The 127,608-nt window shown below is 34.6% G+C and overlaps 7 protein-coding genes across 10 annotated transcripts; 4 read left to right on the forward strand and 3 right to left on the reverse strand.

Moving 5' to 3' along the window:
- The first annotated feature begins 5,369 nt into the window (after positions 1–5,369).
- LOC123658727 (thymosin beta) lies at positions 5,370–28,700 on the forward strand. 4 transcript variants are annotated; one of them, XM_045594071.1, is made up of 6 exons: positions 5,370–5,523; positions 22,847–23,002; positions 23,922–24,035; positions 26,181–26,294; positions 26,570–26,683; positions 27,764–28,700. In XM_045594071.1, exons 2-6 carry the CDS (start codon positions 22,858–22,860, stop codon positions 27,901–27,903), a joined length of 627 nt encoding a protein of 208 aa, XP_045450027.1. In that variant the 5' UTR covers positions 5,370–5,523; positions 22,847–22,857; the 3' UTR covers positions 27,904–28,700. The 4 variants fall into 4 exon arrangements, with proteins under 4 accessions (XP_045450027.1, XP_045450029.1, XP_045450028.1 ...); XM_045594073.1 differs by lacking the exon at positions 26,570–26,683; XM_045594072.1 differs by lacking the exon at positions 23,922–24,035.
- A 5,858-nt stretch (positions 28,701–34,558) lies between these two features.
- LOC123658294 (protein ovarian tumor locus) lies at positions 34,559–59,277 on the forward strand. Its single transcript, XM_045593731.1, has 15 exons — positions 34,559–34,789; positions 34,869–34,966; positions 35,618–35,772; positions 36,006–36,467; positions 36,534–36,824; positions 37,170–37,327; positions 47,768–47,866; positions 52,105–52,198; positions 52,818–53,003; positions 54,441–54,509; positions 54,621–54,670; positions 55,293–55,393; positions 56,526–56,642; positions 57,802–57,935; positions 58,744–59,277. The coding sequence occupies exons 1-15, from the start codon at positions 34,559–34,561 to the stop codon at positions 58,857–58,859; spliced, it is 2,361 nt and encodes a 786-aa protein (XP_045449687.1). The 3' UTR covers positions 58,860–59,277.
- Positions 59,278–65,502: 6,225 nt separating this feature from the next.
- LOC123658295 (proline-rich receptor-like protein kinase PERK9) lies at positions 65,503–77,580 on the forward strand. Its single transcript, XM_045593732.1, has 7 exons — positions 65,503–65,571; positions 67,591–67,677; positions 71,406–71,511; positions 74,367–74,654; positions 74,985–75,174; positions 76,052–76,146; positions 77,453–77,580. The coding sequence occupies exons 1-7, from the start codon at positions 65,503–65,505 to the stop codon at positions 77,578–77,580; spliced, it is 963 nt and encodes a 320-aa protein (XP_045449688.1).
- A 9,429-nt stretch (positions 77,581–87,009) lies between these two features.
- On the forward strand, positions 87,010–92,991 carry LOC123658192 (regucalcin-like). Its single transcript, XM_045593633.1, has 4 exons — positions 87,010–87,166; positions 89,947–90,156; positions 91,096–91,308; positions 92,561–92,991. Exons 1-4 carry the CDS (start codon positions 87,010–87,012, stop codon positions 92,893–92,895), a joined length of 915 nt encoding a protein of 304 aa, XP_045449589.1. The 3' UTR covers positions 92,896–92,991.
- Positions 92,992–93,748: 757 nt separating this feature from the next.
- Positions 93,749–99,229, reverse strand: LOC123658436 (regucalcin-like). The gene is made up of 5 exons (XM_045593859.1): positions 99,073–99,229; positions 97,603–97,803; positions 96,733–96,948; positions 94,590–94,702; positions 93,749–94,179 (listed from the first exon to the last, which is right to left on the reverse strand). The coding sequence occupies exons 1-5, from the start codon at positions 99,227–99,229 to the stop codon at positions 93,955–93,957; spliced, it is 912 nt and encodes a 303-aa protein (XP_045449815.1). The 3' UTR covers positions 93,749–93,954.
- Positions 99,230–110,058: 10,829 nt separating this feature from the next.
- On the reverse strand, positions 110,059–115,455 carry LOC123658296 (WD repeat-containing protein 6). Its single transcript, XM_045593733.1, has 6 exons — positions 115,339–115,455; positions 115,002–115,095; positions 114,622–114,914; positions 113,945–114,130; positions 110,831–113,196; positions 110,059–110,457 (listed from the first exon to the last, which is right to left on the reverse strand). The coding sequence occupies exons 1-6, from the start codon at positions 115,453–115,455 to the stop codon at positions 110,391–110,393; spliced, it is 3,123 nt and encodes a 1,040-aa protein (XP_045449689.1). The 3' UTR covers positions 110,059–110,390.
- Positions 115,456–115,796: 341 nt separating this feature from the next.
- On the reverse strand, positions 115,797–124,430 carry LOC123658318 (2-oxoisovalerate dehydrogenase subunit alpha, mitochondrial). Its single transcript, XM_045593755.1, has 8 exons — positions 124,368–124,430; positions 122,871–123,139; positions 122,054–122,310; positions 121,429–121,594; positions 119,962–120,162; positions 118,271–118,389; positions 116,945–117,092; positions 115,797–115,956 (listed from the first exon to the last, which is right to left on the reverse strand). The coding sequence occupies exons 1-8, from the start codon at positions 124,425–124,427 to the stop codon at positions 115,878–115,880; spliced, it is 1,299 nt and encodes a 432-aa protein (XP_045449711.1). The 5' UTR covers positions 124,428–124,430; the 3' UTR covers positions 115,797–115,877.
- Positions 124,431–127,608: the final 3,178 nt, after the last annotated feature.

The following is a 127,608-nucleotide window of genomic DNA, read 5'->3' on the forward strand; positions in this document are numbered from 1 at the left end:
GAAAGGAAATATTTATTTATTTATTTATTTATTTATTTATTTATACTTTATTATACACCACAACAATAAACACAAATAAAACATTCATAGACTATGAAGTAAAATGGGCGGACCTATGGCTATTTAGCCATCACTTCCAGACAACCCAATACCCACCCCAATATTTACTTTGTGTCCAATATTTGGGAAATATAATTTTAAACCCTTTAAGTAAGATCTTGATATGTCCCTCATAATTATCTCAATTACGGTAAACCATATGTCACCCGAGCCTTTAGGTCACCTAGAGGCTGTTGGCGTACGCAAAGTATAGTGTAACGCTAAAATTTCCACACAGTCATGACAACTCTATAATAGATTGGTTGGAGAGTTCTACAATATATTTACGTGATTTATAGACTTTATTATATATACTTGAGAACCAATATAGAATAAAAATATGTACCTAATAATTATTCATATATATTAAATATTTTTATTTTAAATGAGCACAGCAGGAAATTTTCTGACCAAAATCTGACGCAGCCCGATTGAGGAAGTACCTCGACCTTACAGAAGATGACAGCAAAATAATACTGCCTTCAAGCAGTGTTGTGTTGGGTAAGGTGACCAAAGTTCCTTGGGGGATTGGGGATAGGGTCGGCAACGCGCTTGTGATGTCTCTTGTGTTGCAAGCATCTATAAGCTACAGTAAATGCTTGGTTTGACATATGCTTGTATGCTGACTAAATCTATAATATAAAAATGAGTCGCTGAATGTGTTGCTAAGCGCAAAACTCGAGAACGGTTGGACCGATTTCGCTAATTCTTTTTTTAAAATATTCCTTGAAGTACGAGGATGGTTCTTACGGAGAGAAAAATTCAAAAAAAAAAAAATTTAAAATTTCCTGAAAAAGTCTAAAAACAACACTTTTCTATACTCCCATACAAAAGATTTGTGATAATACTTAAAAGTCAATTTGAACTTTAATACCATACGATAAAGTTTGTGTTAGGCGATACGAAGTTCGCCGGGTCAGCTAGTTTGATATAAAAAAAAAATTCATGCTCCCTCCCTATCTATGCTTTTCTGTTTTGATGTGATCGTGTTAGTATGTAGATTAGGTACCTATTGCTTGGCCAGTTCGTTTAAAAATTTGAATTCTTAATATAGGGCTATTAAATATCATTATGTAAATTTAATTTAGAGTAATGTTTATAATTGTGTCATAACATACCTATATTAAGGAAACATTATCTTTGAATTCGTCACGAAAAAAATAAATAAAAGGCATTCAGTTGGTGTGCTTCGGAGCTGACTCACGTGTTTATTACGATGACGCACCTTGTATTGTCTTTGTTTTAATTTAATCGACAAAATAAGGTATACGGAAATGTAACGAGATTACGTTTTTATCTCTTATCTTTTCATTTTTATTTTTCTTTATTTCACAAAATCCGTTCTACTAACTATAAACTACTTCTTGTCCAATTTTAAGTTTGTATTAAAAATATATTTTTTATTGTACTTTAAAAAAAATCATAATTAGAAGTCATTTTTAACCGACTTCCAAAAAAGGAGGAGGTTCTCAATTCGACTGTATTTTTTTTTTTTTTTTTTATGTATGTTACATCAGAACTTTTGACCAGGTAGACCGATTTCGACAAATTTTGTTTTAATCGAAAGGTGGTGTGTGCCAATTGGTCCCATTTAAATTTATTTGAGATCTAACAACTACTTTTCGAGTTATATTCAATAATGCGTTTTTACTTGACGCTTTTTTCGTCGACCTACGTTGTATTATACCACATAACTTTCTACTGGATGTACCGATTTTGATAATTCTTTTTTTTGTTGGAAAGGGGATATCCCTAGTTTGGTACCGTGATAAGGAAACTAGGATCTGATGATGGGATCCCAGAGAAATCGAGGGAAACTCTCGAAAATCCGCAATAACTTTTTACTGGGTGTACCGATTTTGATAATTTTTAATTTAATCGAAAGCTGATGTTTATCATGTGGTCACATATAAATTTTATCGAGATCTGATAAATACTTTTTGAGTAATCTTTGATAACGCGTAGTTACTCGACTATTTTTTCGTCGATCTACGTTGTATTACTCTTGATTGAAGTCGGTTTTTTTTCGTTTGCGAGCAAACACAATTATTACAAACGATGTCGGCAAGGGCGAACGTATCTCTGTAAGAGATCTCTACCAGTCTACCCATGGTGGGAAGAGATGACGTTACCGCGGGACTCATAAGTGCATTTGTGATAAAGTGAAAAAAAAAACTGAACAAAAAGGTTAAAAAAGCGTATACTTATTTTGAATACATACATTAAAAATTAGTGATATAAAATACAGAAAATAATGAACTTCTATGAAAATCTTTCTGAGCTGATGTCCTGATGCAAAATTAGTTCTCACTTCTTAGTAGACGCTTATTAACTATTTACAAAATCCGAAAATTTCAAACTATTTGATGAAAAGCTGAGGTACTCAAAAAAGAAAGAAAACTGACACAGAACAACGCTTTCATTTATAAATCGTAATCATGAGTCATTCTTCCATTTGTTAGTCAATTGATTTAATTCTGTATTTCTTTGTAGGTACGTAAATTTGTAAAGCTATTGCATAAGTACGATTTTATTAACTTTGAAATACAGAAAATTGAAATTATATGTATTTTCTTATCTGTAATAACGATAATTATCACATTTGATATTGACTTTTCTTAGAATCTTTATTCCAAACTACCTGTGCCCGCGATTTCGACCGCATGGAATTTAACAAAAAAGATATTGTTTAGTTCGCAGTTATAAAATAAACAAATTTCTAAAATAAAAGTTGTCTAAGTTACTCCTTATCACATCAGCTATCTGCCAGTGAAAGTCCTGTCAAAATCGGTTCAGCAGTTTCAGAGATTAGACAGCACAAACAAATAAGCAGACAGACATAAATTGTAAAAAAAATTATTTTGGTATATGTACCATGTATACATCCATATCAATCATTACAGCCTACACAGTCCACTGCTGGACATAGGCCTCCACAAGTTGACGCCAAAAATAACGTGAACGTGTTTTGCCCATAGTCACCATGCTGGGCAGGCGGGTTGGTGACCGCAGTACTGGCTTTGTCGCACCGAAGACGCTGCTGCCCGTCTTCGGCCTGTGTATTTCAAAGCCAGCAGTTGGACGGTTATCCCGCCATCGGTCGGCTTCTTAAGTTCCAAGATGGTTGTGGAACCTTGTTATCCCTTAGTCGCCTCTTACGACACCCACGGGAAGAGAGGGGGTGGCTAAATTCTTTAGTGCCGTAGCCACACAGCACATCCATATGCATTTAGTTAAAGTTGTTATTTTAATATTACAAACAGACACTCCAATTTTATTTATTTGTATATAGATAAGAAATATGCATTCACTACGACTACATAATTATCTATATAAAAAAAATGATTCCAAAAATGTATGTTCATAACAAAGTTTATTTAAAAGAAACTTTAAAAAAATCATTATATGCACGAAAAAATATGGTGGTTCATAGTTCGTAGTGTCAACTAGTAGCATATAATACAATTTTCAACCCTCGATTTTCTTACAACCAGTTAAGTACGCCCATACACATTATTACCGTTATCAATTTTGAGGGTACCCAGTAAAAAGCCACGGGTTATTAAAAGGTATTTAAGCGTAGGTACGTAGAATTTGTTATAATTTTATGGCCCTTATAGTGTTACACTGATTTAAAAATTTAAAATCCTGGTTTAATCTTTGGTTCCTTAACTTTTTCTTCACTATCTTTTGTTATGGAGCTGGAAAACTGGCAACACGTAGAAGTTGCACATTTATTTTATATTTATTATAATTGAAAAAACTTGAGACATTATTTCAACTGAAACCTATTTAGGTTTAATGCGTTTCAATTGGCCCAAAAAAGCATAAAATTAATATCAACTTATTAATTTTAAAGAAACAAATAATACACAAGTTGTAAATTTCATACCCAACTTATAATAATAAAAAAATATCTTCCAATTATTAGAACAAATGGAAAATGCAATACTTTAATAAAAAAATATACTTAGATTTTAATAAATCAATTAATTTTGCTGACCTCTTTTATTAAATTTCCCTTTTATTCACCCCCAGTTTTATTTGACAAAAGGTAGTGTATTAAGAAATGTTTTATATAACTTATTCTAGTTATTCCCACTTTTGGTATTTGAGATATTTATAATAGAACATATAGAATTATATTTTGTTCTTACCTCGAGTTTTTTTTTTTTTTTTAAAGATCAAAGTTCAATTTTCAATTTTCATGGTACGTACTCAGAATTTTGTAAAGGTGGGGCAAAACAATAAGGCCCATGTCCAGCAGTAGACTGCAATAGGCCGATGTGACACATATCAAATTTATATACTTAATACACATGAGTTCACGCCATTTTTAGTGCGAACTTGTGGAGGCCTATGTCTAGCAGTGGACTGCGATTGGCTGAACTGATGATGATGATGATGAAACATATCAATATTGTTATTTTATTATAGCATTTAGTATTTATTATATTCATAAAATTATGTGTGCATAAGACCTGTACCCATTTCGACTTCAAATCATGACATTACAACGATCAGCAATATAATATTATTACGAGTAGGTACTTACATATACATAATTTTAAACTCATAAGAATGCAGCTAATTGATAAATGTACGGGTCAATGAACTACCTACAGAATAACAAATTATTGTTACGATTAGTTGAACTGCGGTGAGATTTGACTGATGAAGTTCATTATTGAGCTTAGTCATCATAAATAGCGTTTTAATTGATATAATATTACAGATATAATTACTAAAAGTTATTCTATAATATATCCATTAAAAACTCTCAGTACGTAGATACTAACTAAACTATAATAAAACTAAAACTACAATAATAATATAAAGATTAACAATTCGAATTTTGTCTTTGTTTGTTCAGGCGTCTATCGTAGTCAAAATAAAGAAAGGACTAGAAATGAAACAATATTCGAAATGAACTATTTAGTTTTAAAAATAGGAGTGTAAATAATTGTCGGTAGTTATATTCTGATGGAACTGCATTGCAGGTAGATCACGCGATAGTATAGTAAGAGCACACAGGAGTAAAATAATAATTATTAGTATATTATAGGTAACCATTATCTTATGTTATTTTCATAACGAACAATTCCATAGTCGTTTTGTTTTCAATACAATTCGTATGGATTATGAATGAATCATCGAGGACGCACGATACGACACAAAGATTAGTAGGTATGTGTACAGCTGTCGACGCACCAAACTTGGCAAGGGATAATATACTTTAAATTTAACTTATATAAAGTTCAGGTAGTGGCGGTAGTGCTGGCTGTATGACACCGCGCGCCGTCACCCCCGTTTCATCGCCCGCATACAACTTCTGTCTGTTGAGCCTAGCACCCACACCCAGTCGCATTTTGCCGGTTGAACACAGTGTACGTGTTTATTTTAACTCCACACCAAATAATCTAGGTAAGTAATAATGTACTATATCTTGACCTTTGATTTTAACAAATCTTCTTAAAAAAAAAAAAAATTAACTTAATTTTTTTCTAATTTATTTATTTTAAACGAAAATTAACATTTAAATAAATAACTGGATAACAATAAGGATAATCTGGATTTATTATTATAGTTCAGTTTTTTATGAAGAGTATTTTTTTATTAAATCATTTAGATGTGATTGTTTTCCGACATAACGGTAGTTCGAGTGGGAGCGGCTGAGTTCACCTACGTATACTGTTTTATACCATCTGCTGCTACGATCGTGAATTCTTTTTTATTCTGTCGTGTCCGTATGCACTTAGCGTGCGTATCGATAATAATGTATCGATACTTCACAGTATGACTAAGATATGGCCGTTCCCAACAACCGATGGCGAACTCGCTTCGAAGAATGTACATAATTTTTTACGCTACCTACAATTTCATTTCAAAATATAAAAACTATAACTCGAAATGTTTTTTTTTTTTTGTAATATTCGTGACGAGTGAGTAAAATATTCATGAGTCATTAGGGTGATTTGAAATGTGAGACCAGGGGGGAGACATTTTGACAATCCGCCGGTTCATAACAAATTTCAAAATTTTACTTACCTTTTTTTTTTGAAGGAAGAAAAGAAGTCATCTCTGCATATTTAACTTATAAAGATAAAAAATAAAACTCTATGGTTCGTTAAGTTAACCATCGAGCGAATTTATGTTAATAAATACAATTACATACTTCATATAACGGTGCCGTTCAACTAAAAACGCTTCAAATTAATAACTGTACTCTGTAACAAACATCTAAAACGTTGATTCATTTCTTAGATTCTTGTTCACTTAAGTGGAATTTGAAATAAACAAGAATTACAATGTGTATCGGAGTCCTTGAAAAAGGACATGTCTAATGTTAACGAACCCGAATCAGTTGGGCTTACTATAAATAGAAATCTGACGAACACCGTGATTCAGGCACACATGGTTGACACACCACCATTTAACATTCCTTAAAACATTTTGAATTAAGTATTTAAATCCGTTAGATTAAAGAGAGTAAAATAAACAATGGTAATTGTTCTGAAGCATTAAACACGTTATGCTTGACATAAATTACATACAAAGAGGAACAATTACAAAAGAGTTTAAACCGGTTGGCGGTTTGGATGTCATGTCGACTTTCGCCGCTTTCACGCGCTGAAGAGTCTTAAACGCCAATCGTTTGGAAATCTATATAATCCATAATTGCTTACAATTTAATTATCAACTGCTTTATTGCGCACGAAACTTGGTGTTTTATGACATTTTATAAATATTTATGTACAATCATTGGTTTTAAAAAGAAAAACTATACATTTTCTAATTATAATATTAAAATGACAATATCATAGTAGTAGTATAGTACTTTAGTTCAATTGGAATTAATAAAAACTAGTAAAAACTTACTGTCGTTATATCGTTATTGTTGTTATGAAAATAACTTGATATTTATGTTTTCATGATATTTTATACAATAATTGTACGTTTATAACGTAATATCGGTTACAAACAGTGAATGGAACATTTTTCCTGTTTGTATTCAAACGAATTTCGATAACTTCAAAGGCGCACAGCTTGTTAAATTTTGTCTCGGCTCAGCAGTATATAAGCGGTACATTATGTATTTATGTACTCTGTATGATGGTAATGAAATTTACTCAGACGGACGCATGTGCGACAAGGACCACGAAAGCTGTATACTGTTAGTCAGAGAGAGAGATAACTTCCCGAATACACAAATCGATTCGTAGTACCAAACAACCCCTAATACCTAACGATGTGCTAGGGTTGCCTTGGAGGTTGAATTGGCACGTGATTGTCAGGAAAGTGAAAAGGCGGTAACTACGAATACCTTTGACTTTAATGATTCAATTAGTTATAGAGTAGTCATAAGTTATGAAAATATTTTATTTTAAGCTAACTTGTATTGGTTTTGTTGTAATACAATTTGATAGCGTTTTATAAGTAGGTATAACGAAGTTATTTTGGAAATAATATTATTTTTAAGATCTGTATGTTATTTAGTTATTAATTTTCGTATTTTTAGTATATGATATTCTTATTTAATTTTTAATCTCATATCGAAACAAAAATAACAACTTTATTGATTTTTTCTTAATATAATTTAAAGAAAATCTTACCTCTTACTACATATAGACTTAAATGTTAGATTTTGAAGACCTTCGTGTGACCCTTTTTAAATTTAAAACCCTGAAATGTAAAAGTCGGTATTTAAGCAATAAAAAAGATACCGAAATGTATAGATACAATAAATTCAGCCAGTCGAGTCGTCCTAGGTACCCTACGTCTGTAATGCCGATCAATAAGCGAGGGGACCGGACCGCCATGTTTGGCAGTCTACCCTATTTGATTAGATTGGTATAAATTCTTTTTTTACTTGAAAGCTTAGAACAAATTATTTATGCCTTAATATTTTTATTATAGCTGTAAAAAGTTTTTATAATAGGAATATGTTGGAATATTTAATTTATTTCAATGATTCAAAATTACTTTTGTTTAAAAGCTGGAATAAAGTTTAGATTTTCTTATTGACGAATAAATTAAATAGCGTGGAGTAATTATTATATCTGTCGTAAAAGATGCATCGCAGTTGGCCACAAAAAAGAGATTAATTAAAATTATTTAAGAGGTTAGCCGCGTAATTTTAAATTATTTTAAAAACTGTAAATTTAATTATCTAGCTAGATTCGGATTAGAAAAAAATATGCGAGAAGCGCATCAGCGGTCCGTGATGCTTATGCGTGTTTAATTGCCATGCCTTGACGCTCCATAAAATTTGAGACGTAATTTTTGATGCTACATTCTAGACAAGGTCAATGACACTTTCGAACATTTTAGACATTGATTTTTACTATATTTTTAACGACTTTTGTATAAATCTATGACATATTATTTGTGTTATTGGTAACTAATTGACTCTTACGAACTTAGACCCATAATTTTTCATGTGAAATTATAAATGTTTTAAATATAATTTTATACAATCCCTGTCTGGGCAATAATTAATACAGAAAAAAAAAACTGAATTTGGTGCAGTCATTACGGAATGAAAGGTTTTCAGTGATCAAGTATATAATTTATACCATTTAATTTTATAAATTTACGGTGAGATTTGGGACAATTTTTCTTTTTTTGATAAGTATTTTGTTGTGTATGCAAATGCATTACGCCATAATGCCTGGTAATTTTGAAAGTTCAACGATAAAGCAAAATTGCCATGAATGTTGTAATTGACAATTTCTGGAAGAGTTAATGGATTAAAACGGAATTAAAGTCTAAATTGTTGCAGTTAATGAACTTCCTCATTACGTCCACTTGCAATTATTGGTTCAACTTACCTCTTTCTGTTTGCAAAATGCAAAATCGATGGCAGTTCATGCAGCCATCTTTTTAAAAGTTGTGACAAATTAATTCTTCATGACTATTTTAAAAATTGTACATTCAACAAAAGGTAATAAGTTTTTAAATTACATATTTTAGATTTATTTCAACATGTTCAGTTAAGGGAGATGATGAAATCTGCATAATTATCTCATATTTTAATCCACCTTAATCAGAAAGCGAGTGGCCTTGTTCAGAAATGAGACCTTTCATGTAGGCTTTAAGTAATCTGCGTTTAAATCTTTTAACCCGTATAAAATATTTTTAAAGCGAGAATATGTATAAAAACCTAAAAAAATTAACTAAACAAAAGCAAAATCATATACCTACCTACATTGTACAAAAATAAAAAAATAAAACTATCTTACGACTAATTATTAAAGAAAAGCTAGACAAACGTTTCATTAACAAATAATCTGTGATTTACAAAATGGCTTCTTTCGCTTCGAAATCCCTGAAGCGATATTTTCCTAGTTAACGTGTAATTTTATGCCTTTATCTGTAATCGGACAGTAGCACCGCAGACAATGCGGACGAACGATTGTCTAGCCGCGCCTCAATACCTACCTACAACTAGCTAATACACGCAGCTTCGTCTGCGTTTCTTATTATAATAAAAATGTTACGTGCAGAGGAAAAAAGTATTAAAAGTCTGAAGCAGACTGTAGCTTACAAGTTTTTTAGTACGTAGTACCTGTAAGCCTATAAAATAGTTGTTTCTGAAGTCTAACTTATACTTTATCTCGTGCCGGTTTAGTTTTTTGCATACCAAGTTAATAACGAAGACGTATATATTCAAAATGTTGAATGAATCAATCTAATTAAGCAAATTTTCCAATATTCAGTAATGAAAATAAACATTAACAACAAAAATTTACAGATTAAAATTTTCAATCCAAAAAGATTCTAGATGCAATTTAACGGTCGTGACCATAAAAAAATATAAAAAATAATGAGAAAAACGAGCACAAAAATAACCAGAAAAATCATAAGATGTTAAAAACTAAACATTTTTTACTTTAAAAAATACGGTAGCTGTCGGTGAATTTGTATTTATTATATAATTTTAGTTTGAGTTGCATTGGAAAATTATCGAATATTTGAGTCAGTCTTCAGTCATCTTGTCATTAGTCTTAATAGCTTTTTGATGGGTATTGTTAACCGGATGAGATTATCAAATCAAAGTACATATATGTATATTACAACAAAATAGAAAAAAGTTTAAAGTATGTTTTCTTACTCATTAGGACTAAACTAAAAATTAACTTTTAACAAAAATTTTGATCCTACCCTCCATATTGTTTCTAGTTTAAAATATGTATTTTTGTTATTGCATGTTGATGTACCCAACTTATATATTTTTTTATTTATAGTGAGAGCGATTTGACATATAAATCGACGTATTTTTATTGTTTTGTCATTAACATTATAACATTTTATATTGATAAAACTATAAGAAGAAATATATTCTGAGTTTATAACATTGACTTCCCTATAGAAATATATGAAGTAAAAGTCGATTTATTCGTTTGGGATATAGTGATTTTTACTCTGTACGCAGCTAGTCCAGTATTCTAGTTACAAGTCCTAGGTATTCCAGCGCTCATAGTTTAAATTCCGTGACGGAACATCTATTTTTCGCCTCGCACTGCGCCATTTAAACTATAAATACGAACAGAATGCTTGTTTTGACATTTGTTACTTGTGGGATATCTTTAGATAGGAAAATACATGACTATTCTAATATTATAAATTATATTAAGGACTAGGAAGTGGGTATATAAAGTATCTTTATACTTTATATAGTATCATCATACATATATTTTATTGAAGAATGAGATAATTTAGTATTGAAAATAAACAATGATTTTTTTATTTTGAATTTCATGTTTTATTTTTATATCTTAATCCTTCATTGCAATCGGTCATTTTAGTGACCTTCGCGATATCTTTGTTTTGTTTGTAAATAACTAAATTTGTTCGTAAGAAAGTACGAGAACATTAAATAGTTGCAATAATATTTATTGCTTGTTCACTAGATTTTTTTTTAAATTGTCGTTGGTATATTATAGCATAGTCAACTTCTAGCCAGCTTAGATCTCCTTGTATTTGCCTGTGTCCATTAGTGTATAACTGTATAAGAAGGATATTTGGTAAAAATGAATTGCAGTTATTATGGGAGCAATGCAAACTAAAACAATTATTTTTAAAAATTTTTGTTTGTCTGTGTTTGACTATTCCTATATATCATAAAAATTTGTTACGGTTTTTTTATTTGTATTTCTGGAGTCACTTAAAATCTTAAGGTTTTCATTTTGGTACAATGTCTAGAAGTGCATAATGTCGTAACGAAGTCATTTTGTACTCGTAACTTGGTTAGCCCGTTGACGTAGTGTAGACTTTGGCAATGACCTTGCTTTATACTCTAGGAGTTGTGGGCTTCATTATGGCCCCGAGTCTGGGTGTCATATTTATTTGTGTGTATAGTTATATAACAGAGTAGCTCTATCAGTCGGCTGTTACCTAAAACACGAGCATGGTTTGTCTTAGAAGCAGACGAACGTTTGTGTATGTTCAGAGATATTTATTTACAAAATAAGCAATAAAGACCAAGTAAATCAAATAGTTATTAATGAACGATCAATTTTTTAAGATAATTTATAATAATTAAATGAATACATATTAATTTCCGGCAATGTCGCGGATATCCGTTAAAGCTTCTTCTCTAACCCTTGACATTCAATACTTCCTGACAAGATGGCGCAAGAGAATTTTTTTAATGAAAAAAAAGAATTACTGCGAACCAGCTTCTTTCCAGTTTTTAATGTTTCTGTAATTAATTTTCTGACTATATTTTTTTTTAATAATTTTTTTTATTGCTGAAGTTTCTTTTGAGTAGATTCTGTGTTCCATTACACTGTCTATTTATTTTTGTCCAGTTTTGTAGTTAGGAAGCGTGTACATTTTTAGTTTGATATGTTTTAAAATAAATCATAGGCCTTTTTATATCTCGTCACTTGAAATCTATTATCATTTTACAATAAAAACGAAGATTGCAAAACAATAAATTCTTTTAAACATTTCGTAGTAAGATAAGGAATAATAAATAAATACAAATTCAATATGTCAGACATCCCAGTACATCGAAGGTCGTTGAGAGCACAGCATACAAAACGACCTACTTCTCACATTCGCGCCATAAATGGTGAAAATGTTTCATTTAATCGTATAAGGCCTTATTCGTATTGCGTGGTCCTTCGTACACGTCGCTATATTTAATACATATTAATATATTCTAGGTACATGATAAAAAACAGCGTGTTGAACAGTTTCTTTCCTAAAAATGAAACTTAATGTTGTCTACTGACGTAAACTAGTGTCAAAATAATAATATTATTTGCCACTATAATTCGATAGCACTTGATATTACTAAGAATAAAAAATAAGCACCTTTTATTAAATTTTCCTGAATAACAATTCAATATAATATTTTTTCCTGTAAAAAAAAAAAAAAAAAACAAACATACAGATGTAAACTTTAGCGCCAAAATAAAAATAACTGACTTTTTTAAAGTTCTTAAATAACGAATGTCGTATTTTGTACAGCCTAATTAAGTTTTATAAATTTAATCAAATAGTCTTTATACGACTGAATATACCATAACACAAACAACGGATTTGTAATAGTGTCTAAAAATACTATGCTAGAGTTCTAGACTAAATCTACTAAAACGCGTAGTCCGTTAATGGCTTAAGACCTTGTGAACGTCCTAGGTACAGACTATAGGACCTATAGTATATTTCCAGTATAGTTCCAGTATGTCACGAATCACGACCATCCGGAGCATTATTTATAGACGCAAGGTCATTTCATGTCTTAAGAAAATCTGTTGTTTACGTGTTTTTGAAATTATTTGTAAAGAGTTTCTAATAGATTTCATTGCTAAATACCTACGTATATCACCGGCCAGTAAATTAATTTACTAATTTATAATAATAATAATAATAATAATACTCTTTAGTGTACACCATTAAATGAAACAACAGAGAAAAAAAAACATAAAATGAAAGATGTACAAAGGCGGTCTTATCGCTGAAAGAGCGATCTCTTCCAGACAACCTTTGGGTATAGGACACGAAATAGAAACTGCAGTTAGGAAGTAAACAAAAGATTGGTGTGCGAATTCTAATTCGCACACCAATTTCGTAAATTTCCAATCAGAATACTCGAACAAAGTACTAATAGACAATATATAAATTTATTTATATTATCAAGAAAAAAAAAAATGTCTTAGCTACCAATTTAAGAATTAATCACACATCCGTATGTGTATACTACGTGTGTACTACTTATGTGTTTTTTTATACCATACTAGCGACCCGCCCCGGCTTCGCACACGTGCAATGCTGATACTAATTGTAAAATAAAATAAATGTAATATGCGCAAAAAATGCCTTTACTCACGACATCACATTAGAAACCTTTAAAACTATCAGTGTTGCTCTACTATATTATGCATGTATTATACATAGATAAAAACCTTCCTCTAGAATCACTCTTATTTACTAAAGAAAACCGCATCAAAATCCGTTGCTTAGTTTTAAAGATCGAAGCATACAGACAGCGGGAAGCAACTTTGTTTTATACTATTATACTATAATATTTAGGATATAATACACGTCCAACAATTAAATAATAAATATAAATTAATTTATAATTATTTTAGTTAATACTCTAAACTTATTGATTCATTATTTTAATGTTATACAATTTAAGTTTAGTGCTTGGTTTCTGTCATATTAGCTATGTATAATATTGATTATGTAGTGTTTATTTCAATGAAAATGCAATATTCAAATAATTTCCATAATTATGTTAAAAATAGTCTTCTAAATATAACAGTTTATAAATTATCATAATTTGTTAGTTTTTGTATTTAGGTATGTATGAGTGCCAAAATGCAGTTACATTTATAATCTGAATGATGTCAAAATAAAATAAATTGTTGACATTTATTAACGTTTATGAGATCCAAATATTGTTTTTGTGTTATCTCAGGTTTAGTAATGAGTCTATTTTCATGTTTTCCAAAATTAAATTGAGATAAATTCGACGAAAAATTGCATGAAATGAATGTTAAACTCGTAGCAATAGACTTTCGTGAAGCCATTTCAATGTTAATTAATAATTATTATAAATTACGCGTCACGTTGTTTGTTCACGAGAGACTCCTAAACTACTTAACCGATTTTAATCAAATTTGCACTCCGTATACAGTTTAATCCAACTTGAAAGATAGGATATTTTTTTTTCGATATAAACTATTAATATATTTGAAAAAAAAAATAAGGCTATATGAAGTTCGCCCGGCCAGCTAGGAGTTATAAGATAGAGTGGTTCTAAATGCACAGAAACGGTATGCGACCGTCAATTTGCTTACGGTGAATTTTTAATAACTGCCAGCTTTCTAGTATATGCCGTCGGCAAAGATGTAGCGTGTAGCGCTTAAGTTTTATTATATAAACATTAAAATGGTTTTTTTTTTTATACTATACAATAATATTTTTTCTACTAATATTATAAATACTATCGCAATAGTTTTTGAGAGTGTATGTGTTTTTTTTTATATATATATCACTAGTTTGGCAAACAAGCGTACGGCTCACCTGATGGTAAGCGATTACCGTAGCTTATAGACGCCTGCAACACCAGGAGCATCGCAAGCGCGTTGCCGACCCAATCCCCAATCCCCCCAGGAGCTCTGGTCACCTTACTCACCAACAGGAACACAATACTGCTTGAAAGCAGTATTATTTAGCTGTGATTTTCTGTAAGGTCGAGGTACTACCCCAGTTGGGCTGCTCCATATTTTGAGCAAGAAATTCCTGCTGTGCCCTACCTCAGTTAAATGTATGTTTGTTACTCTTTGACGCAAAAACTTCTGGACCGATTCTAATGAAACTTTGCACATACATAGCTGGAGATCTAGAATAACATAATTATATGCTACATTTTATCCAGATATTAGCACGAGATTGAAAATTACGCAGGTAATACCGTGTGGCGCAGCTAGTAATTTATTGTATAATTGTATTACAATGTTATTACAAAAGAGTGTTTCTTAATTTTACTTTTGGGACATGTACAACATTACGGTAAATAAAAATCTTTTTCATTTTATTTAAGAATTAACATTTCAATAGGTAAATGACCAATTATTGTTGTGTTTGCACTACTTAATTTTTAGTAAGTTTTTCTTTACTGTTGATTTATTACGTAATTATGATTTTGAAAATTATTTACGTCATTATTCTGTACGTTTTAACTAAAATAATTAAGATTTATTAAAAAATGTGGATATCCATCTACATCTACCTTTTAAATATGTAAATAAATATCAAAAAATAAAAATCGTTACTTCCAATAAGAATTTGAGTCATAAGACACAAAAAATAACTTACGTACTAGGTATATTACTATCTGTATCTACTAAATGTACTAGTGTAAAATTTAAAATTAAAATCGGCCTTTCCTGTAACAAGAGTTCAGGTAGGTTTTCCCGCCACGGTTCCCTAAATGATACCATAAATAGAGCTCTTGCCACCATCGACGTTCCTGCTCTTATCGAGCCTACTGGAATTAGTCGCGATGATGGCATGGATGATAGATTTGCAGTTGAAACACTTGGACCTTGGATGAGCAGTGCTAAAAACTTTTTAAATGAGATAACTTCTCGCCTTATAGCCTCCACTGGCACTGGTGACAAAATGGCTGGTGCATTTTTTGCCTAGAGCATCAACAGTGATTCAACGGGGAAATGCTGCCAGCATTCTTGGCACTATTCCACGCGAACATTATTTGTTTTTTACCATAACTATCTGTAAATATACCGTACTACGGTACTAAAGAATATAGCCACCCCTCTCTTCCCGTGGGTGTCGTAAGAGGCGACTAAGGGATAACACAGTTCCACTACCACCTTGGAACTTAAAAAGCCGACCGGGTGGCGGGATAACCATCCAACTGCTGGCTTTGAAATACACAAGCCGAAGACGGGCAGCAGCGTCTTCGGTGCGACAAAGCCAGCCCTGCGGTCACCAAGCCGCCTGCCCAGCGTGGTGACTATGGGCAACACACATGAGTTCACGTTATTTTTGGTGTAAACTTGTGGAGGCCTATGTCCAGCAGTGGACTGTATAGGCTGTAATGATGATGTAATGATGATCTGTAAATATTTAGTTGAATTGTAAATATGTATAATGTGTAAAATTGTCTATAAACATTAAATTCTGTTTGCGAATGACCTCTACAATAAATAATATTATTATTTTCCAATATGGCAGGCCTGTCTCCGTGAGTCACGTCCCCGCGGGTCACTGATCGCTTCCCCTCAGACGCCAAATGTTATCGATCACAATTTTTTGCCCTTCAAAAGTTCAAATCTATACTAATATTATGAAGGTGAATAATTTGTTTGTTTTAACGCCCTAATTTCAGGTACTACTGATTCGAACTGGAAAATTGCTTTTTGTGCTTGATAGTCCAATTTACCGAGGAAATCTAATATAGACTATATTTTAGTACGTTTTATACTGTTTGACGCGGGTGAAGTCGCGGAGCACAGCTTAGTTTATAATAATGAAATAGTCAATATATTACTTAAAGAAAACTCAAGCAATATTAGTTAATATTATTGTATTAAAAGCTTTTACCCGCGCTTTTCTGTGATGTTAAACTAATTTGTCAATATAATTTTTTTACTATTAAAGAATGCAGTCGATTTATTTTATACTTAATACGAAATACAATCATTCGGAATTTGTACGTATACATTTTTATTAATAGATAAGCATAGATTATTATTCATTCTTCTGGATGTAATGAATTTTCAATGTTGCGGTGCGTAATCATAGTTTCATTGAACTCTTTGTAACGAGTGCTATGTGTGGACGGACATACGAAGAGATAAATGAACAGACGGACACAAAGTATTGTTTAGCTTATATTCTTGTAATTACCTCCATTCTTTTGTTTTTCGTAAATATCTCATGTACAGACATGTCCATTTTTTTTCAAATTTTTTCCCATTAGACTAGATTTTGAACATATCTTTATTGAAAAGAAAAATGTAACATTTTTAAAAATATTTTTAAAAATATTTTTAAAAATTGTCAAAGAGATGCTATAACAAGAAACAATTGAAGTAAAAGCACTCAAACATTCCACAGCGAGCGTGCGGATGTAATGATCACATTAACAAACAAGGATATCTTTTAAAACGTAATTTCATCCATTAAACAAAATGACTCAAAACAGACCTCTTTGTGTCATACCAATGAGGTTTCAACCATATGGCTTGCATGTGATATTTTTTTATGGCAACATTTAAGTCCTCTCCGTGTATGGTAAGGAGCCGTGACACAGAACCGTTATAATTAACGTGAGATTTTATTTTTAACATATGGTCACACCATTGTGTTTTAAAAATTTATATGTATATTCCTAATTACGTATTGTAACTTTAAAAGCATGGTCTTGTTTATGGTAAAATCTAGTTCTTTTTATTGTGGAAATAATATATTTTACAAATTACGCGATTAAGCTGAATGGTCGTATACCCTTGCCTATATCGAAAGCAAGCAAGTAAAAAAATTATAAAAATTGTAAAAATATGGGTGCCTTAGGTTGCTTGATAATTATGTTTTAAATTATTAATTAAATATATGTTTTAAATTATTAACTAAAATAGCAAAATAATAACCGTGTTATAGCTTAGCGAAACTATTAAAGTGAAAATGTGCGCAATTCGTTATAAAACGTTTCGTTGGTATCAAAATGTAGAAAGTCGCCGAGTAATTATAACGAAATTCTATCAAACTACGTTTATATTCTCATCATATAAACATTTTGTGCTAGTATACTATGTTCAAAATAAAAATAAAAATGAAATTATTTGATAATAAATAATTATTTAATAATAAAAATGGGTTTATTGTATAATTTTATGTTCGAAATAAAAAAATGAAATTATGTAGATAGGAATTCGTTTTTATAAAAACTTTAACAATAAAAATAAGTAATGAAATTCGTCGACGAACCGGATTTACGCGAGTGGAAGCTTTAAAAGTTATTGATTTAAGAATTATATTTATCTGTTCCAAAGTTTTTTAACCAACTTCAAAATAATAACTATACCTAAACAACACTAATTGAATTGATCAGAAATTATTGTCGTCGGACGCACAGACGGAAATAATCCTATTGGAGTTTTTATTAGAATATCTTCATTCTTTTTTTTGATGTTGAAGGCAAAAAAAGTACATCAATGGCTGTCTGCAATTCAGTACAAGGTTTAAAAGGAAAGATCAATAATAGGTTGAATGCTGTTTTCTGTTACGTCTGATTAAATTTTAACGATGAACATTTGTAAGGTACGAAATAGGCAACATTTTGAAATGTACAATTTTGGTTAAATAGTTAATGTAATTTTAATAATTTATTTAGAATACGATATAAGGTAACCATTACAGACTCGTTATAGTAAGTTGGAACTTGTAACGCGAGATTCGCCATGTTGAAAGATGGCAACGAACCGCTACATTACGAGATGAGGACATTATATAATATAAAAAAATATATTTTACAATATATTCATGTTTTCAGCTTATTTTTTTTTTTTCTAAATAAACAAACGTTCTACGTTATACGGCCTCTTATGATTGATTGATTCAGTTTGTAACATACTGGTACTGAACATAGGTCTCTTTCTTCGAGTAGGAGATGGGTCGGATATGAATTAAAAGTTGGATTCGTAAAAAATCTCTACCTATCCGTAACAGAAAGTAAATTTAGCCGAGAAGAATTGCATAAACGGCACCTTTTTAATTGTCAATCATTATAAATTTAGTAATTTTTAATCGGTTTGTCATTTGGCTAGTCATTGCTAAGTTAACAATAATGTTTTGTTATTTTAATGTCAATCATTGTTATCTAAGTAATATATTAACAGGAGACACATTGAGTACACAGTACAGATGTTTATTAATGGATATGATTTATGTTACGACAAGTAAGCGGTTGCGCTTTTAAGTTTGAGGAAAAATAATATTAGAAGAGGGTAGGCGTAGGGCTGGTTATAATTTTAACATGTCAACCCATAATAATTAGTATATATGTCAAGTATTGTTCTAATCGGATCACTAGTCCTTGAATTTCGTTGACGAAGCAACTCAGTCGGGAACAAAGTGCAAAATATGAAGAAAATCGAATATCGCGCGGTAATAAAATTCCTTGCCAAGCAAGGAATGTGTTCAAACTATAGTGAATGAGATGTCATTCGTTTACGAGATCTCTTGCCCAGGAAAAACAATGGTTCACAAGTGGCATAATTTGTTTAAGCAGGGCAGGGAATCACTTGAAGATGATCCAAGGCCGGGTCGCCCCGATGAGGTGACCACGCAAGAACTTATGCAAAAGTAGAAAAGCTAGTATTGGAAGATGCGCGACTAAATAGAAAACAATTTACAGAAATGGCTTAAGTATCGGAAACAAAAACTCAAAATTCTACAATCATCTTAGTACGACTAAGGTTAGTGCAAGATGGGTGCCGCAAATGCTCACGCCAGCGAACAATAAAAAGCAACAAAATAACAACAAGACTCTATGCAGTGGCATAAAATGGGTAGAGCACCACCAAAACCACCAAGAAATTTAAGAGGTCACGGTTGGCTGGAAAACTCTTAGCGAGTCTTTTGGGACTCTAAAAATTTTTTATTGATAGATTAAAAATATAAAGGTGTTTCTATAACGGAGGAATAATATGCTTCAATTTTGGAACAGTTTCAAAATTGACAAAAGATGTCCTGTTGTTTTTGCATGACAACGCTCCCGTTAACAAGAGTCGTGTTGCGCTGGCGGCCCTGATAAGGTGGGCTTCGATATTTAAAATCACTCACCCTGCAGTCCAGATCTGGCTCCGAGACATTATTACCCCTTTCCAAAAAAAAAAAAAAATACTGTGAGGTAAGAAATTTCTCACTGAAGATGAGTTTAAGGAAGCGGCTTAAACATACATATTTTTGGATAAAGACAAGACAATTTTTTTTTACGATATAATAAGCTAATTGAAAGAACTGAAAAATGTATTCGTCTTGCAGGAATTTAATGAAAAGGAAAAATAATTTTGCATTTTTACGTTTCGCGAATATAAAAACGGTTCCATTGAACATTAAACATTGTATTGTATATTAAAAACCAGTATCGTTTTAATATTAAGACAATTCTATATATTAAAAGAAAAATATTAATTGCCATAAAAAGTAAAATATTTGTACTGAGTTTTAATAATAACCCGTCTGCCCAGCGTGGTGACTATGGGCAACCACACATGAGTTCACGCTATTTTCGGCGCGAACTTGTGGAGGTCTATGTCCAGCAGTGGACTGCGATAGGCTGAAGTGATACCTAGGTTTCTAAAAAGTCTTATTAAGATTTTTTTAATTAAGTTAAAAAAAATACAGAACAAACATATATATAGTTAACTACACATGATTTCACGCTATTTTCGGCGCGAACTTGTGGAGGTCTATGTCCAGCAGTGGACTGCGATAGGCTGAAGTGATACCTAGGTTTCTAAAAAGTCTTATTAAGATTTTTTTAATTAAGTTAAAAAAAATACAGAACAAACATATATATATATATATATATATATATATATATATATATATAGTTTATTATCAGTTTGTATATAGGTACTGTGTCATTTCCGGTCAAAGAAAAAGATATCTTTAAGATTAATAAATGATGTTGTGCTGCTTCAGCTGTGTATTGATTCATGATTCGAAGACATAAAAATATTCGTAGGATGTTTACTTCAATAGAATTAGAATAAATTGATAACTCAGTGTTTTTAAAATAAAATGCTGTTTCATAACACACAGCATTTTTTTAAAATGAAACTTCAATGATAAAATCTTATACGGACTTCATTCTACACTAATATTTGATATTACCTACTTCATTCTAAAAACGCCTCAAAACGAGTTGCATAAATTGATACCTACCTTCAATTCATATTAAACATATAGGTACTTTCAAAAACAATTTTAACGTCAAACCTTTTCAATTTATATCATTAGTTTGAGATCTTTTATAACTTTGTAATCATGACATCCATTTAAAAGTAAAAAAAATGAAAAAGTTATTCTTCAAAATGTCCGCCCTTAAAAGAGTCTGATTAAAAGAGAATGTACTCGAATGCTCATTTACATCGCTTCACATTTCGCCTAGACCGACTATAAAATGAATAGGTGATTATTTTAACCACCCTCAAACATCCTCCCTTGACAAAAGAATATTTCCCTCACAGGATGCATTCGTATTTAGTATACAGTGTACATACCGACAACAATGGCGGACAAATTTTGTATTCAAATCGTGTTTTCGCGGCAGCGCTGACGTCGCTATATTGACATTAGGATTATGCCTAGGCTTCTCATTTCTAAATATTATGAGTCTTTAATAATATTTATAATTCACATTAACAGTTTCTGTTCAATCTTTTTACCGTCTTTGAATATATAGGTGGTTTTACTTTCTGACATAGGGTATGTTATCTACCAGTTTTTTTTATTTATTTTTTATTCCTTCCTTTTGAAAGAGATTTAAGGATTTTAAATCTTGGTCTTAAAAACTTTTTAAACTGGTTTTTGCTGATGTATAAACTATAAAACGCCATTTTTGGCGCGAACTCGTGGAAGCCTATGTCCAGCAATGGACTGCGATAGGCTGAAGTGAGTGAGTGATGTATAAACTGACAATAGCTATCTAGATTTTTTCTGACTTATTCTTCGGCAGAGGAAAAAAAATTATACTACCTATTAATTTAATATTAATTGTAAAGGAAGGATAGTCGGCAACTTCTAATTTATTTTAATACATAAAAGACGCTTATTCAGTTGCGTGCAGTCGTTCCTATCTTTTATTAATTTTAAATCAGCGAAAATTATTTGCATCATCGATTTTCGAATATGGCTGACTAAAAAACGTGTTGAACCGGTAAATAAACAATCGTGTATTTTTGCAGGTCACGTAATGCTTCTATATGTATGGAAAGAAGTTTGTTATGTAGGCATGAGTCAGGTAACCGGCCGGTTTTACTGGTAGCACTGTAAAAAATAATATGGTAATTGCCATGTAGTAAACGTTTTTTTCCTTTTTTAATTTATGCATTTTGGCATAATGAGGTGATATCTTTATCGTTAAATATTTTTGAAGAAAGTTGTGTGTATTTGATAATATGCAGCTTTGATAATTCCCGGCTTTATATAAAAAATTTAAAATAATATAAAATATATAATATGTCTATCAGAATCATCATATATGTATAGTAGTATAGTATATGTGCTGTGTGGCTACGGCACTAAAGAATTTAGCCACCCCCTCTCTTCCCGTGGGTGTCGTAAGAGGCGACTAAGGGATAACAAGGTTCCACAACCACATTGGAACTTAAGAAGCCGACCGATGGCGGGATAACCATCCAACTGCTGGCTTTGAAATACACAGGCCGAAGACGGGCAGCAGCGTCTTCGGTGCGACAAAGTCAGTACTGCGGTCACCAACCCGCCTGCCCAGCGTGGTGACTATGGGCAAAACACATGAGTTTACGTTATTTTTGGCGTAAACTTGTGGAGGCCTATGTCCAGCAGTGGACTGTATAGGCTGTAATGATGATGATGATGATGAATCATCATATGATATATACAGGACACATGTATTTTAAAGTCGTAAAGATACAAGTAAACTTCCTTTTGCTATAACAAGAAAAACACATAACTATGTACTAGACTAATGTTATAAACATGATTGTTCCAGATCTCTAAACAATGGCCTGCTCAGTGAGTGATTCCCCCTCCCTGAAGGACCTGCCCAAGGTCGCCACTGACCTCAAGAGCCAACTGGAAGCTTTCAATCCCAGCTGCCTGAGAGACGTCGACACCAATGAGAAGATCGTTCTGCCATCCGCGGAAGGTATGTATAATATTTAAGAAAATTATGAACTAGTTATTACTTTATTACTATAGTATACTAGTAGTAGATCTACTAGATGTAACATTCGTGACAAACAAACAAAACCGGTAACTCAACTGTAGTGCATAATCAGAAGTTCTTAATATGATTTTTATTTTATATGACAAAGGCAAATATACATACGGCCCACTTTCTGGTAACCCCTTACCATAAAGTGGGCTTTTCGACGCCTGCAACACTAGAAGTATCGCAAGCACGTTGCCGACTCTACCCCTAATCCCCCAGGAGCTCTGGCTACCTTACTCACCGCAGGAACACAACACTGCTTGAAATCAGTATTATTTAGCTGAGATCAGTATTTTAAAGGTCGAGGTACTTCCCCAGTCGGATTGCTCCGAATTGTGTGCAGGATAATTCCTGCTGTGCCTATCAATTTCTTTTTTTATTTATGTTACAGTATTTGAGAGCAGTGTTATGTAGCTGTAATCTTTATTAGTTTATGATACTTGTTTATTTATTAAGTTATTTATTAATTATTTACGATACGATATAGTTATTTTTGCCAATACGAAGTAAAAGTGTACATGCCATCATCAAATTAAAATATTTTAATTTAAAATTACTTGTTTACCTGTTATTAATATGGTTATCAATTTAAATTTATCTGTATCACTATTAGCTAAATTCTGGTTTTTAGTAAGAATACAGCATATGTACAATTTTTAATTTACGTATTTACATAAGTAATTCTATATTTAGATAGTAGAAACGTTCATAAACAAAATACTTTTCTTTTATAGTATCTATAGAAACATTAGTAAGACAATACAGATAAGAATTGTCTTAGAAAAAATTAAAAAGTAATCCTTAATTTATTTAAGGTTTAAGGTAAAAAAAAATATATAAATTTTTATAACAGACGTTGCACAGGAAAAGCAACACACGGCTCTACTACACGACCTAGAAAAATTTCAGACTTCCTCTCTAAGGAAAACGGACACCGTAGAAAAAATTGTGTTACCCAACGCTATAGGTACTGCCGGGGTGGAAAAGTAGTGCTATCATCCCTTACTCTCGATGATTTAACAGTGTTTTATTTATAATTAACTGTTTTGTATTTACAATAAGCCTGATTTACATTTCGAAATTCAATAATAATTTTTTGTGTATTGAAATGAATACCGAATAAATTATTTTTTGTTTTAATAAGACCCTTTTGCCACCAATCCGTAATCTGCCATTTTAACGTTTGATATACAGACGTTATTATTATAAACTAGCTGTGCCCGCGGCTTCGCCCGCGTTGAAATCAGAGTGTCACAAAGTTTTCCCGGCAAACTTCCAGCGAAACTCTCATCAAAATCGGCTTAGCCGTTACGTAAACCTTCCTCTTAAACCGCATGAAAATCCGTTCAGTAGATTTTGAGGGAATCTATCACATACACTTTTGGAGACTTTGTTTTATAATACACTAACTGTTGCCCGCGACTACATCCGCGTGGTTATAAAGATATGCATTACTATTAAGATGTTTAACGCAAATTGTTGTTTTATTTCAGTTACTTGAAATGCTTATCACACTGAGTAACTTTTTAAAAGGCACAATTTAGTATAATTTAATAGTTATTTTTATAAAACCTCTCTATACACCACATTCTTAGTTTTATTTTCAGGCAGCAGTATAAATAACCTATCAGGCGAACTTATATGTTTCATACAAACTATCAACCCCAATTAAGCCCCTTAGCGGTGGAATATCGCAAAATTCGTTCTTAGCGGACGTCTACTAACTATAATCTACCTCCCTGCCAAATTTCTTCTTTGTCCATCCTGGATGGATGAACCTTTCTCTTTTATATATATAGATTACGATGCATTATTTGGACACCATCTCATCATCTATAGAGCACACATTTTACATTTCAAGTCTCTGACTTCAAAAATATAGAACTTTCATACAAACTTCCAACCCCCGTTTTACCCCTTTAAGGGTTGAATTTCATAAAACCAGTTCTTAGCAGATGTCTACACCCCATAAGGAAACTACTTGCCAAATTTCAAGTTTGTATCTGTTATAGTTTCGGAGATTTCGTTATGAGGGAGCCAACCTACCATCCCCCGGTTTAACCCCAAAAAGGAGTTGATCTCTAAAAATACATTATTTGGACACCTTTTCACCATCTATAGAGTTTACATTTTAAATTTCAAGTCTCTTACTTCAAAAACATAGGACTTTCATTCAAACTACCAACCCCCGTTTCACCCCCTTAGGGGTCGAGTTTCGTAAAATCGGTTCTTAGCAAATGTCTACGTCCTATAAGAAACCTACCTGTCAAATTTCAAGTTTGTATCTGTTATAGTTTCGGAGATTTCGTAATGAGTGAGTCAACCTACCATCCCCCGTTTTAACCCCAAAAGGGAGTTGGTTTCTAAAGATAGATTATTTGGACACCTTTTTATCATCTATAGAGCATACATTTTTAATTTCAAGTCTCTTACTTCTAAAACACAGGACTTTCATACAAACTTCCAACCCCTGTTTTACCCCCTGAGGGATCGAGTTTCGTAAAATTCATTCTTAGCGGTAGTTTACGCTGTATAAGGAACCTCCTTGCTAAATTTCGAGTTTGTAGGTGTTATAGTTCCGGAGATTTCGTGATCAGTGAGTCAACCTAAGATCCCCCGTTTTAACCCCAAAAAGGGGTTGATTTCTAAATATTCATTATTTGGTCACCTTTTCACCATCTATAGAGCTTACATTTTAAATTTTAAGTCTCTTACTTCAAAAACATAGGACTTTCATACAAACTTCCAACCCCCGTTTCACCCCCTTAGGGGTCGAGTTTCGTAAAATCCGTTCTTAGCGGATGCCTACGTCTTATAAGGAGCCTACCTGCCAAATTTCAAGTTTGTAGGTGTTATAGTTTCGGAGATTTCGTGATGAATGAGTGACCTTTCGCTTTTATATATATTATAGATTAGTTTCGTTATGTAAATTCAGCTTTACTAAAAACGTTTGAACTCGTAACGAGCATGTTTTGAAACATCGAACTCATTTTTCAAATTTCATGTTTTTATTTTCACATCATTGCATTTGAATGTTAGCAACCGTGACGTGTGGAGCTAACCAATGAAAATCGTTTATTTTGTAAACAATAATATTATCTATGGTCCGCAGATGTTGCCACTGAAAAAACTCAAAAGTCCCTATTTGACGGCATCGAAAAATTCGATGCGACCAGACTGAAGCATACAGAGACACAAGAGAAGAACCCTCTTCCGGACAAAGATGGTAACATTTTTTTTCTATTTTTTGCACACTAAGCGAGCGCACAATTATATTCAAACGCGTTTTAAGCTTAATATGGTTTTTTTACTATGATTTTTCTATTAAACAATGTATAAATAAAATATAAGTAATATAATTTTTTTTATTTAAATTATTTCAGCATTTCAAACACGCTTTTCCTTATATAATTATACAGTAAATATCCTTATAGGCATGGTATTTGTTTCTCATATATAATGCTTAATTACTACGTTGCCATGCACGCATTTGCTTGATAGTTGTCGCAGCGGAGAAGGCCCATCAGAACCTTCTAGATGGCGTCGAACACTTCGACAAGACACAAATGAAGCACACAACGACAGAAGAGAAAAATCCTTTGCCGCCCATTGAAGGTTTTTAATGCTTTTTTCTGCTTAGCATGTATTTAGCATATATTTTATATACTTACTAGCGTGTTGCCCGTGATTTCAAATGGAAATGTTTTAATATATTCAAAGAGTACTTTCAATTTAGTACGTCATTCCTGTCTCCCCCTCGTTACACCACTGGCGTATGGCACGGTCCGCCTACCGAACCGGTTGACTATGGAATCCTGCAACGTCAGGTGTCCATGCCTGATTCTCCTCAGGACCTCTGGCTCTTTACTCACAACAGAAACACAAATGAACTTCAGAGTAATATTATTTTGCTGTGATCTTCTGTATCCAGATCTGTTCAGTCAATTGAAAAAAATCTAAACAATTGCGTAAATAGTAGTAGTACCTAAGATTAGAGAATAATTATTATTAAATTTTCAGAAATTGTAGTGTCATGATATATAATTGGCACTCATTTAATAATTTAACCATAGAATTAACGACGTATCACATACAGGCGACAGATTTTTTTTTATTTTTCAAAATATATTTTATTAAATTTAATACGCTTAGTATTAGACTGATACTTTTTAACTTAATAACTTGAATATAAATGAATATCACACTTATTTAACAAGAATATATTTGACGACGCTTTGGCGCAACGGTCACAGCACTGGTTTGTGGCTGTTGCGCTGGCGATTGCGGGTTCAATCCCCACACATGACAAACATTTGTATTGACCATATAGATGTTTGCCGTGGTCTGGGTGTGTGTGCAGTCCTTCTGGGTCTCCTCATCGTGCCTCAGAGAGCACGTTAAGCCGTCGGTCCCTGTTGTTATCATGTACACATATATAAATATATCCGCCAACCCGCATTGGAGCAGCCTGGTGGATTCTCTGAATGGCTCTGATCCTTCTCCTACATTGGGAGAGAAGCCTATGCCCAGCAGTGGGATATTACAGGCTGAAGCACTAACAAGAATAAAGTATAAATTATAAAATTACAAAAGAAAAGAAAATTTTATTTACTTATTATTTTTATAAAAAAAGTCAGGTTTAACCGAAATTTATTTAATACGTGTTCATTAACTATCATTACCATCATCTAACAGCTATCGAAGCCGAGAAGGAGAAGAACAAGTTCTTGAACGGCATCGAGAACTTCGACCCCACTAAGCTGAAGCACACCGAGACCTGCGAGAAGAACCCGCTGCCCACCAAGGACATCATCGAGCAGGAGAAGACGGCTTGAATTGCCTTTTATACGCAACTATATATCGCTAGTATCGCCGTATTTTAGACTCGATATAAGTTTTGTAAGGCCAGCTGACGTAGCCCGTGTCTAATATCCCGATCGCACCGGATCGATCCGCTTTTAACCGGATCGATCCGGCTCTAAGCGGCGCGGGCCGCGTCGTCTGTATTTAGAACGTAGGAAACTAATTTTCTATGTCACTCTTAACTATATATATGTGATAAGTGTATTTTATGAGCATTTTTATTTTATTTATAATGAGAATCGATTAAATTTTAAGATTGAGTACTGATTTTATTTTAAGTTAAAGAACACACTGCGCTCTGGATTCGATTTTAACACTATGTAAACGCTTCGTGCTTGTGTTCTATTTTATTTTAACTGATAAATGTTTAAGATTGTTTTCGAGAGATTCAAGAGTCTGGTCGCCGAATTGTTCTATATTTATTAGAAGTATAGTTACCAAGACTATTCGAATCGTATTACCATTATTCTTTCAAATTTATATTTTTCTTATTTATGATATAGAAATAATCAAAGGATCGAAAATTATAGGGTTAACATTAAATGCTCAACTGCGTATATTAGAGCTAAGAACTTTTTTTTTTATAATTTTGAAAGCAATTCTGTTATCTTGTGATGAATGAACAATAAATTTTTATACTGTCGTATTACATGATAACCATACAATAATTTTTTCAATTTTATAATACGCTAACGATGCCAATAAAAATTTTATCGAAATTTTGTATGTTTTACAGACGGTGCTTTTTCTAATATAGAATGAAAAATAATTGTTTTGTTTTATTACCCTGCAACATTTCAATTGCCCTCTCAATAATTGGAACGAAATTCCTTACGGCAGGCTTGACATTTGGATGGGCGACCGAACTGAAAAAAATGTGATACTAAAACCTTAAGAAAAATATATAACAGAAGTGATATAATATCAATCACACGACTGTTTAATATGACGTTTGTAAAACTAAAATATTACTAGTAATTTTTTTTTTTTTAAATATGTAATTTTATACTGTCGAAAAAAATAAATAGACATGTTTTTTTTATTTCACTTAATAGTTTGAATTATTATTATTATTTTGTTTGATTTATTTTATTTTACGGTATTTGTTATTTTCTATAATACCTACTAAATTACCTAAATACTTTTATGTACTTAATTAAAAACCAATCAACAAAATTAAACAAAAATCAAGAACTAGAAAATATATATAAAATTGAATATTTTTTTTTTCAAATTGTGTTGCTTTTATACTATCCGAAGGAACTTCGTTCCTACCTGGTGTCCCATGACACCACATAATTATTTGTTAATGATATTTTTTACATATCAGTATGGCATATACATGATAAATGCTAGTTTTGTCTACAATTATTCTTAATTAGTTTTTTAAACTGAATAAGGGTCATTAAAACCAAATATTACGAAGATTTAAAAGAAATATGGTACATATTTCTAATTTTATATTATTTTTATTATCTATAATCACCTCATTTACATTACTGCTTTTTACTTGAATTTCTATATAATATTTACCCACATTACAAAAAAAAAATCTTTCGGAACTTCGGTTTTTAAGTATGTGATTTAGTTTTAAGGCTCTTATTGGAGAAAGACTGATGTTAAACGAGTCTTCCTATAGAAAAAATCTCCTAAAACATGGACAAATACAGACCAAATTCTCATACCGAGCTATGAGAGTCTACGAGATCTAATATGCTCTCATAATTCGGTATGAGAATTTGGTTTGCATTTGTCCATCTTTTATGAGATTTTTTCCATAGGGCTCTTATTAGATTATTTTAAAACTATCATCAACACTTACTGACGACCAATTACCGGTGAAAACTAGTGCACATTCAGTCGTTCATTTTTTTTAAATACTAGACTACTGTTGTAACAATAGAATACATAGTAACCCATACAAGTACTTAAAACAGATAATTTACATAAAACGGAGGATTATTTTTGATAATATAAATATCGCTAGCTTTTTTAGTATTATCTTTACTACTATTAACTTATTTTATAAAACACGAGGTAGAGAAGTATCTGTCGTTACATTTACGAAGCGCTGCTAGTTCAAAAAGAAACAGTTGTTAAAATAAAACAGGATACCAAGTATATACTTATTATTTGCGCGTTTCTCCTTAAGGAGGCCTCTTGTATTTTAGTGCCTAGTTTTCAAAACTGTACAGTGTGGCTACGGTACTAAAAAAATATGGCCACCCCCTCTCTTCCCGTGGGTGTCGTAAGAGGCGACTGAGGGATAACACGGTTCTGCTACTACCTTGGAACTTAAAAAGCCGACCGGAGGCGGGATAACCATCCAACTGCTGGCTTTGAAATACACAGGCCGAAGACGGGCAGCAGCGTCTTCGGTGCGACAAAGCCAGCCCTGCGGTCACCAACCCGCCTGCCCAGCGTGGTGACTATGGGCAAAACACATGAGTTCACGTTATTTTTGGCGTAAACTTGTGGAGGCCTATGTGCAGCAGTGGACTGTATAGGCTGTAATGATGATGATTTCAAAATGTTTTATTGAACATTAATAAAAGTGTTGGGATCCTTTTGGTGGTTGGTAAGAGCAAATCTAGTATCTGCAAACATGTCACATACCCACGGTGGGGGGGGGGGATTTTCCCCACCCTGGAAGCTAATAATTGATACTTTAGATTTTAATAAGGAAATTTTAGTTTGATTAAATTATAGTTAATATAAAAAATCCTTTTTACCAAAATTAAATTCGGAATTTGAACCCGTACAGTTAGGCTTCGGTGTAAAAGGAGGCTGTGAGGCAGCCGTCCATGCCCTACGCTCTTTCCTAACTTACGGCCAGCCTGACGTGTTGCTCAAAATTGACGTCAAAAATGCTTTCAATTCGGTAAATAGGGATACCCTGCTGACAGAAATAAAACAACATATACCGGAAGTATACAATTATCTTCTTCTCAGTTACGCTGACCCAACAAAATTATTATATCGTTCTAATGAACTGTCCTCGGAAGTAGGTTGTCAACAGGGTGATCCCCTTGGGTCTGCAATTTTTAGTTTAGCTATAAATCCGATAATTAAAAATCTAAATTCTAAATTCAACGTCTGGTATTTGGACGACGGAACCCTAGGAGGTGATGTGGATACTGTGTTTTCGGACCTTTTTTTAATCAAAAATAAATTTGAAGCCATTGGTTTGGAACTTAATTTTAGCAAATGCGAACTTTTTATAAATAACTGCGACTTAAATTTAAATGACGTAAAACAAAAATTTAATATTTTGGCTCCAAATATTAAAATAGTTAACAGTAATTCCCTTTACCTTTTAGGTTCTCCAATTTTTGATGAATCTATTCCTGAATATATTAATAATTCAATCACTAAATTTCAAAATTCAGTTGACAGTCTCCTTGAAATTAGTCCACATTATGCACTTTGCATCTTAAAATATTGTCTTTTCGTCCCTAAATTTACGTATGCGCTCCGTTGCTGCTCGTTTTGGAATCACCCAGATCTTTTAACACAAGTAGACGACTTAATCAAAATTAGCTTAGAATCGATTCTTAATATGCAAATGAACGAGCAATCTTGGACCCAAGCATCCCTACCTATCCGTTATGGTGGTTTAGGGATTCGCAAAATTTCCAGTGTCGCTTTACCAGCTTTTCTATCTTCTGTCCATAGTTCAGCAAATCTCATAAGTAAAATTTTAAGGGCATCCCCTTCAAACTTTGAGATTGCTGGTTTGGAAGAAGCTAGAAACGCTTTCTTAATTGCATGCCCAGGTCAAAATTTTCCAGTTTCTCCTAATTCACAGAGGAGCTGGGACGACATAAACTGCAAATTGACTTATGACAATCTTTTAAGCTGTAGTACAGGCTCGGCGCGAGCTAGGCTTTTAGCCGTGGGTACGCAAGAGGCCGGCTACTGGCTTCACGCGTACCCTTCAACAAATACAGGAACATTTCTTGAGCCTGACACGCTCCGAATCGCAACCTGTCTACGGCTTGGGGTTCCGGTCTGCGCTCCTCATAAATGTCCCTGTGGCAGTGATGTCGATAAGCTAGGACATCACGGTCTGTCATGCCTAAAAAGTGCAGGCCGCTTCTCGAGACATGCCGCACTTAACGATATCATACGCCGGTCCCTTGCCACCGTAAACGTGCCAAGTCTACTTGAGCCGACTGGTATTGTAAGAGACGATGGCAAGAGACCGGACGGTATGAGTTTGATTCCATGGAAGATGGGTCGGGTGCTGGTATGGGATGCAACCTGTTCAGACACGCTAGCCCCTTCCCATCTACATGGAACAAACAACAGAGCTGGTGCGGCTTGTGAAGCGGCTGAAAAAACAAAAGTAGACAAATACAGGGGTCTAGGCTCCGAATATGATTTTGTCCCATTCGGTGTCGAGACCCTTGGTCCGTGGGGTCCTAGTGCTAAAACACTATTTAAGGAAATAGCAAAAAGGTTAGTCGACGTCACAGGAGACCGAAGAGCTGGCAGCTACTTCGGACAAAGAATTAGTCTAGCTATTCAAAGGGGGAACGCTGCCAGTATCTTCGGAACCTTGCCTAAAGGGACTCCTTTTAATAATATTTTTTAGTTATTATATTATGTGTATATATATACTTAAGGTTTTCATTTTTTTTTTTTTTTTTTTTTTTTTTTTTTTTTTTTTTTTTTTTTTTTTTTTTTTTTTTTTTTTTTTTTTTTTTTTTTTTTTTTTTAGTTTAATGTAATTTATCTGTTAAATATAGCTTAACTATTTATTTTTATAATTTATAATGTTAATATATATTTATAGTAATTTTCTTTTACTTATCGAGTTTTACATTTATTTGGTTTTGCCCCGACTTTACAAAATTCTGGGAACGACCATGGCTGCAAAAAGCTAAGAATTCTGAGCAACATGCAGAGTTAGATTTAGTTAGATATATCAGCATATCTGAAATATTTTATATTTTTTGAAATTTAGGTCAAATTTTCGATTATCCCCCCTCGGTTTAAATGAGATTTGGTGAAATTTCATTGCACCCCCCCCCCCCCCAATTCACGTCCCCTAGCACACTTACTAAATATCTATACAATAACATTAACTAGATGTTTTATTGGCAGTAGAAATTTCTTACTTGAATCATTGAACAACATTTTAATCGACTACATAGCAGTTGAGATTTTTAGTTGTGAGTTGAGAGTATTTATTTGAATATACCGAAGTAAGGTGAGTGTAATGATATTGATTGAAAATTAATTATCAGTATAAATAACATGAAACAAACGATAACTAGCTTAGATTGATTTAATAAATAAATCTAGATACTAGGTAGGTATAATAATAGCAAATGCCAGGCTTAGGCCATAGTTTTGAATTCCGAAAAGACGAATAATCGAACTAACAAAAAAAGTTAGAATAAATTGATTTTCCGCCGCCATCTAAGAGAGCTTATTCCAATAGTTGTGTGAAATCTTCATTACATCTTACACAACTATTTACAGTACTTTTTAAATTTGTTAAGTTTTTCAATAAAACTAAATACTTTATCTAAAAAATTTAGTTCTGGGAACGTTGTTTATGTAATCAACAATTTTGAAATAGAGGTGTTTTTCATAAAAAAAAAATTAAAATCATATACCTACTTTAAAGTAAATGAATGCATGAAAACCCTTTTAAAATGGATCTATGTTTTAATGATAGCATTAGTGATACTACATAATTAATAAAGTAATGACAAGAATATATTCTGCATTGTATACATTAATCTTATAAACAGGGCTTGGCCAGCTTGGTAAAGATATCGATAACATTATCTTTGACGTCACTAAATAAAAATGTTTTTACGATACTTCTTAGACGTTGCCTCTCCGTGCAAAAATTTTTCAGTTCGACGGTGGTTGGACGTGCGGGAATCCCCGCGTCATATCAAGACTTGTACGGAATCTGAAACCCATTTAAAAAGTTATTGTTAATACATTTTATAATAAAACACATTTAAAATCTAATATGACCGTCTAATCCAAATGTTGTATACAACACTTAACGAATTTATTAAAATACCATTTAAATTCATTTTAAAATATATTTTTGTGCTTAAGCCTTAAAATGATTTATTTTTATGCAATCCATAATTCCATAGAGCAATTGTGTACGTTATGTCTTAAGATTATCTGTATACTTGTTAACATATATTTGCAAATTGGCATTTTGAACGTAATTTGATGTAATTTTAATTTTCTTTCCCGCCGGCTTGACGGTTGATTTTGGCTCGTGCGTTTTTTCTCTGTATTCCGAAATAATCAAAAGTTATCACTGCTTAAAGTTTCACACCGATGCTGACTTTTGGATATTATTATTTCGGTGAGTGTTTTTATGTTTATTATTTTTATTTAACGTATCATGTCTGCTATTTTATGTGCACGTGCTGTGTATCGTAGACGGCAAAACAACCATTTGCATTTACTGGAGAGTGTAGTTACGATATGGTTTTGCGAATGAATCGGGAAAATCGTAAGATATTTATTTACTTAGGCGACGCGAAATAATGGCGAAGATCGTATAAATTATGAATAATCACTAATTTTGAGATAAGCGTCATTTGTTTTTGTTTACCTACAGATCGTTAGCCGTGTTAAACAATGTCGCCTTCTCCAATTCGATGCCGTGGTCCGTGGAAAATTCATAAACGTCTGTCCGAGCCAGACCGCTGGCTGGATGAGATGGGGTTTTTCCGAAAACATACAGCTCGGGATTCGAGCTGCCTCTTTAGGGCTGTATCTGAAAATGTATTCAACACGCAGCGTTATTTTCATAAGGTGCGCCTGGACTGCGTTCAGTTCATGGCCTCCAAGCGACACCTTTTCGAAGGGGTAGGCCCTGTCATTTAATATTTTTTATAATATTTTACGAGGAGATTAGGTGTTAACAATATTTCATTTTGTTTTGTAGTCATTAAGTTGTCCATTCGAAAATTATCTCAAAGAGATGTCTAATCCATCTGAGTATGGAGGGCTGATTGAAATATCGGCTATGAGCCACTGTTATAGGTAAGGACGAGAATAATATAATACTAAGTAAATTACATAACTTTTTCTTGTTTTACACAGTATAGACTAGTTTCTGTCACATTACTCTCAACTATCAGGTATACAATATTTATATTTTTTTTGCTATATTTTCTTATTAGATGTACTTAATTACACTTATGCGTTATGGCATTATTAGTCTCAGCTATTTCCTAGGTTCTGCTATCTCTTTAGCTGCTGTTCTGTAATGTTTATGTACATGATGTTATTTTGAACATATTTTGTTATTAATTGATCAAATTGTAATCTGGACTACACTTAAATTGACTAATTATTTATATCATTATTTAGAAAAATCTAGAAACTGAGCCTAATCAAGATTTCCTGTTCTACAGTTCGGAGTAACTCACAATTTATTTTTATTTTTATGGTGATCTTATGAACTGAACTGTTCAAAATATTATGATGAAATATACATTTATAAAAAGACATTACTTTTATTATTATATTAAAATCAGCACTGTTAATTGTACAGAAATAAAACACAAAAAATGTAGTTTTCATACAAACACATGAGTTTAATTTAATTTTTTAAATACCTATGTTTAGGTATATTATTTATGATTTTTATGTGTTGTATAAAAGTATGCAAAATGGCTAATAATTTTGCAGACGTGACTTTGTGATATTCGAAGCTAACAAGGGTCCGCAAACTAAAATATGCAATGGTTACGGAGACACTATTTACCTGTTTTACTCGCCTGATACTAAGCACTTTGATGCAGTCTATACAAAGGAATTCATAAATGCATCATCGTTTTGTCAGTGTAAGTGTTAAATCTAAAATTTTGATAGTTATTTCACAAATAAAATATAGACATTAATTATTACAAATGATTAAAAACTTTACTTTTAAGAGTTTTTTTGTGTCTATTCAAAGTTTTGTTTATCATTTCATTGCGTACTTGCCAGTAATTTCAACGGTAAACAACGGTAAGCATTACATCTATTACCTTTAAGTAATCTTATATTCAGTGTTTAAACATCGATGTATTTATAGCGTTGGTATACGAAACACTGTATGACGGTGTTTATCAGCTAAAGGATTTGCCGCATGCTGTGGATAAAATGTTACACGATAAAATACAGACGAACCACAGTGAGTATTTCATGTTAGAGAATGTTGAACGTCGGAAGAAGCAGAAAGAAACGGCTAAGATATTCATCGAACCGCCCAGTGAGGACGACAAAGATAAAAATAATAATACTTTAGCTTTGAAATGCAAGCATCATACCGAAGATTTAGAACGGGCTAGTCTTTTAAGAGAATCCTTAAGCATATTTGTGTTAAACCGCAGTCTGGTACAACTAGAAAACGTCTGTATGAACTGTCTGAACGTCAACAGCGCTAAGGATTTACTCGAGAATGGTATAACGCCGTTTCCGTACAAAGTTGCAAAGGCCTTGGATCCGGATATATACCGTAACATCGAGTTTGATGTATGGAGTGAACTACGTCGAGGTACTTCAGATACTAGATAAATTATTTTATATCGGATTTAATTTAATAAATGCGATATGTTTGCAGAGTTGCGTTATGGGGCGAGGTATTGTGATGGTACTACGTTGCAAGTAGGAGTCAAGTGTCTTTGTAAACTACAGTCCGATCAATCTGTGGCGTATCACTGTCATATCCAGGAAATGCGTCCAGACGGTCCTTGCCTGGTCTTCATTGAGGAGTTGGGGGAGAAGAGGGTGGTTAATTATGAACAATTGGAACCATTGCCAGTCGATGAGATCAAACCCTGGGCACCTCCGTACAGATACTCTCGTGCCAATTCACAGATTGTGAATATAAGTCAAGTGTTGCAGCAAATAGGTGTGACTATTCTTAAATATAATAATTTTTATTTGACACTAGCTGTGTCCCGCTGTCTCAAACACTTATTTAAGGAAAAAATAGACTTATATAGCCTTTCTCGGTAAATGGGCTAACCAACACAAAAATAATTTTTTAATTTGAACCAGCATTTTCTGAGATTATCGCGTTTAAACAAACTTTTCAGCTTTATAATACTAGTAAAGATTTCAGGGAATTATTGAACCAATTTACTGGTAACCGTAGTAATAAAAAAAGTACTTCATGTTTGTTAATAATATATTGATAACATAAGCAAATTTGTTCAAGAAATTTAGCTTCAAAAGTGTGTAAATTTTGACACAGGCAATATATCACGCAAGCAAGGATTGAAGACCCGTAACAAGTCGAAGGGCGATGATCGAAAGTCGGACAATGTAAAGCAATCGGAAGAAAAATGCCAACCCTATGAACAAACTTTCGCCTACCCTCATTTGGACTATATGAACTTTGAACCGATGCCCGTTAGTGTGACCTATTTATTATGTATTTAGATATATTATTAGTATGTTTTAATGCATACCACTTGATTTCTTTTTAATAAAAAATTTATATTTTCTTTTTGTTTTTATTTAATTTCCTAAATTCTCCTTAATTATTAATTTTTATCGGAAAACTTTAATGAAAGTGGTATGCATGTCTAAGCCCATATCGTAGCTATCGTATTGTGGTTGTTTTTGTCTGTCTTGTGTCTATTTTAGCCTATATATTATATATATGTGTATTTATTTTAGTTGTTTTTGTAGTGTTGTTTTATTGTTTTTAGTGTTTGCTTTAGTTGTTTTTAATAGGTATTTTTTTGTTGTTTTTAAGTTGTCACATATAGATAGTGTTGAACAAATGGTGTATATTTTATTTACTTGTGTAAATATTTTTATGTTGTATAGTAGATTTTATTACATAGTATATAGTGTAAGGCTTGTTACCCCAGTTATAAATAAATAGATGCAAATTATATAGATGCAATAATTTTAGATTTTCTATTGTGAATAGAAATATACGTCAAATATAGTGAAATTCGATGGTAAAAAGTACAATTTATCCAAAATTTATCTGATGGATGTCTTTATCCGTCAAATAGAGTTATCCGCAACCGGTGAACCAGGCCCAGTAGAACAAAGACAGTTGTGGGTATTTGATTATTTTTCTTAATTAGCTAACTGAACTGCGAGTTTCATACCGCCATAATTTTTTTTTCGCGTATCTTTGATGATTAATGCGTTCGGAAGTTCTGCTGTCCATAGAGAGTGGACTTTTCGACAAAACTTTATTTGAGTAATTTTTTCTACAATTTTTGAAGCATTGTTACAATTAATTTTGTAATGAGAAACAAAATCAATAGTACATTCATCCACAACATAGGAAGACATCCATTAATTACGTGAGCTCAGAATGGGGGGGGGGGGATCCAATGAAATCTCACCAAATCTCATTTAAGCCGAGGGGGGGATAATCGAAAACCTCAACTTCAAAAAATATAAAATATTACACGAAAAAGTACACGAGAGTATACTCACAGTACTGAGTGCCGAGTGCGAGTTTTGTTTAATCCGTCTCGCAACGTAAATTTTAACTTCATTTTGTATGGGAAATTCGGGATTACAACCTAGTTCTCGCGTTTACCGCTAGATGACTCTGTATCGATTGTATCGTATACTATTCTTTATCGTCTAGGCTGCACTGTTTAAATTCCCATACAAAATAATCTTCACGTATAAACGCGTTTCTGTCATGTTTCTGTGAATAAAACCAGGCTTGCCAGATGGGGCAATTAGTCGCGAATTGGGCGATTTTTTTCATGGATACGCTCGGATACGCTCCTTTTTTTAAGTTTGGGTGACGTCGCAAATTAGGCTCTTTTTAATCCTCAGCGTTGGCAACAAGTTAAAAGTACAAAAACCGTTACAAAAAAATATTGTTTTTTTAATGTCCCAATAAGCTTCCTTTAATTTAATATTTTTTTTTCAGACAGATGACAGTAGCTAGTGTATTTTCAAACTTTCATTGGGCGACTTTTAAGAATATTTTGCGACTTTCGATCATAGATGGGGCGAGGCGACTCCTAAGAATATTTTGCGACTTTCGATCATAGATGGGGCGACTTGAATCAAAACCTTCTGGCAAGCCTGAATAAAACCCGCACTAGGCACTCAGTACACCGAGGAGTACTTATTGCGTTATTTCTAATAACGCGTATTTACTTGACATTTTTTCGTCGACCTACGTTGTATTATTATACCTTACAACTTCTTACTGGGTGTACCGATTTTGATGATTCTCTTTTTAATCGAAAGCTAGTACTTCTGTATTCCCGTTTAATTCAAAGATACCTGACGAGTACTTTTTGAGTTATTACTAATAACGCGTATTTACTTTACTATTTTTTCGTCGACCTACGTTGTGTTACTGGTTGATGTAATTGGAGACTTTTTTTTTCATTTGCAGGCAACTACAATTATAAGTCCTATGTTTAACCTCAACTTACAATTTATTTATTTTTTAATATTTTTATTTCTTTTAAACATAATCTATCTTAACTATGTCTTTAGTAATTAAATATTAAATAATGAATATATTTTTATCGCTTTTCTACGTTAATTATTTTACGGTATACCTGTGAACTTTATCGCATTTCTATTATTAATCGTAAAACAAATATCTAAATATATTTTTTATTTATTTAATTAGGCTTAGTACTTTGAAATCGTTACTATTTTACTTATTAAAATTAAAACATTAATTTATAATTATGAATCTTCAATCGATTAGGAATGTAGATTCTGTAGAGGAATAGGTAAAAAAATCCAAGGTTAATTTTTTTAAATATACTAGTGTTCGCTCAGAGGTCGAAATTCGGCCATAATTAAAAATTTAAATTAAATAAAACCAAAAAATTATGAAAATAAAGAACTACAGACACAATATGACTAAATACGTTGACAATTAATAAAATATTATAATATGCGTGTGTGTTAAATACCATAGTAGTGTGTGTAATGTATTTTTGTTTTTTTATTAAATATATTTTTATGCACAATAAAAACAAAATATTAGCATTCTGCACTCCTTCTCTATATAAACTACTAGCTGACCCGGCGAACTTCGTATCGCCTAACACAAACTTTATCGTATGGTATTAAAGTTCAAATTGACTTTTAAGTATTATCACAAATCTTTTGTATGGGAGTATAGAAAAGTGTTGTTTTTAGACTTTTTCAGGAAATTTAAATTTTTTTTTTAGAATTTTTCTCTCCGTAAGAACCATCCTCGTACTTCAAAGAATATTTTAAAAGAAAGAATTAGCGAAATCGGTCCAACCGTTCTCGAGTTTTGCGCTTAGCAACACATTTAGCGACTCATTTTTATATTATAGATAAGTGTACGAAATTTCATACTCCTCCGTCCGCGCAATTTTCGTAAAAAGGGGTACAAAGTTTTTGTTTCACGTGTCAATATATAGATATATGTATTATAGCATATTTTTATCGTATATGGTAACTTTTAGATAGTAAGTTTTTTTTTTCGAAATTTTTGTTTTTAATTATGACAGGAAAATAATTATGAATTAGATAATGAGTTCGAATGAATGCTTTTTTTATTATAATGGAACAACTTTTTTGGATTATATCGCCGTTTATTAAGTTTTTTAGATGGCCGCCATGTCGGATACTTTGAGTGAAATTCGTGTAAACATTAGAAAACAATTATCCATTTTGTAATCGAAAGCTAGTGCTGATAGATGAGTAGTTTTGATACTTGTCGATTTAAATTGTCGTTTTTTTTTTTTTTTTTTTTTCGTTTAGGAGCTAATACAATTATTATCTTTGTAGTTAGTGATCTGTATTGTTATGTGAATGTTGTTCACAAGCCTTACATACTGTCTTATTGAAGTTATATTTCCTTTGGCGCGTTTGGGAAAAATGATTACAGTAAATTATTACGCGCGCTCATCGTCACAAAAGACCCACACCCTGAAGCTAGCTAGTCAACGAATTAGAAGTTAGCAACGTGAAGTTAGCTAGCCAATGAACTAGTAACTCTTGCGTGCGTACTAAGTACATATACACTTTTTTTTATTCAGGTCTGTTTTCAGTGATTTTGGATAACTTTATTAAAGTATCTGACAGTAAAAAGCTTCCCTTTAATTATTATTTTTGACCGACTTCCAAAAAAGGAGGTTCTCAATTCGATTGTATTTTTTTTAATGTATGTTACCTCAGAAGTTTTTACTGGGTGGACTGATTTCGATTTTTTTTTAATCGAAAGGTGTTGCGTGTCACGTGGTCCCATTTCAATTTAATTGAGATCTGACAAGTACTTTTCGTGTTATATCTAATAATGCCTATTTACTTAACTATCTCTTCGTCGACCTATTTATAATTATACCGCATAACTTTATTGATGATTTTTTTTTTAAATATCATATCAAAAATTGACCGCTCCAGCGGGGATCGAACCCGCGTCTCCGACTGACCGTGTCGGCGCTCTAGCCAATTAAGCTATGGAACGATGTGCCCGCTAGATCGAAATTTCCGATATGATGATTTTTATATTCGGTTTAATGATGATGATCGAAAGCTAATACTTGTCATGTGGTCTCATTTATTTGATTCAGTTTTGGTACATACTTTTTGAGTAACTTTGAAAGCGCGTATTTACTTGACTATTTTTTCAAGTCCCTACGTTGTACTTATTACTTGTCGATGTAATTGAAGTTGGTTTTTTTTAGTTTGCGAGCAAACACAATTATTTACCATCGAATTCTATTATATTCTATATATACGAGATATTTCTATTTGCATATATTAATCTTAAAGGTCCAGTTCATCAATTGAGGAGAAACAGCTCCTACTGGCCTATTCTACCTCCCGCTGTCAAAGTCTATTTGTATCGTCATCCGTCAATTAGCGTTACACACAACGGGTGAAATAGGCCCTTAGTGTAAAACATTTTAATTATTTTTCATTCCTACCTACATGTGTCTTGTATTTTAAAAACATACTGTTATACTTTCCACCACAAGAAGGTATTTTAACGGACTTCAGAAAAGGAGAATGTTCTCCATTTGATTCTATATTTTAATGTGTGTTTAGTTACCTCATAACTTTTTACTGCGTGAACCGATTTCAATGATTCTATTTAACCGACTTCCAAAAAAGGAGGACGTTCTCAATTCGATTGTATTTTTTTATGTGTTAGCTCAGAATTTTTGACTGTGTGTACCTATTTCGATGTAGTTTTGTAATCGAAAGGTGGTGCGTGTCATGTGGTCCCATTTATATTTACTGTCGAGTTATATAATAATGCGATTTTACTTGACTCTTTTTTCCTCGAGCTACTGCGTATAATGTGCGTACCGATTTTGATGTATCTTATTTTAATCGAAAGCTGGTGGTTTTAATGTGGTCTCATTTTAATTTCATCTAGATCTGATTAGTACTTTGTGAGTGATCTTTGATAACGCGTATTTACTTCACTATTTTTTCGTCTACCTACGTTGTATTACTTGTCTGTTTTTTTCGTTTGCGAGTAAACAATTATGATCAAACAAATCGATTGTCGTCGGTACTTCAGTTGTAGCGTTTGGCGCTCCAAGAAATTTTATCATCTAATTTAAATCAGCTTAGTGGTCCGGGAGCCAGTGACAGTTTTTCATGACCAAGTTTATTACAATCGAAAAATTTTAAAATCCATTAGAGATTTATATTATGAATATTCGTGACCGTCAGCTGCGACTCCGTGGGTGGGGTGGACAGTGGAACCCTCCCACGCATGGAGGAAAAAAAGGTTTTTTTAAGCCATTTCCTCCCACTTTAAAATTTGTCGGATTATAGTTTACCTAATATCACGAAGGAAAAATAAAGTCTGCTGACCATATCATGGGGGATTCAGCTCCATATTCGTCAGATGGCTGCATGATTATGAAAAAAAAAAATTGTTTTCAATAATTTCCTCTCAACTAAAAACTTACCGGTGATAGTTTATAACAATAATGATAACTAGCAATACCTGTGCGAATTTTAATAATTAATTAATTTACAAAAACAATAATAAATTTAGTTTTTGATGCCGGTAGAGCAAGTAATTATCTATAAACGATAATTTATGTAGAGTAATTGAGCTTTATTTTCTAAACAGGGAGGCAAACAACTTAATCTTAGCGTATTAATATATATGATAAATTTTTATTTGCATTAAACATGACATACGTTATATAATATTGTTAATACATATTTAGTCAACAATATGACATGCAAAAATTTATTATAAAGTATTTAATATATCGTTTTTTTTTTTTTTTTAATTTCATATTTACTGTTTAATTATTGCATGTTTTGATTACCTTTAAAAAGAAATACAATTAAACTTCTTTAATCAGTTGTGTAAAATAATTCTTTTGTTTTTATTGTTGTAATTTCTGTTGGTAATCCTAATAAATAAATAAATTTAAAAGTAATATCAACAATTACGTTAAATTCATCCTATCATCAAGTTAAATATTATATAATGTGGGTACTATTTAGTTTATTAGTTAATACCAACTAAGTACATAAAAAGCTTTCTACATTAAAACGATACCACTAAGTTATACAATTATTCACTTAAATTAAAGGTTTGCACAACATTGTTTTAAAATATGTTAAAAATAAAATTAAAAATTTCTGACGAAGGCTTTTAAAGATATTTTAATTTAAAAGATCTGAAATTCACGAAAATAGCAGTAAAATAAATACTTTAGTCAAGCGTTGACTATTAATTGTTTTTGTTAGTTAAATTATTTAATTAATCTAATTCATAATAAAGTTATATAACTTTACTGGTACTGTCCAAGTAACCTTAACATAGTGTTGTCTTGTCTTATTTCAAATGTGAGCAGAACAATCGATTTCATTATCTGAAATTTTTCAATTTGAAGCCGACTGCCAAGACAGGTATTGTTTTCGGGCTTGTGTGTGTAATATTGTTCATATGCTCAATTTTCTAATTCCTAGAACTACAAGGCTCTAACGGAAGTATTAGGTATGCTTAAAAGGATATATGGAGCTACAAAAGTCATTAAATATTACAATGCGATCTTATTCCCTTAAGACCTTTTTCATTCTTTTCTATACACATTGTTTTACATAATTTTACACGCTTAAATAATTCGCACGTTTGATTTTTTTGTTTTTTTTTTCAAGAATTCCGTCAATGCTGTAGATAATTTTCTTGGTATTTTTAATTGAGTGCGAACTTATAGTCCCTTGGTTATTGTTTATGAAACCAATTGTATGGTGTACAAATTTATGCAAATGAATTTTTATTCTTTCAGAAGCAAAATTGCTTTGATATTTTTTTAGGCAGCAAAATCTTATTTGTTTTAACACAAAGCAAAAAAAAATCCTTGTTCTTTTACTGCCAAAATCGTTACAAAGCTAAACATTAAGAAAACTTTAAAACAATAAATTACGAACTATTCGTCTGTAAAAAAAAAAAAATGTTAAAATAATGGAAAAAATCTCAAATTCGAAATGTCATTTCTTTTGTCTCGGTGATTTCGTCTTGTAGGGTAAGTAATTATGTTTTATTACACGAATCCCAATTCCTTTATAGCAGGTAAAAGGGACAAAAAATTAGAAAGCCGTTATTGTTCTATGTCGAAAAGTCCGTTAAATAATTTTTTTTGTTTTAAATTTTACAAATAATGCCGAAGTAACCAATTTTTTCTGTCTACCATTGTCTATATCTTCTATTGAGCGACTATTAACAATCGCAGTGCTAATAATAGTCACGTATACTTATTTGTATGTTTTTTTTATGGTATTTTACGATTGCTGTAAAGTTTCGACGTTGGTTACGTTTAGTCGTAGATGTTTGCTCTTCCGGAGTAGCCAAATTTCGGTCTTAGCTCACAACAAATCTTTGTCTCTGTACATGTCGATGGCTCCTTTTTTTTTTTTTTTTTTTTTTTTTTTTTTTTTTTTTTTTTTTTTTTTTTTTTTTAACGTGGGGAAAATCCGTCATGGACACCCTCCGGTAGGGGGGGCTCGGAGGGGATTCAGACTCTTACTGAATAAAAACCGCCACGTGTGTTCTGCCGTACGCCAATGTGGCGGGGTCACAAGGACGCTGTTAGCTCTTTCGCAACCCCGCCAGCGCTTGCCCTTTCGGGCCCACCGCGGTGCAAAGCACCTCGGAGGGCGCACTCGAACACGAAGCGCGCCCTCCCCCCCTTGGGGGGACCGTGCAAGTCGGACGACGAATCCCCCGACCCATCGCCCGCGTGGCCCCCCCCGCGGGCAGGGGGACACCCCCCGCCCGCATTGCGCCTGTGGGTACAATCCCGCGCCGCCCCGGCGCCCCAGGTCTAGCCCGGCGTTGCGCGACACCAGGCATCTAGCCCGGGGCGGACAATGTCAGCCCGACATGTCGATGGCTCCTAAGTATACTGAGTCAACTAACAATTTTTGATAATTTCATTTTTTAAAATATTAATAACATTTACTTCATTTCCTATCTACCTATGTTAAAAAAATTATATCCCTACAAAAAAACGAAAAAAAAAAAACTATCTCAAAAATTAATAACATAATATGAATTTTATTTTACACAGTTTAAGGCTATCAATATATTTAAAACATTATTTCATAAATTAATAACATAATATGAATTTTATTTTACACAGTTTAAGGCTATCAATATATTTAAAACATTATTTCATAAATTAATAACATAATATGAATTTTATTTTACACAGCTTAAGGCTATCAATATATTTAAAACATTATTTCATAAATTAATAACATAATATGAATTTTATTTTTCACAGCTTAAGGCTATCAATATATTTAAAACATTATTTCATAAATTAATAACAATATGAATTTTATTTTACACAGTTTAATGCTATCAATATATTTGAAACATTATTTCATAAATTAATAACATAATATGAATTTTATTTTTCACAGCTTAAGGCTATCAATATATTTAAAACATTATTTCATAAATTAATAACAATATGAATTTTATTTTACACAGTTTAATGCTATCAATATATTTGAAACATTATTTCATAAATTAATAACATAATATGAATTTTATTTTTACACAGTTTAAGGCTATCAATATATTTTAAACATTATTTCATAAATTAATAACATAATATTAATTTTATTTCGACACAGTTTAAGGCTATCAATATATTAAAAACATTATTTCATAAATTAATAACAATATGAATTTTATTTTTCACAGCTTAAGGCTATCAATATATTTAAAACATTATTTCATAAATTAATAACCATATGAATTTTATTTTACACAGTTTAATGCTATCAATATATTTGAAACATTATTTCATAAATTAATAACATAATATGAATTTTATTTTTACACAGTTTAAGGCTATCAATATATTTTAAACATTATTTCATAAATTAATAACATAATATTAATTTTATTTCGACACAGTTTAAGGCTATCAATATATTAAAAACATTATTTCATAAATTAATAACATAATATTAATTTTATTTCGACACAGTTTAAGGCTATCAATATATTAAAAACATTATTTCATAAATTAATAACATGATGTGAATTTTATTTTACACAGTTTAAGGCTATCAATATATTTAAATTCAAAATTATTATTTATGCCAAGACCAATAAGGGTTTAATGGCATTGTTACTGCTGAAATAAAAATATGTATGAAATATAAATATATAAATAAATACAATAAATAAATTTTTCTTGGTCGTTTTAACATTTGAAATATTATAACCTTACGCTCTTCTTATCGACTTCCTGTAAAGTTATTAAAAGTAGAGTTGACTCAGTATACTTAGGAGCCATCGATGTGTTTGTTGTGGTCTGTACTTCATGTTTCTGTTGTGTTTGGAATTGTTTTGCATAAAATTAATAAACACATTTTTTGCTCTTTCATTGAAAATATATATTTAATATAAGCATTGCATCCGTGCGAAGCCGGGGCGGGTCGCTAGTCATTAGCAATTGCGAATTATCTCAGTTGTATTCTATACCGTTTATCTTACTTTTTTTTTGACCCAGGGTAAATTTAACGGATACTCACGGCCCCGGGCAGCCGCGGCTTATGTCCGATTCACACCGACCAAAACCCCCCCGGGGTGTTCCTCCTCTCGTCCGGGGCGGGGGACCACGGGGACGCTGAGAACTTTCGCGATCTCGTCGGCGCTTGGCTAAACTAGGGCCCGTTGCATAAGCAATCTCCGAGAGGCTCTCTCGGACACCAAGGTCACGTCCCTTCTCGGGACCGTGCAATGCGGACGATAGATCCCCAATCTATCGCCCGCTGGTCCAGCGTCAAGGCGGCAGGTTGGCCTGTTCCCGCTCCAGCTCTGCCGCTTCCTTCCGCAGCATTACTGCGCTGCAGAAGGAGGAAGCGGCGTTCCAGTTCTCCTCACTACCGACCATGGCCACAATCAAGGCCGGCAGTGAGAAATTCGCCCCGATGACATTTGTCTTAATTGTCTTACGCTGCCACGACTTAGGTGACTCCGGATTTGCCACGGTCTTCAAATTAATTTTCTATTTATTTATTATTTTACATGTCATCATTTTAGTAAGATTGTATTATGGAATCATTTGAGTTTTAAGGCGAAAGAATTTTGTATGGTTTTATAAATAAAAATTGTATTTAGAAATTTGAATTTTTTGTATTGGGTTTTCGTTTTTATTATCGGATAGCAAATGGGCTGTAAATTATTATTTATTTATGTATATCTAGTAGGATATCTAAGTAGTAATAATAATAATAAATTCTTTATTTCGACCAATACATTTTTTAACTAGCCTAACTGAACAACAATTTTTTTTTTTAATTAGTGATTTAGTATATTGTGGTGTGTAACGACGTAGTAAGGTCGGTTAATGTCCGCAGGTTGAAGTAAGCGCACTGCCCCTAATGGTTGACTGCCGGCCGGCGGGCGCGGCGTCGAACGACATCCCGCACAGCGACGCGCCCCAAGCACTTTCTGAGGTCAGTGAATGTGTTTATTAAGAGAAATTATAGATGTAGCGTATCGGTGCAGGATTACATCTATAATATAAAAATGAGTCGCTGAATGTGTTGCTAAGCGCAAAACTCGAGAACGGTTGGACCGATTTCGCTAATTCTTTTTTTTTTTAAATATTCCTTGAAGTACGAGGATGGTTCTTACGGAGAGAAAAATTCTAAAAAAAAAAAATTTAAATTTCCTGAAAAAGTCTAAAAACAACACTTTTCTATACTCCCATACAAAAGATATGTGATAATACTTAAAAGTCAATTTGAACTTTAATACCATACGATAAAGTTTGTGTTAGGCGATACGAAGTTCGCCGGGTCAGCTAGTTGATGATAAAGATTTACGACTTAGTGACGCTGTATACATACACAGTTTATATATTTTTTGTAAAAGAGTAACTGGGTAAAGCTTTAGATTAAGAACCATCGAATTTCGGGACTTTGGGGGGAAGGGGGAAGGGAGGGTGGGGTACGCTACTCCCGGTACCACTGCCACACTTCGGAACCCCATGGTTATGGAGATATCCATAGTTAAAGTTTTGAGATTAGAAGAAAAATTTCGCAGCTTTACACGTTATTTTCACATTTCACAAGCATTTTTTTCACATTTCACACGTTATTTTCACATTTCACACGTTAATTTACCCCCCAAAACCCCATAATTCGATGGTTCTTAATCTAAAGCATAGTCGAGTAATCTTGCCGATTTTTCTCTGCGACATCTATCAATAGTACTTTTGACGCCTATTTGAATAAAGTTATTTTTGATTTTGATTTTGAAGTTTCATTGGGATTTTTTGGTCCCGGGATTTTGGGGTTTTCGTTATGTTATTCCGGAATCTCGTGATTAAGAATTGTTGTTTCTAAATACGTTCAAATATTAAATCGGCACCTTCATCAGTAGTTATTAAGTTTTTTTCTTTGTTTGTTTTTGTGTGTCCACTGATTCCAAACCTAAACAAACAACGTGCGCGTGCGGCTACACCGCTACACCCCGTACACAGACGATCAGCTGTTTTCCGCCGACCCCCTACAGGGACCCGGTAATCTGTTTATGCCAAACAACGGTTTTGTCCAAAACTTCATGTTTGGTGAAAATTTCGTTCTTTAGTTTGACGAATTGTTATAAGCAATTCACTGTATGGAATTGGCTGATGGCGGGTCCTTAAAATATGTAATACATATTATAATAGTGTTATGACTTTCTCAGTTTAACGTGCTTTTAAAATATACAACTTTCTTTCTTTTCTTTGTCAGCTCATTGATTCTTCCATGTACTATCTGTTAATTATGGTATCGCCGCGGATGATTAGTTTGTAACATTAAAATTCTACCCGATTCGGGACAGTATAAAGTCTTCTAAGTTATGCGTCACCTGCCGATCAGCTGAAGTAGCAGTAGGGTGTTCACGAAGCACATTATAGTCGGCCACGTTATTGCCACGTGCTCGACGCAGTTGCTGTTAAGATTAGAGACATCACTCACCTTTAAAAAATAATTAATTTTGCTCACCAAACGTTTTATTCATACCTACGACCTCGCGATTACCGGATCTCAGTTTACTTTCAAATTGAGAGCCCGTGCAACCGTTTCAGTCATACCTATCAGTCTTTACAATCCCGGTATTACGAGATTATAGGATTTTTGTTTCTACGGTCAAATGAAAACCACGTGTGTGACACAGTTGTTGGAACAAAATACACTTTCCACCCATATAGCAACCATGTCCGCCGAAGTGACAAATTGTCTAAAGCTCTGTCTCTTCACTCAAGAAACAATTCAGTTTGCTCATCAAGAATGCTATTCATACCTAGTGGGTTTTACGATCTCGAGAATACGGGATTTTTGTCACTACGGTCAAATCAATACCACGTGTGAGACGCACTTGTTGTTAGAACAGACATCACCCACCTTTGTCATAACGATCGGTGCGTAGATTTCAAATACCACAATGTACAACGAGGTGTCAAAATAATTAAAGCCCGATCTATATATTTGAAAAACAATTTTTTATATGGGTAATGAACAATAGAAAGATACAATAGACTTAACACGCTCTTTTAATGACTTTTGAGCAGTCCTACATCCATACAATATAAGTAGGAACGATTCGACTGTCCATAGTGATTTTATGGACGTTTACGCGCACGTGCTTACGTGGTTCGTAAACGATTGCAAATTTCTTTCAATTACGTAGATGGTCAAACCAAACCATGAACACTTGAACCAAAAACGCATAACTGCACAAGGTCCGTAAAAGGCGTTATTTGCATCTAATAATAAAATAAGATTGCCAATTTTGGTCAATAGCTAAGGCTACATGCCAGAAAACGATGATTCGACTACGTAGAATTACAAACTCCTTTATGGCGTTATATGCACTCAAGATAGATTAAAATCTTTTTGTGGCAATTCCGAAAGACAGAGATTAACCATACCTAACCGAAGTTTATTTATTTATTATTATTAAGTTGGGATTTTAGGGAACAAAAAAGAGCCCTATAGTTTTCTCTAGTTGCACCATGTAGATTAAAGTGAAAGCCATTGATTGTCAATATAAACATACATCTTGACCGACAGCCGGATGAATCATCCTTTTTGTTGCTGTTTACAGCGTTACGTTCCGTTATATTATCTTTGTTACCGTTACGGTTCAAATAAAATTGCCAGTTAACTTACCCAGCACTTATGAGCGACCCCAAATCAAGGAACATCAGCTCATCTTGAAGCTTTCAATGAATATATTATATACATCATATATCATCACTATCAGCGCTAAAAATGGAGTTAAATAATTAAGTTCAAAAACGGGTGAAATCGATTAATGGCAATATTGGTATCATGATATTATTAATCCTTATCCATTTAAATATAATAATTTGATAATTTAGGCCGATCATGTATGTGTTAATTCCACTTTAAACGATTCAGATCGGAGTTATCGTTTAGAAGTTATGGCGGGAATTTTGTGACGAACTGACGTAGGGCACAGCAGGAATTTCCTGCTCAAAATATGGAACAGCCCGACTGGGGTAGTATCTCGACCTTACAGAAGACCACAGCTAAATAATACTGCTTTCAAGCAGTATTGTGTTCCTGTTGGTGAGTAAGGTGACCGGAGCTCTTGGGGGGATTGGGGATTTGGTCGACAACGCGCTTGCGATGCTTCTGGTGTTGCAGGCGTCTATAAGCTACGGTAATCTCTTACCATCAAGTGAGCCGTACGCTTGTTTGCCGACCTAGTGATATAAAAAAAGACTAATCATTAAAACAATGGTTAGTTGGCAGTAAAGCAATCAGTAGTCGTTGAAAGAATGTATGCGTGTACCTATGTACGCACGTATTAAGTTATACTTCATTGGCTAGCTAACGTTGCTAACTTATTCTTTGTTGACTAGCTAACTTCAGGGTGTCGGTTCTTAGTGGCGGTGTGCGTACATCGTATAAATTTACTTTCATAATTTTTACCCAACACGCCAAAAGAAGTATAGCTTCAATAATTAAAAAAGTGTAGTATAGGGGAGTTAGTAGTATTATTGAATTTATAATATTTAGTTTGTTTTCTGTCTGATTTAAACGCCACAAGACGCCCTGGCTGAAAAATACCGTTGAATATAGGCGATCTGAACGGTAACGATTTTTATCCATTGAACTGAAAAAAAAAATCGCCAACGCGTTTTCCGAAAAATTCGTCAAACTTCAACGAGATTCGAAATGTAAAATTACGAAAGGGGCACATCCACAAAACCGATAGGCTATTTTAATTATTCTAAGCTTAATATAGAATACATTTTCACAACAGTAACAGTGCAGTCTTGCTAAGTCTTTCGCTTGTACACTCCGAATCGGTGGTGGCTTCATATTTAACCGTATGTGATTAATTAGACTACACGACTGAACTAAAACTTACTATAAAGTAACGCTCTCTTTCCACCTCCCACTAACTACCACTTTTTAACTAAGTAGTTAAAGTTAAGTAGTTTAAGTCTAAGTTTTACTTCAACAAATATAAACTTTAATTTGTAAAATGACGAAACAAAAGAGCCTTTGAAGCCTACTTGAATAAGCTGACTAGATTTTTATTAAGAACTATAATTTTATATTCTGCAATGGTACATACAGATCATAAATTATGTAGATTCAAGACGATTGCAGATTAGAATACTGTTTTGCGCATGTTTCGTGTTATTAAATATAAGTTTTTTCACCAGACTTCCAGTCCAGATATGGCGGCAGCCCGTCCCACCGCCCCGACAACAACGCCAGGCACTAATAATGTTAATGCGTTTCCCCCGAATTACAATGGTAAATATTCACTACTGGGCATAGGCCTATTTCCCCATTTAGGAGAAGGATCAGAGCTTAATCCACCACGCTGCTTCAATGCGGGTTGGCGGATATATTCCCTACTATGAGTAACGATCGCTATCAGGTGTACATGATAACAACCGGGACCGACGGCTTAACGTGCTCTCCGAGGCACGGTGGGGAGACCCACAAGGACTGCACAAACACCTAGACCACGACAAACACCTTAAGGCCAATACAAATGTTTGTCATGTGCGGGGATCGAACCCGCAATCGCCAGCGCAACAGGTACAATCCATGGCTGTGTTTATACATGAAAGAAAATATATATATGTACGGTCGAATTGAGTAACCTCCTCCTTTTTTGAAGTCTGCTAGAAATCAATAATTAGTGTATACTTTCTCAGAAATGGTTTGTCTCTACTACATACACTTTACTGCTGACTACCACTAGGTAGTAACCCGCCCACGTTGACGTTCTCATTTTATTGCCGGTCGGTGTTAATTGAAGTCTTTTTGTGATAATAAACACAATTATTTGATCGCAAACGGTTAAATAGTTCGAGCAGAGTCTCGAACTGAACACGTGCTGAGAGGTGTAATTCCGTGCCCACAGGGGTCGCGGGCTACTACCCGTCGTATCCGTACGGTATGAAGCCTGTAGTGTGGTACAGCCCCCCAGTGGGCGCCCCACAGGGGGCCTACCTGGGGACCCCACACACGCCCCCCATGCCGGCACCGCCCATCAACACTCACGTCAACAAGAGCGTTCAGCTCAATGGGGAAGATCTGCCTAGGAACGGTGAGTTGTACACGTACAGTACATTGTAGTACTTATATCTACTATACTTATATCTAGCTAGTAGTATTATAAGGAACTATAGTATTATAAGGAAATAATAATAATACAAAAAAAAAAATGTTGTACCATAGATTAGATTAAGAACCGGTCGGTGGACTCACGTCTCTTTTGGAGACATTAAAAACAAACATAGTCTGACTTGAACAGCGATGTTGCTGAGTAACGCCTACCTTGAAATAGAAAAAAAAATAAAAATAAAAATTTGCATGTATTAGAGTAAAAAAGGACATGGGTTCATAAGCCCGTGGATGTATGACTTGTTAAAAAAAAAAAAAAAAAAAATAAAAAAAAAAGTACATTGTAGTACTGTAGCATCACGTTGTCTGGTAGAGATTACTGTGGTTGTACATTTTTGTTTTGTTTTACACATGTTAATTTAGTTTTAGCGTGCGATAAAGTTTATTATTACTATTATTAGTCTTGTATCGTGCCTTTCTGTATCGCCGTAACACCGTTTTGTATCTAGCCGGACTGTTCTCTACGGATGTTTCTGAAGTACTTTTAAAGCTTAGCTTTATGAAGAAATTTTTATTTTTGAATATCATATCAAGAATTGACCGCTCCAGCGGGGTTCGAACCCGCGTCTCCGACTGACCGTGTCGGCGCTCTAGCCAATTAAGCTATGGAACGATGTACCCGCTAGAGCGAAATTTTTGATATGATGATTTTTATTTTCGGTTTAAGCGAACCGTGGCGCCGTCTATAGTCAATTTTTGATATGATATTCAAAAATGTTTAGAATTCCTAATGTGTAGGTAACACAAAAATAAAATCGTACATATTAAAAAAAAAAAAAAAAAGAAATTTTTATTTTTAAATATCGTTTCGCCGACGGTGAACGGTGAGTGTCGTACCGTACTGCACAGTATACTACGGTATACTAAAGTACTATACGTTGCTGGATCGTCGCTTACAGATGATTCGAGAGTTCCTTTGAAGCCCATCTGAATGACAAAATGTTTGATTTTGATACCGTATCACATATAACAGTACGGCACTGTAATGTACGCTACGGCGTTGTGCACTATATATGGGCTTATACCATACCTGCGAACCGAATTGTACTTAACGATATCATATCGTATGGAGCCACTATACTATATGTATACTACTAATATTTATTTATTTATACTCTTTATTGTACACCAAAAATGTATGCAGAAAAAAAAGATGTACAAGAAGCGGCCTTATCGGTAAAGCAACGATCTCTTCCAGGCAACCTTTGGTAGAGGATGGCTATTAAGATACTTGATACAAATTTACTTGTTAATACATATAAATATACAACGATAAATAGAATATACATATGATAATATATACACATCATTACAAATATAATGGAAAAATAGTTTAATAATTAGATATCTTGCCGTTCAGATGTCGCTACTCTGCGATTCTTTTTTAACTTGGGCGTGGACTGCCTCTGGGCGGCGTACGGGCCGCCCCCCGGGCACCCGCAGGCGCCGCCGCCGCTGGCCGCTCATCCGCCGCCCGCCCACCCGCCGCCCGCCCTCGCGCAGCCGCCGCCCGCCCTCGCGCCCCCGCCGCCCGCCCTCGCGCCCCCGCCGCCGCACGCGCGCCACTACACGCCGCGCGATCTGACGCAGGTGACGCGCACTCGGCCTCTGACATGTCACTGGTGGCCATAGGTCTTTTACTCCATTAGGAGAAGGATAACAGCTTAATCCACCACGCTGCTACATGTCCCCCATGCATGTTCCATGCTTTGAGTTACGATTTCTAGCAGGTATTTATGACAACAACCGGGACCGACGCCCTAACTTGCACTCCGAGGCACGGTGCGGAGATTCACGAGGACAGACATCAATATCGGAAAGTGATTACCGTAGCTTATAGACGCCTGCAACACCAGAAGCATCGCAAGCGTTGCCGACCCTACCCACGACCCTCTCCAGGAGTCCCGGGCACCTTACCACAACACTACTTGAGAACAGTCTTGATCTTCTGTGATAGATGTGGATGGACTTCCCCAGACGGGCTAGTTGACGATTTGACCAGGATATATAAACCTGCTTTGTCCTACATCAATGAAACTTGCCACTGCGCTTACGCTTCTACTTATCACTAGACACCACAATTGACTGACACGTGTAGTCATAGTAAACACTTCCACAAATAAACTAAATACAAAATTTACCTTCAAAGTGATAAAGACTGAATTAGTCATACTTACAAAAAAAAAAAAAAATAATAATTTTCTATGAACAGGATATGCAGCAGATATCTCTGCAAGATCGGGACAACAAGAAACATGAAAAGTCCCAACTAGTCCAACCGAAAACCACCCAACGCCCGCTATTGGGCCCGCGGTAAGTGACCATTTAACTGACAAAACTGATACTAATAATGTATTTATTCATTTCGACATGACTGTGCCCACACAAATGTGCCAACTTTTTATACTAGGATTTATACTAAACCTTATTTTATATTTTTATTACGGTCTTATACATAGGTGAGAACACTAAGCCCAATTTCAGTGCGGTCACGTGGTGCGGTGGCGACCTTCATTGTAATTGGTTATATTGAGTGACATTCTTCATTGTAATTGGTTATATTGAGTGACGTTCTTCATTGTAATTGGTTATATTGAGTGACGTTCGTCATTGTAATTGGTTATGTTGGGTGACGTTTCATTGTATTGGTTTTATTGACTGACTTTTCATTGTAATTGGTTATATTTTAAAACATAAAATCGTGATGTGTGATAGAAAAAGAGACAGAATGCTATTCTGTCTTCGTCGCACGGCACACTAAGCGATCGTCATGCCACTGGTGGCTTTTAACCATGAAGCCGACGACCCCACCATTGTACTTTCCCCATATATGTATAAGACCGTGATTTTTATAAAAGGATTATTTTTTATACATGTCAGAATTTATATTCTTGTTTACAATTTATATTTTAGAATTATTCATTCAATTTTTTATGTTTTGTTAAGTTTCACTTTAATGAAATGTTGCCGGAGATTTCAAGGATATTGTCATTACATCATTCGCTAAATAGCACACCGCTAAATAATATTTCAAAAGCTTCAAGTATTCATTTTTTTTTATTATTATTATTAAACCTTTATTGCGGATATAGTTAACAATGTTTTTTACAATTTATGTTGATCGACAGTATTACAAAAAGGGTACATGCTAATGTATATCCGCGTGTCTTTGGGACACAAAGGCCTCCTCCAACTCCTTCCACTTCTCTCGGGACAATGCAGTCCTCTGCCATAATGGGCCTGCAACCCTTCTGATCTCGTCTGACCATCGCTTCCTTTGTCTTCCTCTCTTTCTTCTGGTGTGAAATCGAGGGGTCCACAGGGACACATCAAGTATTCATACGTACTCGTAAAACAAAAAACAAATATATGTAAACGTCGGCAGACGAGAAATTGAGAACCTGCTCCTTTTATGAAGTCGTTTAAAAATTTAATTTGTCCATAGTTTTAAACGCGGAGGCAATGGTAACCACGACGGTCACCAGAACGGCCAGACTTATAACCAAAAGGGGGGTTACAATAACGGCGCCCATAACTCCCATAAGGGAGGGAATAATAACCGGTGAGTTTATAAAATTTGACAGATCCTGTAACTGTATACGATAAATGATTTCAATAATGATAGGCATAGCAGGTATTTTCATCATCGCCTCATACGACACCCACGGGTTGAAAGGGGGTGGCTATATTCTAGATTGCCGTAGCCACACAGGTTTTATTTTTACATAAAATAATTTATATTTTGGCCTAGCGCAGTCGCCTAGTGCACTCGAATTGAGAAATAAATTTGAAAACTACTTTGCTTGAGTGTCTTTTAACTCGGGTGTCGTCCATTAATTACGTGAGGCTCGAAAGTGGGGGGAGAGGGTTCCGAAAAATAATTAAATATCACGAGGGGCTGTATTGAAATATCACGTGTCTTTTTTACTAACACAAAAAAACAAGCAAAAATACATTTAAGTGGGGGGGGATCTCACCAGGGGGACCGTCACCACTGGTGATGTAGATGTAGGGTTAAAATGTTATTAAAAACATCGCGTGATTAAAGGACTACCCCCAAGATACAATACAATGTGTTTATGTTCGTGTTCGACAGGTTTTATTTTGTAATTGTTTAAAAATAATCCTGCATTTAGGTTTATTTTTGTGTAACTTGTAGTCCTCGTTTGAAAATCTTTTGTCGCTTGTTTGGAAGCAATATCTTTAGCAGATGCGCCGTTGTCTTCGACCCGTGTTATGGAATGGTACGCACGCATTGTTCTATCTGTGGCGTTTGCAGGTTCGATTACTGCTCGGAATGGTTATTTGTATTTCTACAATTTTTTTTTCGGTTTCGATGTCCGTTCTCGAGGATTTCCCCAGCGTGCCTCGGAGAGCACGTGAAGCCGTCGGTTTGGTTCTCGTAGATGCTGTGTGGTTACGGCATCAAAAAATATAGCCACCCCCTCTTCCCGTGGGTGTCGTAGGAGGCGATTAAGGGATAACACAGGTCCACTACTACTTTGGAACTTAAAAAGCCGCCCTATGGCGGGATAACCGTCCAACTGCTGGCTTTGAAATACACGGGCCGAAGACGGGCACAGCGTCTTTGGCGCGACAAAGCCAGCCCCGCGGTCACCGACCCGCCCGCCCAGCGTGGTGACTATGGGCAACACACGAGTCCACGCCACTTCCGGCGCGAGCCCGCCCGCCCAGCCGGTCTGACGCCGAGCCGCCCACAGCGCCGCCCGGCGGCCGGCCGAGCCCCGCGCGCCGCGCCCCGACGAGCCGCCCGAGCCGCCCGCGCCCTACGCCTACGTGGCCTACCCGCCGCCGCTCTACCCCGTGCCCTTCTACCCCGCCGACTCCGACCCCGGTGAGTACCGCCCCGCACTACCGCCCGTCCCTAGATTACGTCCAGGTGGTTACATTCTTGTGACGTCACATGTGTTGCAATTTTACACCTATAAACTATAACATCAGTTTCGACATTTTTTTTTATATCACTAGGTCGGCAAACAAGCCTACGGCTCACCTGATGGTAAGCGATTACCGTAGCTTATAGACGCCTGCAACACCAGAAGCATCGCAAGCGCGTTGCCGACCCAATCCCCAATCCCCCCAGGAGCTCTGGTCACCTTACTCACCAACAGGAACACAATACTGCCTGAAAACAGCCTGTCGGGTCGTTGAAAACCCCAGTCGGGCTGCTCCATATTTTGAGCAGGAAATTCCTGCTGTGCTCAGTTAAACGACATTATTTTTTGTTCTCAAATTATTTAAATACTAACATGTGACGTCACATGTTATGCAATTTTACACATATAAACTATAACATCAGTTTCGACATTATTTTTTTTTTCTCAAATTATTTAAATACTAACATGTGACGTCACATATTTTGCAATTTTACACATAAAAACTATAACATCAGTTTCGACATTATTTTTTCAAATTATTTAAATACTAACAACTAAAATATTTGAAATGTGATGTCACAAAGTTTTAAACCCCTCCTCTTAAGGTATGACGTGTTTTATGAACGCCCTCTTCCGACTACCGCACGATACAGTTACCCCAAGTTTACTACTTTCATTTTGTACAATATGCAAGTGACGGCAAAATTAATTAACAACTGTTATTAAATGAAATTCTAAAGTTGTAATCGATACCGTTAATTGCAGCCATGATGGGTATGATGGGCGGTGTGCCCTACGTATGCCAATACGAGGAAGGCGTTGAGTACGCGCCCGTACAACACTACTACTCGCCGCCCTACCCCCATCCCGAGCAGAAGTAAATGTGGGTATACCACCCCGCCACACTTACACGAAGCCATGTACTGGGGACTACCACCATACCACCATACCACCAGGACGGCAACCACGCGTTGCGACCATCAAACGCACCATGATTCAAGAAAGTAGACCACTAAATATGTTGATAGCTACTGTAAATTCGAATTATGCTGCTTCCGAAGGAACATTACCGTCGTGTGTCTACTTTTATACCATCGTGAGATACTTATTTCAGTGTACCAAAAGTATACTGTCAGGTTGTATCGGATCTACATTTAGGTCCGACTTATCTAGGTGCTGAGATTTGAGCACTACAATGATACTACAGCCATGTCGAGGAAGTTATACTTCCGTATCGACACTATTTGTTGTTTTCATTTCTAAATTTTTCAGTTACAGTATTAAATATCCATCACTTTAGCTTTTTTTTTTAACTGTCGTTCATTGTCCGGATAACTGTAATTCATTGTCCGGATAAAAATAAAGTATTTAATTTCTGTTAATTTTTTCCAAATTTAATATATCAAATTTAATAATAAAAGATTGTAATGTTATAACTAAAATATTTCATTTCAAGTTAATTTATCGTTAATATTTATTTTACAGAGAAAATTATCATTTTAAATGTCTCAAGTGAAAAATTTATGAATGGACAATACACACTTTATCGATTAACAAAACCACAACTTTGTTCATCGACTTTGATTGCACCTCCATCTTAGTGATTATGTCTATTTTGCAAGTATATACCGTGCTACATAATAATTAAATTAAAAAAAAAATGAGTACAATTACAGAAAAAAAAAACAAAAAAATGACCAATTTTCTTATATTAAAATGTAGGACGGTTTTTACTTGCAAATAGATTTACTTGTGACGTCAAATTTTTGTATCGTGTTATGTTCTTTTATGTTTGTGTAATTTGTCAGGCATTTTGACTTTATATATATCTTAGTCTTCTAAATTTAACTATAATTATGTAGGTTACGTGATATACAACCCACAAATAAAACGTTATTGTTAGTCACATTCAAAATATTATTTTTCGATAATTGCAGAATAGAAAATTCTTGTTTTATGAAGTACGGTAAACATTCATCGTAATCACGATGGAGAAAGTATCTTTCGTCTCGCCATAACTAGTTGTGATCGTGGTCACGATATAGAAAAATTCTTGTTTATGGTCACTAGCGGCTAGTTTCAACACTCTATCTCTGAATTACATGCTTACTAGAGATAGAATTTTAATGTAAATTCCATACAAATTGTGTCCTAAACTAAACCTAACGCTAGAAAACAAAAGCAGCGATAGATAGATTATTGAAATCGACCGTAAGAGATTACTTTTCCGTACGACCAATGTGTCCTGTCGTGATCGTGGTCACAATATAGAAAAATTCTTGTTTATGATTGCTAAGAGATATCTTTTCTGTACGATCACTACGTCCTGTCGTGATCGTGGTCGCGATCACAGTGACCGCATCTGTTTTACATTATAGTTAAGTGTACGTCGGTGCTGCAAAGTTAAATACGACAGGGTTATCGAAGTATTTTTGTAGATTTTCGGAAATTTACACTAGTTTTTAACAGTCATTGCTCATATGGTGAGGTAGTTGGGCGAGATGTAGGCGTGCGTTTAGTTTTGATACTTGCCCGTACTCTTAGTATTCTGTAGCCCTCGCGACGCTCGAGTTCGAGACTAGTCAATATATTATACTCTTATGTATTAGTTATATTTTATGACACAACTTTCCTACGATTATGTTAATCTATACTAATGTTATAAAGCCGATGAGTTTGTTTGTTTGTTTGTTTGTCTGACACACACGCATTAAGCTCAAGAACTACTAGTCGAATTTGAAAAATTCTTTCAGTGATAGATAGCCCGTTTATCGAGGAAGGCTATAGGCAATTTTTTTTCCAAATTAACCGGGTGAAACCGCGGTGCAGAGCTATATATATAGATATTTTATTGTTGGTATATATTATGAAGTTAATATTTATTTTTTATTTCTGTTTTATTTGTAAAATAAAAGGTAAAACTTTGGTTTTCCTCGTTTCGGATAAAATATAGTATTTATTCGTTTTTTTTTGTTTTTTTGTTCATTTATTTGTATTGTTGTCAGTTAAACGTTCGAACACGAGTGTCGTGAGCGTTGCGAAGTTTAAAATAGAAAAGTTTTCGTTGAATCTCTTTAATTGTAACTATCAAGTCCTATTATGATCTCAGTATTGTAACTACTTAGTATTCGGTGCTGGGGTAGATGTTTTGTTTTAAGGTGTAACGCTATTTTCATAACTATAACCCGTCGACAACCAGTATTTATAATAATTCGTTGACTGAAGATTTTAGTTGTATGGAAAGTTCACTGAAACTCAGTTGACTGTGATTGTAACGAAACAGATTTTTTATCTGTTTGACTGAGTTGTCACACTTTAAAAGTTATTGCATTTATTATGTTAGAAAAGGGATCGGGATTTAGAGGGTTTTCAATTCTTGTATGAATGATTAATTACGGACTGAAGTATTTTCATGTGATACCTTATTTTTTCCTCGCTATTTTAAAGATACAAAGGTTAACTCTCGGTGTAGGCGAATGAAGCGCCCGCAGAACAACCGTTTGTAAAGAAATCGTTTTGTGTAGTGACGCTTTGTACATAAGCTCTTGTAAAAATTTTCAAGTATTTACTATAAATACCGTAAATAAATAAATAAATAATTGTGAAAATTATTTAAATGATATTTTTGGAGGGTATTGTACCGTTTTGGCTGTGATTCGGACGTAATTTTTGCAAGTTTTTGGATTTAAGGTTCGGTAGCCATTATGTTAAGACTCGCCACACTTGTAGGTACTCTTTTACGCCCAGTTTCACTCTATCTCTGAATTTGCTTACTAGAGATGGAATTTTGACGTAAGTTGTATACAAATTGCGTCTAAAACCTATCTTTAGTGGGCAAAACCAGAGAATTGAAAAGTTCCGCTAATTGTAAAACAACATTATTAAACATTTTTGAATACACAGGCGTACCGCGATTATTATTAAACGCCCCGATAGTACGATATTACGGCGACGTTGCTGACACACAAACTCGGCGAATCCCGTAGAATCAAATGTGTTTATAATGACCTTGAAAGTTGAAAAACTATAATTGACGCAAAATGTCAAATATACGGTCGGAACGACCTCTCTGCAGTTTGTAGTAACTCTATATCTATACCTATAAGGCGGGAGTACCCAAGTGCGTCGGATCTGTGAGAACGATCGCAAATTTTATACAGTAGATGTCGAAATTAATAATAGTTTTTTTTTCAATTTACATCGTATATCCTATCATATATAACAATGTCCTTTGAAACGAGATAGTAATAGTTTTATATTCTCGAATACTGAATTGTAATCCGCCCATTGTTTTTCGGATCCGAGATTTACTTTTTTTATGTAATAAGTATGAATGTGTCTATGTAACAATATTGTTTGTACATTGTTAGTTGTTAAAAAAAAGTTTGTGTAGTTTTGAGTAAGTATGTGTTATTATTAATTGTAACGTGTAAAGTTATTCGGTGCAAATGTTATTTTTAAAATCACTAGACACGATGTTAGTAGGAATATTTTTTTTGTAAGTATACCGGAATTTAGATTTTAACATCGAAATATTTTGTAATAGAATCATTGACAGGTTGTAATGTATTTTCGTTTTCCAAAGTGTTGAAATAGATGATAGAATAGATAATTAATATCGTGCCAATTTAAGATTAAAATTATCAGCTGTACCCTCTGTACAGCTGTAGGAAGCCATATCACCGGTATACGATAGTTTTCGAATGTTTATAACTAAAGGTACGATACCTTACATTAATGGTTGTACAGGGCTCAAAATAGGGTAAAGCCAACCTTGAGATTTAATTTGTTTGTTTCAAAATTTCGTCGAATAAAGTAATTTCTATAATTATATAATGTGTGTTTTATTTTATACCTCAAGATACCCAAAGTATTAAAAAAAATAGTAAATGCAAAGCATATAATAAATAGTCATTATCAATATTGTATAAAAATATATATAAATAATTGTGTTTGCTCGCAAACGAAAAAAAAAAACCGACTTCAATTACATCGACGAGTAATAGAACGTAGGTAGACGAAAAAAATAATCAAGTAAATACGCATTATCAAAGATTACTCAAAAAGTAGTTATCAGATCTCGATAAAATTTACATGTGACCACATGATAAACATCAGCTCTTGATTAAATTAAAAATTATCAAAATCGGTACACCCAGTAAAAAGTTATTGCGGATTTTCGAGAGATTCCCTCGATTTCTCTGGGATCCCATCATCAGATTCTGGTTTCCTTATCATGGTACTAAACTAGGGATATCTTCTTTCCAACAAAAAAAGAATTATCAAAATCGGTACACCCAGTAAAAAGTTATTGCGGATTTTCAAGAGTTTCCCTCGATTTCTCTGGGATCCCATCATCAGATCCTGGTTTTCTTATCATGGTACTAAACTAGGGATATTTCTTTTCCAACAAAAAAAGAATTATCAAAATCGGTATATCCAGTAGAAAGTTATGCGGTATAATACAACGTAGGTCGACGAAAAAAGCGTCAAGTAAAAACGCATTATTAGATATAACTCGAAAAGTAGTTGTTAGATCTCAAATAAATTTAAATGGGACCAATTGGCACACACTACCTTTCGATTAAAAAAAAAATTGTCGAAATCGGTCCATACGGTCAAAAGTTCTGATGTAACATAATAATAATAAAAAAAAATACAGTCGAATTGAGAACCTCCTCCTTTTTTGGAAGTCGGTTAAAAAAAACCGACTTCAATTACATCGATAAGTAATGCAAGTAAATATGCATTATTAAAGATTACTCCGGAAGTTATGATCAGATCTCGATGAAATTTAAATGTCGTGTCATGGGACACCAGGTATGAACGAAGTTCCTTCGGATAGTATAGAAGAAACACAATTTAAAAAAAGTTGAATTTTATATAGATATATTTATCAGTTCTTGACTTTTTTTTAATTTTGTTGATTGGTTTTTAATTAAGTACATAAAAGTATTTAGGAAATTTAGTATTTTAGAAAATAACAAATACCGTAAAATCAAATAAATCAAACAAAATAATAATAATAATTCAAACTATTAAGTTAAATAAAAAAACATGTAAATATTTTTGTCGACAGTATAAAATTACATAAATAATTTAAAAAAAGTTTACTATATTTTAGTTTTACAAACGTCATATTAAACAGTCTTGTAACTGATATTACGTCACTTCCGTTATATATTTTTCTTACGGTTTTAGTATCACATTTTTTCCAGTTCGTTCGCCCAGTCAAATGTCAGTGCCGTAAGGAACTTCGTTCCAAAAAATATCGGCTTTCGATTAAATTAAAAATCATCTGAATCAGTACACCTAGTAAAAAGTTATGCGAATTTTCGAGGATTTCTCCGGGACCCCATCATTAGATCCTAGTTTCCTTATCATGGTACTACACTTAGGATATCTCTTTTCCAACAAAAAAAGAATCATCAAAATCGGTTCATAAACGAAGAAGTTATCCCCGAACATATATATATACATATATATACTCAATTTGACAGTACCTATATATTGAGATTTTTACTAAAAGGAACAGAAAAAGCATAATTACTATTATAAAACAACGGCCTTTATTTAAAATGATTTTCTTACAATCTGAATGTAAAAATATTTCTGTCATCACGACAAAAGTCCATTTCTTCTGTCCTGACAATAAAATAAACAAAAAGGTTTTACCAAAAAAAAAAAACCAGTAACGAAATATAAAATGAGTGTAGTGAGTACTATTAAATTCAGTAACCTCTTCCTTTTTGAAGTCGGTTAAAAAGAGAAAATTATACAATTGTTTAGAATATGCTACAAACGATCCGGTAATTACATTGTGCCTCAGTACACTTATGTGTATTAATAAGACATATTTTAGAACCCACCATACGCTAATTCTACATAATGGATTGCTTATGACAATTTGTCAAACGAAAGAATGAATTGTTCACCAAAACAGGTAGTTTTGGACAAAACATTTGTTTGGCATAAACAGGTTACCGGGACCCTGTAGGAGGCCAGGGGAAAACAGCTGATCGCCTTCATAAGGGGTGGCTTTGTAGCCGCACGCCCACGTGGTTTGTTTAGATTTGTAGTGAGTGGACACACAAAAGAAAAACCAAATCACAGGCAAAACCTCTATAGATTGGAGAGATACATGTTTTCATAATTTGTTGTGGACAAAGGTGGGTGTTGTCCTCTATTCTCAACAACAATAGGGTACTTTCGGTAGTGAAAAATAAATTATAAAATTTGATAAAAAATTAAATTTATGTAGAAATACACTTAAATATTCTGATTTGGAATCATAAAAGCACATTATTGTTTTAATTATGTTGACATTAAAAGTCGTATATTTTAATCTGTATATCACGTTCCTAAAACACGACCAGCCATGGTATGACGTCATACGGGCAAAAACAAAACTCTGTCAGTGCTGTAAACAGCTAGGTACATAATTATCTATCAACTTTTACTTCAAGGAGTAATAGTTGTGCTCTTTCGTTAGTATATTTCATTTGTAGCTATTTATTTATTAAAATGCAAAAAGGTTTTGTAAAAGCAGATAGTACGAATCTGCCAGAAATTCATAATTTGGTGTGGATAAAGGTGGGTGTTGTCCTCTGTACTTAACAACAGTTGGGTCTAGCACGTGGCAATAACGTGGCCGACTATAATGTGCTTTATGAAACACTCTACCGCTACTTCAGCTGATCGGCAGAGGATGACACATAATTAAATAATAAATAAATAAATATCTACACAATACACACACGGTCGTCTGTTCCTAAAGTAAGCAACTTAATGCTTGTGTTATAGGTAGCAGCCGACTGGTATAGCAACATTTTTTTTGATAAACATACTTATAAATAATACATATATAAATATATAAATAAATATATAAATAAATATATACATTACACCCAGCCTCTGGGTGGGAATCGAACCCACAACCCCCGGGGTCACTACAAACTGTAGCTCAAGTTACTCCTTGTTTTATCAGCTATCTGCCAGTGAAAGCCCTGACAAGATCGGTCCAGCCGTTTCAGAGATTAGCCGGAACAAGCAGTCAGACCGACAGACAGACAGACAAAAATTATAAAAAATGTTATTTTGCTATATGTAGCGTGTATAAATGCTGAATTTACTTAAAGCGGTTATTTTAATATTACAAACAGACACTCCAATTTTATTTATTTGTATAGATGTTGTTCTACGAGTACCTGATGATGCAGCCGTCTTAGGTTGTGTAGTTCTGTAGCCACAAACATAATCATTGTATATGTTGATGGTGTATTTGCGAATTATCATAAAGTATATCTTTAAACATTAAAACAAAGTGTAGGTAATACCTATCTTTACACATGTCGACCTTAGACTCTGCTTTCTGAATCAGCCATTATTGATTGTCTTAATTTTTACTCCTTGCATACCTGGAATATTTGTTTAGAAAAAGTATTAAAAAATCTTTTAAAAAATGCCGGAATACCCATTTTTTTCTGTCTGCTATTGTCTATACCTTCTTCTATTGAGCGACTATTAACAATCGCAGTGCTAATAATGGTCACGTCCATTTCTTTGTAATTGTTTTTTGGGATTTTACGATTGCTGTAAAGTTTCGGCGTTGGCTACGTTCAGTCGTAGCTGCTGACTCTTCCGGAGTGGTCGCAGCTTGTTCTTAGCTCACACCAAATCTTGGTCTTGTGTGTACTTCACGTTTCTGTTTTGTTTGGAACTGTCCAGTCGTTGCTGTGCGCCTAATAGCTGGTGTTATATTATCAACACGCTAGCAGTGTGTAAGTTACTATTCCTTTATTAATAGCTTAAAATTTTAATTGATATATGAACCTTTCTATGTAAAAGAACGTTTCAAATTCCTTGGTGATTCCCATGAATTCCCCTTCGTTCTGACGGTAATTTTCTTCTAGATTCCTTCTCACTCCTCTTCCTTTTATGATAAATCTTTTACAGTTCAAGCCTCTCGCCTATGGAATACCTTACTCTTAAATATCAGACGTGTACAAACACCTGCAACTTTTAAAAATACTGTTTGGAAGCATTTTCTTCAAACTCAACAATAAAAATTAATAATAATTTATAATAATGTGTATATGTATACAAACATACGTATGTATGTATGCATGTATGTGGGTATGTATGTATATGTTTAATTATTTGAATATTTATTATAAATTAGTTGTAGCTTGTAAACCTATATGCTGACGCTAGACCATTTCCTTTGCCCTAAGGTTGCCTGGAAGAGATCGTTTTTTAGCGATAAGGCCGCCTTTTGTATCAAATGAATATATTGTTAAGAATTTTCATTGCTATGTATTATTTCTGTTTTTGTTGTACAATAAAGTGTATTATTATTCATCATCATCATCATTTCAGCCTATCAGTCAGCAGTCCACTGTTGGACATAGGCCTCCACAAGCTCGCGCCAAAAATGGCGTGAACTTGTGTATATGTATTATTATTATAAGTTGAATTTTAAATTGATTGTGTTAAAAATTTCTACCTTATTTTCTATGTTGCTTTTTTTTTTAAATTAGTGATTTAGTATATAGTATAATAGTAGTTTAGTAGATTGTGTAACGACGTAGTAAGGTCGGTTAATGTCCGCAGGTTGAAGTAAGCGCACTGCCCCTAGTGGTTGACTGCCGGCCGGTGGGCGCGAAGTCGTACGACATCTCACACAGCGACGCGCCCCAGGTCAGTGAATGTGTTTAAGATGTAGCGTATCGGTGCATTACATTGATGATAAAGATGTACGACTTAGTGACGCTGTATACATACACAGTTTGTATATTATTTTTAAAAGGGTAACTGCGGAGTTTCTTGCCGATTTTTCTCTGCGGAATCTACGTTCCGTTTCACTGGTAGCTTCATTTTTAAAATTTTAATTTGGAATTTGTCGAAAGTGCTTCTGAAGTCTATTCGAGTAAAGCTACTTTTGATTTTGATTTTTAAGTTTCACGGGGATTTTTGGGATTTTCGTTATGTTACCCCGGGATCCCGTGATTAGAAATTGTTGTTTCTAAATACGTACGAATTATTGCGTACAACTAGCCCGTTGGCGCAGTTTGTAGTGGCCCTGCTTTCTGTGTCGCGTGTTGTGGGTTCCATTCCCGGCTGAATCTGGGTGCAATATTTGTATTTATATATTTATATTTGTATTATTTCTATGTTTATTTATAAAAAAAAAATAGTTATAACAGTCGGCTGTTACCTGTAACACAAGCATTAACTTGCTTACGATAGGAACAGACGACCGTGTGTGTATGTTATATGATATTTATTTATTTACTTATTATTTAATTATAAAAACGGCACCTTTCAAAGCATATCATCAGCAGTTATTAAGTTTTTTTTTATTTTGCTTTTTGTGTGTCCACTGACTACAACCTAAACAAACCACGTGCGCGTGCGGCTATAAAGCCACCCCGTACAAAGGCGATCAGCTGTTTTCCCCTGGCCTCCTACAGGGACCCGGTAACCTGTTTATGCCAAGCAAATGTTTTTTTCAAAACTACCTGTTTTGGTGAACAATTCATTCTTTCGTTTGACGAATATATGTCTTATTAATACACATTAGTGTAACGAGACAGTATGTCATTACTGGATCGTTTGTAGCATATTCTAAACGTATATAATTTTCTCTTTTTACAGTAATTTTTTACATTCTCAGTTTACAGTCAAATAAAAATCACAGCTCTTGGCATGTTTAACGTTCTTTTGAAATATACGACTTACCTTCATTTGTTTGTTGACTCATTAATTATTTAATTTACCATTTGTTAATTATGGTATCGTCGCGGATGATTAGTTTGTAACATTAAAATTCTACCCGATTCGGGACAGTATAGTCTTCTAAGTTATGCGTCACCTGCCGATCAGCTGAAGTAGCGGGAGGATTTTTCCTAAAGCACATAGAGATGGCCACGTTATTGCCACGTGCTCGACACAGTTGCTGTTAAGAACAGGAGAGAGAAACATCACTCACCTTTGTCATAACGATCGGCTAATCGTTGACAATAGCAATAGTGACAAATTATCTGAAGCTCTATCTCTTTATATGTTCTATATTCAAGAAACAATTCAGTTTGGTCATCAAGACAAAACAATTGTTGTTAAGAACAAAAGACACCATCCACCACCTTTGTCATAACGATCGGTGCGTAGATTTCAAAAACCACAACGTACAACGAGGTGTCAAAATAATTAAAGCTCGATCTATATATTTGAAAAACAATTTTTTATATAGATAATGAACAATAGAAAGATACAATAGACCTAACACGCTCTTTTAATGACAAAGAATTTTGAGCAGTCCTACATCATTACAATATAAGTAGGTACGATTCGACTGTCCCTAGTAATTTTATGGACGTTTACGCGCACGTGCTTACGTGGTTCGTAAACGATTGCAAATTTCTTTCGATTACGTAGACGGTCAAACCAAACCATGAACACTTGAACGAAAAACGCATAACTGCACAAGGTCCGTAAAAGGCGTTATTTGCATCTTATAATAAAATAAGATTGCCAATTTCGCTCAATAGCTAAGGCTTCAACATGTCAGAAAACGAGAGTGATCCGACTACGTAGAATTACAAACTTCTTGAGGGCGTTATATGCACTTAACAGTAACTGCGGACTTTCTTGCCGATTCTTCTCTGCAGAATCTACTTTCCGAATCGGTGGTAGCTTTACTTTTACAAAAAAAAAAAAAAACATTCTTAAAGTTTTAATTTGTAAAATGACGATTCGAAAGTGTTAATGATTTTGATTTTAAGATAGATTAAAGCATTAATCTATAATAAAGTTGTTGTTTAATAAGTATCCTTAGTATAATAAATCCCTTATGTCACTACGGATTAGGAAATGCAAAGTAGATCTTTTTGTGGCAATAGGCTATTTGACTGGTTTTCAAAATCCATTTTATCTTATTAAGTAGATATTAAACAACCCAGTAATAGCTTGTTTTTTAATTCTTGTACATATTTGCTGAAAAATATCAAACGAAAAGTACAACATTTAAATATCTCGCCAATACGCTATTTTGACAATATGGCGCTGCAACGGGGTCGGTGACGTCACTTGCCTGTAGTCTGATCTGTGGCACCTGTCTGTAGATCTTTTTGTGGCAATTCCGAACAGAAATGAACCATACCTAACCAAAGTCTATTTATTTATTATTATTAAGTTGGGATTTTAGGGAGCAAAACAGGGCCCTATAGTTTTCTCTAGTTGCACCATGTAGATTAAAGTGAAAGTCATTGATTGTCAATATAAACATACATCTTGACCGACAGCCGGATGAATCATCCTTTTTGTTGCTGTTTACAGCGTTACGTTCCGTTATATTATCTTTGTTACCGTTACGGTTCAAATAAAATTGTCAGGTAACTTACCCAACGTTTATGAGCGACCCCACATTAAGGAACATCAGCTCATCTTCAAGCTTTCAATGAAAATTAACTACATCGATTAAATTTAAATTATTATAAAATTATAAATATACTTTGGTATTCATCTGTGAAATGTTACTGTGCGGCGGATGTAGGCCGGACGGCGACCACCGGCCACTGCGCTCAGGCATTATAACTGGTCTAGCTCTTAAGCGACTTTTCCAGCCCACTCTAGAACTTTGCAAGTATCTTCTATACACTATTATCTATTTTGAGAAAAAAAAATAAAAAAAAATTAAAGTGGTCCAAGAAAGAAAAAAAAAATATTAAGAAATTTAAATGCATTTTTTTTATAATAAAATAAATACAATTACGTATTTCTAAAAATGTCATTACAAAGCTCATTTCATCACGTAAATTCTACTTTTCTATCTTGTGTATTTTAAAATAACTCTTAAATACCTACCAAATATTGGCACTTACAGGCGTTCCTGCTGGTTACTCGACACTTTATTTTTTTATGGCGTAATTGACTGTAAATGCTATGAGATATTGTTATTATATTATAATATATTATATTATATTAATATTATTCTAAAGTATATATGTGTATTGCTTTAAGTATTAATGTGTAGATATTAGTTTGTAAGATTATTATAACATAACTGCACCACCTACCTGATCTTCGAATAAATAATACTCAATCCTATTTCGAGTTGTCTGGAAGAAATGGCTAACTGGCCATAAGACCGCCTCTTGTACTACACATTCTTAAGTTGTGTGTATTATTAATGTATTTGCATATTGTGGTGTGCAATAAAGAGTAAATAAATAAAACTTTAATGACTAGTAACTCGTTAATTTAACAATATACTATAATAATATTACACATATGTATTGAGGGCATATACAGGTATAACATATTCGAAAATTACTAAAATCGGAAACATCGATATTTTTTAGTTGTTCGTCGTGTACCGTATACTGTTTAACGTGTTTCGTGTTATTAAACATAAGTTTTTTTACCAGATTGCCAATCCAGGTATGGCGGCAGCTCCCCAGCGTCCCACCGCCCCGAACGCAACGCCAGCAACTAATTATGTTAACGTGACTGCGTACCCACCCAACTACAATGGTAAATATTATCTTCAGCCTGTAATATCCCACTAATGGGCTGTTTTCTGTTCCGGGGTTGTCTTTGAGTGTGGTTGTGTTGTGAGTCTGAGTTTAATATATATAAAAATTTGCTGTATCAGTCGGCTGTTACCTACACACACACAAGCATTAAAGAACAAAAATTGTGTGTATGTTATACATAAATAAAGTTGCAAAGAGAATCCTTTACTAACAACGCTTATTGCTTAGTGTTATCAATAGTGTCAGGGGTCTTCTGGAGGAGATGACCTTGGCACTTTTGTTCGTTAAAAGATTCTTATTTTCTTTAATGCTAATCTAAATATGCAGCGAATCGTTAAATAAATGGGTGCCAAAATAACTATTCTTCTTATATCTTCTATCTATTAATTAATAAAATTGGAGTATCTGTTTGTAATATTAAAATGATCGCTTTTTACTTAATCCATAAGAAATTACGAACACGTTACATATACCAAAGTAACATTCTTACAATTTTTGTCTGTCTGTCGATCTGTTTGTTCCGGCTAAGCTGAAAACGCTGTACTGGTTTTGACGGGACTTTCGCTGACAGATAGCTGATGTAATTTAGGCTCCTTTTATTATAAAAATTTATTTATTTTATAAATCTGCAAACTAAAAAACAACTTTTATGTTAAATTCCATGCGGACGAAGCCGCGAGTATAGCTAGACATTTATTAAAAAAACACGATGTTTTCCATCCGTTAGTTTCATCCATCCTCCTGTCTATTTATCACATAATTAGTCAACAGATTGATTAATACTAGAAGTTAATCTTTATACAAAAAACGAGTGTTTTACCTTTTGTGATAGATAGTACGGAACACTTCGTATATATGTACGTCCGAGTCGGGCTTAGTTGGTTTTTTTCTTGACTTAACCAAATATAAATTTACAGCCCTCCACACACAGCCATAGGCCTCTTATCTCTATGTAGGAGAAGGACTGGAGTTTAATCCACCTCGCTGCTATATGGGTTGGCGGATATCTTCCCTCCTATGAGTTGCGATCGCTAGCAGGTGTAACGCTGGACATGTTCTCCGAGGCACGGCGGGAAGACCCACAAGGACAGACATCCAAACCGGAATAAAGTATAAGTACAAATATCTATCCCGAGCGGGAATCGAACTCGCAAACCGCCTGTGTTTTAGGCGACTACTCGGACAACCACACCAGAGCGGTTCACAGTATTGTAGAACGTCGCTTAGAACTGTTCAAAACATCTTTCAAGCTATGTATTTTTATATGGGTAACAGTTCCAATAATTACCCACCGAATTGTTCTGTTAATAACCAAATAAACCTATTAAAACTTAAATACTACGATACTCTTTGGGGAATCTTTTTATAAATACGTATGTAATAAAACGAGAACATAGTTATTAGGAATAACTATAAACCGACTCGTCAGATCTCAGCCGAATTTAAGGGGAAAGGGTACCTGAAAGATTTGAAAATTAGGTATTTGAATAAAATGTTCCTGTCTCGCTATACGCCGCCTCCGCGCCCCGAGGCAAGAAAGGGCCAACTGCAGCTTGGACCGTTTTAGGTAGATAATTATTGACCAAAACAGTCGTAGTCGACTATTTTCTCCCCAAAACATGGTAAGGTTTTTAAGTAACTAAAAAAGACCTTCAGCTTTCTGAGGACTCCTACTCCCTATGGTAATAAGTATATGAAACAAACTACGACATAGGGGCATGGTCATGGTAGTTAAAGGTTTTATGTTACTAAAATATTTGATCTGGTGTCATTATCCAGGGAGGAAACAGTCGACTACGTTTGTATGGAGAAAGAGGCGGTATCCTTTCCTCTTAAATGGGTGGCTCCACAAAAAGCACCAGCTCGAGAATATTAATAAAATAAAATCATCAAAACCGGTACACCCAGTATAAAGTTATCTATAAGTGTATAAACATAAAAAAATACAGCAAACTTGAAAACTTTCTTCTTATTTTGAAGTCTGCTAGAAATCAATAATTAGTGTATACTTTCTCAGAAATGGTTTTTCTCTACTACATACACTTTACTGCTGACTACCACTAGGTAGTAACCCGCCCACGTTGACGTTCTCATTTTATTGCCGGTCGGTATTAATTGAAGTCTTTTTTTAACCGATTTCCAAAAAAGGAGGAGCTTCTCAATTCGACTGTATTTTTTTTATGTATGTAACATCAGAACTTTTGACTTGATGGACCGATTTCGACAAAAAAAAATTTAATCGAAAGGTGGTGTGTCATTTGGTCCCATTTAAATTTATTTGAGATCTAACAACTACTTTTCGAGTTATATCTAATAATGCGTTTTTACTTGACGCTTTTTTTGTCGAACTACGTTGTATTATACCACATAACTTTTTACTGGATGTACCGATTTTGATAATTCTTTTTTGTTGGAAAGGAGATATCCTTAGTTTGGAACCATAATAAGGAAACTAGGATTTGATGATGTGGTTCCAGAGAAATCGAGGGAAACTCTCGAAAATCCGCATCACTTTTTACTAGGTGTACCGATTTTGATAATTTTCAATTTAATCGAAAGCTGATGTTTATCATGTGGTCACATTTAAATTTCAACGAGATCTGATTACAATTTTTGAAGTAATCTTTGATAATGCGTATTTACTAGACTATTTTTTTGTCTACCTACGTTGTATTACTTGTCGATGTAATTGAAGTCGATTTTTTTTGCGATCAAATAATTGTGTTTATTAACACAATTATGTGATCACAATTATGTGATCATAAACACAATTATTTGATCGTAAACGGTTAAATAGTTCGAGCAGAGCCTCGAACTGAACACGTTTTGAGAGGTGTAATTCTGTGCCCACAGGGGCCGCGGGCCCATCGTATCCGAACGGTATGCAGCCTGGAGTGTGGTACAGCGTTCCAGTGGGGGCCCCACAGGAGGCCCCACAGGGGGCCCCACAGGGGGTCCCACAGGGGGCCTCACAGGGGGCCCCACAGGGGGTCCCACAGGGGGCCCCACAGGGAGCCCCACAGGGGGCCCCACAGGGGGCTTACCTGGTGACCCCACACACGCCCCCTATTCCGGTACAGCTCATCAACATTCACGTCAACAAGAGCGTTCAGCTCAATGGGGAAGATCTGCCTATGAACGGTGAGTTGTACACGTACAGTACATTGTAGTACTGTAGCATCACGTTGTCGGGAAGAGATTGCTGTGGTTGTGTATTTTGTGAATAATTGTTTGTATCGATAATTTAGTTTTAGCGTGCGATAAAGTCTATTATTACTATTATTAGTCTTGTATCGTACTTTAAAACACCGTTCTGTATGTACAAGAGCCGGCCTTATCGGTAAAGCAGCGATCTCTTCCAGGCAACCTTTGGTAGAAAATGGCTAGAATATAAATAATTATGATAATATATACACATAATTACAAATCTAATGGAAAAATACTTTAATAATTAGAGATCTTGCCGTTCAGATGTCGCTACTCTGCGATACTTTTTTAACCTGGGCGTGGACTGCTACTGGGCGCCGCGCGGGCCGCCCCCCGGGCTCCAGCAGGTGCCGCCCCCGAGGGCAGCCTATCCGCAGCCCATCTTTGTGCACCCGCCGCCTGCCTCTACAATCGACACCACGCAGCCGCCGCCCGCCTTCCCGCCCCCGCCGACGTACGTGCGCCCCTACGCACCGCGGGACATAACGCAGGTGACGCGCACTCATCCACTAACATTTCACTGCTGGCCACAGGCCTCACTCTCTCCGAGTAGGAGAAGAAACACAATTCACCACGCTGCTCCACTGATAGCGGAAATGTTCCCTACTATTAGTTACGATCGCTAGCTGGTATTTGCGACAACAACCGGGACTGATATCCTAACGTGCACTCCGAGGCACGGTGGGGAGATTCACGAGGACAGAGATCCATATCGGAAAGAAATATTTGTACAAAAACAAATATCCGTCCCGAGAGGGAATTGAACCCGTAGGCCGTCCGTGTTCTAGGTAACTCTCACCAATACACCAGAGCGATTGTATTAGAGAGAGGTAACAACATTACTCACCATCATTCCTACTTATTTTATTTATACAACTAGGTCGGCAAAGAAGCGTACGGCTCTCCTTATGGTATGCGATTACCGTAGCGTATAGATGCCTGCAACACCAGAAGCATCGCAAGCGTTGCCGACCCTACCCACGACCCTCTCCAGGAGTCCTGGGCACCTTACTCACCACAACATTACTTAAGAACAGTCTTGATCTTCTGTGATAAATGTCGATGGACTTCCCCAGACGGGCTGTTGACATTTTGACCAGGATATATAAACCTGCTTTGTCCTACATCAATAAAACTTACCACTGCGCTTACGCTTCTACTTATCACTAGACACCACAATACGAGTTTTGAAACATATCAAAGTAACTGAAATGACGCGTAGTCATAGTAAACACTTCCACAAATAAAGTAAATACAAAATTTACCTTCAGAGCGTTAAATGCTGAATTAGTCATACTTACAAAAAAAATAACGTCATTTTGTATGAACAGGGCATGCAGCAACTATCAATGCAAAATCGGCACAAGAAAGTTAAACCCCAACCAGCCCACCCGAAAACCACCCAACCGAAAACCACCCAACCGCGGTAAGTGACCATTTAACTGACAAAACTGATACTAATAATGTATTTATTCATTTCGACATGACTGTGCCTACACATATATACGAACTTTTTATGCTAGGATTTATACTAAACCTTATTTTATATTTTTATCACGGTCTTATGCACAGTTGAGAACACTAAGCCCAATTTCAATGGTGAGAGTATTTTATATTAGTATGATAACGTCACTAGTATCGCTCAGTGAGGTCACGTGGTGCGGTGACGACCTTCATTGTAATTGGTTATATTGAGTGACGTTCTTCATTGTAATTGGTTATATTGAGTGACGTTCGTCGTTGTAATTGGTTATGTTGGGTGACGTTTCATTGTATTGGTTATATTGACTGACTTTTCATTGTAATTGGTTACATTTCAAAACATAAATGCGTGACGTGTGATAGTAAAAGAGAGAATGCTATTCTGACTAGACCGTGACTAGCCCGTTGGCGCAGTTTGTAGTGACCCTGCTTTCTGCTCTGAGGGTTGTGGGTTCGATTCCCACCCCGAGTCTGGTGTAATATAAATATTAATTTATTATAACTGTATTAATTTATTGTAACAGTATTATTAATAACTGTGTATATAAAAAAATGTAGCTATACCATTCGGCTGTTACCCATAACACAAGCATTAAGACGCTTACTTTAGGAACAAACGACCGTGTGTGTATTGTGTCGATATTTATTTATTTATTTATTCTGTCTTCGTCGCACAGCACACTAAGCGATCGTCATGTCACAAGTGGCTTTTAACCATTAAGCCGACGTACCCCACCACTTTCCCCACCTGTGTATAAGATCGTGATTTTTATAAAAGGATTATTTTGATTCATGTCAGAATTTATATTCTTGTTTACAATTTATATTTTAGAATTATTCATTCAATTTTTTATGTTTTGTTAAATATATATTATTTTTAATTTTATTATACTTTAATGAAATGTTGCCGGAGATTTCAAGGGCATTGTCATTACATCATTCGCTAAATAGCACATCACTAAATAATATTTCACAAACTTCAAGTATTCATATGTAGAACAAAAAACAAATGTAGGTAAACGTCGGCAGACGTAACAGTATAAACGGTGGTGCAGCTGCCTGAGCCTTCCACTGTGAGACGCAAGAGCCCGCATATGGCTCACAAATAAATGTTTGTTCTCCAACAAAAGCACTCGTCAGATCTCGATCAAAATTAATTTCAACAAAAAGAAGTTGTGAGGTAGCACACATAAAAAAAAATTTGTGAACCTCCGTTTATAAAGTTGGTTAAAAATTTACTTTGTCCACAGGTCTAAACGCGTCGTCAACGGCGCCCATAGCTCCCGTTAGGAAGAAAATATCCACTTACCATCGCCATCGTGAGATACTTATTTCAGTGAACCAAAAGTATACTGTGAGGTTGTACCACTCGATTTGAGCGCTACAATGGTACTACAGCCATGTCGAGGAAGTTATACTTCCGTATCGACACTATTTGTTGTTGTTTTCATTTCTAAATTTTTCAGTTACAGTATTAAATATCCATCACTTGTTTTAAACTGTATCCAGACAAACAGACCCTAAATTAACTGATTTAATTGCAATAATAATATTTAATTTCCTTTAAAGTCTAAAAAGTAGCTTTGGTCTGTAGTTCATTGTCCGGATAAAAATAAAGTTTTTAATTTCTGTTCGTTTCTCCAAATTTAATATATCAAATTTAATAATAAAAGATTGTAATGTTATAACTAAAATATTTCATCAAGTTAATTTATCGTAAATATTTATTTTACAGAAAAAAAAATATCATTTTAAATGTTTCAAGTTGCAGAATAGAAAATTCTTGTTTTATGAAGAAATTCTTGTTTTATGAATATTATTTCTCGATTATCGCAGAATAGAAAATTCTTGTTTTAAGGTTCGGTAGCCATTATGTTGAGACTCGCCACACTTGTAGGTACTCTTTTACGCCCAGTTTAACTCTATCTCTGAATTTGCTTACTAGAGATGGAATTTTGACGTAAGTTGCATACAAATTGCGTCTGAAACGTCCTATCCGTGACACTTTTCCCTTGTACAATGGGACGATACAAATGTCAGTATTAAAATCACTAGACACGATGTTCTGTTTAGTCATTAATTCAGTAGGAAGTGTGTTGAAATAGAAAATTGAATAAATAGTTAATGTCGTGTAAATTTAATATTAAAATTATCAATTGTACTCTCTGTACTGCTGATGAGAGCCATATTATTTTAATGGTTGTACATGGTTTCAAATAGGGTCAACCTTTGGATTTAATTTTCTTTTACAAAATTTCATTGAATAAAGTAATTTCTGGAATTATATAATGTGTGTTTTATTTTATACCTCAAGATTAGATATTACAAAACTTTACTCTTCCTATAGTAATGTCAATATTGTATAATATATAATATATAAGATACTTATTGAATACTCAGAATTGGAACCGGAAAATTAAACTGTGTTGTTCTGAAAAAACTAAGTTTTTATCTTACAATTATTTATTATACATTTTGATACAAAATAAAATAAAATATAAAACCTGAAAAAAACACAGAAACGACATTCAAAGTTGTTTAACCGATTTGAAATAATATTAAAATAAAATATATTTTTTTATAATTGATTACAGTCAAGTATGTTTTCATAAGCAATACAGTAGCTCTTTTTTTTGGTATCGCAGGGGAACCCATTTACGGGTGATATACAGGACGCCCGGGTTGGCAGTCCTAGACCGTATGTTGGCTTCAGCACTTGGGGTTACAATACCGACCAAACCCCTGCGGGAGAATTCAGCCGCTTTAATTGGAGGGTCCCGGATCTGCAGGCAACAGGATCACTCCAGCGACAGGCTAGCCTCGACGAAAAGGCCAGACTTCTCCGTCATGGGGACTGTCCGGCTCACCTCTGAATAATCCTGACGACACCGTATCTAGCAGGATCGAGTCACCATCCCGGCCCGACATAGGCACAGGGGCATTACGCCTCCTACGCACCCCCGTTCGTTGCCTGCGGACGGAGGCTTCGTCGGTGGGCTCCTCTTTCATCCGCTCGTCATTCTCCTCCTGGGACTCGTTGTCGCCGAGCATCGCGGTGATGACGCTCGTCAGTGACAAGTCCCTTCCGAAGACTGTCGTCAGATCGCGATGCAGCGCCACCCATCTCGGGCACACCTCGTTCAACTTAATCAAGAGACAATAACACGAGTTACCAAGGTGCGAAACTTGGGTGTTTAAATCGATAGCAAATTAACTTTTAAGTCACATTAATTTTGTTACTGCTAAAGCATTCCGAATGCTTGGCTTTGTGTTGAGAGTGGGACGTGATTTTAAAAATGTCGGAACAATTCTCCTTTATAACTCTTTTGTAAGATCTATCTTGGAATACTGCTCAACTGTATGCTGATGCTGAAAAAGAACAATTTTATAAAGAAGCAGAGCAGTTTTTTAAACGAGCTATTAAGTACTTAGAAGAATTATTTGATTTCAATGAGAACTCCCTATATAAAAGACTCTCCACCAATAATGATATATTGTATAATGATAATTGTTCTTTATAAGAAACATTTATATTAAATCAACTCCCAGAAGAGAAACTTAAAATGTCCAATGACAAAATATGAGCCTATTTTATTGGTAGGCGCCATGAGGTAAAAAATTAAAAAAAAAATTATGTGCTTAGTACTGTCTATTCCAGTACGGATTGTGGAAGATTGTTTAGTTTACTGAACAATCAATGGATTTAATAAAAGTAGAGGTAATAATATCACTAAAATTTGATGTAAATTGCTTAAATTAAAAGTTAAATAGTGACAAAGCACAGAAAATGGTAAAATCGGTGAAAATTAACAAAAATTACATGTGGCAAGCTAAAAAATAAAGTACTTTATTAAATTTCGTCGATGCTTGATAATATGATAATATAAATAATGAAAAAACCATATTCTAGTTTTTCTTTGTTAGTACTTATTTATATAGACATTTGTATCAGTAGCTGATGATATAAAAATAACATAAAATGTTATTTTAAAAATATATGTATCAACTTTGATTTTATTTTATTTTTGTTTTTTCCGACCAGAGTCCCCATATCCCGAAAAATTTGTTTTTTTTTCTCCCGATAATAGGGTCATTCGATCTGGCAACCCCGTCGTTGCGGATCGTTTCAAGCACGGAGCATAGACTATAGAGCAATTTTTGCATGAGTTCGCCACGTATATACATCTCTAGAGTTGTTATATATGTTGTTTTTTTTCTTTCGGTCATTGTAACTTATACTTAAAATATACATAAGTTAAAACTAAAAGGACATCAGGTAAAATGAAACCCAGTCTATTAATTTATACGCTAGGGTAAATTCGAAAGAACATCTGTAAAAGCGTAGAAACGTGTGTATATTATGATGATAACAACTTTTACAACTTTTTGAATTGTTGTATCTCAGAAACGGTTTTTCAGCTTGTTGGGAATTTATGCACCTTCGAATGTCTTATAAAATGATCAGACTAAACGTTGATAGATCAGTTCAAATTAGCGCACAACAGCCCGCGCTTTTATTGAGACAACTTAGCGATCGCAGCACTACGCTATTTCGTCGATATTTTCGGGACGCTATTTTCTACAGCTATCGTTCTCTCTTTCTCATGGTTTCAAGGTCACGCACCGACACCGATTGAGTGAGAAAATAAAGATCTGTATCCGTATCAGTATCTGCGGATTTTGACACTTTGAAAATAACGGTTATGATTATAAATACACAAATACGTCGTTTAGCATTTTTTATTTGGGACTTACAATAATGAAAAGGTTATCAGAGATGAAAATTTGTTTGATAGATGTGGTTCCGTTTATTGATATATGTCGAATGCTATTAGTTAGATATGGAGAAATGAGATTAAAGAGCTTTACCATAAATACCGTAATACTCAACTTAATAGAATCCCATGGTCCAAGCGATTAAACGCCTTTGATAAATCATAAAATACACCAATAGCATTTTGGGACCTCTCTCAAGAATCATATTATATGCTTAAGAAGTGCCACACCAGCATTTGTCGTAGAGCAACCACCAGTGAAACCGCACGATTCACTGTTAACCTTAAAATGGAAATTAAATTGATTAAATATAATTTTTCATATTTTAGTTAAAAATTCTAGGCTTGAAATTGGTCTATAATTACTGAGATCACAACGATTTCCCTTTTTAAAAAGTAGCAAAACTTTACTAAAATTAAAGAAATCTGGATAAGAACCTAATTTAATACTTACACAACATAATTCCCAGGCAACACATGACCTATAAGTCTATAACTGACTTTACATAATCTATAATATAAAAATGAGTCGCTGAATGTGTTGCTAAGCGCAAAACTCGAGAACGGTTGGACCGATTTCGCTAATTCTTTTTTTAAAATATTCCTTGAAGTACGAGGATGATTCTTACGAAGAGAAAAATTCTAAAAAAAAAAATTAATAAAATTAAAGAATCGACTGTTAGGCGATACGAAGTTCGCCGGGTCAGCTAGTAGATCATAATTATAAAGAGTAATACTATTTTATTATTTATTATTTGCTGTTTTGCTGTGTGGCTACGGCACTAAAGAATTTAGCCACCCCCTCTCTTCCCGTGGGTGTCGTAAGAGGCGACTAAGGGATAACAAGGTTCCACAACCACTTTGGAACTTAAGAAGCCGACCGATGGCGGGATAACCATCCAACTGCTGGCTTTGAAATACACAGGCCGAAGACGGGCAGCAGCGTCTTCGGTGCGACAAAGCCAGTACTGCGGTCACCAACCCGCCTGCCCAGCGTGGTGACTATGGGCAAAACACATGAGTTCACGTTATTTTTGGCGTAAACTTGTGAAGGCCTATGTCCAGCAGTGGACTGTATGGGCTGTAATGATGATTTATTATTTTATTATTTTATACTTTATTGTACACCACAAATATATTACAAAAAAAAAGCATAAAGATAGTTACAGACAGTGAAGTACAATGGGCGGACTTATGGCTAATTAGCCATTTCTTCCAGACAACCCTATTTTACGTCAATTTGACATATAAAAATGACTTCATGACTTACATAAACTATTGAAAGCCATTAACCCTGAAGAAGAATAAGAAGAAGAAGAAGACTTATACAAACTTGACTGCTGTACATGACTTGCATGTTATATACTTCTTATGTAATATTTACATCAAGTTGTGATGTCGCATGCGTCATTGCTTTACGTGGAGATTACATACCAAGTCGGTCGTTCTATTAATATGCTGCAAGTCCTATTATGTATATCATTTATAAAAATATTGAAAAGTAGAAGACCAAGGTGCGAGCCCTGGAGGATGGCAGAAGAAACGAGAACAAAAGAGGAAACATTTTTTTTATTTGCCCTTTCACTGTCACTGCCTGGCTACGGTTATCTAGGTAAGAAGAAAGCCATCGAAGTAGATCGCCATGTATACCGACTCTTTCTAGTTTATTTATCAATATTGCATGTGGTATCTTATCAAAGGCCTTAGAATAGTCGGTATACACGACATCCACCTGGTAACCCTGATCCATGGCAATAGAAACGCGATGGACAAACTCACACAAATTACTCTCTGTTGATCTCCCGTCCACAAACCCATACTACTGAATATTGTCATACACAATTTTCTCAAACAATTTAGCAACACTAGACAATTTTGAAATCGGTCTATAATTTTTCACATTAGGCCTATCACCAAACTTGCTTACAGGAACAACGTAGGATCGTTTCCAAATATCAGGCACGATACCCAATCGTAAAGATATGGAAAACAAAAGCCGAAGCGGATAAGCCAAAGATTTGTGGCATAATTGTAAAAAAATAGGAGGTAAGCTCAATACAACCTAACGACAAATTACTTTTGAAGGACACGTTACCTTGGAACCCATAAGAACTAGCAATATTAGGCGGCGCCGAATAGACAGATTTAAAGTGTTCATTAAAAAATTGACATATTATGTTTGCATCGGAGCTGCACTCATTCTTAAAAAAAACATCTTTAGGTATATTTACTGAAGCCCTTTTAGATCCAATGAAAGCCCAAAAAAAATTACTATTCCTGTTAATTTATTAATTCTGATTGATATACATATATATATATATTTATGAGAACACTCAATCTGGACCTGTTTTTGACGATTTCTTAAATAGCTGAACATGTTGTTGTCAGATACTCGACCATAAATTTTCCATCGCCTATGACAACGCAACTTATCGCATATTATTTTAATTAGACCATTATTATACCAAAAAGGATACCTTTTATCGCCTTTTAAAGTTTTGATAGGAACATATTACGAAATTATGGAGTTAATAGTATTATAAAATAAATTAACAGCATCAGAGATATCACAGTTACTCAACAAATGACACCAATCAATACCAGATATTCCTTCATTTATTTCATTATAATTAGCATTTCGAAATAACCGTACCCTACGAGGAGTGGAAAAAGTAGATCTATCAAAAGCAATACTTAATTTCACATTAAGTGTAGGCTGTGTAGAATGATGGACATCTTCTTTTGTTAGAGGAGAATCATTGCGACTCACAACACAGTGTAGTGCACAGCAAATTCGTGCTGCCGACGCCGCAGCAACGCCATTATAGTGACTTTATGTGTGTTTATTTAAGTGTACATTGTTTAGTGCGATATTACGAGTATGTCAACTAGTTTTAAAACAACCAATGTATCTCAACCGGAACTTTTCACTTGTCCAGAATGCACTAACGGAAAGTTGTTTAGAGGCCGCAAAGGCTTAAAAATTCACACCACCCGTTGCCACAGCGATCCATTAGTGCATTCATTACCTATTTTAACCGATACTTCATCAACCGTAACCAGTGATAATAATTCGGTTCCATTTAAAAAATTTATTTTAAAATGTCACCAAAATATCCCGCTTGTTAAACGAGTTCCCAGAGGAGCGAAGATGTCTCTAGCTAGATCTCTATCAACTGTGATTAAAAAATGTATTTCGGACACTGATTCGGCCTGGCAAAACCTTTTTTTTCCTACGAATTTTTACATGTTGATAAAACCAAAAATGGCTCTTTATCAACTAAATTAAAACAGAATAGCTTGTTACACATTCCGATTATCATTCTTAAAAATCCACGACCTTTATATTGTAATTCTAGTAAAATTATTGAAAATAAAGCTATGGATGGAGATCTTAAGCATGCAGCTCGCATTCTTTTCTCTAGTGATACCCTCGCACCTTTTGATAATAAAACGCTAGAAGCCTTACGCGAAAAGCATCCCTTACCGAATCCGGCGTCCTTGCCAAGTCCACCTATTTTCAATAATGTTTTACAGGTTAAAAATGAAGACGCCTATGCTGCAATTATGTCGTTCACAAGTTTGACGCAAAATCTTACAGGTCACAAAAACCGTGCCAGGCTTTTAGCTGTGTCAAATAAAGAGTCAGGTCACTGGTTACACGCAATGCCGTCAAAAAATCTTGGGACACTTTTAGACAATGAAAGTTTTAGAATTGCTCTCGGTCTCCGGTTGGGAACTCCACTGTGCTTTGAACACAGATGTCCGTGCGGAAAAGAGGTCGATTCTTTCGGACTACATGGCCTTTCCTGTAACAAGAGTTCAGGTAGGTTTTCCCGCCACGGTTCCCTAAACGATACCATAAAAAGAGCTCTTGCCACCATCGACGTTCCTGCTCTTATCGAGCCTACTAGAATTATTCGCAATGATGGCAAGAGACCTGATGGATTGACGTTGGTTCCCTGTGAAAGGGGACGGGCGCTTTAGTGAGACGCAACCTGTGTTGACACCCTTGCTCCGTCTGATGTCAGGGAGACAGCCTTAAAAGCGGGAGCCGCAGCGGAAAAAGCTGAAACGACTAAACGGCACAAATATTCGTCACTAATTTCAAATTACATCTTTGTGCCGTTTGCAGTCGAAACACTTGAACCTTGGAGTAGCAGTGCTAAAAATTTTTTAAATGAGATAACTCCTCGCCTTATTGCATCCACTGTGGTGACAAGAGGGCTGGTGCATTTTTTGCCCACCAAAACTATCTGTAAATATTTAGTTCTTAAGTTGTGAATTGTAAATAATATGTATAATATTTAATAAACTAAGAAGAGTATGTCCCAATATATAATAAATAATTTACCCAAAATCAAAACGTAAAATCACACAATATACCATGATTGCTTTCAACAATAATAATAATAACAATATGAAAGTAAACACAAACAAACACACATTAAAATGAAAAAACATAACTAGTTATATATACGAGTACAATAGTCCTCATGTAATTTCGTTTAAATTCTTGAAACTTGTAAAGTGCAATACTGGACTATTATCGGAACGACGAGCCATAATACTGCAGTTTTTCACCCACACATATTTATAATTCTCATCACTTGCTGCCTTCTTCACCGATTGCAATAACGCTTTATTTGTGCTGGTGAGATGATCGTTGAAGAATATCGAACTGTTGCCATCATTAAAACCAATATCAGTACCTCTAAGCTTACATTTCATAGCGGAAACGTAGTAGGTACAAAACAATCTCAATAACAGTTTCAATTAGTACTTCAATTTTTATACAATTAATTATAATAATTTTATTATTTCCCAAAAGGTTTTGTTGAAACGTAATTTCTTAAGTTTTTATTTAATATTATTTGTTTTTGATATAAGTAGATATCAGTCGTTTGTGAAATGAAATCGATTACTAATATTTGCAACTGATAGAGATAAAACGTTGGAAGTGGCAACCTCCGTCCAGTTCAGGTATGTACATTTAAAAATAAATGATATAACAAGTCGCGTGTTGTGCTCAATGTGACCGACTAATCAGTGACCGGTGCTCGGCACCCGGCGGCAACAGTTCACTGTTTACATCGACAAACGTAGGTAGTGTTTTGATTTGTAAATTTTATCACATTTCGTATATAAACATGGATATTATTAATTAATCTTATTAATAGCTACTACTGTATTCTTAAGGTAAGTTTACGTATGTTATTAGTAATTTTATTAAAAATATATCAATAATTTCGTTTTTTTTTTTTGTTATTTATTACGTTGATTGAGGACATTAAAACGGACTAGAGTACTTACGTGTGTATTGAATCAGACAGTTCAAATCGTTAACAGTGTTAACACAGTCTTTGAAAATATTCATTTCGTGAGGTTGCATGCACACTTGTTGTAAAATTAAGAGTCTTTTCCCTAGTTAAAGTAGAATATTACATTGATAAAAACTAATAAATAATTTCACTCTTATTTTAATCGACTTAAAATAAGCTATGTATCGTGTTATTCTAAAAATTTTTTTTATGAGTATTAACGACCTTACTCTTTTTTCTATTTAGTTACAAAGCAGGTACTATGTAATATATAAAATTCTCGTGTCGCGCTGTTTGTAGTTAAACTCCTCCGAAATGGCTTGACTGATTCTCATGAAATTTTGTGTGCATATTAGATAGGTCTGAGAGTCGAACATCTATTTTTCATACCCCTAAATGTAAAGGGTAGTCCAACCCAATTTTTTTTTAATTTTTAGATAAATTGTTAATTTTTATTTTATTATGATTTGGCGTTGAAAAATACATACAACCCTAAATTTTCACCCTTCTACCACCAACCCCTATTTTTAAATAGCGTTTAGCGGCAAGACAACGTTTTCCGAGTCAGCTAGTATAATTATAATAATCCCTACTTCCCTACTAATATTATAAATGTGAATGAAAGTTTGTTTGTTACGCTTTCACGCAAAAACTACTTAATTGATCATTCATTTTTGTCATATAATTTTTTATACTAATAAATTTCACTAGATGTCGCTGTCTGTGAAAAAAATAACCGAACCGTTGCTGTTGGGCGAGGGTCCGCACTGGGACGATCGCCAGCAGGCGTTGTTCTTTGTCAATATAATTGAAAATGGCATCCACAAGTACGTGCCGTCCACTGGTGTTCACACTCAAACTAAAGTTGGTAAGAATTCCTTAATTGAAGTACCTCAACTTTACAGAAGGTCACAGCTAAATAATACTGATCTCAAGTATGTGTGTGTTCCTATGGTAAGTAAGGTAGCTAGAGCTCCTGGGGAGATTTAAGGATAGAGTCGGCAACGCACTGGCTCCTTATGTTGGAGGCATCCATCATTACAGCCTATACAGTTCACTGCTGGACATAGGCCTCCACAAGTTTACGCCAAAAATAACGTGAACTCGTGTGTTTTGCCCATAGTCACCACGCTGGGCAGGCGGATTGGTGACCGCAGTACTGGCTTTGTCGCACCGACGACGCTGCTGCCCGTCTTCGGCCTGTGTATTTCAAAGCCCGCAGTTGGATGGTTATCCCGCCATCGGTCGGCTTTTTAAGTTCCAAGGTGGTAGCGGAACTGTGTTATCCCTTAGTCATCATCATCATCAGGGGGCATCTATAGGTTGACATAATCATAATGGAGAATACACAAGAGATAATCAAACTTGGTGGGTGCTTCGGTGAGTGGAACGGAATCATCGTATAGTTGAAGTTGATAGGAAAAAAGTAGTTATGTCTAAAGAGAGCAGAAAAAAAAAAACTTTTTTGACTGCTAATTATTAAAGAGTATCTTATTTTTATAGACACCACAGTTTTTAGGAGTAAACTTGGATTTGAAACTTCAGTAGAATTCTACCTCCGGCCATCTTTTCTATAGCGCCTATATTTATGACATAAGTACGGTTCTTGTAAACTCAAAACACTTACTCTATGCTGACGACAAAAAAGTATACATGAGCGTACGCACGGTTGATGATTGTAAGCGGTTACAACATGATCTTAACAACCTATTTGATTACTATACAAAGAACAATATAAATGTTAGTATCCAGAAATGTCAATGTATTAGTTTTACTCGTAAAAATAACCCCATTTTTTTAACTATCATTTTAATGGTGTTGAAATTGGCAGAACAAATTTGGTCAGTGATTTAGGTGTATATTTTGATAGCAAAATGTTAATGTCTTCTCTTATTGATATAATTAGGTCCAAAGCACTAAGAAATCTTGGTTTTGTCATACGAACCTGTAGTCCCTTTAAAGATCCTCTTAGCTTCAAAATAGTTTATTATGCATACGTTAGAAGCATCTTAGAATACGCTGCTCCTATATGGTCTCCAAGGTATGATGTTTATATAAAACGCATTGAAAGTGTACAAAAGAAATTTGTTCATCACCTTAAATTTAAGTGTAAAAAAGTCGATATAAGTGATGAATACGTAGATATCTGCCGAGCTTATAACCTTCTGACGTTAACGGAACGCAGGGAGGTATTAGACATGGGGCTATTGTATGATATATTTCGTGGCCGCATCAAATGCCCGAAGCTTGTTGAACGCATTATACTAAACAACCCTTCACGGCGCACAAGACACACTGCTTTATTTTATGTCCCGAACTGCTCCACCAACTATGCACAGAATTCTATACTTACAAGATTACCTAACTCATACAATTTGAAATTTCAAAACGTAGATATTTTCAATGGTTCAAAAAATATTTTTCAATACAAAATAAAACAACAGTTCTTTAAAAAAAATAATCAAAACTACAACTAAATATATATAATTTATATATATTTCATAAATATTTATATAATGTTCACTATTATTATTATCATTATTATATATGTTATATTTCCTTCCATATAGAGTTAATTGTTTTTAAATTATCCTTCCCAGGGGAATTTATAGGTTTAATATGAAAACAAGTTTGTTTGTTTTCTTCTTGTGTTTTTCCTTTTATTTTATTTTATCACATTTGTTAATTTAAATTTTAAACGGATGGATCGTCGTAATTGGCTTTTTTGATTATATTTCATTCTAGTTTGTTTTATAATTTTTTCTGTGCTGTGTACTATCCCTTATAAGTAAATAAATAAATAAATCTGTGACTGGAAGACTCGTCCCTGCAGAATTCGCTGTTAGAAATTCTTGTATATATAAGTATAATGAATCTCGGAAACGGCTCCAACGATTTTCATGAAATTTAGTATGCAGGGGATTTTGGGGATAATAAATTGATCTAGCTAGGATTTATTTTTAGGAAATGTCGTTTTATCCCTATAAATGTCGTTTTGAGTCAATGAATAAATGGTTACAATATTATTAGAATACGAAGGTAAATTTCGCCATTGTCTACAAGGTTATTCGCCGTTGTCTAATAGCTCAGGTGGGAAATGGACCGGTCCCAAAACGATCGAGAAGACACTGGTTCAAATCCTCGGGTCTTTCGATAGATTTTTTTTCTTTTTTTTTCTAATTGCACTCGTGATTTTTTATTTAAAAAACCAGTTTATATTTATTTTTATCATGACGGTAAGATCGAAAAATATTAATCATATTTTATCAGTATGTAGTTCGTATTTAAATAAAATTGACTGAGCTAAGCTCGGTCATCCAGGTACTACTACTATTATTTTTTATTCGTATAATAAAGAATATAGTATTTGATTGTAGACATTTGTATGTAAGTTTATTATACATCTACACCACCTACCCAATTTAGATAATAACTTTCCTTTCTATGTATGGGTTGTCTGGAAGAAATGGCTAATTAGCCATAAGTCCGCCCATTGTACTTCACTGTCTGTAACTATCTTTATGCTTTGTTTGTAATATATTTGTGGTGTACAATAAAGTATAAAATAAATAAATAAATAAATAAATAAATATAACTACATATTTAAAAATTTGCAGACGGTTTTTAGACATTTTTTTTCTTTCAAAGATGGCTCTGTAGGCTTCATAGTGCCAGTTGAGGGTACAACCGACCAGTTCCTTATCGGCTTGGGCAGAAGATTCGTGATAATACGATGGGACGGAGGAGATGGTACTCCAGTGAAGATAGTCCAGGAGCTGGGAGCTGTAGACCAGGACATAGAGCCTAGTCCAAGGTTAAATGATGGAAAAGCTGATCCGAGGGGTAGGGTTTTTGCAGGTAGGAAAAATATCTTAGGCAATTTTTTACTTCTTAAAATAAGGAGGTTAAAAATATTTTAGTAGACGTTTAAATGAAAACTTGCAAATGTAATAACTATACAAGAATTAATCCGAATAGTAGGTACATACCTACTTAATTTTATGATAATTATGTTTATCGAATGAAATTATCATGAAAAAAAAAACATTATTTCACAATAATGATCGATGACACAGATACTAAATGTCACGACATATGAAGATCAACATCTACACACTAATATCTTATCTTTAACATATTATGCGATGTCTGTACAGAATGATGATCCATATTTATTTTATGTAATCAATAACACGCCTATTACGTTGATATTTAACAATGGATGTGATAGTTTAGTAGCCTATGTAGTTACTATTGAACCATCACAAGTCTCATTTAAACCATTAATGCTACAGAATTCGCTGTTTACAAACATACTTCTCTATAAATATATAATACAAAATAATTGGTTCTTATTTTAAATGTATTTTCTTCAATTTTTCTTTTCATCTTTTCTTTCATCATTTCGCTTTAAATATAGGTACCTAAGTCTTTTTCATATGTTATATATGTTTTATAGTCTATTTGTTGTTCTGCGAGTACCTGACGATGTAGCAACAAGTCTAAGGTCGTGTAGTTCTGTAGTCACAAAGATAATTAGTAATATGATGGAAAAAGAAGTCTAGGTAATACATATCTTTACACATCTTGTTCCTAGACTGCTGTGTAAGTCTGTAATGGTTGATTGTCTTAATTTTTCACTCCTTGCATATCCTATATTATGTAAGATTCCTTCAGCTCGATTATCTACTCATGCCTCGTAAGACACAAAGCCATACTAGAACAACGTCATCACCATTAAACCATAACCATAAACAATCACAAGATGCTATTTCATATAACGAATTTATTTTACAGGTACAATGGGTTTTGAGGAGCCTTTAGGCAACGTTCTCCCAGACCAGGGCTCACTGTACCGAGTGGACAAAACCGGGATACACAAGCTGTGTTCTAAGATCGGCATATCTAACGGTCTTGCCTGGGACCTCAAGAAGAAGGCGTTCTACTACACGGACAGTATGGAGCGGAAGATTAGAAGATACGATTATGATGTGGAGACTGGCGAAATATGTTGGTTACTTGATTAGTTTTTGAATAGTACTTGATAGAATTTTTCTTTTGAATAAGGCTTTAGTTGCTTGGCGACTGTGCATTGGCGGATTTACCACTGGGCTGAGTAGGGTAGAGCCTGGGGCGGTAAACTTGAGGGAACGGCAAATTTGGCCTAAATTAAAAAAAAAAAAGAATCATAAAGTAGCAATTTCATAAATAAAATGATTGTTTTTTTTATATAACTAGGTCGGCAAACGAGGGTAACCACACCTAAATCCTAATGTCACCTAATGGTAAGCGAATACCGTAGCTTATAGACCAGAAGCACTGCGAGTGCGTTGGCGATCCTATCCCAAATTCCTCCCAGGAGCTCTGTTCGCCTTACTTACCAACAGGTCGAGGTACATCCCTAGTCGGGCTGCTCCATATTTTGAGCAGGAATTTTCCTACTACACCTTACCTCAGTTAAATTTGATTGTGAATTGGGGTATCGAATTTCAGAGGTCAGCAGGGGCACCAAAGCCGAACAGCCAACTGGTGGCAAACTTGTAAGTCTGCCACTGCGACTATGTTGATCTCATTAGTCGCCATAGTACAAATCTCCGTAATTTAATTAATTTTTACTTTATTTATTTATAATTTGTAAAACAGACTTTAGTTGCTTGATGACTGTGTCCGCTCTATAATGTTATATGCATCAGACTCACACAGCTATTTCTGTTATTGTTTCTGTATGTGTCTGTGTTATTTTACAACTGCTGGGCATAGGCCTCTTTCCCCATGTAGGAAAAGGATCAAAGTTTAATCCACCACGACGCTCCAATGGGAGTTTGTGGATATATTCCCTACTATGAGTAACGCTCGCTATCAGGTGTACATGATAACAACCGGGACGGACGGCTTAACGTGCTCTCCGAGGCACGGTGCGGAGACGCACAGAGACTGCACAAACACCCAGACTACGGCAAACATCTTTATCGCCAATACAAATGTTTGTCATGTGCGGGGATCGAACCCGCAACCGCCAGCGCAACAGCCACAATCCAGTGCTGTGACCGTAAAGCCAACGCGTCGTCTTCCATAAATTGAACTAATTTTATGAACATGTAATAAGTTTAACATCAGTAGTTTTCTTTATACCTATGATTAGATAGAGTCAAAATGCAAAATTATAAGCATCTAAAGATAACTATAAATTAAGCTTAATACTCTGCGACTCTGCTTTTCAACTTCGGAATACAAAGGAGATTGTAAAATATATTTTTTTCAGCAAATTTAATATACATATTCGATTTCGAAAAGAGCAACGTCACTGGCTTCCCGGATGGTATGACGATCGACAGCGATGGCAACTTGTGGGTGGCGGTGTTCAACGGGTCATCAGTTATTAAAATTGACCCGGAAACTGGGAAAGTACTTCAAACAGTACCAATACCTGCCCTCCAGGTGACCTCTGTGGTGTTTGGAGGTCCCAAGTTTGATATTTTGTTTGTGACTTCTGCGAGTATGAATATAGAGGGCGTCCAGGAGCCCCCCTGTGGATGCACGTTCATGGTCACCGGCCTTGGAGTTACTGGATTGCCGAGTTACAACTTTAAATATTGATATTTGTACAAACTTCTACGAGTACGTCTGTTTGAGTATATTTGATGTATTTAATATTTATTTTTATATTATAATAAAATTGATATTATGTACGAATGTATGAATTTTAATCGTCATTATTAAATCACGCTCACGCTTCAACCTGTAATACCCCACCGCTGGGCATAGGCCTATCTTTCCGCATGTAGGAGAAGCATCAGAGCTTAATCCACCACGTTGCTGCAATGCGGGTTGGCGGATATATTGCTTATTATAATGAGAATGAGTTACGATCTCTATCAGGTGTATATGATAACGATCGGGACCAGGGCTTAACATCCTCTTCGAGGTATGGTGGGGAGACCCACAAGGACAGACATCCAAACCGGGAAGAAATATTTGTACAAATACAAATATCAATCCCGAGCGGGAATCAAACCCGCAACCTGTCGGTGTTTTAGGCGACTACTCGCATCACTATACCAGAGCGGTTGTTGCGGTTAATTAAAATAAAATTATCGAAACACTATAAATTTTAGTTAAATATTATGTGACATAATTGTTAATATACATGTACCTTATGAAAAACATCCCGTAGGGAGACTCGAGCTCCAAGATCGTAAATGCCGCGAATAGCCCTTTTTTGTAAGATAAATACAGTCTCAACATCTGTAGCATTACCCCACAGTAACAGACCGTAAGACATAACATTTTTGGAAATAGCTAAAATATATTAAATGTGAAGTAGCAACGTCGGTCAGTTGTCGAACTTTCCTAACGGCGAATGCTCGAGTCTAACATTCGAGGATGACAAATGGGAATTCCACTGAAGTTTCAAATCCAAATATAGAATCAATTACGAAATAAAAAACAATTTTATACATTAAAATATTATAGTTTAATTAGTGTTTATTATCTCAAGATTCATGGAACGCTGATCTGTTTTACAACGGAGATAGGCGTTAGTGCTACAACACAGTTTTTATAACTAACTGTAGTCTCGTACAAACACATCTGTACCATGTTATTTGTTCCAAATAAAAATAATTTTCATCTATTATTATTATTATTTAATATTTATTAATCAAGCTTAAAGTTATTATTCTTGAATCCCTTCGCATTCAAGCCGCGGATAAGGAACAGAGAGCCGCAGGGCGGCAGTTGTTCCTGGCCGCGGTTCATACAGGCTGACGTCACGTACAACTCGTCTAGGGCTTCGCCCCCCCAGGTCGCAGATGTGGTCTGCAGCGCTGGTGTGGGAACTTTTTGTAGGACTACACCTTTGCGAGGGTCGATCTTGAGCACCTGATGTAGATACATAATAAAATAAATAGTATCCCCAAGGTGTATAAGCCTTGATATTCATATTCTTTAAGGGGTGAAGAACCCATTAGTCGTGGGGTGACTATTTACAAAAGAAAATGATCAGGTAAAATCTGGTACTAGCCCGGATTTGAAATTGTGAACGTTTACAATCAATTCTAGTTCTATTACCAACCTAGCTTATATAAGGTATTAATAAATATATCTAATATTTTTAGCTATAAGTAATATTAATAATTATTATAATATGATGATACCGTTATATTATGGGTTCCCACTGTGCCAGAGTAGCAAGAATGATTTTACTAATGTCACGTAAAATGGAGTTAAACTTAGTATTATATTAGGAGTTAAACTTATATTTAGTTAATAGTTTTGTTTTCATTATGTACCTGTGATGCGTCAAAGTTGGCAACCCAGAGGTTTCCATCCGTGTCTATGGTCATTCCGTCCACGATGCCGTCGAGACCGTGGTCCTTGTATTTGAATATTAACTTTGGATTTGCTGAAAAAATATAATTATGCCCATTATTATATCTGTTATGCGGTAGCAATCACGGAAGCTGATATTGAAAATTATGTGGTAATCGTAAATAATTTAGTGCGTTCAACGAGCCGAGATACAAACGTAAACAAGCCAAATGCAGGGTCATTCAACTATAAAGGGTTTTGTAACCTTTTTTTACCTACACACATTTTTAAAATGTAAAATATATTTATATTTTGATAACTAATTAACTAAATATATTTATGTATATAAGATTTGATACTTCTTCATCATAAAATCACCCCGAGCGCTTCAGGACACTGAATGAAATAAAAATAAATAATACAAAATCATAGGGCCGTCCGCGATCCGAATGTTTTTAAAGCCAGTTAAAATATTGTTCGACCTTGCCGAGAGACGTGCAGCAGATAGCAAACAAACAAGATAGAAAGAGATGGACTACATTTTGTTTGTTCCGTCGTCGCTACGAAAAAATGATGGGCATTGTTTAAGTTTGGTATCGCTTCTCGTTGAATAGACTAGTATCTTAGCTAAGTACGATAAATTTGATACTTATGTACTATCTTGTTTACAAAATTTTCATAATATAAATATATTTTAAGTCTTTCTTTTCTTGAAATAGCTGAACTAAAACTTAAAAATCAATGGACTGATTTTGAAAATTCTTTTTCCAATAAAATTGCCATAAAATTTCTGGGTCTGTTTTGCGACGTCAACATTTTGATAAGGACTTTACCAAGGCAGGTTTTGAAATGTAGAGAGATACCCATTAGAGCATAAATAATTGTGCTTGCAGGCAAACGAAGAAAAACCGACTTCAATTATATCGACAAGTTATACAACGCAGGTAGACGAAAAAATAGTCAAGTAAATACGCATTATCAAAGATTACTCCAAAAGTTGTAATCAGATCTCGATGAAATTTAAATGTGGCCACATGATAGACATCGGCTTTCGATTAAATAAAAAATCGTCAAAACACACCTAGTAAAAAGTTATGCGGATTTTCGAGAGTTTCCCTCGATTTCTCTGGGATCCCATCATCAGATCCTGGTTTCCTTATCATGGTACCAAATTAGGGATATCTCCTTTCCAACAAAAAAAGAAATCGCTTCATAAACGACCCCCCGAACATACATTAAATTATATATATATATATATATATATATATATATATATATATATATATATATATATATATACGGTCGAATTGAGTAACCTCCTCCTTTTTTTGAAGTTGGTTAAAAACTCCGTTAATCAAATAGATGCGTCATATAAATCAGAAAAAATGTAGTCGTAAGAGCAAAGAAACGTGTGGTGTAGTTAGGGATTAAAATCTCTTGAATAATTGCGAGAAAGACGGGAGTTTTTTTCTGGAGAACACTGTTCTAGGGTCTTGCCGTCTTGATAACATAAAACTATTGATTCTACTTCTATTTAAAGGAACTTATATATGAACAATTTTCTGTTCGACATGCAAGCATAGTCAATTGAAAAAGCAGATGAACATTTGTTTAGGTAACTATGGTTACAGAAATACCAAGATCTGAAGCCATAATAATTTCGTGTTATTTTCAAATGCGTTTTACAGACACCCACACTGACAGAAGGCATGTTATATCAACGAGTATTACCTATATTACTTTGTGGATTGAAAACGAAAGTCGATTACGATGAATCGAACAACCATTCTAGCGGTTGATTTATTTTTAAAAATAATAAATATTAAAATGGTTACTTAATACAAAATATAGATTAATTATTATCTGCGTCTATATAAGTAAGCGTACGGCTCACCTGATGGTAAGCGATTACCGTAGCTTATAGACGTCTGCAACACCAGAAGCATCGCAAGCGCGTTGCCGACCCTATCCCCAATCCCCCCAGGAGCTCTGGTCACCTTACTCACCAACAGGAACACAACACAGCTTGAAAGCAGTATTATTTAGCTGTAATCTTCTGTAAGGTCGAGGTACTTCCCAACTCGGACTGCTCCAGATCTTGAGCAACATATTTATACAACTCACATATATTTCCAGTTTCAACATCATAATCGTATCTTCTTATCGCAAATTCGAAGGAGTCAGCGAAGTAGAATGCCTTTTCTTTCTCGTCCCAGCAGAGACCGTTCGAGATGTCCAGACCCTTCTCCAAGTGGTGGACAGAGCCATCCGAGTCGATCCTGTACAACGATCCCTTCTTCAAATGGAACTTTCCTGGCTCATACTCGTGGCCCATTGTACCTAAAAAAAAAAATAAGTGTTTTATGGATATTTTTCAAATTGTTATACATATAAATTCTACAGGGACTTTGTATGTTTACACGCGCAAATTACGTTAATTTTAATTCATTAAACAAAGTTGTTTGCTTAGCGAATAAAGCAGCTTGTTACTTGTGCTATATAAATATTTAGGGATAGGATATCTATAAAATAATCGCTTCATACTCCGCAGCACCTAGTAGAATACAACCCTAGGTCGGAGGTCCGAAACTCACAGTACAAAGGTCGGCCATTTCGCATGCCTCTTGTTATACTATCATAACACGAGCCCAAAGAAAGTGTATCTCAACATTTAAAAATAATACAAATGACATTGTCAGGTTATCGTAGGCACTATTGCGACTCTACAGTAATATTTATTCCGAAGCCGGGCAACAGCGTCTTCGGTGCGACAAAGTCAGCCCTGCGGTCGCCAACCCGCCTGCCCAGCGTGGTGACTTGAGTGCACATGAGTTCACGCCATTTTTGGCGCGAACTTGTGGAGGTCTATGTCCAGCAGTGGATTGCGATAGGCTGAAGTGGGAAATGGGGATGGCCATATTTTTTAATGCCGTAGCCACACAGCATGAAATTCACGTTAATATCAGAATACAAATATTATTCTACAAGACTTACCAACAAACAGTCGTCCTCTGGGGTCAGCCTTAGCGTCATTGATCCGGTTGTCCGGAGTGTCCTGGTCGAGTTCAGCCAACTGTCGTAGCTCTCTCGCCTCGCCCTTCCCGTCCCACTGCACCACCACCACGCGCCTCTTCAGCCCCACCACGAACTGGTCCATTGTACCCTCCACCGGTATTATGAAGCCAGGCATATCAGCTGGAAGAGACAGTTTGAAACAGGTTACATATGGAAACAGAAAATATTTCAACTTTAAAATTGTTGAAAATGTACACTACAGAGGTTGTTCATCAGTCTACACCTCACTCTTCTCTTTGATTTTAACAAGGATACCAAGATCCAAGCAAGAATATTTTTTTTTATATATCACTAGGTTGGCAAACAAGCGTACGGCTCACCTGATGGTAAGAGATTACCGTAGCTTATAGACACAAGCAACACCAGAAGCATCGCAAGCGCGTTGCCGACCCAATCCCTAATCCCCCAGGAGTTCTGATCACCTTACTCACCAACAGGAACACAATACTGCTTGAAAGCAGTATTATTTAGCTGTGATCTTATGTAAGGTCGAGGTACTACCCCAGTCGGGCTGCTCCAGATTTTGAGCAGGAAGTTCCTGCAGTGCCCTACTTCAGTTAAATTAAATCAGTAAAATAAATTTACCAAGAATATTAGTACAAAAATAAATATCTGACCGGGATCGAACAATCTACCGCTAGTGCTAGGCGACTGTTCGTATCACTACAGATGACCAATGTTATGAGTAATATTGTGTGAATGTGGTAAAATACAATCAGACTCCACTTCGAATCAAGCTAACAGTTGCGAGGTCAATGACCGCAGATTTTCGTAAGCGAGCATAAAATTTTCCGATACTTCGTCGTCAGTTCTGGTTGTTATCATAGATATCTGATAATGATATTTACTTGTGACGGAATTGTATAATCTAAAACTAGAAAGTCGACATAAGATGAGATTTTGAATGACAATTGTTTAAATTCTGATCAGAATTGTAATCAACTATTGTACTATTGTTCACAGTTTTTAAGGTATGTCAATACTTATAATAAGACTGCAAGAGGTCCAATACTTTACAATTCCAAAAAGTATATGAAAATTTATAAATGGCAATCTTGGATCGACGTTGAAGTACAGTATATATTTTTTATTTTTGTCTAATTATCGCCGTAACCAACGAAGCTATTTAATTTAAAAGAAATTTTATTTAAATAAAGGAAATTGGCAAGTTTTAGGATATTCCATATTTACTTATGGGTTTTTAGAGAAGGGCTCAGTAATGATACCAATAAAAAAGCACTCTGGAAGGAACTTGAAATATACTACCTCTGCGTTTGTACCAGAAGTCTAAGTCTCCACCAATACTGATGCTGTTATTTATGTGTAGTAGCGATTACTTGACAACAGACAAGCCACCAGCTCATTTGATCGCGGTACGTGTGTACTCACCTAACTTTGCCCTAGTGTGCTCTCCGGTGGCCGGGACATACTTGTGAATGGTCTTATCGAAGATGCTCACAAAGAATAACGCCATGTGCTTGTGCGACCAGTGCGGGCCTTCGCCCAGCCACACGGGCTCCGTTACCGCCTTCACCTCTGGCGCCATCTTGTTATGAACACCAACTATCAAATTCAAAATATACTTAATTAATAGTCAAGTAAGATTCAATGATTTGATGAATTTTTATATACTGCTAGGCAGGTAAACAAGCGTACCGCCCACCTGATGATATGCGGGAACTGTAGCCTGCAGATAGAGGCAACAGGAATTTTTTCTTTTTTGAAGTAAGACTTCTTTACGCACGCTTCATTTGGGGAGTAAGCTGGAGAATGCGTGACGAGAGCGTTACGAAAAGTGTGATCGAGTAAGGCGAACGGAAGTTGAGAGATATAAGTTAATGAACTTAGGGATATGAAAAATAGATGTTGGCCGATTCTCAGACCTACCCGATATGCCCACAAAATTTTATTAAAATCGGTCGAGCCGTTTCGGAGGAGTTCAATGTTTAACACCATGACACGAGAATTTTATATATTAGAAGATAGGAATATTTGGGAGATATGACATGGTAATTTAGCTAGTCTAACGAGTTTGAGTGTCGTTTGTCAAGTCTGTTGTTGTTGTCAAGTCAAAATATATCGAATGCTTAAGCCATTTTCATAAATTAAATGTCGTTTGGTTGATAATGGTTAATATATTCGAAATATAATTTCTTCAAATCACACTATCGCTAGTTACAGAGTTAGGTTTTATTAAGGCACTACAGAACTCGTGTTTAGATCGATAGAAGTTGAATTAGAAATGAGAATTACCAGTATAAGGAAGGAAACGTGAATATAATTAAGGGGCTAATATGGAAAATATAAGACTCGAGTGTATACCGAACTAAATAATTATTTTAACTTAATACTTTTTAAAATACTGCATTGTAATATGAAAGAAATGAACAAATGAAGTTAGGCGGATCCAGCTCTGAAAAAAGGTTGTGGTCAAACCACATGAAAATCGGCCAAGTGCTATTCGGAGTATTAAATTTTAAGCCAACTTATGTTACAAGTACATTGTGGTTGTGGGCTGTGGCGTATTTTAAGATTCAGCGCCCCAAGCCATTGTAATTTGCCGTAACATTTATATTATCCATTTTTAGTAAACAAATAGTAATATAAATTTGTTTAGACCATAAAAATCCTTTAAATAAAAATGTTATGAAATATAGTATATCCTTTGATAAAATCTTCACTTAACTGAAGTATTTTTTAAAATGATGCAGAATAGATATTTTAAACTTTTAAAGCGATTGCCTACGAAAAATCGTAAAATAAATTGTCAAGATTGTTGACATGTTGTAAGTGAAGTAACTCATGATAAGATAACAATATTATAAAATCTTTGATAAACAAAAGTATCCCATCGACGTAATAGCACGAAGTTTAGCATAAATTGTCTTTATTTTCACATTAAAATTTTATTAGTATTGTACCTTAATGTCTAAGTAATGCCAATAATAGGTTATATGAGATACTTTAAGCACATGGGATAAACTTTATACACAATAGTAAAACAGGCACTTAAAGTAATAATTCAGTTACATTAGATCAGGGATTAATTTCCGGAAGGCATTTGACACGGTTGATAACAATGTCCTGCTTGCGAAGCTGGCTGGAATGGGCTGCACGCCGCATACGTTTTCCTTCTTCACTAGCTACTTGCGAGACAGGCGTTGGCGTGTTGACTGTGGCGGGTGTCTTTTGGAGCAGTACTGAACAAGACCAGGCATAAGTCAAGGTACTAATTATGGACCCCTTCAATTAATCATAATGATTAATGATTTACCAGAGGTGGTTCAAGAGTCTACGTGCCTCCTATATCCTGACCTGAAGCCAGTACGTGATTTGGGTCATATGGCGCACCATTGTGGACTGCAGAGGGACATTGACAGCGTTGTCGAGTGGAGTCACAGGAATAGACTATACTTCAACGCTGGAAAGTGTTCCTTGCTTTCTTTCAGACGCGCGTGTAATCCTCGGCACTTTGCCTATCACGGTGGGGGATGAGCCTTCGCAGCGCGTCACAGAGGTGAAGGATCTGAGCGTTACATTTAGATCTGATCACAACTTTCGAGGGCATATAGCCGGAGTATGCAAAAAAGTGTAACGAAAACTCGGCTTCATACTGAGGCAAGCGGGAAGCTTGGAGAGGAGTCATTTGGAGTGTAACTTGGTTATATGGTCTTGGAATACATCTAAAATAAGCTCACTGGGTTCATCTTCCTTAAAATATATGGAGTGTATCTGGGGTGTCCCTTGCTGTATCCTACCTTGTTCGTTATAGGCATGGTGGGATACAGTAAGCTGGAAACACGGCGGGAAGTCGCTCTCGCCAAATACGATAAAGGATTGCGCGGTCAGTTAAGCATTCCTACAATTCTGGAAGAGTTAAAGCCACCCTGCCACCAACCTGCTGCGAGATGTGTCGCTCACACAGACGTTATGATAGATCTGTTCAGTTGAACACTAGACGAGCTTACTAGAATTGGTATAAAAATGTGTTCGTCAGAGTTAATTGACTAGGTAATCTTATTTTTAGCCTATAAAATTAAATAATGTATTTTTGACATTATTTAATCTGACATATTGAATTTGATTTTTAAATGTGCCTAATATCTTATCTTCTATACACATCTATACAAATAAATAAACTTGGAGTGTCTGTTTGTAATATTAAAATAACCGCTTTTTACTAAATGTATATGGATGTATACAGGCAGTGGCGTGCATAAAGTTTTTAGACAGGGTAGGCAGTCAAAAAAAAATATGAACAGCCACACTGCACTTACTTTCTCGCATTTTTTTTCTAATTTAGTTCAATTTTGTTGGGTATAGAGGCTTTTAGATAATTTCAAGAACAGACAAGTAAATTATTGGACACGTAAAGTGCATCTATACTAATAATGCAGGCATACAAATACACGTACAGCAACCAACTGATTTTTTTTTTATATAAAAATATATATCCACAGGCTTATAATGCCCGTGCTTGCAACCAACTGATTTGCAACTGATACCTATCAAACAAATCAGTTACTGGGCAATAGTATTGATATACAAAAATAATATCGATAGTATCGAAAGTATTAGCTCCGATACTATTGATAGTGTCGATAGTATCGATACTATCGAAAACCAGCACATTTTTAGGAGTAATACTATCGATAGTATCGATAGTTCACACTATCGATAGTTGAATAAACGACGATAATATTGCCTTCCAATAATCAATTACATAGCTTAGTACATAGCATAGCTTCATAAAAATATTAAATATTACGTAATAATCCTAAAGTAATTATTAAAAAAAAAACGTATTTATCCGAATACAATCAAAAATCGACACAGGGCAACATTTAGTCCTGTCAAATTATAATTTTTCGTTGTATCTACTTTTTAGAATACAGTGAATTGGGAGCGGGTACCCACATTGTACATTTAAAGAAGTTTAGTAAAGTTTAATGTAGAAAAGAAAGTCTCTGATGTGGATACATTTCCGAAAGGATTTGGGAAACGATACTATCGGTGGTTATTATACTATCGATGGTATAATACTATCGATAGTTTGTAAAACTATCGATAGAATTGATAGTATCGATAGTATTAGTTAAAAAAATCGATACTATAGATACTATTGATAGTATTATAATGTAATAGTATCGATTCTATCGATACTATTACTTTAAATCAATAGTATTCGTTTATTTGTGATATCGATAGTATCGATTCTATCGATACCATCGATACTATCGATATCACAAATAAACGAATACTATTGATTTAAAGTAGCGATAGCACTATCGATATTGTTACTAGTTTTCGAGGTCATCTATCGATAGCGAAACTATCGACAGTTAGGAAACTCTACTGGATAGTCATAGTGACCTCATGAGGCCTGCACGTCATTCGTTTGTGTCAAACTTAGGAAATTATTTTGTATGCTTAATGAAAGTACTTGTTATTTATTAATATAAATGAAAAATTATAACGTCATTGTTATTTAATTTTATGTGTTAAATCGATACGCCTGAACAATTTTTAATTTATCTGTTAAATCGAACGTGTTGAATTTCGATGCACTATTTACTTTCATCAAACACACGTCTCCGTTACATATTTCACAAGTAAACTTATTCATCACTAATATATTAATATTTTCACTAATAACAAGAACAGACAAACGAAAAAATAAAAATGAATTGTCATAATTTAACTATGTGGAATGTTGCGATTACGCCACCGTGTCTAAAATCATAATAGTACGAACGGTATCGAATTCAAGACAATTTAATTTGACAGGTTATTCTTGGGCTGTGCCTAATTTCGTTGTTAAACCGACCAATGTTAAAAACACAATACTTTGTTTATATTCCATATGACGCGCGCGACATTATAAAATTGTAGGATGATATATGTCTTACTGTCATTGCTAACATTTGATATGCGATTATAGCCAGAAGTTTCATAAAAGGCCCGTCGTGCGCACGAAGCGCTGATATCGCATAATTATATGACGGCGGGAGTTTTTGAAGTGGATTTAAATTGAATCATGATTTATGTCTTTTTCAAAAATATGTATTCAAAAATAATTCTAATGTCCATGTTTTATATATCATTTTTAGTAACATGCCAAGCTAGTAGTGCCTTTCTGCCTATATGAAATGCACGCTACGGTATACACGGTACATAATTATACCAAAATAAGATTTTTTACAATTTTTGTCTCTCTGTCTGTTTGTTCAAGCTAATGTCTGAAACGGATGGACCAATTTTGACGGGACTTTCTCTGGCAGATAGCTGATGTGATGAGGAGTAACTTACGCTACTTTTATTTTAGAAATTTATTTATTTATAATCTCTGAGGATTGAAGAATAACTTTTTTGTTAAATATCGCGCGGACGAAGTCATCATAGCTAGTTTGAAATAAAGAAGACACAAATATGACGAGCAGTGTAACAAAACAATAAATAGTTATGTATAGTGCACTGTTTCTCAAATGGTGTTAGAATATAAGGTCATATATTAAAATTATTTGCAAAATAATTTTACGGTAGTAGATAATAAAAATACGATATAATCTGTGTTAGATTTGAAGTTATGTATATTAAGATCTATAATAAAAAAAACCCACGACATCAGAAAACTTAAAAAAACTCACTCAATATTTCCGGTTTTCAAATTGTGGTAAAACAACAAACGAATAAAAACTTTTCAACAAACTTATAACTAACAAAAATATATAATATGTATTTAACTTCGCTTTAAAATAACTACAAATAACGTTACATGTGTTATTTCCTCATACGTTTGAACTCAAATGAGCGTTTTAAAAAGTACCACTAAATCATTCGTATAGGCAATTCCTTAAGTGACGTAATCAGACAAGGTCGGCCTGGCGGCACGGCGAATCACTAGACAAGAAGTCATTCAACCAAATATTAAATTAATTATATTGTCGTAAAAATACAGCGTTCTTTCGACTTATCTGTATAAAGTTTGCTTGATTTAGAATTTTTACGTTTTGATCATTTATTTTAATTAATGTAGTAAATGTAATAATTATGTATAAATAAAAAAGTTGTACTTAGGAAAAAGTTTGAAAATTAAAATTAGCGAAAATACTTATGTTACAATAGAATCAATAGAATTAATAAATTAATTTATACTCAAAAATTAAACCAAATTTTAATCAGAATTAAATTTATCCTTTATATCAAGTTTTTTTAAAATTTATTTATAAAATACTTTTGATAGATTTTGCGTATTGAAGGCGTTTTACCTTTACCAATCAAATGATTAACTATTTTTGAGTTATTGAAATTCCCACATCAACTCAGCAGCGAAATATATAGAGATAAAGAAAAAAAAGTAGCTGAAAACCCTAACTGGAATTTCCTATTCGTTTCCTTTAAATTCTATAAAAATTTAAGGCAGCTTTGTGGAAATCTACTTATCTCCTACCGTCTGTAATATCTACTTATCCGTCGATCATTTTTATCTCAATTTGATAGCAATAAAAAAAGAATAACTAACTTAAAACCTGGGTTTCAGTGCATAGTAGTATAATCATGAAAAAAATCGCTCGCATATCTATACAAGTAAATAAAATTGGATTGTCTGTTTGTAATATTAAAATAACTGCTTTTTACTAAATGCATATGGATGTATACACGGTACATATACCAAAATAACATTTTTTTTTTAATTTTTGTCTGTCTGTAGTCTATCTGTCTGTTTGTTGCGACTAATCTTTGAAACGGCTAGACCGATTTTGACGGGACTTTCACTGGCAGATAGCTGATGTAATAAGAAGTAATTTAGGCTACTTATATTTTAGACATTCATTTATTTTATAAGTCTGCGAACTGAACAATAGCTTTTTGTTAAATTCCACGCGGACCAATTCGCTGGTACCTACAGCTAGTAAATTGATAATATTTACATTGAGGGACCAAAGTAGTGTACGAGTATGATCATTATATTACAATAATTCATGACCTCTTTGTACCACATTTATTCACCTGTCGTGCGTTAGAACTACTACATTGCTTGCTCTCAGTCACGCTTCATGGAACAGTCGATTTTGGTAATTTCAATAATACGAAGTAATCTCCTATTTAAATGCTGATCAAACGTATATTTAAAAAGTTTATAGCATCTAACTTCAGAAATAACGGATTTCCATACTTTCATTCCGTATTTCACCTTTGGGAGTGTGAAGAATCACGTCGAGGTCACCAGTTTGGGAGATGTGAGAAACAGGGTGTGAAGTCCCTCATCCCTCATCGAATAGAGGGGATCCTTCGACCAGACGGACCTTGTGTCTGGTGGGCTACTGTTGTCGTCGGGTTCTTGTATATATACTCAATCACTCTGATAACTTTGATAGCGCGATATAGGATACGTCAGTTTTCTCTAGTTTTATGTGTCGCGAGATAGATGTCGATACACACCCATTTAAGATTAGAATTTTAACAAAAACTGAAACATGTGTTCACTCATTTGCAATTAGTAGATCTCATATAGCTCGGTATGAGAATTTGGTCTGCGTATGCCATGGTTCTTAAGAGGTTTATGAGATTTTTTCCATAGGGAACTTATTATAATTAGGGGTACCCACATCGAAATCGATTCAGCAGCTTCTGTAGACTAAACTTACCTACACATTCACATAGTTACACAATCTTATAAATGTTACAAAATTTTATAGTAAAACTTCTTTACGAACGCTTGACTTGGTAAGCTGGTGAATGCGTGACGAGAGCGTTACGAAAAATGTGATCGGGCGAGGCGAACGGAAGTTGAGAGGGAGATATAAGTTAGATTTAGCTAAAGGAGTTTTAGTTCAGTTGCGTAAGTAAACAAAATGGTTTTAAAATTCAAGAAATTCGTCACAAATATAAACAATTCAAACTCTACTTACGTCAAACAAACAAAAGTAGAAATTCACAAAACAAGACAACGGAGAGTCTCACGGTGTACTGTTATTTACAAGAAGATCATTCCATCGTTTTATACATTCCCTGTATCTAATCGCCACATTATCATTCGACATACTATTATCATACGTTTACAATACTCGAGATAATTTCGTTGATTTAAATAATTACAAATTAACGTCATTTGATGTGATATTGCTAAATGTATCGAATCATGGTAAAGCAGGGTGGAGAATAGAGCTCCTAGCGTTAATAGGACAAAAACTCTTTGCCCAATTACTACAAAAATACCCGTTCAAAAGCTTAATAAAATAAAAACGAGTGTATGTAACTCTTTCTTTTTCTAACTTTACTAACTTATATCTCCCTTTCAACTTCCGTTCGCCTTGCTCGATCACACTTTTCGTAACGCTCTCGTCACGTATTCACCAGCTTACCCTCCTAGTCAAGTGTACCTAATGACGATTTACTTCAACATAACAGGTGCTAATGCTACATTATCCATGTTAAAGAAACGTATTACTTGACAATCTTCTCTTTCTTTAAGTCGGTTAACATAATTACTGAAATTAACGACAGTTCATTAATGTGTCATTCATTGACTATTTTAGAAATAGGAAATACATTACAAACGATAGTAACCTGTGTGGCTATGGCAGTAAAGAATAAGGGATAACACAGTTCCACTACCACCTTGAAACTTATAAAGTCGACTGATGGCGGGATAACCTGCTGGCTTTGAAATACACAGCCCGAAGACGGGCAGCAGCGTCTTCGGTGCGACAAAGCCAGCCCTGCGGTCACCAACCCGCCTGTCCAGCGTGGTGACTATGGGCAGCACACATGAGTTCACGCCATTTTTGGCGCGAACTTGTGGAGGCCTATGTCCAGCAGTGGACTGCGATAGGCTGAAGTCATGATGGTGATGAAGTGATGATAGTAAACATACTTCCAACTTACGAAGAATTACCTCTATGGAGAATTCAACTAAGTAAGTTAAATCTTACATCGAGTTGATTTTTAAAATCCGAAAGTACGCTACATCTAAATTATTTATGGATATAAATGAAATTGCATCATCATTCAAGCCCGTATGCACTCGTCTTAAGTGCATTCTAGAATATGTTTCCTGCTTGATTGATAAGATTAAAAAGACGGGTTTGTCTCGATAAGCCGAGATAAATCTCAATCAAACAGATCATTTCATACAGTTAGCGCTAATCTTATTAAATCTAAGATACTCGTATTACAATCGAGTAATAAATATTAAAATGTAACTATTTATTTAATTTTATTGAGCTATATTAAATATAATGCACCTTCAGCTTTCATCCGTTAACTCCGTTTTAATTCCATACTGTAGTTGGGAGGGCGTCTTAGCACCATAATCCTAGTCAAACTCTTCTAATGGATCGCATCATATTTATTTATTTATTCTTAATGTACACCGAAATACAGACACATATAAAGAAAGATACAATACAAGATGTACAAGCCGATCTTATCGCTAAATAGCGATTTCTTCCAGATAACCTTTGGGTACTGGACATGATACAATAGAAGTAGTTAGAAGTGTGCACAAAATAAGGAGAAAAAATCAATAATAAATAGATAAAATCATAAAAAAAAAATTTGCCAAAATGATCCACTGTATCTGTCTCATCTAAATATCCAGAAACATCACACATTTATGTTACGAGTCTTATTATGGCAATAGTTTGTATGAATCATTTATTTTCTTGTGATTTTTCTGTTCTACGTTTTTAGGGGTATTGAAGCGGTTGTGGTTATCTGCTGGCGAGAGCGCTGTATGCTCTAAAATTGTTAAGATGCGTTGTCTAAGCCCAGTGGTGCTAATGACCCCATGGTTGGGACTCTGGTAATATACGTTCGTAAGTACGCAAGCACAAAAGACCGATTGTCAGGAACAGTCACTTTTTAACCCTAATTAAAACCATTTACATCGTCTCTATTTTAATAACTAGTTACCCGCCCCGGCTTCGCACGGTTGCAAAAACTATCAGTGTTCCTCAACTATATTATACATGTATTATACTTACAAATAAACCTTCCTCTGGAATTACTCTATTTACTAAATATAACCGCATCAAAATACATTGCTGTTTTAAAGATCTAAGCATACAGACAGCGGGAAGCGACTCCGTTTTATACTACGTAGTGATGATTCCGCGTACACTCGAAACTGACACAATCGTCTAACGCGGACATTACTTCAGTTTCATATCTTGAGTGATTTTAATTACCATTTAAAATAAATATCTACTCTATTTTTTTTTTACGTGGGGAAAATCCATCCTCGATACCCTCCGGCATAGTGGCGCCCGCCAGAGGGTTATGTCAGACTCCTACTGACTAAAAACTACCACGTGTGAGCAGTCGTCCGCCTGGGTGGGGCGAGATGGGGTCGCACTAGCATTCACCACCTCGCCCCGGTAAGTATCTACTCTACTGAATCAGCCTGTAAGCGTCCCATTGTTGGGCAAGTCTTATTCATATTTGAGAACGATAGCAATCAAAGTCTTACTATAATTTGGTGACAAAAGCACTACAAATAAAAATCGTCCGAAAAGTCTATTTCTATGATAGTGTTAATTAGCACCAAAATATCGTTGACAGTGCTTGATAGTTTGGGGAAGAGAGGACCAGGGTGTTCAGTTCCTCGTCCGCCATCGCAAAGGGAGGATCCTCCGACCAGACGGGTGCTGTGTCTGGTGGTACCGCCCCGACGGTTGTTTGTCGGGTTCTTATATATATACTCAATTGGTCTGATAGCTTTGATATCGCGATGTAGGGTACGTCAGTTTTCTCTTGTTTGTATGTCGCGAGATAGATGTCACTACAACAGAAATAACTAATACAAGCCACGGCGGACCATTACAAAACGAGAACGTATTTTTTTTATACAACTAGGTGGTCAAACAAGCGTACGGCTCACTAGATCGCCCTAAGGCGCGAAAGCGCTTTCCTTTGTGCCGAGGCCGTAATCCGCCGGAGTAAAGGGCTATGGCCACTCAGGTCTTTCTCGACTCAGGTTGGCACTGTCCACCTATTCCTGGAGCGCCGAGAAGACGCTGTGTTGCGGGAGGGGGCGTTACTCATCATTCGGCGGGGCGGCTTATCAGCTCCGAGGGGGAAGGCGGTTAGTGTTCGAGGGCACCTTTCGGAATACTGACACCACGACTGGCCCGCAATGGAAAACGCTGGCGGGATTGTGGAAGTGCTATAGCGTCCCAGCGATTCCACCATAAGCGCTACGAAGGAACATCCCGCGAGTTTTGGCCCATGCGAGTCAGACATACCCACGGCCCGGGGGAGCCGTGGGTATCCAAAGGAATTTCATCTAGGACAACAGAAAAAAAGGGTACCGCGTAAACGTATTAGCAATTTACGATTAGTTCATACGATAATTTCTTGAAATAAAATACATTTTTGTAGAATATTTTTAATCATATTTATTATAGCTGTTCAGTCATCTTGAGAGCTTCAGCAGATCATGATCGACACTATTCACATGGAAAAACAGTTTTGTAGAGCAGAGAGAACTCTATCGACCTCTTCCCGGCAACCCTACTATTCCCGGCTACGTAATATTACCGGTGGTGGCTGGATGAGTATTGCGGAAAACCGGGATGGAAGGCCTATGTCCAGCAGTGGACTGCGATAGGCTGAAGTGATATTATGTAGCAATACTCACCATTTTCAAACACAAAGTCCCCTTTCACGACGAGATATTATTTTCCACTCCAGTATATTTATCATCATACTGGTTTAGGTATTCGTAGAACTTCTATCCCTTTTCCGAATACACAGATTGTAACTGAATCACTGAAACATATGAAAAAATGTTCATTCTGTATTTCCGATCTATTGCGATTTATATATACAGGTTACAGTATACAAAATTACATGATGTACTTTTTAAGGATTATTTTATACAGCCCCCCCCCCCCCCCCCCTTTGACACGCTAACTCACATCTTCAGTGGCCTCCTAACAAATAAAGCATCACAAAAGCTACTCTCCCCCATAAATGTTCTGTCTCACGTTTTTACCCATATTGACAATAACGTCCCAGTTATCCTTAGAGTCGAAGCCGAAATATAGTCTATAGTTATGCAAATTTTTTATTAAAATAAGTTTTGCACCTTCACAGTCAGTCGATCAAACGTGCAAGAGAAATAAATAATTAGTTTACTTACCCCGAAATATCTACAACATCTAGACCATGTATGTCAGACACATCGCTATAATACTGGGAGTAGAAATCGCATTTGACTTCATCTGCAACTGATATTCTAAACAAAGTCACTCTTTGGTCAATACTGGTTGATACCATCAAATCACCCATTATTTTAATACCAGTTATTTGAGAACAGTGGTATTTGTCACTTGACCAGGAGTTTGTGACCATCATTGGGCTTTTTTGGTCTTGTATTTCGATTAAATTTAGATGTATAGCATTGTCGTCTCCTCCTGTTGCTAGTAGGAATCTTTCATTGTCTATTATAGACACGTCTATGCTATTAATTCCTGATTTATTTGTGCGAATCGACAAAATTGATTCGTTAGATATTTTGTCTGGTTTCCCGAGATCCCAAAAAGCGATATCTCCTCTAGTTGTGCATGTTACCAGTAAACAATTATTTGCAATTTCGAAAATATGCGTTTTTAGTATACAAGTTTTGTGATATCTTATTTCTTGTAGTGGATTTAGTTTTCTTTTACCGATATCTAATTTAAAGATTCTTAAAGTAGCGTCGGAACAAGCTGTTATTATCGTAAAATTGTTATCTTTTTTAAGTATTTCCAAATCCATAATTCTAGTTTCTGGATCAAAGTCAATGGAACAATCTGTCCAGTTTTTGTCCCCTTTTCTTTCTTTGTCTGTACCTTTTATAAGGTAATCGACTAAATCTTCTGAATATATTTCATTACCTTTGTTCAGGTCAAATGTAATGACTTTGGCGCAAATTTGAGCTCTGCCACCAGCAGACAGTAAAAGAATTTTATTGATGTCTAAAGGTTGAATCTTTAGAGTTCGTATACTTGATAATTGTTTGAACATAACGTGATCTTTGAGTTTCGAGGTCAGATTTGAGCAAGCTATCCTTAGAGTCGTATCTTCTCCACCAGATATAAAGACGGTTGAAGCATTGTTGTCATCGCATTTGTAAGTTTTCAAGCAATTGATTTGTTTCGAATGAATTCCGTCTATAATGTTTTTGGAAACTATTTTGCTAAGTTGAAACTTTTCCGAATGTAGTGTATAATTTTTTAAATATAACACTTGTATAAATTCTTCAAAACTATTGTCTACTTTTTCTATATATCGCACTGCGTCCCAAGACCTGTGTCCACCTCCACAAGCAACTTCAAATATTTTTGACCTATTTCTCACATCGTAAACTACAAAGACTCTTTCATGAAAACCGCATAAATAATTTTCGTTTTTATCCAAAAACTTTTCAAGCCATTGAAACTCTAAATCTTTACAATTCATATATTTTATATCATTCGCATCATCACTAAAAGAAAAGTACTTTATTTTGCCGTCTCTCCCTGTAGTTATAAATTCGTTACTTTTAATTGTAATAGATGTAGCACCGTATCTATCGTAGACTTTATCAAATGTTCTAACTGGGTTTCTATTTCCATGGAAATATACGTATATATGACCAACACGATCACCCACTATTAATATATTTTTATCCAAGCTTAAAGCGCTTGCTGTTAACCATCTTTCTTTGCAAGGAGGAAGGCTAAATTCATCAACTTCCTCGATACCAATTTCTTTCGAAGCTAGAATTGTTATTCGACCATTTTCAGAACACACAACTAAATGTCTATTTCCAGCCCATTGCAAGGACAGAATTTTACCTAAATTTAATTTCGTGTCAATAATTTTTGTAATCACGGCATCACCTTTACAGTTTTCCACAAAAATATCTAACTTTCCATTCATATCAGCGACCGCTATTATTTGTTTGCAAGATGACAAACTTAACAATTTAAATGTAGATGTATGATTTAAATCATTAACATGACTAGTATTTGAAATTAAATCGTAATAAATAAGTTGATTTGATTCATTCATAATAAGTATACTTCGTCTTGCAGTAAATTTTACTTTCTTTGGTGTATTCATTTCAACTGGTATAATATCCTTGTGACCGTATTCTGTTACTAATGATAAGGGGTGTAAAACAACACCACAATCACCACCTCCCGTCACTAAATACCGATCATCAGCGTCTAACGACCAAATGCAAGCATTTTGATGTGACAGAACTTTTCTTAAAAGTTTTCCGTTGTGATTCCAGAAACATATTCCAGAATCTTCTCCTATTGATATAATTAAGTTATTGGTAACATGACTGCGCATAACTCTGGCCATGTGACCATATAAATTATGGGTACACGTTATCTTAGCTTTTATCCAGTAATCTTTTGAGTCAATTTCAAAATTTTCTTCGTTATCAATCTTCCAGATTCTGACTGATCTATCGTCAGATGTCGTGACTATTATTTCCTTGTCTGAGTTGTAAGTTATTGAGAATATGACACCCTAAAATTTTTTTATGATTATTATTATTTGTAAATACTATAAAATGTAAATATCAACCTTATACAACACCAACATTATAAATTTTAACTGAAAGCTATGATATTGAAAACACTAAAATACTATATTGATTTGCTTGTTACTGTATGTGTATAAATAGGAAACCATATAAATTTTCTAAGCTTTTAATAAGTGTACAAAATACATATGCAGTTTCAAGGTAAAAGGTGTCTGTCTGAAGGGCTTACTGCAACTGATCAGTTTGAATATCATTCTCATCATTCATCATCATCATTTCAGCCTATTGCAGTCCACTGCTGGACGTAAGCCTCCACAAGTTCGTGCCAAAAATGGCGTGAACTCATGTATGTTGCCCATAGTCACCACGCTGGGCAGGCGGGTTGGTGACCGCATAATATCATTTAAATTCGTATAATATCTAATTTACTATAATTTAATTAGAAAAGGGTGTGAATTAAATAAGTGATAGTGATGAGCTTATGAAGTATTTGAAGGTATTTTATTTGAAATCCCCTTGTTCACAGCCCTGTACCTTACAATAATGTTTCACAAGTCCCCTCTCCTTTCTTATCAACTGTATTATGTAATACTTAAACGCTCCCTGACTATTTTCTTAATGCAATTAGACCAAAGCTGCACTTCATATGACAGCGATATTATATTAGACAAAAAAATTATGAATAAGTGTAAATAATTTGTAGTTTCATTATACATTTATCTTTCCTCTAACCTTATGACCCTTCAAATGGTGTAGTGGCACATCATCACCGCACTGGTGTATAATAACCTCAGAGAACACAGTGCCGCTGAACACAATGATGTCATCTTTTAGTGGTAAAAGTAGACCGCTGTAGAGTATAGAGTTGTCTTTACTTATATACTTATTTGTTAACGTTTCATTTTCTGTGTTCCAGATCTGTAATCATTTTTATTGAACTTATTTAATAAAATCATAAATTATTAACATTAATATTTTAATATAACTATTAAAAATAGATTTTAGATCCAAATATATAGATCAAAATAAATAGAGACTTCTAGAGAAGTAGATACAAGATTATAAAGCCTATATTACTTCTTAACACTGTTACAATACAATATTGTAGCAGAACTATTAAGCCTACAAATATATAAACCTTGTAACTATAATGAAACAACTTTTCTGTATTTTACACAGTTACAGAAAAGGGGGGGCTGCAGTCGTCCAAAACCGAAAGAGTTGTTTCATTATAATGAGTGAAATTTGCGTAAACATAAGAAAACACTATGTAAGCCTTGTAACTGTTTAGAAATATATATTTATTTATAACAAGTTTAAGCAGAAAAGTGAGTGTCAAAAATTTGTTAAACTTTTGACAAATAAATGTTTAGATTTATTTTATTAACGAAATAATTTTTAAATCTTACTTGAACAACATTATGTGCCGTCAAAAGTGCAACTTTATTTTCAGACAAAAAAACCCCTGAATGTATCCAGTCATCACACACAACGGGAGCTAATAGCTGGCTTTCCGTTACTGTTTCTTCGCCATAGTTAAAGTCTAATTCTATAATTGAAAACTGTTTGCCTCCAAAAATAAGCAATTTCTTTTCGCAATTAGAAATTTTAATGCTATAGATCTTTTGTCCATTTAAAACATTAATTTTTTGTATAAATTTCCCAGTATCCCTATGGTATATCTCTAAAGAGCTGCCAATACCTAGTAACAATTAATAAAATGTGAATTTAAGACAAAATTAAATTTTTAAGGTCAAATATACGTGTAAACATAACCTCTTTTGCATACCCGCTAAGACATATTTATTGAAAAATTTAACAGCTGTAACATCTGTGCGTATTAGTAAAGACATTTTGAAAATTTTACTATTATGTAAACATTCCTATTACATAAAACTATAATATTTGTTCGTTTAAAAAAATGTTCCTGAGCAAATAATCAACAATGCTTACTTGACAAATTGTCATTTGTCAATGTCAATGACAAAACAATATCTTTGGCGAATAATGGGTGCGTTACACTAAGCGACTGCATCGATTGTAACGGCCTTTCTATTGTTCGGAACTTCAGAACGCGAAAAAAAATATGAAAACAAAAGTTGTTTACCAGTGTTTATTAGTCTGACTTTGAATTTTTTTTCTGAAGTCTCTATTGTGGGGCCCTTCTTTTGTGGACGCTCCAGGGCTGTATCCCCGGTTTGCGATCGCTCTACGTCATAGATGACGTCACTGTTCGTGACCATATCGCGCACCTCATCCACAAAATGTAGGTGGGTCAGAGGTTGGTTTTCATCAAAACGTGGCGGGAATTTGAAAAAAAAACTCAATGTCAAATTGTGAATGTTATCTCTCATTCGATTCAGCAACATCGCATTGCAACGTAACGATAAATTCCCGGGAATCTTAAATTAAGTTTTACAGACTGATATGCAGAAATACGTCTTAAAATATTCAAAATTTTTTTCTTTAACCGCGATATTTAAACTTTTTAAACCATCTTTTTTAAAGTTACATCATACATTTTTTGCGTTCGGATTTTTTGACGTCGTTTCCCAATTAAATTGACGTCTATAAAAAAATGATAAACAGACAAAAATTGTATTTATTATAGTACAAATTGAATTACAGTCATTACAATTTACAAATTAACTATAACATTTATATTTTATTCTTTTTGATACTGATCCATAGGGTAGTGTTCTTGGTATTTTTCTAAATGTTTCTCCATTTCTTGCATTTGTTTCCTGAAAGCAAACAATGAAATTTTATTTGCTATATCAATTTCGTACTATAAAGTCGGTTATGATGAGGTCGCCACATTAAATAATACCAATAATTTTTTCTATATATACAGGGTAACTGGTGAATTACTATCAATATTTGAGGACGTGTTAATTGACGATCATATATGACGAAAAAAAATTACATATAAAATAAATATTCATAAACTTCTAAGTAAAGTTAACCAACAGTTATCTCGTTAATTACGCGTCGTCTGGACGCCCTAGTTGCGCAGTCGTCACAAAGCAGGTGTGTAGGTATAGGTACATTTAGTTATCGCGCGGTCGTTTACCTACGTCCAAACACCGCCAAGTGTTAACAGGGTAGCAGGTTACTTTTGATAAACCATCATGATCCTATCCCCCTTCATACTTTAATTTTGGCTTAGGACAGGCAAAAATACGAACATAAGAATAGGCCGACCCCCTTCCCCTTGATATATATATATATATATAATATAGAAAAGCATGTCTTTTAAGAAAACAGAGATAAAAATCTCTTCTTAATAACTTAACAAATGTAATACAGTTAAATTATTAAATTTGTTAATTAATAACTATATAACGTTATGTTTAGTTTATTTTAAAAATAGGTTACATAAATTTTTATAACATTAATATGTATATTAAAAACTTTTATTTTATTAATACTGTATACACAACTGGTAAAACAGTAATGGAATTTTATACAACTAGGTCAGCAAACAAGCATACGGTTCACCTGATCCTGATGTAACCTACAGCCGTAGTCTATAGACGCCTGCAACACCAGAAGCAGACGTTGCCGACCCTAATCTCCCCAGCAGCAGATCTGGTCACCTTACTCATCACAGGAACACAACTCTGCTTGAGACCAGTGTTGTTTTGCTGTGATCGAGGTACTTCCCCAGTTGGGTTGCGACGGATTTTGAGCACAACCTCAGTGAAATATCAGTGTTTACATAACACTTACTGAATATGTGGGGGCATGTCGTAGTACACGTCTTCGAGCATCTCTTTCCAATGTGGTTTCCTTTTCTTCTCAGCCTCCTGCATGGTCCTCACAACGAGATCGCGAGCTTCCTTCGAGTAAGTCTTTTCAGCCTCCGCATCCCAAAGACCTAGTTACAAAAGTTATATTTAAAAACACATTTTTACTCGCCTTTATATTTGTTACCATCTCATAAAGACCTATATGTTAGATGATATTCTGAAACATGTATAGTGAAGTTACGTGGCTATTACGGTCCATCTAAGTCTTCGTCTATAAGATAATTAAAAAATGTAATAGTAATAAAAAAATCTTATTTATAAATACTTAAAATAAAAATGGTATAGATAAATTAATATTATTAATATCTAAGATTTTATTTTTGTGTTACCCACATTAGGAATTCTAAACATTTTTGAATATCATATCAAAAAATTTTTTATTAATATATTTAATTATTTTTGATATGATATTCAAAAATGTTTAGAATTCCTAATGTGGGTAACACAAAAATAAAATCTTAGATATTAAAAATAGCACGGTGTCGTCTCCTGTCAAAGATTTTCATTGTAATATGAAACTTTGAATAGTTACGGGTTTCTGTAAAGAGCTCACTATAGACGGCGCCACGGTTCGCTTAAACCGAAATTAAAAATTATCATATCGAAAGTTTCGCTCGAGCGGGTGCATCGTTCCATAGCTTAATTGGCTAGAGCGCCGACACGGTACGTCGGAGACGCGGGTTCGAACCCCGCTGGAGCGGTCAATTTTTGATATGATATTCAAAAATGTTTAATATTATTAAATTAATATATATATTTATATTTTTAAATAGCTTTGTTCTAAAACAATCTGTATTCTTAATTTTATATTTCAATCGCTAATATTATCCCAGAAGTAGACTTATATTTGGTTGCTTTTAGGTAAATTAGAGTCTAACTCATTTATTTTACAAATCTAAATGTTTTTTATTTCTCTCATAGTTAATAAAATATATTTATTTTGATTATTTAATATTCAAGATGTTCCTTGGCAAATTTTTATTTATACGTAATTCTCATTAATTTTGTTGTGTATCAATGTATATTATCATCGAATAAAATGTTTTATTATATTTATTATTTATTATTACGTAACTATAAAGACGTAAACTCGTACATGGTAAAAAACAGATATATTTTATTATTTACACTGCATTATTTTTTTAATTTACTTCATGGCACATTAAATCATTTTTTGGCACTGGCATTTAAAAATAATATGGCAAGAAAAAAAAAAACTAAAATTTATATAGGTATTTCAAATTACCTTTGCTTTCGAGGTACAATCTCAACTTCTGTATGGGGTTCTCATCCTGAGTCCACTTCTGAATTTCCTCGAGCGGTCTGTACGCGGTACTGTCGTCGGATGTGGAATGGTGGCCCACTCTGTAAATATTATTAAGTTAAAATAGCTTTATTAAATTCCTAATTATATCATCACGTCATCATCATCACATCAGCCTTTCGCAGTCCACTACTGGACATAGGCCTCCACAAATTCACGTCAAAAATGGCGTAAACTCATGTGTTTTGGCCATAGTCACCACGCTGGGCAGGCGGGTTGGTGACCGCGGGGCTGGCTTTGTCGCACCGAAGACGCTGCTGCCCGTCTTCGGCCTGTGCATTTCAAAGCCAGCAGTTGGATGGTTATCCCGCCATCGGTTGGCTTTTTAAGTTCCAAGATGGTAGTGGAACTGTGTTATCCCTTAGTCGCCTCTTACGACACCCATGGGAAGACAGGGTTATATTCTTTAACGCCGTAACCAAACAACACAAAGCTTACACAGCATACGGCTTAATTATATGAAGAAAGTTTACATTTATTTGGCTGTATTATTAAAACATTTGCAAGAATATTGTTTTTTAGACATATATATATATATACCATATGCATTTAAACTTGTCGAAAAGAGAAGATATTTTAATAAGTTAAATATGTTATATTTTTTCTTATTTTACGTACTTAATTACATAATAGTAATATTAATAAGTCTTTAAATCTGTGTTATGAAGGTTTTACTATCGATCGAGCCGTCCCCCCAAACGAGAGTCTTTGACTAATCACTGAGAAGACTAGACCACAATGTAAGTATTACATAATTTAGGAATGATGTTTTTTATTTATTTATTTTATCATAAAATATTAATTTATATAGTATCGCTTGTACGAGTATGTGATCTAATATATAAAATTCTCGAGTCGCGGTGTTTGTAGTTTAACTCCTCCGAAACGGCTTGACCGATTCTCATGAAATTTTGTGTGCATATTGGGTAGGTCTGAGAATTGAACAACATCTATTTTTCATCCCCCTATGTGTTAAGTCTGGCCCAAAAATTTTTTTTTATATATTTTGATAATTTATTTTATTATGATTTAGCATCAAAAAATACATACAACCCTAAATTTTCATAATATATATGGCAAAAAAACATTTGCTGGGTCAGCTAGTATAAATATATAATGTGATATTTTGTTACTTATCATCATTACAGCCTATACACTCCACTGTTGGACATAGGCCTCCACATGTTTACGCCAAAAATAACGTGAACTCATGTGCTTTGCCCATAGCCACCACGCTGGGCAGGCGGGTTGGTGACCGCAGTACTGGCTTTGTCGCACCGAAGACGCTGCTGCCCGTCTTCTGCCTGTGTATTTCAAAGCCAGCAGTTGGATGGTTATACCGCCACCGGTCGGCTTTTTAAATTCCAAGGTGGTAGCGGAACTGTGTCACCCCTTAGTCGCCTCTTACGACACCCACGGGAAGAGAGGGGGTGGCTATATTCTTTAGTAGTACCGTAGCCACACAGTACTTTGTTACTTATAACTCCAATGAATTACAAGGGAACTATTTTTTCATTTTAAAAAAGTTAGCTGTATCTTGTGGCTTTATCTACGTTACCCTTCAGTGAGGAACTTCACCAACGTAAATAGGAAGGAGACCATCACCCAGTCACCTGTAGGACATGGCCTCGACCAGCACAGGCCTGTTGCCCAAGGCCAGCTCCCGCGCCCGCACTACCACGTTGTACACAGCGAGCGCGTCCGTGCCGTCCACGCGCACGGTCCGCAGTCCAAGCGCCGGACCGCGCGCCGCTATACCGTCGCCGCGGTACTGTTCCCGAGTGGGGGTGGATATCGCGTACCCGTTGTTTCTACTGCACATTAGGGGTGGCCCATTAATCACGTGATGTTTTTAGCAACATTTAAACCCCCCCCCCTTCTCCCCGGTCTTCCTGCCCTTATCCCACTTATGTAGGGTCGGCACAACATGTTTTCCTCTACGATTTTATTTTTGTTTTACCCCCACATTAGGAATTCTAAACATTTTTGAATATCATATCAAAAATTGACCGCTCCAGCGGGATTCGAACCCGCGTCTCCGAGTGATCGTGTCGGCGCTCTAGCCAATTAAGCTATGGAACGATATACCCGCTGGATCGAAATTTTTGATATGATGATTTTTATATTCGGTTTAAGCGAACCGTGGCGCCGTCTATAGTATATCGTTCCGTAGCTTAATTGGCTAGAGCCCCGACACGGTCAGTCGGAGACGCGGGTTGGAATCCCGCTGGAGCGGTCAATTTTTGATATGATATTCAGAAATGTTTTCCTCTTCCATTCCTCTCTATTATTCGTCACTTCAGCGCTTACTCCTTTCTTTCTCATACTATACTCACACAATCCATCCATCGCTTTTTCGGTCTGCCGATCGCTCTTCGTCCTTCGACATTCATCCCTAACATTCTTTTACCAATATAGCATACCTCCCTCTTCCCGGTAATATGTGCTATAACCCAAAATCACGTGTTTTGTGCAAAGTATTTTTTTTTTTAAATTTCAGAATATCATCCTTAAATACCGGTATCATCCTTAAATCTTATAAATTTTGAGAAATTAACCATCATTATAAAAATTTCCAGACAACCCTAATGTATTAAGGTTACAGGATGTTTGTTGGTAGTTTTTCTAGTTTAAAAATCACTTTTTTTAACGAAAAACAAATACACTTGATATTTTATTACAACCCTGTTCATGTGATAGTTTGGGATTTTTTGGGTAATATTCTATACTGCAGTGTGTGAAAAACTTGATACCCTACTACCTACTTTGAATTTTTTTTTCAACAGATCAGACTAAAATCGCTAAATAAAAAAATATATTTTGCCATAAGGTAAGCTTATACACACTTAAATAAATAAATAATTTTTACGATAGTGAAATTTTTACAATGCGCGCGCACACCGTCACGAAAAAATCGACACCCTGAAGTTAGCTAGTCAACGAAGAAGTTAGCGACGTGAGGTTAGCTAGCCAATGAAGTATAACTTCTTACGTGCGTACATAATTACACACACACACACACAGACTTTTATTTATATATTTATTTTATTTAAATCCTAGTAGAAAAAAGGGTGTCTCACCAAAACAGGATAACAGGACATTCGAGAGTAGCAGCGAAATTTAAGGCCGCGAAGGCGTCTCCCTCAGACGCGGCTCCTTCCCCGAAGTAGCAGATGACACAGCGATCGTTATTGGGTGTTCGTTTGAACGCGTACGCCGCGCCCACTGCTTGAGGCATTTGGGTTGCTGGAGTGGGCAACTTTCGTATTATATGTTTATTTTTAATCATTGATTTACATAACAATTTCAAAAGGCTGAATAATTGAATTTACAAAAGAAAATTTGAATAATAATTGTGCTATTGTTTGGTGATAAAACAAATTCTGAAACTTTCGCCATTAAATGCATAAAATGTACTCAATACTGAGTTGACTAATGGTTGACTAGTCATTAGAAGAACTTTTTTTTTCGTTTTTTAAGAGTATACAAAAAATTGTGTAGACACGTATACTTGGTAATTTTTGAGGGTATAACCGATAGTTCCTTACAATTATGATTCAAATATAAGTTTTCGTTTCACATACACTCGACTTCTGATAACTTGACACCTTAATTTGATTCTGCATATAATTTAATTCTTTATCAATTGCAGTAAATTATTAAAATTTTAAATATTTTTCTATGAGTTATCAAGCATCAACCTACCCAATGGACTGGATATAGTGACAAGGTTCCTCTGCTTGCTCCCATAGTGCACCGGCATGTGCCTCCCCTTCCCAGGGTCCTCGTGGTTCCCATAGCACTGGTTGACCATCTCCGTGACCGTCATACCCCGGTAGAGGAATACTCCCGCCTCTCTGTATTGCGCGAATACCATATCTTTTGACGACAGAGCGGCCGCGCTTCCCACGTGGATACCTTCTTCCCCGTAATTCGTCATATAGAACGATATTCTTCCTTGTCTGATATGATACATTGGTTTTATTATTTTACACTTATAGCACAATAGCTCTTTAGAGAAATGAGACAGACATTTAGCTGACATTTAATGGTATTTTTAATATTTTAATGTTTTTTAATAACCGCTCTGGTGTAGTGCGAGTAGTTGCTTACAACACCGACGGTTTGCGGGTTCGAATCCCGCTCGGGATGGATATTTGTATTTGTATAAATATTCCCTTCCGGTTTGGATTTCTATCCTTGTGGGTCACTCCACCGTGTTTCGGAGAGCACGTTAAGCCGTCGGTCCCGGTTTATATCATAAATGTAGCGGTCTTTCCTCATATAAGGAACATATCCGCCTACCCGCAGTGGAGCAGCGTGGTGCATTAAGCTCCAATCCTTCTCCTACGTGGAGAAAAAGGCCTATGCCCAGTAATGGGATGATACAGGTTGAATGCATGCAATGTTTTTAAAAAAAGTTCAGCTCATAAAGGATATTACGACCCTTAACGGGTTAAAAATTTTGACATAATGCTTTGAAAAAAGATACTTAATTACGTATTTAATGTATACTTCTTACCTTTGGGATTCATACAATATTTTATCCATTTGATTCAATTGAATCATGGTTTTGTACATATTAAGAAGGGTCTCCTTATCCAGATTAGGCTCCTCTTTGCTATCGATAACTTGGCCATTGTTATCGAGTACTCGATAAATAGGAATGGGATCGTAACTATTCTCGTCTAGGATTTTGATTTCTGTCACATAGGGAGCCCTTGCGCCGGGAAATTCAGCGTGGAGTCCGCCATTTTGAACTATTTCGGGTCTAGAGTGTGTTGATAACAACTGGAAGTGATAAAAACCGGGATAACTAATAACAATTAAAATAAATCTAATTATTTTTTGAAGTAAAACTTTTTTACGCACGCTTGACTTGGAGAATAAGCTGGTGAATGCGTGACGAGAGCGTTACGATAAGTGGGGGGCGAGGCGAACGGAAGTTGAGAGGGAGATATAAGTTAATGAAGTTAGAAAAAAGAAAGAGTTACGTTTCGTAAGTTTTACTTCAGTCGTGTGGTTTAAAGAACACTCGTTTTTTATTTTATTTTTCTTTCTTTATCGTTTTCTCAGTACGTAAGCTACATGTTTATTTTTTGTGGATAAATATTATCTAAATTAGTTTTACGTTTTAAATGTACCTATGTCGCATAGTGTAATACCTGTTTCAATTATTTATTTCTCTTATATTTAAGAAAATGCTTTAATTTGCACCTACGGTGTATTTGTTTTAAGTGTGTGAATAAGTTGATATTTTTGTTCTCGACCGAGTCTTAAAATATAACTATACCTACACGTCATTATTATCATCATCACTTTGAGCTTGTTTCACCAGTTGATGTGCATTATAACGCTATTCGATGGATGACAATTTCCGACGATAGAAAGTTTTTTTTTTTTGTTATTCCTTTTTACCATCGAATTTCACTATTTTTATAAGGTCTTTCTATCGCATATATTAATCTTAAAGTAGCAGTTTACTAATTGAGGAGAAACAGGTACTACTGGCCTATTCTACCTCCCGCTAACAAAGTATATTTGTATCGTCTTCCGTCAAATCGGTTATTCACAACTGGTGAAATTGAAATTGAAAAAATAATAAGTTAGGGCGTAAATATACATTTCAGGAAATGCTGACCCAATTTGAATTGAAAAAAAAAGTTACTAAGGTAGTCCGTAGTATCTCCGTAGGCTATTAAACATCTCACTGTGATCACGTAGAGAATAAATTTGCATAAATTTTTCGAGTACCAAATTTTAAAGCGTCTGATAAACAGGCTTCTCTTAAAATGACATTGGTCTAGCGATAGTCATCGTAATATTGAAATGAAGTTACAACACTTTAATTTATTCGTCTGTGTAATCGCATCGCGGCAGAAAAAAAAAACACAATTTGACAAGTCACAGAAATCTAACTAAACATATTTGAAAATATTTATTTCGGAAAAATAATGTTATTTTGAAATCTACACGCGTAAATGACAGTAATAACACAAAAATAAAAAGTAATACTCACTCTAAAAACTTGATTTATTCGACTCAAACGCAAGAAACCGACTCCACTTCTGAGCGCCATCGTGCTACTGAAATATAATTATTATACGTTCATTATTGTATTATCGTTTATTTACACAGTAACATTCAAGTAACATTAGCAAGTAAGATAACGGACGCGACCTTTTTTCGTTACGTATGTAGCTTGTATATCGTTAGTATGACGTACTAAACAATAGGTCCCTGTTTATTATTTACAAAATAAAGTAATCTTTCATTTTTTGTAATAGAATTTAACCTAAAACGAAAATGCATGTTAAAAAAGTAAAAAAAAAAAAAAAAAAAAACTATAATTAGCATTTAGGAATAATTTAAAAGTAGTAATTATTTATATAATTGTGTGTCTTTACTCTTAAAATAAATGAGTTTGATAAGATAAGGTTCTTCGTTGTTTTTGATTATTTTTATAATGACCGCCTTGTCTCTCTTCTATTAGGTTTTAAACTAAAGTTATTGGTATTTTAACAAGTTATTAAATGTGAATTAAAAGCAGAGTTCAGTGAATATTGTATCAAAGTGTCAATACAAACATTCTGCAAGAATAACACTCCCGATTTTAGTGATAAATGTACATATATGTATCGTTTGTACGTTATGTTTATTTAAGTACAAATGTTTGATATCAGCTCTCAATTATTTAAAACAGAATTATGTAATACTAGATGCAATTCGCGACTTCATCTGCGTAATTTCTGATCTCGTGAGAACTTCGGGATAAGAAGTAGCTTATGTGATACTCTGGATCTGGATGTTTATTGCGTTAAAAAAAGAATAACTATTCCAAAATAAGTCTTTATGCAACCTCAAATGTTAAATCCAATTAAATTATTACACTGCGTTACAACATCCATCGACATTTTCCACAAATTAAGCACAATAATAACGACAACAAATATTCATTTATACTCATAAAGTTGTTAATTTTATAACTCGTAAAGCGTTTGAATGAATAGTACAACTTGAATGTGTCCAACTGTCCACCTCAATTGCCTCATAGAAAATAAATGCCCTCCCCCAGTTTCTTGTTCTACCCCCGCCCCCCTAATGCTTCATTGTCTCATTGACCTCTGCACGTTGTGTCGTGAATGTATGGACCATGGGTATGGCACACAAGCTACGTTCGTTGTTTTTAACTAACTTCCAAAGAAGGAGAATGTTCTCAATTCAATAGTTTTTTTAATGTATGTTACCGCAGTAGCTACTTTTTACTGGGTGGAATGAAATGAAATGAAAACATTTATTTCGTCATAAGGTGATATACACACTTAACGAAAGTCAAAAATGTCATTTACAAAAATAATAATACAAATAAATTAAAAAAAAAAACTCGACAATAATAAAATAAAGTTAAGATAGCAAAAAAATCAAACAATAAAATATTTTTTTTATATCTTAACATTGGGTACATTACAAACTTAGGGAATATACCCAGTGTTATGTGCAACCTTAACTTAGTCAAAATAATCAAAATATTAAGTTAATTTAAATTTCTAATGTCTCGGTAGAAACTCGTTGGACCGATTTCGATGATTTTTTTAATCGAAAGGTGTTGCGTGTCACGTATTCCCATTAAAATTTAATTGAGATCTGACAAGTACTTTTAGGGATACATCGATTACATCTAATAATGCGTATTTACTTGAATATTTTTAGTCGACTAAACTTGTATGTAAATTCTTACTTCAATCGATTCTAATGACTATCATGTGGTCTGATTTAAATTTGATCGAGATTTAATAACCGCTTTTTGATTAATATTTGATAACGCGTATTTACTTGACTACTAATTTTTTCGTGTCCCTACGTTGTTACTTGTCGATGTGATTGAAATCAGTCATTTTAGTTTGCATGCAAACATAATTATATCATTAAACTATAATAACAAATATATAATAATATTATTTAAGTTAATTAATAAGTTAGGAAGTAGTTTATGTATTATATATAGTATTTTCAATCTACGAACGAATCTCCACTTAATTTTTAACCGACTTCAAAAAAGGAGAAGGTTACTCAATTCGACCGTATCTACAATGTATCTATATGTGTAAAAATTTCGTGTTACGATGTATGTTCCAGATAAAGTTCGAAACTACTCAACCAATTTTATAAAATTTTGTATGCATCTGTAATTTGGTCCAACTTGGGAGATAGGGTAGTTTTTATTTCAATTCGACCCGGTAGGTAGCGCTACTATCGGTATGTAAGCAATCGAATGTGGTAGCTAGATGTCCATGATGGTAGTGGAACTATGTTATCCCTTAGTCGCCTCTTACGATAGCCACGGGAAGGGGGGGGGGGGGGTAGTTATTCTTTACTGCCGTAGCCACACAACTTAAGTAACAAATAATAATGAATCAAAAACTTTTTACGGTCGGATACTGTCATCTATCAAATAGCGTTATCCACAACTGTTGAAACAAGTCCTAAGAGCTATTTTAACAGTTAAATAAAAAAAAAAAAAATCAGTATGAGTAAAAACTTATCCTTAGGGCTTGTGTGACTAATTATCGTATCACATCAAGTCATCTATACATGTTAGTAGACAACAATGCTCGGTACGACTTTCCGAGAGGGAAACGGAAATTACTACTTGCTTTTATGTCAAATAATGTTTATTAATATGTCGGTTGATTCTATTCTTATTGTGTCAATTCCTGTTGCTTACAAATTATAATAAAATGTTAGTTCATTATTTATCCATTATTATTTACATATTAGATACATAACAATACATTGACACAGATAAATAAAATTTGAGTATCTGTTTGTAATATTAAAATAAGCGGTTTTTATTAAATAAATTTCTGGATATATACGGTACATATACATAAATAACATTTTTTACAATTTTTGTTTGTCTGTCTGTCAGTCTGTTTGTTCCACCTAATCTCTGAAACGGCTGGATCGATTTTGACGGGACTTTAACTGGCAGATAGCTGATGTAATAAGGAGTAACTTAGGCTACTTTTATTGTAGAAATTTATTTATTTTAGAACTTTACGAACTGAACATTAACTTTTTTGTTAAATTCGACGTGGACGATGTCACTGGGACAGCTAGTCTTATATATAAAAATGAATCGCAAAATGTGTTGCTAAGTGCAAAACTCGAGAACGGTTGGACCAATTTCGCTAATTCTTTTTTTAAAATGTTCCTTGAAGTACGAGGATGGTTCTTACGGAGAGAAAAATTCAAAAAAA

This window comes from Melitaea cinxia, chromosome 12, assembly GCF_905220565.1.
Source record: "Melitaea cinxia chromosome 12, ilMelCinx1.1, whole genome shotgun sequence".
NCBI classification, from domain to species: Eukaryota; Metazoa; Arthropoda; class Insecta; order Lepidoptera; family Nymphalidae; genus Melitaea; species Melitaea cinxia.

Excerpts from the sequence above, each read along its gene's own strand:
- LOC123658727 (XM_045594071.1), top strand. The coding sequence starts at position 22,858 with ATGGCCTGCTCAGTGAGTGATTCCCCCTCCCTGAAGGACCTGCCCAAG. Across the intron at positions 23,003-23,921 it reads CGTTCTGCCATCCGCGGAAG|ACGTTGCACAGGAAAAGCAA; the intron begins GTATGTATAATA and ends TTTTTATAACAG. Across the intron at positions 26,684-27,763 it reads TCCTTTGCCGCCCATTGAAG|CTATCGAAGCCGAGAAGGAG; the intron begins GTTTTTAATGCT and ends ATCATCTAACAG.
- LOC123658294 (XM_045593731.1), top strand. The coding sequence starts at position 34,559 with ATGTCGCCTTCTCCAATTCGATGCCGTGGTCCGTGGAAAATTCATAAA. Across the intron at positions 35,773-36,005 it reads TGCATCATCGTTTTGTCAGT|CGTTGGTATACGAAACACTG; the intron begins GTAAGTGTTAAA and ends ATGTATTTATAG. Across the intron at positions 53,004-54,440 it reads GGAAGATCTGCCTAGGAACG|ATGTCGCTACTCTGCGATTC; the intron begins GTGAGTTGTACA and ends CTTGCCGTTCAG.
- LOC123658295 (XM_045593732.1), top strand. The coding sequence starts at position 65,503 with ATGCAAAAAGGTTTTGTAAAAGCAGATAGTACGAATCTGCCAGAAATT. Across the intron at positions 71,512-74,366 it reads GTACCCACCCAACTACAATG|GGGCCGCGGGCCCATCGTAT; the intron begins GTAAATATTATC and ends CTGTGCCCACAG. Across the intron at positions 76,147-77,452 it reads CCGAAAACCACCCAACCGCG|GTCTAAACGCGTCGTCAACG; the intron begins GTAAGTGACCAT and ends CTTTGTCCACAG.
- LOC123658192 (XM_045593633.1), top strand. The coding sequence starts at position 87,010 with ATGTCGCTGTCTGTGAAAAAAATAACCGAACCGTTGCTGTTGGGCGAG. Across the intron at positions 90,157-91,095 it reads GAGGGGTAGGGTTTTTGCAG|GTACAATGGGTTTTGAGGAG; the intron begins GTAGGAAAAATA and ends TTTATTTTACAG. Across the intron at positions 91,309-92,560 it reads TGTGGAGACTGGCGAAATAT|CAAATTTAATATACATATTC; the intron begins GTTGGTTACTTG and ends TATTTTTTTCAG.
- LOC123658436 (XM_045593859.1), bottom strand. The coding sequence starts at position 99,229 with ATGGCGCCAGAGGTGAAGGCGGTAACGGAGCCCGTGTGGCTGGGCGAA. Across the intron at positions 97,804-99,072 it reads GCACACTAGGGCAAAGTTAG|CTGATATGCCTGGCTTCATA; the intron begins GTGAGTACACAC and ends TGTCTCTTCCAG. Across the intron at positions 96,949-97,602 it reads CAGAGGACGACTGTTTGTTG|GTACAATGGGCCACGAGTAT; the intron begins GTAAGTCTTGTA and ends TTTTTTTTTTAG.
- LOC123658296 (XM_045593733.1), bottom strand. The coding sequence starts at position 115,455 with ATGGTCACGAACAGTGACGTCATCTATGACGTAGAGCGATCGCAAACC. Across the intron at positions 115,096-115,338 it reads CTTCAGAAAAAAAATTCAAA|GAATGTTTACATAATAGTAA; the intron begins GTCAGACTAATA and ends TTTATGTAATAG. Across the intron at positions 114,131-114,621 it reads CGGCACATAATGTTGTTCAA|ATCTGGAACACAGAAAATGA; the intron begins GTAAGATTTAAA and ends AAATGATTACAG.
- LOC123658318 (XM_045593755.1), bottom strand. The coding sequence starts at position 124,427 with ATGGCGCTCAGAAGTGGAGTCGGTTTCTTGCGTTTGAGTCGAATAAAT. Across the intron at positions 123,140-124,367 it reads GAATAAATCAAGTTTTTAGA|TTGTTATCAACACACTCTAG; the intron begins GTGAGTATTACT and ends TATCACTTCCAG. Across the intron at positions 121,595-122,053 it reads CACTATATCCAGTCCATTGG|CAACCCAAATGCCTCAAGCA; the intron begins GTAGGTTGATGC and ends TGCCCACTCCAG.